The sequence below is a fragment of the Malus domestica genome, chromosome 07, assembly GCF_042453785.1.
Source record: "Malus domestica chromosome 07, GDT2T_hap1".
Lineage (NCBI taxonomy): Eukaryota > Viridiplantae > Streptophyta > Magnoliopsida > Rosales > Rosaceae > Malus > Malus domestica.
Genome location: NC_091667.1, coordinates 20,033,793 through 20,177,971, shown reverse-complemented (window position 1 = coordinate 20,177,971; position 144,179 = coordinate 20,033,793). Strand labels below are relative to the sequence as shown.

General features: G+C 36.9%; 9 protein-coding genes and 1 long non-coding RNA gene across 16 annotated transcripts in view; 5 read left to right on the top strand and 5 right to left on the bottom strand.

Moving 5' to 3' along the window:
• Positions 1–4,303, top strand: part of LOC103401944 (rust resistance kinase Lr10-like) — a 4,362-nt gene extending 59 nt beyond the window's left edge. The window contains exons 1-6 of the mRNA XM_070825701.1: positions 1–73; positions 233–344; positions 2,850–2,923; positions 3,009–3,060; positions 3,161–3,190; positions 3,519–4,303. The exon at positions 1–73 is cut by the window's left edge and continues 59 nt beyond it. Of these exons, the coding sequence (XP_070681802.1) occupies positions 1–73; positions 233–344; positions 2,850–2,923; positions 3,009–3,060; positions 3,161–3,190; positions 3,519–4,303 (1,126 nt within the window). The remainder of the gene's footprint in view (positions 74–232; positions 345–2,849; positions 2,924–3,008; positions 3,061–3,160; positions 3,191–3,518) is intronic.
• Positions 4,304–10,036: 5,733 nt separating this feature from the next.
• Positions 10,037–10,443, bottom strand: LOC139197859 (uncharacterized). Its single transcript, XR_011583232.1, has 2 exons — positions 10,264–10,443; positions 10,037–10,170 (listed from the first exon to the last, which is right to left on the bottom strand). It is a non-coding gene; the product is annotated as an uncharacterized lncRNA (long non-coding RNA).
• A 6,315-nt stretch (positions 10,444–16,758) lies between these two features.
• LOC103401910 (beta-amylase 2, chloroplastic) lies at positions 16,759–22,358 on the bottom strand. 2 transcript variants are annotated; one of them, XM_070824761.1, is made up of 9 exons: positions 21,786–22,358; positions 21,578–21,658; positions 20,915–21,118; positions 19,806–20,000; positions 19,397–19,561; positions 18,930–19,190; positions 18,600–18,839; positions 17,995–18,214; positions 16,759–17,021 (listed from the first exon to the last, which is right to left on the bottom strand). In XM_070824761.1, the coding sequence occupies exons 1-9, from the start codon at positions 22,062–22,064 to the stop codon at positions 16,999–17,001; spliced, it is 1,668 nt and encodes a 555-aa protein (XP_070680862.1). In that variant the 5' UTR covers positions 22,065–22,358; the 3' UTR covers positions 16,759–16,998. The 2 variants fall into 2 exon arrangements, with proteins under 2 accessions (XP_070680862.1, XP_070680863.1); XM_070824762.1 differs by having other exon boundaries at positions 18,621–18,839.
• Positions 22,359–83,262: 60,904 nt separating this feature from the next.
• On the top strand, positions 83,263–87,153 carry LOC114826062 (transcription factor EGL1). Its single transcript, XM_029105700.2, has 8 exons — positions 83,263–83,693; positions 84,127–84,387; positions 84,558–84,654; positions 84,806–84,820; positions 84,936–84,992; positions 85,096–85,995; positions 86,125–86,562; positions 86,803–87,153. Exons 1-8 carry the CDS (start codon positions 83,578–83,580, stop codon positions 86,872–86,874), a joined length of 1,956 nt encoding a protein of 651 aa, XP_028961533.2. The 5' UTR covers positions 83,263–83,577; the 3' UTR covers positions 86,875–87,153.
• A 684-nt stretch (positions 87,154–87,837) lies between these two features.
• Positions 87,838–89,256, bottom strand: LOC114826061 (gibberellin 20-oxidase-like protein). Its single transcript, XM_029105699.2, has 2 exons — positions 88,855–89,256; positions 87,838–88,562 (listed from the first exon to the last, which is right to left on the bottom strand). The coding sequence occupies exons 1-2, from the start codon at positions 89,214–89,216 to the stop codon at positions 87,941–87,943; spliced, it is 984 nt and encodes a 327-aa protein (XP_028961532.2). The 5' UTR covers positions 89,217–89,256; the 3' UTR covers positions 87,838–87,940.
• Positions 89,257–94,136: 4,880 nt separating this feature from the next.
• On the top strand, positions 94,137–97,922 carry LOC114825866 (elicitor-responsive protein 3). The gene is made up of 6 exons (XM_070825699.1): positions 94,137–94,203; positions 94,538–94,603; positions 94,747–94,885; positions 95,015–95,150; positions 95,357–95,466; positions 97,784–97,922. Exons 1-6 carry the CDS (start codon positions 94,137–94,139, stop codon positions 97,920–97,922), a joined length of 657 nt encoding a protein of 218 aa, XP_070681800.1.
• A 4,737-nt stretch (positions 97,923–102,659) lies between these two features.
• On the top strand, positions 102,660–105,990 carry LOC103401905 (rop guanine nucleotide exchange factor 2). The gene is made up of 7 exons (XM_008340626.4): positions 102,660–103,232; positions 103,434–103,550; positions 103,657–103,811; positions 103,895–103,969; positions 104,066–104,359; positions 104,949–105,293; positions 105,796–105,990. Exons 1-7 carry the CDS (start codon positions 102,920–102,922, stop codon positions 105,916–105,918), a joined length of 1,422 nt encoding a protein of 473 aa, XP_008338848.3. The 5' UTR covers positions 102,660–102,919; the 3' UTR covers positions 105,919–105,990.
• A 1,154-nt stretch (positions 105,991–107,144) lies between these two features.
• On the bottom strand, positions 107,145–120,289 carry LOC114819154 (mediator of RNA polymerase II transcription subunit 12). Of its 4 annotated transcripts, none has more exons than XM_029105697.2 (13): positions 119,945–120,289; positions 118,327–118,512; positions 117,919–117,978; positions 117,542–117,647; positions 117,110–117,178; positions 116,923–116,976; positions 116,642–116,749; positions 115,966–116,115; positions 115,501–115,848; positions 113,044–115,403; positions 109,815–112,430; positions 108,560–108,884; positions 107,145–108,014 (listed from the first exon to the last, which is right to left on the bottom strand). In XM_029105697.2, exons 2-13 carry the CDS (start codon positions 118,449–118,451, stop codon positions 107,562–107,564), a joined length of 6,774 nt encoding a protein of 2,257 aa, XP_028961530.2. In that variant the 5' UTR covers positions 118,452–118,512; positions 119,945–120,289; the 3' UTR covers positions 107,145–107,561. The 4 variants fall into 4 exon arrangements, with proteins under 4 accessions (XP_028961530.2, XP_028961528.2, XP_028961531.2 ...); XM_029105695.2 differs by having other exon boundaries at positions 118,327–118,550; positions 119,945–120,285; XM_029105698.2 differs by having other exon boundaries at positions 118,327–118,504; positions 119,945–120,285.
• A 7,159-nt stretch (positions 120,290–127,448) lies between these two features.
• LOC103401903 (uncharacterized) lies at positions 127,449–129,533 on the top strand. 3 transcript variants are annotated; one of them, XM_008340624.4, is made up of 5 exons: positions 127,452–127,605; positions 127,749–127,867; positions 128,200–128,289; positions 128,827–128,900; positions 129,021–129,533. In XM_008340624.4, the coding sequence occupies exons 3-5, from the start codon at positions 128,218–128,220 to the stop codon at positions 129,271–129,273; spliced, it is 399 nt and encodes a 132-aa protein (XP_008338846.2). In that variant the 5' UTR covers positions 127,452–127,605; positions 127,749–127,867; positions 128,200–128,217; the 3' UTR covers positions 129,274–129,533. The 3 variants fall into 3 exon arrangements, with proteins under 3 accessions (XP_008338847.2, XP_008338846.2, XP_028961527.1); XM_008340625.4 differs by lacking the exon at positions 127,749–127,867 and having other exon boundaries at positions 127,449–127,605; XM_029105694.2 differs by lacking the exon at positions 127,452–127,605 and having other exon boundaries at positions 127,637–127,867.
• Positions 129,534–130,121: 588 nt separating this feature from the next.
• Positions 130,122–136,542, bottom strand: LOC103401902 (uncharacterized). The gene is made up of 7 exons (XM_008340623.4): positions 135,397–136,542; positions 134,996–135,209; positions 134,156–134,223; positions 132,323–133,979; positions 132,059–132,207; positions 131,405–131,591; positions 130,122–131,312 (listed from the first exon to the last, which is right to left on the bottom strand). Exons 2-7 carry the CDS (start codon positions 135,144–135,146, stop codon positions 130,672–130,674), a joined length of 2,853 nt encoding a protein of 950 aa, XP_008338845.3. The 5' UTR covers positions 135,147–135,209; positions 135,397–136,542; the 3' UTR covers positions 130,122–130,671.
• Positions 136,543–144,179: the final 7,637 nt, after the last annotated feature.

Here is a 144,179-nt window from a genome sequence, read left to right as displayed (position 1 = left end):
CACAATTCGTGACTCTGTACTTCCAGAAAAAGAAAATGTCCTTGATGAGACACATGTCCCTGAAGAGACAGAAGTACATGAAAGCAAAGAAATATCCATAAATTATGCATGTACTAATGAATTGTGGGATCGAAATGAAATAATCATCGATGACATGTTTGCATTTGCAATAGCCACTGAAATCATATTAAGTGATGATATTGAGCCCCGCTCTGTTGATGAATGCAAACAGAGACAAGATTGGCCTAAGTGGAAAGATGCAATCCAGGCAGAATTAAAATCCTTGGAAAGACGAAGTGTTTTTGGACCAGTAGTCCAAACCCTGCCTGGTGTGAACCCCGTAGGTTATAAATGGGTATTCACAAGGAAACGCAACGAGAAAAACGAGATTGCAAGATATAAAGCACGACTCGTTGCACAAGGTTTTTCACAAAGACCTGGAGTTGATTATGAAGAGACATACTCTCCTGTAATGGATGCAATTACGTTTCGTTACTTAATAAGTTTGGTGATTTCAGAAAAACTTGACATGCGACTTATGGATGTCATCACCGCGTATCTATATGGAGAATTAGATACTGACATATATATGAAAGTCCCAGAAGGACTTAAGTTGCCTGAAGCAACTAACAAACCACGGGGTATGTTCTCAATCAAATTAAGGCGATCACTATATGGGCTGAAACAATCTGGGCGAATGTGGTATAATCGTCTCAGTGAGTATTTGATTAAAGAAGGATATGCCAACAATGTCATCTGCCCTTGTGTGTTCATTAAGAAATCAAATACTGGATTTGCTATAGTGGCAGTGTATGTCGATGATATGAACCTAGTTGGAACCCCCGAAGAGCTCAACAAAACTGCTGAATATCTGAAAAACGAATTTGAAATGAAAGACCTTGGGAAAACCAAATATTGTCTAGGCCTGCAGATCGAGCATTGTGTTAGTGGAATTTTGGTCCATCAATCAGCTTACATTGAAAAAATACTGAAGCGATTTGGCATGGACAAGGCTTATCCACTTAGCACCCCAATGGTCGTTCGTTCTTTGGACATTAAGAAAGATCCATTTCGTCCAAAAGAAGATGATGAACTGGTCCTTGGTCCAGAAGTACCATATTTGAGCGCAATAGGTGCTTTATTGTATTTAGCACAATGTACTAGACCAGATATAGCTTTTTCAGTTAACTTGTTAGCCAGGTACAGCTCTGCTCCAACAATTCGTCATTGGAAGGGAGTCAAAGATGTTCTACGATACCTTCGTGGGACAACAGATATGGGTCTCTTCTACTCAGACAAGCCCACAAATGAACAAATCCTTGTTGGATACGCAGATGCTGGTTTTCTCTCCGATCCGCATAAAGCCTGCTCACAAAATGGATATGTGTTCACTAATGGAGATACTGCAATTTCATGGCGATCAACAAAGCAAACGCTAGTTGCAACATCTTCCAATCATTCGGAAATAATTGCTTTACATGAAGCAAGTCGTGAATGTTCTTGGTTAAGATCAATGATCCATCACATCCGGAATTCATGTGGTCTACCTTCAAAGACAGACACTCCAACTGTCATCCATGAAGATAATGCAGCCTGTGTCGCCCAAATGAAGGAAGGATTTATCAAAGGTGATAAGACTAAACACATATCTCCAAGATTTTTCAGCGCACATGAGCTTCAGAAGGCTAAAGTTCTTGAAGTCAGACAAATCCGTTCCAATGAAAATTTAGCAGACTTGTTCACCAAATCTCTACCAAAGTGCACATTTCAGAAGTTGGTACAGGGAATCGGATTACGTCGGCTTACAGATTTGAAAAATGCGGAATCAGGGGGAGATACAATTCAGGGGGAGCATCCATGATACATGCATGTTGTACTCTTTTTCCTTCGCTTAGGATTTTTCCCACTGGGTTTTTCCTATCAAGGTTTTAACGAGGCAACCTAAGCATGCTCAACACCATCCGGGTAAAGTTGTACTCTTTTTCCTTCGCTATGGTTTTTTCCCACAGGGTTTTTCCAAGCAAGGTTTTAATGAGGCAACTGATGTTGATATGTGGGCATCCAAGGGGGAGTGTTGTAAATGATGGGTATGTTTGCCCACATGTGTATAGTAATGTGTATAGTAAAGTATCACATGTGTACTATATACTCATAAGCTAAATAGTAATGTTTTGTAATTTTCCATTGAAGTAGCTCTATAAATAGAGCAATTCAATTGTGCAAAGATTAGTAAATGAGAAGAAGAAAGAAAAGAGAAATATATCTAATAGCAATAATATACATTACTTCCTCTGCAACAGCTTGTGTCGGTATATTACTCTGCAACTGCTTCGTTCATTCACCGAGTAAAGGTTATCTCTCTATAAATTTTGCCTATTTATAACAAATTTTACTTTCTCGCGGTTGTTATGCTAACGTTGTTTTATTCTTTTACTGTAGGTTACTTTCAATATCTATGGGCTCATTTCAGTAAGTGGTCCCTCTCCCTCTCCATGTTAAACAAGAATATAAAGAAAAGAAAAGCATCTCTCCTTTTTGTTTCTCTTTCAAATTCAATATTTACAATTTTGGAGTACAAACAAGCTGCTAACTCTTGTGTTCGATTTGAATATGAACCTCTTCCGACAAATTATAATAAAACATGACAAGCAGTAAACTAAAAAATCTTTGAAATTTGACACTTGTTGGTTATATATCAAAGGCGCTTATAGTAAGAATACTAAAGCAAAATAACACCATAATTCTAGGTGATTGTTGCATGAAAAGATATGTTTCAAAACTTCTTGATTTTAAACTCTTATAAAGACTCTAATGCTGTGTATTGTTTTTTCTCACTTTTGTCACTGCAGGTTATTCTATGAGTGAAACTGTGAATATTGGTAAGGACTTTCTCCCCAAATGCTATGATTTCTTTGTCGTCACTGTAGGTTATTCTATCTGCACTTCTCAAAAATAGAACTCTAGTGTTTTGTCGTTGCTGAATTATGTGGGGTATTAATTTATTGCAGAACAGTTACGCTTTCCTCGATGGTTTCCATTCAAATCCATCGGTAAGAGCTTGTATTTCTTGCATATAGTCAACTCTTTGATTTTTATTTACTTTTCGCACTTATAGCCGTTCCGTTGGTATGGCTTTTACTTTTTGCTATTTTTGTTGCAGTGCGTGGATCGGGTATATTGATGTGGATTGGTAAGAAGAGCTTGTATTATTCTATGTGTGTATGGATCTTTTAGGCTAGGGTTTAACCAGGAAAGGAAAAATCTAAACGAATGATGCCATGTAGAATTATAATTGTATTGATTATATTGATAACACAAGGTTTAAATATATACTAGTCTTTTGACTTGCAGTACAAGTAAACTCAAGCTTACAGAGATTTACCAAACCTAGCCCAATAGAATCCTAACCAAATTCACCTACACGACACGCAATACTAGAAAAAAGTTGAAAGTAGTGTGGATATAACAAATAGGTTTCTTTTCTTACGATTCTTGTGGTGATATATTTCTTATTGCAGGCTTATTTTTTCTAGCAAGACTGCTATTTGGGGTTCCAATTTCAACTGTATTTTTAGTCTATAAATGGCGAAGAAGACATTTGTCAACGTATAGTACAACAGAAGACTTTCTGCAACACGATAAGAACTTCATTCCTATAAGGTACTCTTACTCAGACATTAAGAAGATGACTCACACGTTTAAGGATAAGTTGGGTGAAGGCGGCTTTGGTTCCGTATTTAAAGGAAAGTTACGCAGTGGCCGTTTTGTAGCAATTAAAGTTTTGGGCAAGCCCAAAGCTAATGGCCAAGATTTCATTAGTGAAATAGCTACCATTGGAAGGATTCATCATGTTCATGTTGTGCAACTTGTTGGTTATTGTGTTGAGGGATCAAAGCGTGCTCTAGTATATGAATTCATGATTAATGGCTCTCTTGATAAATACATTTATTCCAAAGAAGGAAGTATCCCCTTAACTATCAACAAAATGTTTGAGATTTCTCTTGGAGTGGCCCAAGGGATTGAGTATCTACATCAAGGTTGCGAAATGCAAATTCTACATTTCGATATCAAGCCTCATAATATTCTTCTTGATGAGAACTTCAAAGCAAAGGTTTCTGACTTTGGGCTAGCAAAGTTGTACCCTGTAGATAATAGCATTGTCACGTTGACGGCAGCAAGGGGGACAATGGGATATATTGCTCCTGAATTATTCTACAAAAATATTGGAGGCATCTCATACAAGGCCGATGTCTATAGTTTCGGAATGTTGTTGATGGAAATGGCAAGCAGAAGGAAGAATTAGAATAGAACGGTAGAACATTCAAGCCAAATCTACTTCCCTTTGTGGGTATACGATCAGTATATCATGGGAAATGATTTGGAGATGGACAATGGTACAGACGAGGAAAAGAATGCAATAAGAAAGATGATTATAACTGCCTTGTGGTGCATTCAAATGAAACCAACTGATCGCCCTTCGATGCACAGAGTCATTGAGATGCTTGGAGGAGATGTTGAATGTATGCAGATGCCCCTCAGGCCTTCTCTATGCCTGCAAGAGACTCCTGTGGCTGTGGGTGGTATTCAAGACAATAATGTGATCCCAATATGTTCTAACGTAGAGCTAACATGTTCTTTGTCAGCTAGGTGATGACCAACTTGTTAATTAAAAGAAAGTGAAATAATGTATTATTAAATTCTTACTTTCAAGTGATTTAATGAAGAACTGTTATTTGAGGTTTATATTGAGTACCTGGTCCTCTAGAGTATGACTGACTAGCTTATCAAGCTTTCAAAGGTTGTCTTATTTTTTTGTCTTCTCATCTGCCTATTAATTTGCACGGGTTGCCATGGCCTACCTTTCACGAGCTTATAATGAGCTTCTTCTTCATCAGTTTTGTCCATCTATTTTTCTTCACCAACCTTGAGACTTACTAGGCTTACTATTGAGAAGATCTACGCTTAGCATCAGGTTTTCTGCAGTCGAAACTTGAAATTTATTTTCCTCCATGGCGCGTTCTGATCAAATGGAGCTGTCTTCCTGAAATTGTACTTCTTGGCTACTGTCAAAATATGGTCCTTAAAATTGGTTTGAGGTGTTAGAGTAGAATCCTCATCTCCAGATTCCTTGTATATCAAGTCATTTATAGTTGTAATTAGTTTAGGATTTTTTTTCCTTCCATAATTGGGTTACGTTTAACCCTAGTTAAGGAGTCTCCACATGCAGTATGAATTCCACAACCAAACTGTATTCATAAGAAGGTAACCCACAACTACAATAGGGTTACGTTACAAAGTATTGATGTTCTTCATCACTGATGGGATAGCTTTGAATTTATATGAGCGTGCGCCATTTTTGCTCATATCATGTCTGTGCCGCCTTTTTTCATTCATTAATGTCCATATTTATGCATGAAGCTTTCATATGTAAACGTGTGAAAAACAGAAATAGGATGTCAACCAAATTGCTTTTTGTATATCCATACTTGCAACGCATAGCGGTTCTTATTGATTTGTTGCTGTGGTTTTGGTTTGCTTATTTGCTACTGGAAATCATATTGACGAATGACCTGTAGATCCGCCACACACCCAATTCCTATTTTAATTTTCAATCACTGAGGCCCACATGTAACGAAAGTATCGTGCGTCGCAAGTTATACGCAAGAATCTCTATCTCTTACAAAGTGAGACTTCTTTCTTTGTCCTAATTATGCTTATGGAAATTTCATTATTCTGACTTAGAACCTACGTGCCATTCTTGTTCCCCTAACAACTTAGTCAGCTATATGATTTTTCCTCTATTTTTAGTCTCGTGTGATGAGTACCCCCAAATACACATGATATTTGCTTTTTTTTCCTAAATAATTACAGTTTTTTTATGACTTTTAATGAATGTCTGGCTTCATAACTTTAAGGTCTGTCTTTCAAACAATCGAGATCATTTGAAATATATCATTAGTTGATTTTTCAAAATTTTTGAAATTTGATAAGTTCAACTTTCACACCTCATCCTCATCTTTAATAATTTAAATGAAAGAATAATCTCCGAACGCCAAAACCAAATTCCAATTTATTTATTTTTATATAGCAATTGATACGACAGTAGAATGGTGTGGTAGAATGTTATGGTAAGACCTGACATTCGTGTCGTGTTTTCTGTGTTCGTGTCGTTTTCATGTCATACCCAATATCTTAACGGGTCGTGTCGTGTAACACCCGTTAAAATAAACGGGTTAAATGACTCGACCTGAAATCGACCCGATAATATTAACAGGTAATATGACCCGATCCGTTACCTGTTAAGGAAAATATATTTTAAACCAATAAATAATCAAATGAAAAACATAATACTATATAAGTATATACATACCATATTGTCACATCCAAAACATAAAAACGCAATTTTCTTTTAAGTATATTTTCACTTACCTAAAGTCTTTAATAGTTTTTTAATTGATGTAGAAATGTAAAAAAAATATAGAAAAAAATATATAAACGCTCGTAATGACAAGTTTAACAACTTTCATGAAGAGCTTAACTTTGAAATTCACCACTATATTCATATAAATCATAGATCAAAATTTACCATTGATTGTTGTTTACATTTACACTTCATTGTTCTCATCAAATTTTCTTTTTTCAGATTTTCTTTTTTGAAAACTTGATCTATTAGAGGATGCAGGAAGATGAACGGTGTGGATCGTTGATATTATATTCAGAGTTTTACAGTTAGTGAAAATATTGCTTGATGTTTATAAAGTTTCTACAAACTATATGACATTGACTCATATTTCAGTTAACTGTAAATATCGAAACGAGATATCAAAGATCTAAACCGTTCATCTTCTTACATCCGCCATATGATCATGTTTTCAAAAAAGAAAATTTAAAAAAAATGAAATTCAGTAAGAAAAATAAAGCGTGAATGACAATTGACAGTTAAATATAAATTTAAGGTTTATGAATTATAGTGTTGGATTTCGAAGCTAACCCCTTCATGAAAGTTGTAAAGTTTGTCACTATGAGTGATTGTATATTTTTTTTTATATTTTTTACACTTCTACAATAATTATTATTAATTTTACCCTCAAATAAAAAACATTATTCATGAAGGTTTGAAGGATTTTAAAAATCTAAACGATAATGTAAGTGTACTCATGGAGGAATAATGATGACTCACGAGTGTTTATATATTCTTTCACATTTTTCATACTTGCATGTATGTCTTCTTAGTTCTTGCCTATACAAATAATATATTAGTTTATTTTAATTTTGGACAACAACATATTAAGTAAAATTTGTCCTAGTAATGATAATAAGGAACTCTCATAATAAAATTCAATATGACTAAAACTTTTTTTTAAAACTTATATAGAATAATAATACAAAATTATATATTTAATATAGAATATATTGTATATATTAATATGGCTTTTGTATTTTATAATAAATCTTTTAGTAATTAAACTTTAAAATGATCAAAATAATTTTTTTCTTAACGGGTTACCCACGTGTTACCCGCGTGTATACCCATTAAGAACCCGTTATTAACAGGTTCTTAACGGGTCACTTGATAATGATTCGATAAGTTATTGTGTTGACCTGAAACCCGTTATTTTCGTGTCGTTTTTGTGTCGTGTCAGAAACTGCCAGATCTAGGTAAGTCCTTTGCTCATAGTTTCTGAAGTACCCTAAAAGTCAAGATCTTAATTAGTGGAAAGACTTGGATATCAAGCAGTTGAAATAATGAAATTTCAAACATTTCGAAAAATCAATACATAGGAAACATCGTAGTAAGTATCAAATAATGAAACCTAATGGTAGTGCTAATCCATAGATACATGTTTTCAATTCCTTCTCTTTGACCTACTTATACATAATGCCAAAACAATTAGGGTGCGTTTGTTGCACCGGACTGTCTCGGACTGGACTAGCTGCCGGGACTAAGCTGGACTGGCTTAGACTGGACTAAGCTGGACTAACTTAGTGAAGCGTTTGGTGCAGTCTCGGACTAAGAAGCAGGATAAGAAAAACAGTACTGTTCACCAGATTTGTATTTGCTTAGACTAGGACTACAAATTTTTGCCATTGTGTAATAGAGTAAAGCTACAAATCTCATGATATGGGTTAATTGGAGCATATTTTTACCATGTATATTATGAATCTTAAAAAAAATTGACAATTGTTTTGTTTCTATTACCTGTTAATAGAATTGGGTTTAATTTGCAAATGTAGCTTGATTTAAACTCTATCACCCAACAGAAGAAAAATAATAGTGGCCAATACATGCAACTTCAACAAATACAAGTACATAAGATCTCCATAATTTAGAAAATCCTAGTTAACATTAGTTAACATTAACCAAAATAGATCTCCATAATTTACAAAATGGCTAGTTAACATAAGTCAAAATACTAGTGCAAAGCTAAGTTATAAGTCATAACATAAGATTGTATGATTAATAAAATACATCCATGTTAACGTTAATAAAATACATCCATGTTAACATTAGCCAAAATCCTCATCCGCTTGCGTTGTCGCTTAAAAGCCTTTGGACGAACACTTTCTTGAGTTCCGGTTTGATTGCCCTGAACACTCCCACATTTTTTGGTTTATCCAAAATAAGAGACAATGCATCAATTTGATCCATAGGAGAGAGACCCATTGCTTCAAGTTCATTAGCTATGTCAGTATGATCTGCAGTACCTTGAACTAAAGCTTCAGTTACCATTTGCATCCTCTTCCCACTTTCAACATAAAAATCTTTCAGTCCACTGATAATTGCCTCGGTTCCATCACTTGAACTTCCCACAGCTCTTTTCCTCTTTCTTTGGCTATTTTCAGATGGGGTGCTTTGTTGGCTTTGTTGGTTCATTGAAGAAACAAAATTATCACCTCCAATATCACTTTCACCAACATGATCATGACTTTGTTCCTCCACCATTTGAGCAGGGGTTTCGGCTACATTACTCGTAGCCCGATCTTTTCCAAATATATATGCAAATCTATCAAACAGTGGAAAAGGTTTGCTTCTCCATCCATCGGCTTCTTTATTTCTCTAAGATTATATCAACATAGCAAAACTAAAATTTAGCATGCGTAACAAATATAGCAGCAAGAATATAACTAATGCATAAATAAAATAGGATATGAACCTGCACATAAGTTTGCCATGCATCATCACTGTCAACTTCAACGCACTTTTTGACATCATTCCATGCAAATCCACTTGTGTTTATCATGTCAACGACCATACTATATGTTTTTTTCCATTTCTTCAACTTGGACTCAATATGTGGATTTGCCTTTATATTTGAATGAGGACATAAAACATTGACAGCTTTTGCTATTTCAACCAAAGTACCTTGTTTGAAAGCACCGGTGTCACACCGTTGCTTCCGAGCAACAAAATCCTCAAGAACTCCGAGTAATACTTCTTCCTCAAATGCTTCCCATTTACGCCTTCTTCCTTTTGGCTCTTGAGTAGCATTCAAAAAATTTTCGTTATCCATACCTAAACTAAAAATATTTTAATGAAGGAAAATACCATACAAATAATCAATTTGCATAATATCCAATCAACTTGCATAATATCCAATCAACTTGCATAATATCCAATTAATTTGCATACCATCCAATCATTGTGCTAATATCTAACAAATGCATGATAAAAAGGAATACTAAAATAAAATGTTATCATTAACACATATAGCTAGTTCGGTTGCTGGTTCCTAATTGCTCTCCACTCATTATACATTTCCTGAGCCATATCATTCCTCATTGCAGTCCACTGGTCCGATGTTTGAACACTACCAACATATTCACCTTCTTCTGTATTTTGTCCATCTTCTATTATTGGCAAATTCTCCATTGGATCTACAGACATCTCTTGCCTAATAAGATTGTGTAGTAGGCAACAAGCGGTAATTATTTGACCTTGTGTCCTTATCGGATAGAAAGATGGACTCCTTAGTATCGACCACCTTCCTTTTAGCAAGCCAAAACAGCGTTCAATTACATTCCTTGCCTTAGAATGTTTCATGTTAAAATATTCTTCCTTATTAGAAGGTGTTCGTCCCTCCCATTCAGATAAATGATAAGGTATTCCTCTATAGGGTGCAAGGAATCCTTCACCATTTGTATAACCACCATCTACAAGGTAATAACAACCTAATGAAAAAAAAACAGACCTTATTAGTGTTTTGTAGTTGACAAACAGAACTAAACCTAACTTACAAAGTTGAGACTAAGTAATAGTCTTACCCGCTGGTACCTTAAAACCATTAGGCCTACTAATTGCATCATGTAGCACTCTAGAGTCTGATGCGGAACCCTCCCACCCCGGAAACACATATATGAACTGCATATCTCCTGAACACACACCTAACACATTAGTTGCGACTCGACCCTTTCTTGTTCGGTATCTTGGTTTGTCAATTTCAGGTACATGCACATCAATGTGTGTTCCATCCAATGCTCCCAAGCAATTCTTAAAAATAAAAAATAAAAAAGTTTTTGTTAATTTATACAAAGGGAATGAAGAGTTAAAGCTTAGGGAAAATGAAAAAAATTTCTCATCATACCTTAAAACATCGCCACCTAGGATCTGTAGAATCAATAGGCACAGGCTGGGGGACTATTAGTAGGATACCTTGTAATCGCAAAATTCCTTGCAATACGCTATTGAAATACCTACTTATAGTCTCTCCCGACCTATAAAATCTACCGCCAACACTACGATTCTTAGTATGATGTGCTAATATTTGTAAAGTCATACACACCTGTTCCTCTACAGACACCAAACCATCAGTTTTTACCCTCCCATCTTGACGAAGTAAGTCGCATAATATGCCAAAAGTCCTTCTATCCATTCTCAATTCGTTGACATATTCAGTATCAGTATTCCCTATTATACCATTCAGATAACACAAACTAATCTCTCGTCTAATAAGTGAACGGTTAGTCAATGTGGGTCGTTCAACATGTCTCTGTTTGCCACGTAGCATCATCACCACAAGAATCGTACAAATACAAATTGTCTCCAAATAAGACATCTCTAACAATAAGATCAATAAAAGCTTCATTCGATCCATATCTATCCAAACAAAAAAAAAAACAATAGTATGAGGATTGCTATCATTCCTAGGCATTGCATGTGAAGAGGGAAATTAAAGGACACCTGTAATGCAGTAGCCTTAGCCTTAGCCTTCTGTTTATGCTCCTCTTCTCTGCAACAAACAACCACAAAAAATTGCAATTCAGCATCAACCCCACACCATACAAAACATTCACATTGTAATATCATGGTTATAAACCAAGTACATACACACACACTCATGGACAAATGTGCAAAATACACATACATACTCACACTCACACTCACACTAACACACACACACGGACATACACACACACACTGCGCACACACACTGCACACTGCATACATACTGCATACATACATACACACACACACTGCACACACACACACACACACACACACTGCATACATACATACACACACACTGCACACACACACACTGCATACACACACACACTGCACACACACTCACACTCACACACACTCACACTCACACTTACACTCACACTCACACACACTCACACTCACACTCACACTTACACTCACACTCACACACTGCACAGTCACACACACACACACACGGGGACAGAGTGCAACACACTCTTACCCTCACACACACACTCTGTTTTTATACTCACACACACACACGCGCGCGCACACACACACACACACACTGCATACACACACACTGCACACACACTGCATACATACTGCATACATACACACACACACACACTGCACACACACACACACACACTGCATACACACACACATTGCATACATACTCATACTCATACACACACTGCACACACTGCATACATACATACTCATACTCATACACACACTGCACACACACACACTGCACACACACACTACACACACACACACTGCATACATACTCATACACACACTGCACACACACACACTGCATACATACCGCATACATACACACACACACACACACTGCATACACACTCACACACACACTGCATACACACACACACTGCACACATACTGCACACTGCATACATACACACACTGCATACATACTGCATACATACACACACACACACATTGCACATACACACACACAGTGCATACACACACACTGCACACACACAGTGCATACACACACACACTGCATATACATACACACTGCAAACACAGTACATACATACACACACTACATACACTACACACACACACTGCATACATACACACTGCAAACACAGTACATACATACACACACTACATACACTATACACACACACTGCATACACTACACACACACCCTGCAAGTACACACACACTGCATACACCCTGCATACATACACACTGCAAAACACAGTACATACATACACACACTACATACACTACACACACAGAGACACACACACACGCAGACACACACACACAAGCACAAAGTACTCCCATTGTTGAAACCCCAATTTTTAAAAATCGAAAACAACATGTGGGTAGGACTTCCAAGTTTTACAACATTGACATCCTAAATTCCCAAGTTCCATCTCATCTTATGAAAAGCCCAAATCCTAATTTCAATTTCACCTAAATATCAAAACCCTAATTTATTCAAGTGCAGATCTCTATGATTCAAAAATTATCAAACCCAAAACAATCAAATCACATAAAACTCAGTAAAATTACCTTCTACAACACAAATACATGCAATTAATAGAAGAATCGAAGTTTACCGTACAACTCAGATGAGGCGAGCAGATGCAGAGACAGGAAGGCGCTCAGAGGAGGGTGAGGAGGAAGAAGATGAGAGAGCACGACAACGAAAATGAGAGGGAACGTAGAGATGAGGACGAGGGAAGACAGGAGGAAGGGACGAAGGGACGAAGGGAAGGCAGAAACTCTCTCGGTTTGCTCTGGCTTACGAATCCGCTGGGTTTTGGGGTTGCTCGCGAAGACCACCTAAGGAGGTCTTTAGTCCGACCGAGTCCGGCTTAAGCTCATTAAAGCTAATCCGGTTGCACACCAAACACAGGACTATAGTCCTGTCCAGTCCAAGCCTTGCTAATCCTGTCAAACAAACGTGCCCTTACAGACTACGACTAGTAGTGGAACCAAAATCAATTTTGATAACCTTTTGTTTCATCCTCCTGCGAATCTGTTCTCTAAAAGACTTAAAAATCAGCTATATGATTTTTCTTTATTTTAAAGTCTCGTGTTAATAAGTAACTCACTATTTTAAAAAATGAGACTGCTTTTTACTTTTTCTAAGTCATTACATATTTTTTGTTGTCAATGAATGTCTCACTACATGACTTCAACATGGTTGTTCAAATTAATGTACATCAATCAATATAGACTCTTAAAAAGCTAGTTGATTTTTCAAAATTTGTTGAAATTTGATTAGTTCAACCGATTTCATTTCCTAAACTGATGTTGTATGAGTGTTGAGAACCACAGATGGATCCATGAAGCTTCTTGATTCCATCCTTGCACCCACGTCCAAATTCATCCCTCAAAGTATTGTGTTTTGTCTTAACTAAACTTTGAATTAAGAATTTGGCCGAATCATTGGTCTTCCTTGCGAATCAATTGACTTTGTTAGGCAAGTTTTGGTTTCCCATTCTCAAAGAGAAAATTTTGGATGGGATGACATGCTATATGGCAAGACAAGTGACATATATTAACTGGATAAAACCACTAAAACTTTTCAACATGAAATGGAGACAAATTCTTTTAGAGTATATTTGGGTGAAGAACTTTCAAACTCTAAAACTTTGTGCAATGTGATAACTGCTTAATGCCTGTTATTATTAAAAGGAATCTGATTCACTACTTTTTCTAAATTTTTGGCTTCTAATGAATGTCTCCCTTCAAGGTCGTTGTTTTATTTTATTTTATTTTATTTTATTTTTTGTCAAATGATAGATTACATTATATTAGATATTAAATTAGTAATCAACGAGATTTGAACCCACACCGTTATGTAAGAGCTCAATACCTTTCCACCATTGTGGTAAAAGACCACTTGCTCTAAGGTCGTTGTTTGTTCCTATTATGCATCCATTGTTGATTTTTATAAGAAAGTAAAACTGATTTTTGCATGTTCTTTTTCTCCTCTTTTAGCTTATATTTATTGTTAGTTTTTTTATACTCTCTTGATTTTATTCAATTTAAATGATCAGAAATAATTCCGAGTATATTAGAAAAAGAAAAATAATGTGAAAATCACAATCACTTTCCAGATGGTTTAAATTTCATTTGTTCAACTTTTACATCATTCTCATTTTCCTTAGAAATTTAATAAAAGAAGAATTATCATTCGGACAACACATAATTCCAAAATTTTGGATAGCAACCGATGCGAGAGTTTTCATTCTTGAGCTGCTTTCCTTTGAGTGTTGAGCATCCATGTCCACTTCAATGATTCATCTCAGTATTACGCTTTGTTTTGATTTTTTTAGATGAAATGGTAGCAGTTTTATTACAATATTAAAACTTGAAACAAATATCAAAGAGAGAATTTAAGATAATATTCAAGTGGTCCTCAATACAAAGAAAGTTTAACCAAAAATAAAAGTCCAACTTGGCCAAACTAATTGCCACCACAACGGTGGATTTGAGGGCAAGACATGCCCGAGAATAAGCAAGGGAACACATTCAAATTTTGAAATCATTCACACACAAACTTGGAGGATTGAGATGGCACTCCAAAACTAAAGAAACTCCTTTTCTAATGAAAAGGTTAATCACTCCGTGAATTGGCTTCTAAGACCTTATTCGCATGAAACCTTGAATATGAACAGGAGGATACTCTTCGATAATGAGTAGCGCTGACTCTGAAGAAGAACTGACAACGAACCAACTAACATCCATACCTGAACTTTGTGTACAACAGCATCTACAAGATATTGATTATAAAAAAGTAGACTCATAAAGAGTCTATAACGACCAACACAAAATTAAAGTACTGACTAAGAGAGATGCAAATAACCTCACGAATGAGGCACTTATTGACAAAAATATTAAGAAAAAAACAGATATGTAGCAATCCATTAGAGAACGAAGGAGGAAGGGTAGAAAAATGGGGAAAGGGGCTGCTACCGGCCCCAAGCTAAAGCAAGTGTCAGCTACTATGGAGATCTTAGATTTAGGGTTTGGTAAGAGGAAGGAGAGAAGATATAGCGGCTAGGGTTTCTTTTATCCTTTGTTTTTTTGTTTAGGACAATACTTAATGTTTTGTTTTGCTTTGCTTAAAATTCATATTTTTCATCTAATTAAAATTTCTGTAGTGCTTAATGAAGTGATTGTAATTGTATTGAGGAATCAAAAGGAACTTACAAAATTCGGATGTTTTTTTTACAAGTTCAATGAAGAAAGATTAGATGAGATTAACTTTTCGGTAATGGCCAGGTGCGAAGCACCTACCCTCCTCCCTCTTAGGGATGAGGACTATTACACCCAGAAACCTCCCGCCCCTTCCTCCTCCACCATTTTTATTAAGAAATATTAGGAAAGTAAAAGAAAAAATACAAGTGGGTGGACTAAGCCATAACTCGCCATGACCATATGATCAACGAAACAGATAATAAGGGCGCAAAATGAAATGTCACGAGCATGGGCTGAGGCAACAAAATCTGGAACCGTAAACAACTAGCGATAAGCATTACTAAATACCCTAAATAAAGCTAAAGAATCAGCAACCTGATTTCTTTCTTAATAAATATATGTACATATAAACCACATTTGACAAAATCGCCATAGACAATTCTTCCATTCCACCATAAGGAACCAAGGGACCGCATAGGAGCCTTGAAAAGATAATGAATAACCATCATAGAATCTGTTTCAATCCATATATGCTTCCAGTCTATGACCCAAGCTATATGCACAACCTCAATAATGGCAAGAATTTCTACAGCAATTGAACTTATAAAATTCGTATTTGAAGCAAAAGCACCAAGCACCCCACCCTTCGAAGAGCAAAAGGTCCCCCCAAAACCAGCACGTTCGTTGGCACAAGACCTACCAATACTAACCTTAAGCCACCCATCCATCGACAACTTCCTAAGGATTGGAATAAAGGATGGAGTAGCAATAGAAAGCGGTGAGATACCCAATAAAGAGAAAATAGGCAACACTGAAGATTATTTGAGTCGGGTTTAGGTTTGAAGTTTAAAATCCATTAACATAAAAAGTTTGACACAACACGATCTGTTAAGATAACAGATTTGACACAAAAACAGCAGGCAAACACAACCCGTTTGCGAGGTCTGATTATAACTAACAATCATTAAGTAGTTGATCATGAGATTTCTACAATGTTATCCAACGTGTTAATTATTAATTGCATTTACCAACATTATTAATCATACAATACCAATACAATCAATCGTCGCCATCTCTAATTGAAAATGGTTCAAATTGCATAAATCATTCGTGCGGTGCGAGTCATATATCAATGCCACCCGTGGACACAGGTAACATTGACATATAACCCGTTTCGCGCACTAATGATTTGTGCAATTTAGCCTCCGTCAACGTTTGCAACCGCACAAACAACTATCGTAGCTGAGCTGATCTGGAATCACTTGCAAGTGGGGTGTTGTTTGTTTCCTTTCTCGACTCTTTTAGTAACTTCAAGCTAAAAACAAGGCTCATGACATGAGTATGCATTTGTGAGATTTGGAATGGAAATATCTTATAAACTACCATCATAGGTAACAAGTTTGTAACCACAGTTTTATCAGCTAATACACCAAACCTGTAGAATGCTATTATACTTTGTTTTACTCCTATAACACAATATTAAATACCGTCAATTTGCACACACAGACTAATCTGAAGACTGTATTACTCTCTCTCCGAAGCAGCAAGCCCCGCGTCCGTCCCCTGAAACCAGTGTGATGTCTATTTGAGTTGATCTAAACATCATGAGCGGCTTCTCCTGCGTTTTCAAGTGTTAGATGTGAGACCAGGCCAACAGAAAAAAAACAAAGAAAACACTACACCATGTGAGACATATCATCGTCCCATAATAGTAAGTGTATGTACAGATCATAGCAGCAGGGATATGATACAGGTTCTATACGCGGTAATGTATCCGACAGAAAAAAATGCAGTAACAATTGAGAGATGCGTAGGACAACAGAATATGCTTTAATTTTCTTTCAACATGCTGTACACAGTGACTTGCAGAGTGAAAGTCCTGTTTAAAGAACACAGTATGGGGAATTAGGTACACTATCATATAGAAAGCAAAACCCAACTTCATTGTTTGCATGCTGAAAAAAGAATTTTAACTGCAAATTTTCAAATTATTTTTCCTGACATGGCCATTCATGCGGTTTGTCATACACCGCTCACATGGTGTATAATGTGAGATACATTGCAAAACCATATAGCGGTGTTCCCCATGTCTTGGAGTGTAAGAAATTGAGTAAATATGAGTGTAGGGTCAGTTTGAAGCAGCTTTGATGAGAAGAACTGTGTAAATGAAGAGCTTCTACCAAATGATCCTTTGTATAATAAATGTTGATTCTGAGGCTAGAAGAAGTTACATGTTTGCGCATACACACACACACATATACATGAGTCTAAGAATGTACATTCGACCCTCTACATTATTTCATTAACTGGATTTCAGCTTCCCGCATAAGCTCAAGTTTTAGAGAGAAGGCTTGAATTTAGAGCTTATCAGAGAACCCTGATTTTATTATTCAAAGGGTGTAACCAAACAACACAACATAATATGAGAAATAACACTTCTGAGCGTGCAAGAGGACGTCCCATACAGTGCATTGTATAAATCATTCTTCTCGCTATAAAATGAAATATATGCAAGTCTGTGCATATGTGTGCTCATGCTTGAGTGTGTAGAAATATAGGAGAAGAGAACCGTGTTGTCTTACAACTCTTACCATGCATTCTCTTGACAAACCGTTCGAACTCCATTAAGTTATGCCTCTCAATGAGAACTGGGCTTAATCTGAGGTAGGTAAATGCGGATAAATGTCTGCCATCTGGATCATTCCTGGGCTTAGCATTTTCTAATATCTTGTTGTAGCCTTCTCTATCAAAGCATGCAAGAGCATTCTCACTAGCGACTGGAATGTCAGCATCCCATGCAGCATTCAGCACCTGCAAACCAATGTGTACTCCAAAATCATTATAAAAACAAAGAAATGCTTTACAAATAACATTTTGATACGGTATTCAACGCAGACTGACTTGGAGGATTTATTAACATTTCACAAGGTTGCTTGCCCATGTCAGTTAGAAATTTTGAAACATTTGTTTGACAGATGGAGAAAAATGAATTTGAGCAGATAAATTATTCACAAAATAACAACTAACTCGGATACTAAAGGTGCCCCCCTTCCCAAGAAAAAAAAAGGCATATTCACTCCAAATTCAAAATGATGCTTTTCAAATTTCTCCCCATCCAGCCACACGCTTTTCCAAATGTTGGTGGTTTGTATTTATTTCTCAATTTACGTACACTTATAATCCAGGAAGTAATTACATGAGTTTCTGTGCTTGCTACCTGCCAAACCAATCCCTCGGGGTCTGCCAGTGCTTCCGGAAAGCCCTGATGCTGGTCTGACGTGCGCATTTCAACACATGTGAAATTCAGGGCAGCCTCATGCTTTTTTAACATTTCTGATATTGGCACATACCCATCACGATTGCAGGAGTTGTAAAATCCAGCAGTTAATTCAGCAGGATGGCTGGCAGTCTTGTACCACCAGTGGATACCTGATACCTGCTCATAAATCAAATAAAGAAACTCCACAAAATGAAAACCTGTGAAGAACTAATGTCCAAGAAGCAAGAACTGAGGAAAGTGACTCACCTTTGTAGCAATGTGTGTGCCTTCAAAAGCTAAATTGGCCAGAGCAAGTACACGATCACCATGATCAATCAAAACACGGGAGTACCAATTGAGGAAGAATCTGCCATAGTAGCTATCATAATCACCTCCGTCACGGAAAAACCCTGTCTCATGTGGTTGGGAACTATAAGAACCTGCATTATCTGGTGCTCTGGCCCAAAAGGAGTGGCCCCTTGCTTCTGCAGCCTGCGTCAGATACTTCATCAAGTATCGGTCATAACACTGCACCGAACCAGGTTGAATCAAAGAATTATTTCAAACGTTAGAAAGAAGTAAAAAATCAAATGAATTACCGGCTTAAGGTCATAACCATAGATGAATGAAGGGCTATTAACTTAACGTTCAGAAATAACTGTCAGTCCCTAGCTATCATGCATGCCGCCACCTTATTAATCTCCCAGTAATGAAAAGAATTATCACCAAGGTACCTGGAATTCACCAATACCAGGATATTTCCAACCATGCTGTTCAGGATAAGAAGGATACCGTAGCTCTCCACACGGACCTAATCCAACTTCAATTTCTGATATTATTCCTTCCTCAAAAAATTCATTAAATTCAACTCTGAAGCTCCTCATGTAGTCGAAGTAAACCTGCATTTGGTTTCATTATAAATAAACAGAATAGAAATTCTCAGCATCAAGCAGTATGTCTGAAGAATTCATAAGCTTTGATTTTTATAGCATACACATATAGGAGCTGGAAAATGTTTAACAATAGTTTCTTTCTAAAACATGAGTGGAACATGTAAAAGAAGACAAATATAGGAGGAATGGAGCAATGGCAAACCCTAGAAATAAAAGACCAGCATAACTAAGTAATTCCAGAATACTATACCTCAACAGCAGTACGGCCTCTTAAAACTCGCTCCTTATCAATTCCCCATGTGAGACATTCAGCATTGCGTTTCCCTTCTTTATTTGTAAAATATATATCAGGATTCTTTTGGCCAATTTCTGTCACCCAGTGAGGAAGTGGGATATGTACATCATCCCCAACATTGCCTCCACATTCATGGAATGACATCACGACCTACAGCAATATAGAGTATGACAAAACATATAGTAGAAAATCCATATCCTATTTGAAATGAGATTTTAATGATAGGCAGTCTCACAAACTAATATAACAACAGAAATGTTATCAGTATATTAGCTTTTCAGAATCCACTGAAGACTATTATGCCACTTACCTAAGACAATAGTCCCATTTACTAATGGCAACTCATTAAAAAAGGATAGCTTAGTACTAATCACCCAGATTGAATTATCTGTATAAATCAAAGCCTTTTCAACTGTTTCAAAATAAGTATCTCGACTGACAGATTTTATTAATAAGCAACTGTCTCTTATACAGATTGTGTATAAATTACCTATTGTATACTTTCTTTTTTTATCAACTAAAGTATGCTTTATTCTCGTGAATTACTGCATTTATCCGAGTGATCCACAGCCAACAAAAGTCTCTACTTTGTTTACATCTATAACTCTAAGTAAGAACCATATCTACAATTCTACATCATGTATCAACTAAAGTCAAAGAAGTTTCCAAGCCAAGGGAAGAAATTTTTTAACCATGTAAGGAATATATGTCTAGCGTTTACAGTGATTCATTTAAGTTAACTTCACAAACTCATACGGTGTAACCTATTTAAATAACAGATTTATTTCCAAAAGCAACTAAAGTGCATCATGTCAGAGGCAAATATGACACTTCCAGAACCTTCTCGGTGTATGAGGAATAAGTATCAGTTCTCTATGACATACCTAAATTCTGAGATTGGTGCAGGTTAACATAGGTAAGAACTGCACTCTCATAATTTTATTTAAGGGAGAGTGCACAAGATACTGAAGGGAAACAAGAAACAGAATACGAAAAGAAAAGAAATATTACAACACACAACCAAAGCGAAAAAAGAAATTCTAGTATAAGTATATACTACTCACCTGTAGCTTAAGGTTAAGATCACGCACAATCTGAAAAAGTCTCTTGTAGCCATTCCAATTATATTGCTGTGGATTGTGCGCCTCTACTATCCCCCACCAGCAATCAACCATAACACCATCAACTCCAACCGACTTCAACACTTGTAGTTGATTTCGCAGAGCTTCTGGCTCAACTAGCTCAAAGTTCACATTGATCACACCCAACTGACAGTTTCCCCCACCGTGAAACACAGAACAACTACAATTAGCCTTGACTTGTACAAAAAGATAGCTTCAACGTGAAGAAAAATAAAAACAAAAACTTGAACAGCAATTTTTGTTCACAAGTCTCACTGTGATTTGAACGGTTCAAACCCAACAAAGATATGTATAATTTCTAAATTGTTAATCCGGCACATTCACACATTGAAACATGATTTCACTTAATCGACAATATCGATTAAAATTCTAACAATTTGACAAGACAATGATTAAAAACCAAATACAAACATACCATTTTATGTCGCTAGACAGTCTTTTATAGAGCAATAAGTTTAATTAGGATCACATTTTCGTATATGATTTCACTTGATCAATTTTATTGATTGAATATTTACAACTTACAGTGCACAATAGCAAATTTCAGCTATACACATGGTAGAAAGGAGTGCTTCAGAAACTCACCGGTAACATCACATACACAGGAACATACGGCGTGCCGGTAAAATCACGCTCCTCAAACTTTTCTGTTGAAGAATCTTCAGCCTATCATCAAACCAGAATAAGTTTCCAAATTTCACCTTAATCACTGCATCAACACAATTCTTCCAAACAAAGCACCCCAATTAAATTTGAAAAAATGAAATTTTAAACAGACTAATCATATCCTCACCTGATTGTGACCGGCATTTTCCACAGGATCACCCACCGCAGTCCCCTCAGCACTGTCTCTTGCCACGGCGAAACTCCGAGACCGATCACTCCCCAATACTCTCAAATGACACGAATTGAGCTCCGGCAAGCCCCGAAACCCCGGAGTGAGCTTAAGGGATGCTACCGCGGTCTGTGTGCAGGACGACAACCGAGCCATTGTCGTCGCCTTGCAACAAGCAATTGGCCGGCGTGGCGCCCTCAGCGTACTGGATACTTGAGGAGCCGAGAATTGTGCCATTTTCGAATTGTGCGGAATCGGCAGCCACCACTGTTACTCTGTAGGGAACTTTTGAAGGGAAGTGGAGTGGCGGTGTAAGGCGATTTTCCTTTTCATTTTCCAGACAGTTTTCTCGGGAACCAAACAGGTGGAGTGGAGGGAAGAGAACCTGTAACGAGGTTTACGGATCTAAGATACAGTTATTTCAGCTCTAACACTAAAAGTTCTTTTTCCCGGGTATGAGCGCTGACGGATGGACTGTCACAGACCATAATCCACGGAGAAGGATTATCTCCCCCTCTTTTTTTCCTTTTCATTTCCTTCTAATTGAATGGTCACGGTTAATCACGTTAATATTTTATATTAATTTTTTATACTAAGAGAATGACAAAATAAGAGAATGTGAGAAAATGGGATGGAAGGAGATGAAAAGAGAAGGGAAGAGAATCCTAGTCCATCATCCACCACACACATCATTAATTGGGTAGCAGCTCTTCACATCTAGACTTAAATTGATGTGCTCACGTGTCATATTAGCATACTAACAAAAAATTAAGGGGAATTAAATGGCAAGTACAATATTGGTGTTCTCGATCAAATATCAGGAACAACATTGATTGATTTTAAAAATGAGAAATCAAAATGATACATTAGATCAATATCAAGGACAACATTAATTGAATTTTAAAGTAAGAGACCAAGATGATGCATTGGATCAATCTCGTAGGCTAATTGCAATAAAGATTTTTTTTTTTTCAAAAGCTCTATAAAGTCGATAACTTTCAAAACAAATATTATTGAAAAGGAAAAAAAAACAATTAATGCTTTTATTTGGATGTCAGTGTTGAATAATGACTTGAAGTCACCTATCATTCTCAATAAATAGTGATAATATAAATATTATAAAACAAAAGCATTATTTTACTTGGGAGGTTTTGTGTTCAAATCTCCTAATAAGCATTATTTTGTATTTTTTTGGTAGAATATTCAGGTGGTAAAAAAAGTAAAAAAATACTTTGATGACCTGTGTTGGAGACCTTTTGATGAAGTTGGATTTAGGCATCGATGGAAACTCACAGCTCCTTAGTTTGTTTTTGGCACCAAATCCTAAAATACTTAAAAGAATTAGCACATCTTAAGAAGTATTCCAATTGAATCATGACTCTGATTTAACAATGAAGGAATGATTACCATAAATTGTAACTTTCCTAAGTGAATGATGACGTGGAAGTTAAAAGTTCATTGGTTTAGCATGAGAGATAGAATTTGTGCTTGTTTGCATGGTTTAAGAATGACTATTCTAGGGTTCTTAATACTCTAGTAGTCTTTACGGTGACTAAGGAAGCTTAAGTGAAGCTTAAGGAAATCCTCAGAACATAAGGAAAGCTTATCCTTCGAGAACTAGGGTTTCCTGCACTTTAGTGCTTGGTGCAATCTTGTCTTAGTTCCCCTCATTTCCCTCGTTATTGTCTCTTTTCATCACACTGATTTCTCCAATTTATAGAGATCCCTTCAAGTTCTAGCTTGGGAATCCATTGGTTTCCTCTCTTATTCCTCCTTTTTCTAAGTCTTTCCCTTCCTTTTATTGGTTGTAGTTATAGGTTCCTTCTTTTGTATAGCATTAAAGAGAGTTACTAACCTCGAGACATCTTTTTTGAGCACCAGGTTCCACAGTCTCCATCTTTGGCAATGCTCATCCTTTTTTCTTTCTCTCTATTAATGGGGCGCGGCTTTAGGTTGAACTTGATCATGTTTATGATTTAGGTAGCTCAGTTTAAAGTTTTGGTTGATTCCTAAATATCCTATCTGGTTTGTAACAGAAAAGGAAAGCTTGGTTTTTTCTCTCTCTCAGACTTTCCCATGTGAAGCCAAAGATTATGAGCTTGAACTTTTGGTGCTCTTAAGTAGCCCAAGTCTTTGACAACCTTAGTTCCATGTAGGGGTTAGTTTTCGTAACCATCCACACCATGATCCACTTGACAAACCTCGATATGTAGCTTGGGCCCACTTAAGCATGTAGTATGATTGACATGATTTGCTAATAGCGTCAATATCATAATATGATTTGGCATGATAAATGTGCATAAATTGCATGGGCTTAGCACGATTATACAAAAGTCCAATTTATTAAATTATTATTTTATTAGCATGCATGATTTTAAATTCACATACCCCTCGTTTCACACTTTTCTAGAAATTTAAGATTGGCTTGTGGTGCTTTACAATGATTGGCCTTTGAGTTACAATTGTGCTTTGTAGGTGAGATTTTTGGGCTTTAATAACTGGATTGAAGTTCTAGTAGTTGAACAAATTTCTGGGAGAATTCCTGTGTAATCACGTCCCCGGAATTTCATTATTTAATTTACGTATTTTGTATCTATACGATTTTATTTAATTATATTTTAGATAATTTTAGAATTTTAATTATTTAGATACAAAATTTGATTTTCATAATTAACCATTAAAATTTAGTAGACCTTTCAAGGTCACACTTAGTGTTTTCGAATATAGTTCAATTCCTCGAGTGCGTAAGTGAAAACGTTTGCGAAACGGAGTTGAAACAAAGAAATTAGAGGCGTTTAAGTTAGTTAAAAATAAAAATAAGGGTTATTATAAAACGTGTTGATGCACAAAATCAGTGAGGACTTTGGTACAATAGAAAGTGTCAAGTTTGTGACATTCGCTAGATTGCTCCGGTCACTAGTGTGGATAAGTATATAAATGGATAGAGATAGGGAAGCAAACACAAGATGTACGTGGTTCACCCAGATTTGCTACGTCCACGGAGTAGAAGAGTTCTCATTAATTGTGAAGGGTTTACACAAGTACATAGGTTCAAGCTCTCCTTTAGTGAGTACTAGTGAATGATTTAGTACAAAATGACATTAGGGATTATTGTGGGAGAATGATCTCCTTTTATAGAAGAGAGTTTCTAGCTTTGTTCTGGCCTTGACACTTGTCATGATGTGATTGGCCTTTGATGTTAACACGTGTTGCCCTGTTGGGAGTGTTTTCTCGAATGTGAGTAAAGGTTGGGCATTTTTGCCAGTCTGCTTTACCACGGAGCACGGAGGTTGACACACATAGGGACTTTCCAGTTATAAAGCAGTGGTGTTGTTCCTTTACCTTTATGGATAATAGTAGGGTATCTGGACCTTCAAAATTTATGTGTCTAAACTTTGTCAGAGATCTTTGGCAAATTTATATGTGGTACCTGAGGAGTTGATATTGTGTGTGGAGATTGTCGACAGATTTTACTCAGGAAAATCCGTTTCTCGAAGTTCGGAAAGTAGTGCCTCTTCGATTTTTGAACCAACAACCCTGTTGCCCTTTCTTTTATAGGGGCACCAATTGTGTGCAAGAAATACGTTCAGAGAGTTATTGCTTGTATGAATTTTCCTCTTATTTTTATACTTCAAAGATTTATTGGACCTCATTTCTCCTTCATCATTTCTAAAAATGTCTGGCTCATTCGACCATCGTTTTGACTTGAACTTTGGTGAAGAGGTAGCCATGCTTCCTCAAGACAACATATGGCGCCCATTCTTCTTATCCCCTACTGGTCCTCTTACTGTTAGGGACTCTGTGACGAAGAATGATATGACTGCTGTGGTGGTGGCTAGGAACTTTTTCACTTCCAAAGATAACAGACTACTTTCCAAACAGTCTGGTGAGTGGGCTATTAAAGATTCTCTGGCTCTCAGTGTCCAGTGTGCAGGTTTTGTGTCTAATATGGCTTAATGCTTATTTGATCGAACCCACCAAGTTAAGTCATTGGCGGCTGAAATGATAAGTTTCAAACAAGAGATCGGAGGGCTCAAGCATGAGAATAAACAGCTGCACATGCTCGCACATAACTATGCTACAAACATGAAGAGGAAGTTTGACCAGCTGCAGGAATCTGATGGTCAGATTTTACTTGATCATCAGAGGTTTGTGGGTTTGTTCTAAAGGCATTTATTGCCTTTGTCTTCTGGGGTTGTACCGCGTAATGAAGCTCCAAATGATCAACCTTCGGTGCCTCCTACTTCTGGGGTTCTGCCCAGTATTGAGTCTCTGAATGATCACCCTCTGATGCCTCCTCTTTCTAGGGCTCTGCCGACTGCTGAGACTTCTCCTGAGCAATCTTTGTGAATACTCCATCTTGTTTGTTTATTTTGATTCATATATATGTACATATTTGTAACTTATCAGAGATATCAATAAATAAGATTTGCTTCATTTCAACATATTGTGTTAAATGGCCTCTTTCACTAAGTTCTTTGAATTTTTTCTTTTGTTGAAGCTTGTATGTTGAAGCTTTATGAGTGAAGCATGTAGGTTGAGGTGATGCCCCCTTAATTTCCCAAGTGAGGAAAACTTCTTGGTTGGAGACTTGAAAAATCCAAGTCACTGAATAGTCGTGAAACTTCCAAGTACCAAGGTATAGTAGCATATGGTAGGAGTCCCCCAAGTCTCCGGTCGAGAGAGTTGACGAATGAGGTGTCTTGCTAGTAGCCAAGTTTCCAAAGTAACAAAACTTCACCATTTTTTCGATTTTTTTTTTTTTTTTTTTTGAATTTGGAATTTTCGAATTTCTGAATTTTTGAATTTTCGAAAGAAAAAAAAAATATATATATATATATATATATTAAGCTTTGGTGTTGAAGCTTTGTAGGTGAAGCTTTAAGGTTCAAGCTTTGTTGGGTACCATGAATTGATTTTGCTTCACCCTATCTTGATCAAGAGTGTGTGAAGCTTTTGAGAATTATAGTTGCCCTCCATTTGTTGAAGCTTTTGTGGTGAAGCTTTTGTGTTGAAGCTTTGTAGGTGAAGCTTTGTTGGGTACCATGAATTGATTTTGCTTCACACTATCTTGATCAAGAGTGTGTGAAGCTTTTGAGAATTGTAGTTGCCCTCCATTTGTTAAAACTTTTGTGGTGAAACTTTTGTGTTGAAGCTTTGAGATTGAAGCATTGTTGGGTACCATAAATTGATTTTGCTTCACACTATCTTGATCAAGAGTGTGTAAGTTTTTGAGAATTGTAGTTGCCCTCCATTTGTTGAAGCTTTTGTGTTGAAGCTTTGGAGTTGAAGCTTTGTTGAATTTCCCAATTTCCTTTTTTAAAAAAAAAAAATTGGGAAGACTAGAAATTTGTTGAATTTCCCAATTTCCCTTTTTTTTTTTTTTTGGGAAAACTAGAAATTTGAAAATGTGGGAGAGACAACATATACAAATTTTGCTTCCACACTGTTGAGCAAGAGATTGTGATGCAAGTCACACCTTGTCGTAGTCGAAGGCTTGGATAAACTATATAAATTGAATTTGCTTCGAACAGTCTTGATCAAGAGTGTGTGAAGCTTTCTACGAGTTGTAGTGTTTGCATTGTTACAGAGAAGAAATGTTTGAAGCAGATGCAAGAGGGCTGAAGAGCTTGATCTTCGTATACCATGCACTGAAGCCGTTGTTGGCTTGCAATAAGACTTTGTTGGTTACTATAACTCTTGTTAGGCATAAGTGTTCCCCTAGTTGAGTTGTAAAACTTGAGGGTTTTTTATTATTTGTGAATGCTAGGAGTTCACATGTACAAATTGTACCACTCGTCTTCTGGTTAGTGGAATGAATAGTGAGTTGCTTTCATCACTTGGTTGTGGTACGAAGATGAGTTCCTTCATTACCTTTCATCACATTTCATCACCTGGTTGGTGGCATAAAAATGAGTTCCTTCTTCACCTGGTTAGTGGCATGAGAGGCAAGTTGCCAAATGATATTAGAGTATGGGTTGTACATTTCATCACCTAATTGGTGGCATGAAGAAAAGTACGAGTTGTACATTTCATCACCTGGTTGGTGGCATGAAGATGAGTTCCTTCTTCACCTGGTTGGTGGCATGAGTGGCAAGTTGCCAAATGATATTAGAGTACAGGTTGTACATTTCATCACCTAGTTAGTGGCATGAAGGAGAGTACGGGTTGTACATTTCATCATCTGGTTGGTGGCATGAAGATGAGTTTCTTCTTCACATTTCATCACCTGGTTGGTGAGAATAAGGGCAAGGTGTCGAGGCACATTTTAGCAAGTGTCGAATGACACAAAGTATGTTGAACACTTTTGAGGCACAGTTGGCTTATGTATGGATGTGTTGGAATGTATGATGTTTATGTATGAATGTGTTGGAATGTATGATGTTTATGTATGAATGTGTTAGAATGTATAATGTTTATGTTGATTGACATGAGTGATACTTATGAATGTTTTGCTATGCATGAAGGGATCCATGCTTTCGATATGTGAACCATGTTGGTTGTAACACTTAGTATCACATACTTTGTGTCAAAGTATGCATGTTAAAGCTTTGAGTTGGAGTATAGGGGTAGGTCAGCGTAGACCAAGTGTTCTAGTGCTAGGAATGCAAAAGACTCAGAAGAAGTTGTCTAAATTCCTTCTTCTTTAAATATTTACCGAATGGCTTGTGTGACAAAAGATCTCAAGCGGTTGAGAGTCAAAACATTTATAATGTGTATGCCTTCTTATAATAGCATTTCCTTCAGCACCTGGTTCTCCACTTTGAAAGAGTGAGGTTTGGCCCCACAGTCATAATAATCGACGGTACGTTCACCCCTGGTTGTCTTGATACGAACTTTTATCCCTCTTGTTGTAATGGGCTTGCTAAGAGTAAAAATCATTCCTTTTACCGAGAGACAAATACGTTTGGTGACTTAGCGAGTAGCTAAATAAGGCAAGAGATGATGCAATGGGTGTCTGAATGGCCAAGATCTCCTCACTTAGTAAAACTTGACTTCCACTTCCCACTTGTTGATAGGGGTTAACCATATGGAGGTTCCCTTGGTATGTCCTTGCTTCAGCGGAGGCGTGGTTGTAAGCATGTGTCATCACCTCAGAGTAAGTCTTCCAAGTGTTGGCATTGATCATGTACTTGAAGAAACAATCACGTAGCCTGCCGTTAAGGCTTTAAAGGCAATCTTGTCATCTGCCTCAGCGCAGCGAGAATACTCATGGCTAAAGCAACCAACATAGTTTTGTAGTGACTCGTCCAGCTTCAGGCGAATAGTGTACAAGTCGTCATCTACAAAATGTAAGCGATCGGTCTGGAAGATGTGTTGAGAGACAAACAGTTTCCTTAATTCCTCAAATGAGTCTACTGTCTTGGGTGGAAGACGACAATACCAGTTTAGAACTCCGCCAGAAAGGGTGGAAGGGAAAAAAAGACATCACTCTTCATCGGTGTGCATCTGATATGCCATGGTGGACTCAAAGAGGTTAAGGTGTTCAATCGGGTCTTCCCTTTCAGTATAGAGTTTTAAACCAAGCTTTTCTTTTGTCTTCGCTTGAAGGGGTGTGTCGAGGATCCTCCTTGTGAGAGGGCCAGGCCTGGGTTGGTTCCAGTTAGGTATCTCGGCCTAACGTTCGACCTTCAACTTGTTTACTTCCTCAATGAGCTGTAGGACAAGGGGGTCTTGAGTGGAGTCATATACCACTGGAATTTTCTTTCGTAAGTCTCCATCGTCTCTCAGAAGTAGGAAAGTTTGAGTGTGTGATTTTTCCTTGGACTCGCCATACTGACTTTTAAGACGAGTCTGTCGGAATACCTCCGAGTCCCCTGTACCTTCATATTCCTCGAGGACCTGTCGTTCCTTCTTTAGATGGGCAGCTGGCTTGGGTCGTGGGAGGGGACCGAGTCTTTCAGAAACCCTTGGGTCATTGATCTTTGAGCTTAGTTGAAGGGATTCTCTTGATGTTGCTTTAGGAAGTCTCAGTAGTCACGACAAATGGCTTTCGATCCTTCCAACCCTTCTGCAAGGAGGTGTATTCCTCTACTTCTCCTGTTTCGGGTCGAAACAGCTGGGTTGAGAGAAGTTTCATGTTGATCAATGTTTTGATGATTAACTCGCTCCTTATCAGGGATACCCATGTCGAAAAAAGGTGACCCTTCGTGTTGGGGAGCACCCAGATGATGGTTGATGTCCACAGGGGCAACACGCTTGCATGTTTGGGTACGCCTAGTTTCATGGAACATCTCGAAGAGCTTCTCATATTGTTCTTGGAGGATCTCATTCTTTATTGCTATTTTGTTATTCTGAGCCTCCAGCTCTTTGACTTTAGCTTGAAGAGCGAGCTTTTTTCCTTCATTTTTTAGTTGCTTCGCACTAGGTGCAAGAGGGGTGTCATTCTGTGTGTTGTGGCTTCCTCCGCTCCCCATGTTGGAAAGGGATGCCTGGTCAAAAGAGAGTGTACGAATGGTGGAAACCAGCTTGACAAAGCTGAAGAAAATGGGAAGAAATGTCGTTCCCACAGACGGCGCCAAATGTTGATGCACAAAATCAGTGAAGACTTTGGTACAACAAAAAGTGTCAAGTTTGTGACCTTCGCTAGATTGCTCCGGTCACTAGTGTGGATAAGTATGTAAATGGATAGAGACAGGGAAGCAAACACAAGATGTACGTGGTTCACCTAGATTGGCTACGTCCACGGAGTAGAGGAGTTCTCATTAATTGTGAAGGGTTTACACAATTAAATAGGTTCAAGCTCTCCTTTAATGAGTACTAGTGAATAATTTAGTGCAAAATAACATTAGGGTTTATTATGGGAGAATGATCTTCTTTTATAGAAGAAAGTTTCTAGCTTTGTTCTTTCCTTGACACGTGTCATGCTGTGATTGGCCTTTGATGTTGACATGTGTCGCCCTGTGATTGGCCTCTTGGTGTTGACACGTGTTGCACTGTGATTGTCCTCCTGGTTGGAGGGAAACTCTTTTGGGTCCTTGACGGTATAACGTTGACCGGTGCTTTGTAGTTTCGGGATTGGTCAAGTATGGTATAAACAAAACGAAACCCCCACTTTTTGGAGCGGAACGAATAAAAAATAGAGAGAAGGTAGTGAACCAATGAGAAGGGGGAGAAACGGGAGAAATGAGAGAAAAGAGAGGGGAGAAGAGCAGCGCCCAAAACTTATTAACATGTGCGACCTAACTCGCCCGTGACTTTTCAGTCCATTTTTCCGGCAATCTAAAGCTCACCACCACTGGAAACTAACCACCATTATCCTTTCTTCCATTTCCACTTATGCCCCACTTGGTTTAACCTAAATTTCGCAAAGAACGAAATCGTCGGTTCTAAAGGTGCCACGGCTGAGGTCCACCGATCTTGAAAGTTACGCCAATCACACCATCATCAATCCACTCCTCATAAGCTTAGGAACAAACCCCAAACAAGTTTGTGGGTGGCGAAGCACCAAAGATGACGAATCTAGGTTCACCCATTTTAGGGTTTCCGGTGGTTCGTGGGAATTTCAGGCTGCTTTCCATAAAAATTGGGCTTCCTCACAGGTATAAAACTTACTCCACTAATCATGATCTTCATTTTGGTGTAATTTGAAAAGTTTTGGAGTTAGGTGAATTTTCCTGCGAATCAGGGCGGCCAGCTGTAGCATGCGGCGACGCATGGTAGTGACGCGTTGCCTGAGGATCCACTTGATTCTTTTAGGCTACATTTGATACTCCGGTTCCATATTTGACACTCGATTTGTAAAATTCTACCACTTAAACCTAGTTTCTTTAAGGTCCGCCTTTTGACCAATATAGCGAACAATGATCCGACCGTTGGATCATCACCAAACTTTAATATGTTGTTGTACGTAATATTTAAGAATCTTAGGAACTTACGGATCAAAAATCGAATTAACGAATCTTCCTAATTAAATTACTAGGGATTAACTTTGGTCAATTTCTGAATCACTCTTAAGTATTAAAATTAGCATTACTAGGGAGCTAGTAGAGCCCAACGGGCTTATCTTGGTTAGCAATCTATTGTAGGTGATGTGCACCTCGATTTTCAAGAAAGTGGCACCTTATTGCGTTATACATGTTTATTGAACTTCTAGATAATACGAATGAGATATACGATTGCTAGTATAGAAATGCAAGCCTAGAATCTTATTAGAAGTATTATGTAGAACATATATGCTTGTATGACAAGATAGTTAATGGCCATGAGAAGTTGATAGTGCAGGTGCCTACGTTGTAAATCATAAGGGTTGAGGTAAATGTAGGTTGTGTGTTGAACTAACTGCACAATGTAACAGTGGAACATAGATGGTCATGCTTGGTATATCTGTGATAGAGGACCATACATATTATAGGGGTGATCATGCTTGGTATATCCGGGATGGGTGATCACCGCCTGGACGATTAGTCTATGCTTGTGGTTCTACTTGGTTTATCCGCAATGGGGGACCATATGCATTCTAGGAGTGATCATACTTGGTATATCCATGATAGGTGATCACTACCTAGAGCTCTAGGATACAATCATGCTTGGTATATCCATAATGGGGGCCTGTACAAATGTTAGGGGTGATCATGCTTGGTATATCCATGATGTGTGATCACTGCATATGTTATTAGACTATGCATATGGTTCTACTTGGTATGTCTGCAATGGAGGACCATACGCATTCTAGGAGTGATCATGCTTGGTATATCTGCGATGGGTGATCACTGCCTACCTAAGGTTAGGAGGATTAGTTGTACTTGGTACATTTCAATAGGCGACCATAATTTAGTTAGATTTCGTTGAGTAGTTTGGAATTCCCACTCTTGCTTATTTCCATAAAGTTAGTCCGAAACCCTAACTTTGAGTGAATGAGAATTACTCACAGTAGACATTGTGTTTATAAATTATTTACCATGTTATTACTTGGAATCCATGTAGGGAGTTACGTAGAGTTCCTTTATTAAATTTTGTGAAATGATATGTGATCTTGTTGATTGATTCACAAAGTTAAATGTTAATGTCGTGCATCTTTGATTCATCGAATTTTTTACTTGAAGTGATTGTTGAATGATGTTGGATATGATTGTTATTATTATGATTAGATTAGTTGATCAATGTGACTAGAGAATAATATTGTGCTTTGTTGGTTCTTTGAAATGTTACATGCTATGGATTACGGTATTATGTTTAAAACTTAGGTATTTATATGATTGATGAAATGGAAATCTTGAATGTCATGTGGGTTCATTATGTAGCCCTAAATCTAGTAATTCATGCTTGTCAAGGCCCAATAATTGATTGAGGAATATTATGCCTTTTTGTCAGATTATGTTGTGATAAACGTCGAAGTTTAGTGAATGGTGAACTACGAATGGTTTGATCCCTATTTATGGTACGTAGGCAGTCTAACGTAAAGGTTAGATGCAACCATGAAATAAAAGAAAGTTACGACGTGGTTGAATTATTGGTTGTGTTTTGGTCTTGTCTCAGAGGTGAGACATGATAGATAAACAAGGATGTGGTGACGTCACGTGTCGATCTTGGTCATATGTCGGGATTGGTGCATGACAATTCTGGTGGCCGAAAAATTTCTAGTGACCTTTTCAAGGGAATGAGCTAGGTGGGCTTTGAGATTGTAATATCCTTATAATTGTCTTAGGCCACAAAGTGTGACTAAATCCAAATAAAATAGGTTGGACTTGATACTTTTTCTTAAAGTTAGTATTTTCTTTAAACCCTATATCTGACCTGGTATTTAATCTTGATTTACCTTATCTATATTACCTATTATGGATGCAAATTTCCGTTTTCTTCTTCTTGGACGAAAATGCACCTACAAAACAATTAACACCTTAGGTCAAGGCTACAAGCCTCACACAACCACGATGAATGGGGAGGGGCTTTGGCCAAACAATCTCCGATGCCAAAGTTAGAATTTGAGAGAGAAAGTGTTTAGAGAAATTTGGAGAATTTTAGAAGAGAATTGGGCTTAGGTTTTAGAGAAAATAAAGGGCTATATATAGAGGTGTGGCTGACCCTATTAGGAGAATTGGGACCGGCCACATTTGGTTGATTTGTGGGATTGATTGCAAGATATTATGTAAAATAATATCTTGCAATTAGTTTGGCAATTAATCAATTGATTTTGGCAATTAATCCTAATTTGAAAAGGATGATTGAGAGTTACCTTGTGGGTGAGGATTTGATGATGAGTGATGAGAGGGTTTAAAAGAATACCATTTTGATTAGCCTTGACCTCGATTGAACCGTTATCGTTTGTTGCATGCGCGTGGGAATCCCGGTGTGCTTCAAGAGTAATTTTTTCTTTTTTACCCAAAAGTCCACGTGTCGCCTCCATGATTTTCTTGAATTTTTTTTTTTGCTCCACAAATGCCCCCACATCTGTTGGGTTGCTCGTAGGAAAGGGCAAAAGGCAGCAAGTGTAGAGATCTCCAACTTTGATGCAAATTCCCACTTGGACTTGGAATTAGATTCTTTTAGGAAAGAGAAATAAATCACCTCCAAAGCCTATTTAAGCCTATCTTAAGTAGGGTATTAAATTAAATTCGGAGGGCAATTATTTATCCTTAAAAGAAAGTGAGAAAGTTAGAGGATATTTATTACCTTTCCTCTAACACTCTTCTTTGCTTGCCTGTGCAAATAACCGTCTTCTGTTGATTTCTTTGTCTTCTCTGCGCCGCACCAATGTAAGAAAAACTTAATTTTCTTTGTCTTCTTCTTGGGTGGTCTTGCCACTGGGAAGCCGTCGGGGTGGTGTGGTACGTCGGTTGGCAAGAGCCAGAAGTCGGCTTGGCATAGGCCGAGGAGATGGTGTGGTAAGGGTGACAACTTGTGCTTTTCGGCTTGACTAAATCTAAGGGCGAGCTCGGCATAGGCTAAGGAAGTGGTGTGGTTGGGCATGGTTTAGGCTGTTTTCCAAAAATGAGGAAACTGCTTGAGTTTGATTTCTCAGCTGCTATAGATGAAACAATCAAGGATGAAGCTACCAAGATCGGAGCTGCTGAAGATGAAGTGAGCGTGAAATGGTTGCTGCCCCTGACCATTTGCTGCTTAGCTGGTCTTCAAGTATTCAATCTTTTGAGCTGTGAGGCATTCTCACACTAGAGAGCTTACCCAGATAAGTGTCAGGAAATTAGTTTACCCTCTCGCACTGAAGATCTTACCTATATGGGTGTTGGGGAATTGGTTTACCCTTTCACACTAAAGAGCTTACCGAGATAGGTGTCAGGGAATTAGTTTACCCTCTCGCACTGGAGAGCAATTAGTTTAACCTCTCGCACTGGAAAGCAGACCCAGATGGGTGTCGGATAATTGGTTTACCCTCTAGCATTGGAGAGCAATTAGTTTAACCTCTTGCACTGGAGAGCAAACTTATATGGGTGTCGGGGAATTAGTTTACCCTCTCGCACTGGAAAACAATTAGTTTAACCTCTTGTACTAGAGAGAAGACCCATATGGGTGTTGGGAAATTGGTTCACCCTCTCGTACTGGAGAGTAATTAGTTTAACCTCTCGCATTGGAGAGCAGACTCATATGGTGTCGAAGAATTAGTTTACCTTCTTACACTGGAGAACAATTAGTTTACCCTCTTGCACTGGAGAGCTTACCTAGATGGGTGTCGGGGGATTGGTTTACCCTCTCGCACTGGAGAACATGAAAGTCATTGTCGTGAATGCAGTTGAGGAAAGCTGGACTGTTAGACAACTGAAATAATCATCAGTCTATGAAGTCTTGTTCAGCGATCTGCTTGAGACTTCGAACTGCTTGTGGAACCCTTGTAAGGGTGTAAGTGTAAAGCGCAGCGAGCTGCTTCTGGACTTTCTTCAAGTATTGGGCCATCGTTAGATGTTTCGTCATGTGCCATTCTGAGGCTTGGTTGGTGATCAGCTAAGAATCTGAATAGATAGCAAGCTTGTTCACCATTAAGTCTTTCGCTAGCAAGGGCTGCTAATAAAGCCTTGTCTTATGTTCCGTCGTTGGATGCTTTGAAGTTTTGAGTGTCATGGGCTTGGTCGGTGTGATTAGGAGCCACAGGGCAAGATCAATAGGGCTAAGAACCTTGGTACAGGATTGGCCCGGTTAAGAGCCATGGTGACAGATCAAGGACTGCCGGAAGCCATGAAGCAAGTAGGCATGACTGTAAGCGCAGAGCTGGGTCGGTTTAGGCCAAGTTGTGTGCAACAGGAGGAATTAGACCACGAGGTCCATGATGTTTGGCTACTGGTGATGTGTTGCTTCAGTATTGAATCGTTTGGAGTGTTGAGAAAAAAAGCTTGCATTTAGTTCTTGGTAGTTAGGTTAGTGTGTCCTTTTGGTACTCGTTTGCCCCTAGGGCACAGTTAGGCTGAGCTGTTGCGTTTGTCGAAACAGAAGTAATATTTGTATCCGACAACCTATATGGGATAATTCCATCTGCTCGATCTTGTTAATGAAAGTTGACCCACTTATGTTGGTTATGTCTCATCGGAGCGCCTCATCAGTAGCTTTGTTGCGTTGGAAATCATGCAATCGCTCAGTCATGAGCTTCTTTACTTTTTCCTGAATATGCTTTATTGGGGTAGTGAAACTCTTAGCTGCCCCCGGTTGTGACCTATTTGTCTAGGCTATTCTTCCCTGTGCTAGACTATGTCGCTGCTGTGATGCATGTGGTACGTTCCTGGCAGGTGAGCGAATTACTCACAAGCTGCCAGTTGAACTTAAGATGGATTGTGCAACTGCTTTTCTCCATCCTTCGTGCTGCCTACTCCGATGTCAGGTAGATGATGCTCAATGATAGCTTAGCCGCGAATGAACACTTCGCTTGGAAGTTTGCTCATGTTGACTATCGGAGTGTGGCACTAACCATGAGTGTATACTCATCCGTTGGCTTAACTGAGAGTGCATTCTCCTTCGCGCGCTAAGACGAGAGGATACGCTATCGAGGGCCTAGTCGGGAGTGTATTTCAACATAACGCTCGGTTCTTGACTGGTTGAATGGCTGCTTGAGAAGTTCATTGTCTGCCCTTGTCATACTGTGGGACACCTCATGTGGGGCACGTTGCATCTCGGGACGCTGTAAAAGCTGATTCACCAAGGTCATCTACAGCACGAGGGTGCTTGTCAACTCTATGACTTGTCGAGATAAGTGTTGTTCGCCATTTGGGTTGGAAGAGCTTGGACGGTATGCATCTCCTAATGGAAGTTTAATGGACTCCGAGCGTGATATTTGAGTTGGGAAATGTCAAATCTGCAAAGAAATGGGGTGAAAATACCCCCGGTTCAATTGTTAGTCCAGAAATCTGAAGCCGGGATGGTTGAACCAATCTTGGACCGGTTTGGGTTACTAACAGGGCCATGAGAATAGGCCGAACCTCGGATTGGACCTCGAAAGCGGGTTGGGTCGGGTCGTAAGCATGGGTTGGACCATGGATGCGGACTTGGCCACTGGAGCGCATGGACGCTAAGCCCTCTTTGGTGCAGCTTGGGTCGTGCGATGAGTGGAGGTGTGCATGGCATGGGCATGCGCTATTGGGGCAGAAGCTTGGGCAGGCTCGCGTTAGGCCTGGCTCGATTGCCTTGCAGCATGGGCTGCAGATTGGGTCATACACCAAATGGATGAGTGCTGAGGTAGCGGTTTGGGCTGCTTCTAGCACCTAGGCTTGTTGCTTGATAGGAGCATATTTATGCGACTTAGTTAGCTTGTTTCCTTGCATTTTCGTATTTAGTTTGTGTTTATTATAGTGATTTAAGCTATTTTCGTTTGTTTGTAGGTCTAATTGGCAAAGTTGGCAAGAAAGTGAATTTTGAAGCATTTTAGAACAATTATAGGCTGGAATGGATTGCATGCATGTGGAGCACAAGGAATGGACATTTTTGAAGATCAAGTGAAGCTATGAACGTGCTAAAGAGATGGAGAAATCAATTCAAGACTTGGAAGACGAATAATCAACTGCAAGGGCACCTAAAATCCTTCTAGAAGGCCTATATCTTCCCTTAAACACATGCCGCACCCACCTTTCTAGAAGCCTTAGATGTTGGAAATGTGCCCTAAAACCAATCATATGATGATACTTTATGGACATTTCACATGTTAAACTAATCTAGTTTAAATATAAAGGGCAAAGATTATTGTTTGAGCCGTCTCATATAAATGTTATATGCTTAAACGATAAGTCCAAGGAATATGTAATTGGGAGAATGCAATCTAAAGAAGTTAGATTCATGAGACCATTCTTTCGTAGACACATCCTAAACGTTCCTGATCATAGGATTGCCAATTGGGCATTGACAATCCGTTAAGATCAGTACGTGCTGTGTCTTCTCTCAGGGAGAATGACTAGTCTTGAGTCATTAGTGTGTGTGACATCAAGACAAGTACGTAGGTGCTCAATAGAGAATGAGTTCACTGAACACGGTCAACAAAGAGTTCTCATATTCATGTCACATGAGAACTCATGGTTGGGATAATGCAAAGTAGTCCTTTGACCTGAGGCATCACAGTTGTCTTGTGGTTAAGTCCTTGATCTTTGATTATGTCAAAGTCACTCCATTAGGAGGGTGTCCACGGCATAGTTGGGGTTAAGCCACTTAGCTATGGAGGCAAGTGAATGCGCAACAAGGGATCTCTAACCTTCAAATGGTTTGGGGGAGAATACTCTATGATATGATTGAAAATCTCTGATCAGAGTATGAATGAGATTTAGGAAGGCGTTCCAAATCACATTCAAGGTAATCATATAAGCACACGAATCACATTGGATAGTAGACATGAATAAACTATCAAACCAAACAATGTGGTCAAGAGTATTGTATTAGAGAAAGACCGTATTGCATTTGTAATCCTAAACTGAATAGGTTCTCCACCTCTTCTGATTAGCTTGGGTAACCATGATATGCTGCTAGGTGTCACTCATGGTTTGTGGAAGCCCTAAACGTGTATAATCACTAAAGGAAGAATTGAAAGTAAGTTTCAATTCACAATCGATTTGAAATGGTTTTAATCGCCCACTGCCTCGCTAAAAGGAACCTAATGGATTGTACACCGTGTAAGGTGGAGATTGAAGAAACAATGGAGATGAGTAAGAATAATTAAATTGTTTAATTATTTAATAATTTATGGCAAGGATTAATTAATATGTTAATTAATCAAACGAATAAAGTTCGTTAAAAGACCAAGGGTTAGTTTTGGGCCTCAAGGCCTAATGGACTTCGAACGTCAAGCCCATTGACTTAAGTTGTATGACAACTTAATTCACAAAGGCCCAAAAGCCCAATAAAACCCTTATGGCCGGCCATGTTAGAGAGAATGGCTTTTTGGTTCTTTAGGTCACTTATTTGAAGAGACTATATAAAGGACTTTATAGCCTAAATTCATTAAGGGTTTCTTTTGGAGAAAATTGGAGAGAACATGTCTCTCCCTTTCTCTCTAAAGAGGCCAGCCCCCTTGGAGGGATTAGCTAGCAATCCAACTCCTCCAAGGTCACTCATTTCTTCTCCAATCTAACCTTGGTGTAGAAACTTAGAGGTTCTCTATTTTGGGAACTTGGAGAATCCTATTCTTCCATCCAAATCCATAGATTTAAGAAGCAAGGAATGAAGGCCCTCTCTTTGGGTGATTAGCCTTTGCTTATGCAAAGAGGAATCTACAAAGGTATAAATCTCAACTCACTTTGTTTTGAGTTGAGTCTTGGTTCACCAATCTACCAGGCTTTGAATTTCATGGTTAATGTTTTGTTTTTAAGTGCATGCAACCATGATTCCGCCTTTTAATTGTTAATAGCATGCTATAGATGTTGCTTAAATGAACATGTTTTTACAAATATTTCCTTCATTAGAAAGGTGGTGCCCCAAACCCTTCTAGAAGTCCCAATATCTGCCATAAACCCTAGTTCTTTTCCATCTTGGATTGGGCCAAGCCTTTTTCTACAAAACCCTAGCCTTTTCCCATCAAGATTTATGAAAACCCTAGCCTATAAATATAAGTTTTTCAACCAAAATTCGTCACCACCCCCCATACCATTCAGAAACACATTCAGCCGCACCCTATACACCATTCTATATTGTTCTCCACCACCATACATCTTTGCCGCAGCTCCATTCAACCAAAAACACATTCCTGACCCAAAAACACATCTCATACACTTCATCCACCTTTGTGCCGCAATAAGAAGAAAGAAGGGAGTCCTTTTGGATGTTCAAGCTTGATTGTTGGAGCATTCTAGGTGTAATTCGTTCTAATTTACAATGTTTAATTTCTTTTTCTTTCGTTTTGCTATGAACATGAGTGGTTAAACCCCTACTTAGATAGGGGGAAATTCGAAGCCATGAACATCCTTGAGATATGAATTGATTTCTTCCAATTGTGATTTGATAAGTTGGGAATGCAATTCAATTGACTATTTTCTTCAAAACTGATTCTTGTATGTTGATTAGGGATGCATACTTAGTTTTCATGCATGAATTTGATGCTAGAATATAAATGAGTTTCACATAATCGTTACAAATTTATATTCATGAGTAGTGAAGGTTGCTAGTCACAATCGCGTTAATTGAATTCTTGGCAAACGTATCATGCATTCATAGTTACGAATGTCTTGTCAACACTTATGATTTTCATGGAACGTAAAGATCTTTGATTGTATCTCTATTATGCATTCATGTAGGGGACATTTGGAGAATGATTTGGGTTGTTGCATGCATTCATCCAATTCAATGAGTAAAGGAAAATCTGAGGGTTAATTAGTGCATCACGGTTAATCTGGGGTGTTGAACTTCATAATTTATTGAAAAGCAATTGGAAATCGATTCAGGTACAAGTTTGTCATGTGTGAAGAATGGACCTCTAGCTAATCCATCAACCATCTTATTTCCCAAATTCGTTTACAATCTGTTCTACGTCTTTAGTTATTTGTTTTTACTTAAAATTCGTCAAAACCAAATCCCTGTTTAATTTGTTGAGTCATATTAGTTAGAAACTGTTTTAGTTTGTGTTTTTAGGTGTTTTGAGTCAAAGTAAAACCAATTTTCGTCCAAATTTACTCCTAGTGTCTAGTTTGAGTCTAATTAGCTTGTTTTGTGTTGTTTGAGTCATTTAAGTTGTTTTAGTGTATTAGAGTCTAGTTTTCCATTCTTTGAGTCTAGTTTTGTGTTTTAAAGTCAGTTTAGCATAGATTAGCAATCCCTCATATTCTCCGGTCCAGAACGATCCCTACTTATACATATACTACAATTGTCAAAAAAGGGTTTTAATTTGTGTGCTTATATATTTTCACATCATTGCTGTAAAGTGGCATGGGCCTGGGCTTGTGGCTGCCTCGATGCTCCCTGTTTACCGTGGACTTATTGCCATATAATTGGCCCACTCCCCACTGCCACGGTAGTCCCCGTGGCTGCCATGATGGTGGTGCTTCGTGGTGGTAAAATTGATCCTCTTGCCATCACTTTGAGCTTTGTGGATCGTCGTGGTGGGGCTACATCTCGTCCTCCATCATTTGATCCGAATCTTTGAACGCAGGAAGTTCTGTTCCTTGTGGTTTTCGAATTTCCCGTCATTGTATTTTTCCTCACCTCTATTCAAAGAATTAAAAAATTCTAGGAATAAGAAAGTATGAAAAATTTACGAACGAACGAGAAACTTTGAATGTGAAAGTCTTCTTCAAACGTGTGAATCAAACTCTCAATGAAAGCACCAATTGGTGGATGCAAATTTTCGCCTTCTTCTTCTTGGACAAAAATGCACCTGCAAAACAATTAACACCTGAGGTTAAGGCCAAGAGCATCACGATTCCACGATGAATGAGGGCGGGCTTTGGCCGAAGAACCTCCAGTGCCAAAGTTAGAATTTGAGAGAGAAAGTGTTTAGAGAAATTTGGAGAATTTTTGAGAATTGGCCTTAGGTTTTGGAGAAAATGAGTGGCTATATATAGGGCTGTGGCCGACCCTATTAGGAGAATTAGGACCGGCCGGTTGATTGTGTGATTGATTGCAAGATATTATGTAAAATAATATCTTGCAATTAGTTTGGCAATTAATCTATTAATTATGAAATTAATCAATTGATTTTGGCAATTAATCCTAATTTGAAAATGATGATTAAGAGTTACCTTGTGGGTGAGGATTTGATGAGGAGTGATGGGAGGGTTTAAAAGAATACCATTTTGATCAGCTTTGACCTCGATTGACCTGTTATTGTCCGTTGCATGCTCGTGAGAATCCTAGTGTGCCTCAAGGGTAATTTTGTCTTCTTCATCGAAAAGTTCACATGTCGCCTCCATGATTTTCTTGATTATTTTTTTACTCCACACCTATTAATAGAACATTTTTTTGTCAACCAAAAACCAAGAAAAATAATATTATACCCTTCCATGCATAATTGAAAGAAAATATCAGGAAAAAAAAATTCATGGATGTAAAGTACTTTCATACAAAAAGAACTTTGTTGTTATGTTTTTTCCTACACCGGCCATCCAAGAATATCTCTTAACTTTAAAAAAATTAAAAATAAAAAGAAAATTATCCCACTCTCACGTCCCTCTCTCACCCTCCCGCTCTTTCACCTTTCTCTCCAACTTCGTTCTTTTTCACATACTTTTTTCTTTTTAAATATTTTGTATTTACACACATAGTGTATGAGCTTCCTCTAGTTTTTAATAAATAGAAAAATGTATAACTAATTCTAACAAATAAGAAACGAAGTACAATCAAAATTAACAATGACATGATAAAAGTATAAAACTTCCCACACTCTATCATATATTGCCGGATACCAAATGGCTTATAAGTTTTTTAAGCGATAGTATTTCGATTAATGAGCAAGACCAATTACAAGGGTTGTTTGTCACAGTGGGTATATTTATTCAGTGACCGATGCATTGATCTAGAGATAAATTAAATAGACAAGCATAAAAAGTAATCTCTTAAATGGTTACCACGAGCTGCACTTGCACCAGCAGGAGTACCAACGGTACAAATCTGTCACAAAAAACGGCAGACATAACTATTAACCAAGGATATATGTGCATGGGTATTTTAGTCATATTTTGTATAAGTTAGCTAGGCGGTTAAGGTGTTTAGCTGTCTTAGTTATTAAGTTTTGACAGCTGTAAGTTTGTTTTGTTAGCTTCTTTAAATAGGTATATATATTACTGTAAATGTAAGCAATTGATTCATTCAGTAAATATAACAACATTTGCAAGATATCACTTTCTCTCTCTACTCTGATATTCATTGTTCTTCGTTCTTGATCTTCAATGGAGATTTTATGGCTTAATCTGCCATAATTATCATGGTATCAAGAGCTGAGGTTCAGTAAACCGGTGAAGAGGATCCTGGTTAGCTCATCAGGCTTACGGTTTTTCTGCGGCGTCTCTGAGCTGGTTGTGCCCTGAATCTTGATCTGCTCAGATTGGGATCTTTGATCGTTGTTGCGATATCAGGTTTTTTTGTGTTTTGATCTTCAAAATTGAGATGTTTCTTAGTATAATTGTGGACTTCTTACTTCGCTGTCACGAAGAATTATGGATGTGTGGCTTGATGTGATGCTTTCTAGGGCACGAAGCCTATAATTGTTTGATTTTGTCAATTTGCAAAGTATTGATTGTTTCTTGAGCACGAAGCTCTTTGATTACTGGTGATTGATTTGAGAAGCTCCTTGTTGTTTCTTGATTGTTGCTGATTTCTAGGGCACGAAGCCTATAATTGTTTGATTTTATCAATTTGCACAGTATTGATTGTTTCTTGAGCACGAAGCTCCTTGATTACTGGTAATTGATTTGAGGACGAAATTTGAGCACGAAGCTCCTTGTTGCTTCTTGATTGTTGCGGTTGATTTTGTAGTTGAAATTACTGTGTTCTTCCAATTTTGGAGTAATGGCGATGAATATGGTGAAGGTTGAAAGTTTACTTGGAATGTTAACCATTAGACTTCAGGAGGATAATTTTGTGAAGTGGTCCTTTCAGTTTAGATCTGTTCTTGAAGGAAATGATATGTTTGATCATTTTGATGGTACCTCTGTTTGTCCACCAAAGTTTGTCTTTACTGAAGACGGTGGTATCACTACTGAAGTTACAACAGCTTATAAAGAGTGGATTAAAAGAGATAGGGCTCTTGTGAGTCTATTGCTTGCTACTTTGGGAGATGAAGCAGTTGAATATGTTGTTGGTTGTAGAACTGCACATGAAGCTTGGATGAATTTGCAAGATCGGTATGCTACTGTTTCGAGAGCAAGAGTGAATCATCTCAAGACTAAGTTACTGACAATTAAGAAAGGTTCGGATAGTGTTGAGAAATACATGTTGCGAATCAAGGTTCTTAAGGATCAACTTCTTGATGCTGAAGAAGTTGTATCTGAAAATGATCTTATTATTGCTGCTTTGGCTGGATTGCCAGCAGAATTTAACATGATCCATACTGTGATTGTGGCTCGTGAAACTCCTATTTCTCTTAAAGAGTTTCGAGCTCAATTATTGGCCGCAGAAAGGACTACTGAAGATTCACAATCTACAATGAATTTTCCTATGTCAGGTATGTATTGCCATGGTGAATCTTCAAATGCTAATTCATCACAAAGTCAAAGATCAGCTCAACAATTTTCTGGTGGTTATGGCTTTGTCAGTGGTGCTAATGCTAATTCTCAGAATAATACTCAAAGATCAACTGGGGAACTTGTGTCTCAGGCTTATCTTCCTCAGTTTCATCAACAAAATAATGCAAACTCTCAGAATAACAGGAGCTATCAGAATTATGGAGGTAACAATGGAAGGTTTAACAACAGGCCTAGGTTTAATGGGAACAATAATGGCAAGTTCTCAGGGAATTCAAATTTCTTTGCTGGAAGCACAAGTAATAATGGAAGCTCTAATTTTGGATCTAAAGGTGGTTCAACTTGGTAGAATTGGAATGGCAATACTGGTTCCAAAACAACATTGATTCCTGAATGTCAGATTTGTAATAAACGAGGCCATACTGCTCTCAACTGCTATCACAGAGGCAATTATGCATACCAAGGTGCTCAGCCATCTCCTTCTTTGACTGCACTTACTGCCCAAGCTCAGCAGAATTTCGTGTCTTCTTCACAGCCAAATTGGGTGTTAGATATAGGAGCTACTCACCATATGACTGCTAACCTTGATAATTTGACACTTGTGACACCTTTTGAGGGCAATGACAGGATTACAGTTGGCAATGGAGAGGGACTTCCCGTTGCTAACACTGGTTTGGGTTCTCTTTTAACCTCTTCTAAATCTTTAACTCTTCAAATGGTGTTACATGTTCCACAGTTAGCAGCTAGTTTATTATCAGTTTATAGACTATGCAAGGATAATCATTGATATGTTATACTTGATGAATTTGGTTTTTGGGTGCAGGACAAGGCAACCAAGAAAATCCTCATGAAAGGAAGGAGTAGTAGTAGTGGCTTGTATTACATTCATCAGCAGCACTTCTACAAATATTCTCAGCTAATGGATAATACACCTCAAGCTTTGTTGGGGCAACTGGTCAAGACATCTATCTGGCATCATAGACTTGGGCATCCCACCAATGAGGTTCAACTAAAAATGCTTCAAGACTCTCAGATTTCTGTATCTTTAGATAAATGTCCTCAGTTGTGCTCAGCTTGTATTAGGGGTAAGATGTCTAGACAACCATTTCCTTCAAAGTGTAATAAGTCAAGTATTCCTTTTGAAAAGGTGCATACTGATGTCTGGGGACCTTCACCTACTGTTTCTGTGGAAGGTTACCGATATTATGTAATTTTTGTTGATGAATGCACAAGATTTAGTTGGATCTTCCCACTTGTTAATAAGTCTGATGTGTACACTGTATTTGTGAAATTTCATGCCTTTGTTTTGAATCATTTCAAAACAAATATTAAGACTTTACAATCTGACGGAGGAGGAAAGTACATGAGTAAAGTGTTTAAGACCTTCTTGGATACCAATGGCATTTTACATCTTGTTTCTTGTCCATATACACCTCAGCAGAATGGTCTTGCTGAGAGGAAAAATAGACATATTTTTGAAACTACTATGACATTACTGAGTGCAGCTTATTTACCTCAACAGTTCTGGTTTCATGCGTGTAGTCATGCAGTATTCTTGATAAATAGAATGCCTAGTCAGAATTTAGAAATGATATCACCCTATATGAAGTTGTTTGGACAATCACCTTCTTTAGGGTCATTAAAGGTCTTTGGTTCTGCAGTTTTTCCTTCTTTGAGACCTTATAATGTAAATAAGCTACAAGCACGAAGTGATGAATGTGTATTTTTGGGATATTCAGTAGGTTACAAAGGAGTATTGTGTTTTCATATACCTACAAAAAGGTTATTGTTGTCTCGGCATGTCATTCATGATGAACATGTATTTCCTTTTAAGACATCTCAATCCATACATGTTACTTAATCTGTGTCTACTTCAACAACACAAAGAGAGTTACCTAGAGTTGTTTCTGTTGTATTGTCACATGAATCTGAGCAACATGGGGTGAATGATGTGGTCAATAATCCAGACATGGATCTGCATTCTGTTTCTTCTCAGTCTTCTGGTACAACATCAGGTTCAGGATTGTTACCATTACAAGCTACTACTCTACATCCAACTCCTTCCTCTCCAAGGTTGCCTATCCATAACCCTTCCCAAATTCAGGTAACTTCTAACTCTGAAGATCTATCTCCAAATGATTGTTCTACATCTGACAATATGGTTGATATTTCATCTGTTTCTCCTGATGTTGTGGCTGGTACATCTTCAGTTTCTCTTCATGATGTAAATAATCATGTGATTCATACTGATGTAATTAATGTGCCTTCTGAGCATAGTATGATTACAAGGTTAAAAAGTGGAGTCCTACAAAGGAAAGATTATTCTGGTTATTGTGCTTCTGTATCCATGACTTCAGGTTCTTCTTTATCATCTGATAATGATATTGTGTTTAGTGGTTTTACTGCTATATTGGATATTCATGAGTCTTCAGAACCAACTCATTACAAGCAAGCTGTTACCTCTGTGCATTGGAGAAATGCAATGAAGGAAGAATTTGAAGCTTTGCAGAAACAAGGTACTTGGGAATTAGTACCAGTTCCACAAAATAGAAATGTTATAGGCAGCAAGTGGGTGTACAAGCCTAAGAAGGATCAAGATGGAAAGGTGTCCCGATACAAGGTATGGCTTGTAGCTCAGGGTTTTAGCCAAGAACATGGTCTGGATTATGAAGAAACATTTAGTCCAGTGGTCAAACACACAACAGTAAGGCTAGTCTTGTCACTTGCAGCAATGAACAAATGGGATTTAAGGCAATTACATGTGAAGAATGCCTTTCTTCATAAAGAATTACAAGAAGAGGTGTTTATGAAACAACCTCAAGGTTTTCAAGATTCTCTATATCCTACTCATGTCTGCAAGTTACTTAAGTCTCTATATGGACTTAAACAGGCTCCCAGAGCATGGAATGCCAAGTTTACAAGCTATTTACCTACTTTGGGGTTTCAATCTTCTCATTCTGATCCTAGTTTGTTTGTGAAGATCAGTGGTTCTGATGTAGTGATCTTGCTATTGTATGTTGATGATATTATCATCACAGGGTCTTCTTCCAAGTTAATACAGCAAGTCATTGATGATTTAGCCAGTGTATTTGATATGAAAGACATGGGGAGGTTAACCTATTTTTTGGGTTTGCAGATTGCCTACCGAGACAATGGAGACATTTTCATTAATCAGTCTAAATATGTTACTGATCTTCTCAATAAGGCTGGAATGATGCATTGTAGACCCTGTTCAACTACGAGCAAGCCACACACTCAGTTATTGAAGGATGAAGGACAACCAATGGCTAATCCAACAGTGTACTGAAGTTTGGTTGGTGCATTACAGTATCTAACATTCACTAGGCCTGATATTGCCTATGCAGTCAATTATGCATGCCAATTTATGACAACTCCGACTGAAGAACATTTTTGTTTGATTAAAAGAATTCTTCGATATCTTAAAGGTACATTGCAGTGTGGATTGACATATTCTGCTCAGGGAAAAATGGAATTGATTGCTTATAGTGATGTCGACTGAGCTGCTGATATAAATACCAGAAGGTCCACCACATGATACATTGTCTTTATTGGTTCAAATCCTGTATCATGGCAGTCCAAGAAACAAGGAAGTGTGTCTCGCAGCTCTACTGAGGCAGAGTATAAGGCATTAGCTAATGCTGCTGCAGATGTAGCTTGGGTTAGATCAGTTCTCAAAGATCTTCATGTTTTTCTTCCATCTACACCGTTGTTACATTGTGATAATCTTTCAACATTAGCCTTATGTTCTAATCCAGTTTTTCATACTCGGATTAAACACTTGGATACTGATTTTCATTTTGTAAGGGTTCAAAAGGGAGATCTAGAGGTTCAATATATTCCTACAGAAGCTTAGGTTGCAGATGTCTTGACCAAAGGTTTACACAGTCCTTTGTTTGTTCATCATTGTACCAATCTCAGACTGGGATATCCCAGTTGAGATTGAGGGGGAGTATTAACCAAGGATATATGTGCATGGGTATTTTAGTCATATTTTGTATAAGTTAGCTAGGCAGTTAAGGTGTTTAGCTGTCTTAGTTATTAAGTTTTGACAGCTGTAAGTTTGTTTTGTTAGCTTCTTTAAATAGGTATATATATTACTGTAAATGTAAGCAATTGATTCATTCAGTAAATACAACAACATTTGCAAGATATCACTTTCTCTCTCTACTCTGATATTCATTGTTCTTCGTTCTTGATCTTCATTGGAGATTTTATGGCTTAATCTGCCATAATTATCAATAACATACCTAAACCAAGACAATGTTATCACTAAGACCACATCAAATTAGGGGTGGGCAAACGGGTTCAGGACCCGCGGGTCAAGGTAGGTACCCGCAATTTGGGGTGGGTCCAAAATTTTAGAACACCAAACGGGGCGAGATGGGTATACGAATTTAACGGGGCGGGGCGGTTCTTAAAATAGAAGTGAACGGGCCCCCGGCCCAGCCCGTTTCTAACATGTCCTATGTTCAATTTATTATGGGTAAATTACATAGTAGCCCCTCAGATTTGAGGTCTATTGCAATATTATACAACATCTTTAAAACTTTTCACTTTCATACCTCAAGTACTATTTTATTTCAATTTCATACAACCATTACATTTTCCATCCATGGATCTGTTAAATGCTGACGTGGCTGCCACATATATGTCATGTGGTTGCCAAATGTCTGCCACGTGGCAAATAAATAATTTTTTAATTTTTTTTTTTAAAAACCTGAAATTGGAAGAAGATAAAAAAAAGAAAGGGACCGAACCCAGAAGAAGAATGAGTAAGAAGAAGAAGAGAAGAAGAAAGAGGAGGAGGAGGAAGAAGAAGAAGAATAAGAAGAAAAAATATAGAAAGGACCGAACCCCCTGCAACCCATAAGAAGAAGGAGGAAGAAGAAGGAGGAAGAAGAAGAAGAGAAAAAGAAAGAGGAGGAAGAGAAGAAGAAAGAGGAGGAGGAAGAAGAAGAAGAAGAACAAAAAAAAAAGGACCGAACCAGAAGGAGGAAGAAGAAGAAGAGAAGAAGAAAGAGGAAGAGGAGGAAGAAGAGGAAGAAGAAGAGAAGAAGAAAGAGGAGGAGGAGGAAGAAGAAGAAGAGAAGAAGAAAGAGGAGGAAGAGAAGAAGAAAGAGGAGGAGGAAGAAGAAGAAGAAGAAGAAGAAGAAAAAAAAAAGGACCGAACCAGAAGGAGGAAGAAGAAGAAGAGAAGAAGAAAGAGGAGGAGGAGGAAGAAGAAGAAGAAAAAAAAATGATCGAACCCCCTGCAACCCAGAAGAAGAAGGAGGAAGAAGAAGAAGAGAAGAAGGAGGAGGAGGAGGAAGAAGAAGAAGAAGAAGAAGAAGAAGAAGAAAAAATAAAAAAAAAGAAAAAAAAAAGGACCGAACCCAGAAGAAGAAGAAGAAGAAGAAAGAGAAAAAAAAAGAAAAAAAAAGAAAAAAGATATGTGGCAGACAGGTTTTTAAAAAAAAATTAAAAAATTATTTTATATGCCACGTGACAGACATTTGGCAGCCACGTGGCATATATGTGGCAGTCACGTCAGCATTTAACAAATCCATAGATGGAAAATGTAACGGTTGTATGAAATTGAAATAAAATAGTACTTGAGGTATGAAAGTGAAATGTTTTAAAGATGTTGTATAAGATTGCAATAGACCTCAAACCTGAGGGGCTACTATGTAATTTACTCATTTATTATTGTTTTATGACTCACATCACATCCCACTTTCTCTCTATCTCCTTAACCCATGCCACCCTCATTTTCTTCTGGCTCCCTTTAACCCATCCCTCTGTCTCTCTCTACCCACATCATTTCTCTTTCCCAACCAAACAAAATCATGTGCATCTCTCTCTACCTCTCTCACTCATATCAGATATGATATTTTCTTTCTTTTTTTTCTTTGAAAAACACCAACAACACTCATGCCTCTCATCAACAATCACAAAGCCACCGTCCATCCTTCCATTTCTACCTTCGAAACCCTATGGCCGCAGCTCTCTCTTTCAAACCCTCTCAACTCTTAGCCCCTATTTCTCCACATATCCGTCTCTCTACGAGGTCAGATCCAAAACCCAGAACCCACCACCACCAAACTTGCAACCCCCACACTTTGGATCTGGGAAATTAAAACCCATAGACTTCCAAACTCGAGCTTGAGAAATCAAACCCATAATCTTCGAAGCCATAGACGTCACATACACCAACCCATCGTCTGAGTAAACTGATCTGGGAAATAAAAGTTGAACCTTTTGACCCAAAAAAAATCTGTGTCGAGTTCTGAGCTCGAATTGTCACCATCGATGGTTGTCCCTTCTTGTTTTCTGTTTGGCTACTAAGAAAATAGAATTTTCGTGGTGAATTGGGTTTATGGTTTTGCCAAATTTAGAAACGGCGCAGCAAGCAGATGTGTGTATTAATGTCGGAGACCGAGTCGAAGATCTGGAGGATGGCATGTCCAGGAGGTTATCAAAACCAGAAGAAAAAAAAAACCCGTGGACCCGTCTCGAACCGACCAGTTTGAAACGGGCCAAGTTAGGTCCGATTTCAGCGATCAAATTTGCAATACCTGACCCGGTTCCTTTATAAGCGGGCCCGTTTCCTTTATAAGCGGGTCTGGCCGGTTTCAGTGATCAAATTTGCAATACCCGGCCCGGCCCGTGCTCACCCCTACATCAAATCATTATTGATAAGTAAGGACACATAACTTGCTAGGCAAGACATCACCCTAGTCACAATACAAACAATAATCCTCCAATAAACCTCCATTACTCTGAGAACAAAATCGACCAATCACCATCTCCAGAGTGAGGATTAGAACACCCTAGCAAACACCATCTCCAGAGTGGAGTCGCCACAAACTAGTCAAGAAAAGAGAACTTCACCTAGAAATCAAGTCATAGGAGATGCATTATACCCACTTCAAATGGGTAAAATGCGTGAATTTCAAATTGGCGTGGGAATTTGAAATTAAATTTGATATTTTTTTCCAACATTTTTTAGAATGAAATTGAAAGCACACATTTTTATTAAATTGGAAGAATATTTTTTTTTTAGTAAACGATATTATCTACATTAAATAATAAAATTTGAAGTGTGCTATCGTTTTAAGAAAAAAAAATTAAAATAAAATTTGGGTGTTGATATTCAGACTCAAAAAAATTATTGTGCAACCCTTAAAATTTGGGGCTCCAGAAATTCAAATGCATTTTAGGCCCAATAGACATCATAAAAGGTTACTTTTATAGTCCACTCCCGATAACTCAAATTCAATGGGCCTTCTTCATTTGGTGGTCAACCCGTAGAAAATAAAAAATAAAATAAACATTAAACATACAAAAGCTATAGAAGCAAAGAAGCGTGGACCTTGCCCAACACAATATCAAAGTTCCATGTGCTAGATGCAAAAAATCAACGTCCAGGGTTTATTATATGCGCATTGAAGCCATGACTGGGTGGCCGGTGGCATCTTTAATTTTGTAACTCATCCCACATTAATAATTTTGTCCTCTACCCCTCTTCATCTAACTAGTTAATTAGAACAGTAACCTTTTTCCATTTTCAATCAAGTACGAATTAATTTTTTTTTTTTTAATTTAGATTTATCTAGTGTAAACAATCGATAGCTAAAAAACAAAAGATAATTTAAAGTATCATGAACCTTAAGCTAGATTTGTTAGAAATGCGCACTACAACAATTCGGTAAGAGAACTTTAAAATGTTGTGATGCAATGTTTGAGCGAACTTTCAAGTGATTCTTTGAAATTTGTCATTATCAGAGTTTTTACTTAGTAATTTTATAGTGCATTTGTAGCATTTTAGTAGTTGATTTGCAGTGCTTGAATAGTTCGTTAGTATTATTCTTGTTAAGTTCTATTCTTTTTGCTTGAAATATTTATTAAATACCTAAATTAACAACTATGGTTCCCGTTAATTTTCACATGGCGTAAAGCACCATAACGACCATTGAAATTTGTTTTTTTTCACATACAATGATACTCTATAACTTACTGGCAATTTAGGTTAAATCACATAGTTGGTTTACCTTAAATTGTATCGAGCTTGTCTTCAAAATGAGTTGAATTTGAGATCTTATACTTACAAGTTAAGATTGATTTTTTGTTTTTATTTTTAAAGTATAGTACTATGAGCATTCTAAAAGTTCAGACCTAAGTACCGCCACGATTAATCCTAGGCATAAGTTGAGACTCCCACTTAAACAGAAAATATATAAACTTTCATTTTGTATTTATATTTTCAAAACATTATAAGAGATTTGTTGGATACTTGGACGAACATTCATTATATGTTTGTTCCTCATGTTTTCAATATGATTTAGTATTTTATATTTTTCCATTTATGCATGAGCATGCAATTATTTTTAAGTGTATGTAGACATTTATTTATTTATTGAGTACATGAATATTTTTACACTAAGGGGAGGGGGAGTTTGGCAAAGCCACACAATGTGCGGCCTAATTTGGTATCAAATTCATCATCCACGAGATTCAAACCTAAGATCTCTCACTTCTAAGTGTATGTAGACATTTATTTAAATGTTATATAATAAATTTAATTAAAATAAAATAAACTGTTTATGCCCCACCTATATGCCTAGGTGCTAGACCCTGCATGCTACCCGACTAACACCTAGGGTCTTTTATAACCTTAAGTATTACAATGTATACATTAATATGGTTGAGCTAGTGTCATTTAGTACTATGGTTTAGGGGTATGCATCTTCATTTGTAAGTAAGAAGCTTTAGGTTCGATTCTCGCCAACATTATTGCTAGTCTATTGTGAGGTGAAATCCACTCCTCTTCCTTAGTGTAACTAATATCATTTGTTCAAAAAAAAAATGAAAAAAAAAAATGGTTGAGCTAGTGGTTGTCATTCATAACAGGAAAATATTACGGTAAAATATAAAAAATTAAAAGATATTAGTTCCTTCCAATCAATAGAAAATATATTGGTACCTTTTATTTTAATAAAATGTAATAATATTAAATTTACCCTACAACGGCAACTTTAATATTGCAATAACGAATCGCTCCACATTTTACTCTTTACATCTTATTTTTTTATTACTTGTTTGTAATTTTTACTTTTATTTAGTTTTGGTTTTTTAAAATTAATTTTTTTTTATTTTAGACTCTTAATTAAGAAGGATTTTTTTTAAAATATTGAAAACTTCATCATTTTAGTATGCTCCGTTTATATAATATATATAAAAATGGAGACTTTGGATGCGGTCTCTAGCTATTAATATTCTTTGATTGAAACCTTGTTGGTTTTCAATTTTTGATTGAAGTCCCTGAAATTAATATGATAATTTATTTCTATGTACGTTACTATATTTGTTAAAATTAAAAATTAAAAATTTTAGTTGTTTATATAAATGAGATTTTAAATAAAAAAACCATAATTTGTGGGATTAAAAATATTAAAATATAAATATACTATTTTGTGCGTGTGTGTAGATAAACATGGGTACATTCATCAAAATTAACCAAAAAATTATTGTATCAAAACATGAGTACATTCTTCAAAATCACCAAAAAAAAAAGAAAAAATATTAGGCTTAATAACATTAGTAAATTTCTTCGATTAAGCTTGACATGGATACATTTGAAAATCAAAGAAAAAAGAATGTACCCATATAAATTTAAAAATGGATTAGAAAAAAAATTGAATAGATTTTATATAAAAAAAAAAGTACATTTTACATATAATAAATTGGTATATTTAAGAATGAGTACATTTTAAGATTCAAAATTTGAAAAAAAATTACATGAATGGGTACATATAATTAGCATGGGTACATTTGGTAAAAAAAAAAGGTACAAATAATTTTTTTTTTTTTTAAATATGGGTACAAATACAAATAAAACTTTAAAAAATATGGGCACAAAAGGAAATTAATATATGGGTACAAATTAAAACTGAAAAGAAAATTGGTACAAATTAAAAATGGGTACAAACTAAAACTAAAAATATATGATAAAAAATTTAGTCATAAATATCAATATACTAATTGTAACATTTTTAACATTAAATGAATATATTTAGAAATAAAAAATATTTTATTATCGAAATAATTAATGATGTTATTAATACATAAGGACCTTGATCAAAAATTGCAAATGAATAGGATTTTAATCAATGAAGTAGCAAAAGGAATGATGAGAACCTAATTTCTCCATTTAAAAATTATATATGCAAGACCATTTCAAATTTCCTTTAGTCCATAATTTAGTAAGCTTTCTTTACGTGCAGGGATGTACTACGTTTGCATGGAAGGAATCTGATTCCCTTGTCTGGAAGCAAATTGCTTACGGAACAACAAAATCTCTGCCAAAATCAAGGTTGGATTTATCCCAACATGTCCCCAACATCCTTTTTCTCTACAAAAACCAAAATTTCCAAATATTCGTATAATAAATAAGCAAATATTTCGAAATTCGACTACTGTGTTTTATATTTCGTTAATTTATTATTTATGTTGGACCACAGATCGGTTCAGATTATGAATAATATTTGTCCCTGTTTGTAGTTTGTATCATACTTCAGTAGCTCTAAAATTATCGAGTATCAATTAACTTTATACTCTCATGACTTACTGAAAAGTTCATGTGGAGGCACACATGCCGAAGACATGAGTTTCTCTCCATCAGCAGACTAATCATGATGCAACACGTGTCAACATCAGAATAATGTCTTAGAGTTCCATATTGACCGCGAACGAAAACGGGAGACTCTAAGATCATTCTCCCACAATTAAGCTTCTTTTGATCTAAGATTCCTTAATTATTATTAAAACTCACTAATGATGATTAGGCCTAAACCATTGTATCATGTAAACTCTACTCTAGTAATAAGAACTCCTCTACCCTCCAATTTAGGGCGAACCACAAACATCGTGTGATTGTTTTCTCATCCATAATCTCTCTACATATTATCCTCATTTCGTGACCGAAGCAACCTTAAGGAAAGTCAATCCTCAACACTTAACACTGTTCTTAACCTATTTTTGTGCATCAACGAACCCCGATCAGTTGTTAGTGCCATATTCAAAATGTAGGACATAGGATCGTTATTAATATTATTATTATTTTGCTAATATAAGTAGCAAGACAGAATGCTTCGTTACAAGTCCGTGAAGGGTTTTGATTTTATTTTTTATTGTTGCTGTTGTCTTATATGTTTTTTTCCTCTGAACAAGAAACTAGAAAACAAAGGGAACAAAAGTGTATAGCAAATAAGAAGAAAAACACCAGAGGATAAAGACGAAGACGAAGCACCCCAAGAAGGGCACCATGCATGCAATTCTCCAAATAATATGACCACACTTAAGGCAAAATTCCAAAACCACTTTCAGCTCGATCAGGACTACCGATTGCATTTGAAGCTCATTTTTACCATCCCATAATTTGGGCATAAAGCACTCAAAACTTAAAGACAAAGACACTTGTGGGGTGGGTTTGAAAAACAAGAACTCAATTATATAGTACACTATTATTTGGATTATGTATTTATCATCACATGATTACTATCATTAACTACTAATGTTACTTAGAAATTACAGATAATTAAATATTATTATTTTTTTATTATAAGCGATATTATTAATCTAAGCTATACTAAAAGGTATGGGATATTTTGAATCTAGGACGTAAAGTTGATATATACCAAGACAATCAACCACCTGCAACAATATTATGTTCTCCTTAACATGGGATATATATTTTTTGACAAAAGGAAAAACATGAGAAGGGGGTAAAATTTTCATTTAAACTAGTAATTAATAAAAGGTAGAATATCAATATATATATATATAGAGAGAGAGAGAGAGAGAGAGAGAGGTTGAAGTTTTATGTACATGAATATTAACACAATTTATTTTTAATTCAGTTATAACATAGGTGAGCGACATGTTGATACTTTAGAGTTTAGTACTATTAAGAAATTTGCACATGTTATAATACATGAGTGAAGTATTGTACCATATGGCGGTACTATCAGTGGTGGAGTCAGGATTTTCAAATAATGGGGTCATAATTTCGACAAAGAAAAACTTCATTTGACCATTTCATCGAGCACATGGTGGCCAATTGCTGATTCTTGCAACATTTGCCAAAAGCTTATGCCAGCCACTAGTAGAAAAAAAAAAAAACTTGCGCGACCATATTTTGCACGACGAAGAAGATTTCGTTGCATATGTGTAACTTGCGCGACATAAATACAATTACATTGCGCAAACATTGGAAGAATTGAAAAAAAAAAAAAAACTTTGCGCGACGAATAGTTTCGTCGCGCAAGAATTTGCGCGACAAGTTATTTTTCATGAGTACAGATCCACTTCGGATCTAAAAAAACGAAGCCTAAGGATCAAATGATCCGGGCCGGTGAAATTTTAGCCAACGCCTACAATTATTATAACTTTAGAGGGCTCTCTATGTTTGTAGCCGTTGGATCAAATTTCAACGACCCAAATTATTTGATCCTTAGGCTTCCTTTTTTTAGATCCGGGGAGGATTTGTACTCATTTTTCATATTCGTCACGCAAAGTGTTGTGAACACAGTCAGTCACGCATTAAACGCTCCCATTTATAGCGTGCATTTAAAACACACTTTGCGCGACCAAGGATTGTCACCCAAAGTGTGTCGTGTATTATATAAACACAATTTCAGAACCCTATTTTGTAAAGGTTTTGTTTCAAAAGATGACCGATTTAGTTTCAGATTCAACGAAAAGTTGCAAGGTACAAGGCTCGTGTGAACAGAAAGGTAAAATGAAAATTATTGTTTTTTTAGTTGTTTTACATTTGATATGGTTGTAATTATTGTTTTAATAGCCTATTACGTTTAAAATTTTTGTGGTAGGAAACAAAAATGAGAAATGCTGTGATTGCAATAGAGAGGTATCGACATAAACGATTGCCCTCCTTTGATGACAAAAGTTCGACTAAAGCGTCTGCCAAACTTAGGTTCAATATAGGGGGATTGGTGCAGAACCAGTGTTCTACCGAGTTTAGTTCTTGGAAAAAGGTGTCGGTGGACTTGAAGAACTCCATGCTGCAAGAGTTATCGATAAGTTTGTATTAAAGAATGTGTAATTTTTTTTGTTTAAAAATAATATTTTTGTGATATCTAATTTAAATTTATTTTTTTGCCATTACAGGTTGTTTAGGATATTGATGAAACCGATGAGAACCAACGGAAGTATATGGACGCCCTTTTCAAGAGGCAATTTCGGCAGTGGAAGTTCAATGTACAACGGGTTGCAGAGTGCGATGCCGTTGTCGGTGCATTTTTACATGTATGGAAATTTTAATTACAAGTCAAAGTGAACTGAATATATTTGGTGTTTTTATGTATTTCATTGATGAACTACCCACTTTCAAATTTCCAGCGAGGGAAGATATGCTTTTTCTTTGAGTAATTGAATTTCATTGTTTTGCTTCATTTCACTTCTCATATTTTTGGTATACATTTTTTAGGACTTGGGATGATGAAGATTAAGTAAATATTGAGATGCACACTGAGAAATTGGTATGGGTCAAGCATCAAGAATTTGTAGCAATTAGGGGTAGAAAGATGTATGTTGCCTTATTATAGGCCTTCAGTATTAAAGTTTTGTGTGGAATTTTGAGAAGCCCTCTTCCTATAGGTTGGAAGACACTAGTTTTAAACTTACTTTCTTCTTGCTTTAATGTGCACTATTTTTATCAAAATTTTATTCTGATAAATTTGTTGTATCTTATCAAACAGAAATTAGATAAACGATTTGTAAAGCTCTAATGAATATGTTGACAAGCAATTACTGTATATGATATGTCATGTGTATAAAGGGTAGACATGATACATAGAAAGTGTACAATGTAATCATGAAATTGTACAAGGACAGACATATGCATGCACGCATAAATACACATATTTATGAAGTAATATGCTAAAGGTCTTATTTTCCAAATTAAAAATAGAAAATAATTTTTCTTTATGCTGATATTAATGCTTTATCAACAATTGGCCTAATGTATAGTTTTGTTTAAAGATAATGAATCCGCAAATCGGAGTCTTTTTCATTTACTTTATATTTTAATTGTGCAGTTTTTATATGAACTGAGGCCGTATATTTGAGAGATAACATTTATGCTTATCTGCTTGTTTTTCTCCACCCATTGGGGATCTACCAATTTCTAACATATCTTAAAGGGATCCAAAGTGAAGATCTCAAATTTAATCAACTAAAAAAGTTATGCACATATTTACAATTTCAAGCCACTATCTTCTTCGGCCAATTTCTTAGGGTTCTTATTCGTTTTAAATTTAAGTAGAAATTATTATGCATGTGTACGATACTTTTTATTTTTGTAATCTAATAAATTTATTTTTAATTTTGTAGATGTCACAGCTCATTAGAAGCTGGAAGGCAATGATGACTACACCTCGTTGACCCAGTTGGTTCTCCAGAGATGGACATTAGGCCGGTGAATCCGGTTGACCTAGTTGGTTGTCTAGTCCCACATGCGCCGGCATCTTCGAATTCTTCGGTGGTGCTCCCTGTTAGCACCGTACGTGCTCACTGGCGCCCCTGCACTCTAGAGTAGATGTCGCCATTGGGATCCACAACCAATGCCTCATGTCCACAGCTTGGTATACTATCCTAATTTACTCCCTCATTCCCATGTTAACTTAGTTTTGTTTTTAGGTTCAGTTTGTTAAGTTATATCATTTAAGGATTAAAAAGTTATTATATATTGTTTATTGTTGTCATTGTGTTGGATACATATATTGTTTATGTTATTTTCAGGATTTTAGGAAATGTTTTAATTATAGGGAGGTTCTGCCGAAATTTTGTTAGGATTTGTTATTAGTTTTGGGTTAACGTTAATTATTCATTTCTTTGCAGCCAAGAAAAACACCCGAGGACCTTTTTGGCAATTGAAGACGGCAAACATCACCTGGGTGATCAACGATCGTATCACAATCAGATACGATGAGAGACATCGGGTAGCACTAATGTCAAAGCAGCATAGTGCATTGGTCCACGACATTGGGCACGTCGTGCGAACCTTTTGCCTTATGCCGTGGAAGTCTTGGAAGGCGATGCCAGAAGGGGTGAAGAACACGGTGCGCAATCATTTGTCGCTAAGTATTGTCGCCTTTTTAATGCTTTTCATGTAAAATTTATATATTTATATTTATTAATGTCTTTGATTACTAATACTTTCGTAATATTTGTTACATTGCAGACAAACTACAATTTCAATGACATCAACGAGGACATGTTGGCATACCTCAATCGGCTCTTCTCCGAACGTTACAAGCAGTGGAAGAGTGACATGCACCAATATTTCGAGATGTTTGATGATCCGCATGTCACTCTCGAGGAGGGTTGCCAGAAGGAGTTCGATGACCGAGAAGATAGTTGGGTTTGGCTCTGTGGTCATTTTCAGGACCCGGGCTATGTGGTGCGTTTTTAAATAGAACTTCTTTCATTTTACTTTCTAAATTTTTTACTAATGTTCATTACTTTTTTCTTTTCTTTAAATATTACAACTAATATGTTTATTTTGTGTATAACAAAAGAAGGCAAAGGCGAACAAGATCAATCAAGAGAATAAGACTCTTCTCCACCATTCGGGTTCGAGGCCTTTCATATAGGATGGAGGTGTGGCAAAAGGTATATATTAAAGCTTTCATTTACAATTTTAAAATGTCGCTAATATTTTTTTTTTCTATTTCCGTAGTAACATTTTCCTTATCTTTTTCTATTTCGTGAGGTTCAAAATTCCCGGAGATCGACGTCTTTGCTGATGTTTATGTTCAGCCCGAGGATGAGTTGACTGAGTCCCTTCATGTAATTAATTTATTATGCATTAAAGATTTATACTAATTATTTCAAATTGTTTGCTATTAATATTCCATGTTTTATTTCAAAGGCGACTATGGTGGAGAAGGGTTAGTTGGTCTTTCGGGGGTTCATCTCCCAACTTCCCCTGGACAAGTCAATGGCATCTATAGATCCCCCTGAGGATGCGAGGTTTCACATCCTTACAGAGACGTTGGACCAAACTTTCGGTTGGAGGCCAGGGACATATTGTCGGGGGATGGGAAATGCCAGACAACGGGATAGTGGAGCCTTTTCATCCTCGCAGTTGAAGGGCGAGGTTACAGCTTTAATGCAGGAAGTCGCTGGCCTAAGGAGTGAGCTCGCATCGTACAAGACTCAGATATCATTGATTGTACAGGCCCTCAGTTCCTCTAGGATCCGTCTCCCCAATTTTTCTGCACCACTGCCGTCAAAGCCCCTTCACCCCAAGCATACATAACAATTAGACCCGCCAACCTCTAACCCCGTCCCCAACCCCACCCTCTTCCAGTAGCAGCATCAAGATTACCAAGCACCTCCGAACGACTTGCACATAGATTATGACTCATTTTTTTCGTAGTTTTTTTCCCGCTTTCTTTTTGAACTTTGTATTTGTACATACATTTTTATTTATATTATAACTAAATTGTTTTTCTATTCATTAATTTGTTTTTTTTTTTTGTCAATTGTGTGAAATATATTTTTTAATAACATTCTATTTATTATTATTTTTAAATTAAAAATTACACTTTTGTGACGAAGTTATGTCGTCGTGCAAAACGACGGTCGTCTTACATGTTTCGTCGTGCAAACATTTTTGAGACGAACCACAAATGTCCCCATAAATTTATCGTCACAAAGCATACTTGTACCCTCTTATATTGCGCGATGAAAACCTTTGTCTGTATACCTTTCTTGCAACGAGCAGTAAAGCGTCGCACAATCGTTTTGCTGTGCGACGAAACTGCACTCGTCATCGCGCAAAGTCTTTCTTCACGACCTTTGCATGATGAATTTTGTGTGACGATTTCTACATTGCCATAGATTTTGTGTTACCTGGAAACATTTTGCGCCACGAATACTCCCTCATCACACAAAGTGTTTGATGTAGTAATGAGCGTATGTCGACAACTACTATGATCAGTAGAGGTTTGTCAGTACGACTATAGGAAACTGTCGAATAATGTTGAGACTGCCAAGGCTTGTCAACTAAGACATTTCATTAAGCCCGTGGTTCACGTAATAGAGTCACACACAAGAAAAAAGAAAAAGAATATAGGGACGATAAAGAAAACAGAATTAGAAGAAGAAGGAAGTTATGATTTAGTTTGCCAACTATTTATAAGGTCAAATAGGGATTTTGAAGCTGTTGGAGTCATGGGGAATCATTGGCCTCATCACTAGGTACTATTTTCTCGCCGAAAGTTACTCCTCTATTTATATCTCATGCACATAGTAAAAACAATTTTGTAAGTGTAAAGCTTTAGCTGTTTTTATCTTTGTCTTCCAAACAATATATTATAATATAACATAAAATAAATTACAAGCAAAGAGATTCGAATTTGAGTATGTCTAGGTTTGCAAAGCTTTAGATTATAAAAAAATATTCAACTTACTTTTAATTTTTTTTCTCTCCGCACTCAAATTTGAATCCCATAATTATAATTTTATACGAATCAAATTTTGAGAAGAACTAGATAGCAACACATCATGCAATTGAATTAATTTTTTTCAAGAGAGGGAAACCCTAATGAAGCAAGACATATCAATTCCCTATGCCATTTCATTGATCATCATAATCTTCACATTGTACCCTTCTGACAGCTAGAACTTATTACAACCAGAGCAACATTAATTTCAGAGATCTGCAGCTTTCCCCTTTGTGGTTGAATTTCGTACCTTGCATTGATACCAATCAAAACCTGAAAACCAAAAATGTGCCAACGACAACATTAATCACGAATCTATGTACTACTGGACAGTGAATTAATTATACGTGTCCTCTAACTTCAGTATCATATTATACCATACTAGTAGTGGACAATTATATACAAATTCAAGTGACCATACACTAGTGGGTTTTAAATTGGGATATCTAATATGCCCATAAGTTTGGATTTGGATCGTCTAGCTTTTTTTGAGTTTATGGTGAGTTTGATGGAACGATGGTGGTGGGTTCAGTCGAGGTGGGTAGAAATTAATACAAAGAAAACAAAAAGCCAAATAGGCGGGTGGGTGCATAAATAAGAACGGGTTAAATTTCTTGATTCCTACCCATTGGGTTAATTCCTTCGATGCTTGCTCGGGGTCGCACCCTTATGTCTCCATCGCTTGAGTCGAGCTCAATCTTTGGAGGGTATTGTTTGGTCTGGAGTGTGGTGCATCTTTCTGGATGATGAACCCATGTTTAAAGATAAGTGGATCGAGAATCTAATCCAGCAAAGAAAACGCCTACTTATACTGCTCACCAATCATAGATGGACACGTGTCCAAGTGATTGATTTTTTAATCACAGATTGAACACATGTCCATCTATGATTGATGATCAGCAGGACCTGCTGCTGATTTTTTCAGCAGCCAAGTTCTTTCCCATAAGTAATGCATATGGTGTGGTGAGTCTGGTGACTGGTGGGAGCTAGCAAATATATTAAATATAAAGATGTGGGTTACCTAGTGTAGTATTGGCAGGAGATCCAATTTTTGGGTTAAAACCTAGAATTTTAATCCATAAAATTTAGGTTTTAGCACAGAAATAATTTTCTTCTCTAACCATTCAGAGTTAAATTTTTAGCACTAAATTATTAAAAAATGAATATAGGATAATTTTTTTTTTCTTAAAGTAACTTTGAAAAAATTATGTAGACTATCCTAATTTAATTTTATAAACATTTTAACCTAAAAATATTTTGCTTCCGATAAATATTGAAAAATCACTAAACTAACACCATGAAACTTATAGAACATTATAAAAGAATATGAAGCATATAACATAATTTAATTACTTTAACTTTTGCTTGTTGGATTTAAATTTGGACCGTCAAATCTTTCTTTTTTTTACAGTTTGATTTGATCATATTAGATCTTAGCCGTTGGTGTTACATCCAACATTGCCCAAGGGTGTGGATCCTCTAGGCCTTATATGTATATTCCCATATCTACCTAGCACGAGGCCTTTTGGGAGCTCATTGGCTTCGGGTTCCATCGGAACTTCAAAGTTAAGGGAGTTCGAGCGAGAGCAATCCCAGGATGGGTGACCCACTACGAAGTTCTCGTGTGAGTTCCCAGAAACAAAACCGTGAGGGGGTGGTCAGGGCCCAAAGCGGACAATATCGTGCTACGGTGGAGTCGAGCCCGGGATGTGGTCAGGGCCCGGGCGGGGATGTGACAATTTGGTATCAGAGCCAATCCTTGGCCGGAAGTGTGGATTGTTACATCACACATCGCCCAAGGGTGTGGATCCTCTAGGCCTTATATGTATATTCCCATCTCTACCTAGCACGAGGCCTTTTGGGAGCTCATTGGCTTCGGGTTCCATCGGAACTCCGAAGTTAAGGGAGTTCGAGCGAGAGCAATCTCAAGATGGGTGACCCACTGAGAAGTTCTCGTGCGAGTTCCAAAAAACAAAATGTGAGGGCGTGGTTGGGGCCCAAAGTTGACAATATCGTACTACGATGGAGTCGAGCTCGGGATGTGGTCGGGGCCTGGGCCGAGATGTGACAGTTGGATTCAATAAATTTATAAATATAAAACTAAAAAAATACACATATTTTGTAGGTTAGCCCCACTAACTCGGGGGGAATTCTGGCCTTAATTTTCCCTAGAACTAAGTTCTGGGTTAAAACTCATACTTGCCCCAAGGGTTGGAGCAAGTTGGGGTAAGTTTAGAACCTAAAAAAATGAGTTTTACTCCAAGGGTTGGAATAGTTCTAACTACGGTCACGTGATGTTCCTATTATGCTTATATGGTGGTTGCTCTAGTGGTAAATAGGATATTCATCTTCAACCAATTAGCTCTCGGATTTAAACTCTTTGCACTTCACTTAGTAACTAAGAATAGTAATAACACTTGTAATAAAAAAAATACAATATCTTAAAATTTGAACATATCAACTCTACACGCTTATAATACATGAAATAATACACTACATGACTTGTAGTTTCTATATCAATAAATTTCTCACATGTGACGTATAATGTATTCTTAATGTGATTTTTATATAAAAAAAAGGAGAAAATTTGTTTGAACCCATATAACCACACTCTACACCGTATTTAAATTTTAGATATGAATTGTGTCTTTTATCCTATTGTGTATAGAAGAGAAATTAACTTGAAAAAAATAAACTACTAAAATCTATCAATATACTTACACTCAATAACTTTTTAGTTTCGCTTGACCGCTCCATGAAATACATTGAATACTTCGTTATATTATTCATCATCTAGGGTTTACAATATATAGGCACACACACCTTTTTTTTTTTTTTTTTTTTTTTTTTTTGGAAATGGTACGTTATTCATTAAGCAAAGTTGAATATGAACAAACTGAGAATAGTGTGCATGATGGGCCTAGATAAAAACCTTGCTGGGGATTTCAACCTGGTTAAAGGAAAAAAGAGTGTCCCACACAACAGAGAAACCTATCCTCAAATGAACAATAATGCAACAATTAAAAACAATCCTCCAGTAATACATCCCTAATCAGGAGGCTCCTCAACCCACAAAAATTCTTGGTCACTGCCGATTCCCATACGAGCCAGCTGATGGGCTGTTGTGTTACCTTCATGATACATGTGTGTGATCTGCACCTAATTGAATAACTTGAGCAAATGGCGAAGGTCATTTATGACAGGTCCCAATAATGAATAATCACCATCATTCCCCTTCATGGCTACCATCACCAAAGATGAAAAGTAGTTAAAAAATGATAAGGAACCTAAATCCTAAAGATTACATATCATAATCCTACCTAAAATAGAACTCCAATAACATTTACAATTAAGACTCAAATCAACATTCCCTCTCAAGTTGGTGCATAGATATCATACATGCCCAACTTGATGATTGAGTCTTGGAAAACCTTACTAGATATTTCTTGAGTAAGAATATCAGCCAACTGCTCTTGTGAATTCACAACGGTATAGACACAATCTTCCTTTCAAGATTTTCCTGGATAAAGTGTCAATCAAACTCTACATGCTTTATTCAATCATGTTGCATCAAATTATCAACTATTTCCCTTGAAGATTTATTGTCGCAATATAACTTCATAGCTTCATTTGGTTCAAAACCAAGACATCTCAAACGTTTACGTAACCAAAGAAGTTCACATATTCCGTGCGCCATACCTCTATACTTAGCTTCCACAAACGACCTTGACACCACTTCTTGCTTCTTACTATGCCACATAACCAAATTACCTCCAACATATGTAAAATACCTAGATGTAGATTGTCTGTCAGTAACATTGTCAGCCCAATCTGCATCTGTAAACTCCTCAACGTTTAGACGTCCATATTTTCCATAAAGTATTCCTTTACCAAGTGCAGACTTCAGAAATACAAAATTCGCATTATCGCAGCCATTTGATCTTCACTGAGTGAGTGCATAAACTGACTTACAACGCTCACAACATATGTAATATCAGGACGAGTATGAGATAAATAAATTAACATCCCCACAAACCTTTGATATCTACGCCAAGAACTTGATCTGGGTAAATACCCAATTGATGCTTCTCTACCATAGGAGTATCCACATGATTACACCCTAATATACCAATCTCTTCAACGAATCTAACATATATTTTCGCTACGATAAGAAAATACCTTTAGGTGAACGAGCGACCTCAACTTTAATGCAATACTTTAATTCTCCAAATCTTTCCTCTCAAATTCAGATGTAATATTTACCTGTAACTTATGAATTTCTTCGGAATCATCCCCTATAATAATCATATCATCCACATAAATGATTAGAGTAGTCAACTTGCTAGGCCTACGCTTCAAAAATAGAGTGTGATCTGAATGGGTCTTTTGGTACCCATATTTTTTTCATTGCTTGAGTAAACCTATCAAACCAAGCACAAGGCGATTACTTAAGCCCATAAAGAGATTTACACAATCTGCACACTCCTATATTACCACTCACATCATATCTTGGTCGAAAGACCATATACACTTCCTCTTATAAGTTCCCATGAAGAAACGCATTCTTCACATCAATTTGTTTAAGAGGCCAATCCATATTTGCATTTAAGGAAATCAAACCACGCACCATATTCATCTTTGCTACCGGAGAAAATGTTTCTTTGTAATCTACACCATACGTTTAAGTATACTCCTTGGCCACTAACCTTGCTTTGTACCTATCCACTGATCCATCAGCCTTGTACTTGATTGTAAACACCTAACGACAGCCAACAGGTTTCTTCCCTTTTGGTAATGGCACAATCTCCCAGGTTTTATTCTTTTGCAATGGTGACATCTCTTCATCCATCGTTTGTGTCCACTTGGGGTCTCATATGGCTTCTTCTACCTGAGTTGGAATTTTGATTGATTCCATATGATTTACCAATGCCCTACGTTCTGGTGAACAACGCTCACTTGATACATATTTAGCAATCAGATACTTGATCTTCCCTTATTAGGTGGCACACCACAATTTTGTCTTGCTGACATTTTTTAAGTACTTACACTAATATTAGGATTAGTTGTATTATCATTTAAAATACTTACCTCTTGGATATTCAGAGGAGATGGAACGTGCATTAAAGAATCAGAGATACGGTCGATGTGGGATCTTTCAACACGTCCCCTCACGTGGGACACAATTAGTGGTCACACATGGGAGATCCACACATGTCACACATGGGAGATCCACACATCGACAACCACGTGGAGCCAAGGAGACTCTCCCTACATGCGGGGCTAAGGGACCCATCCATCACATGGCAGTATGGACCCACTCTTTAGCTTTGATACCATGTAGAATTATTAGAGAGACGGGTTGAAGGCCCACTTCCAACAACACCGATATTGTCCCCAACTTGGTAATTACCACTTGCACAATCCGTCAGATATGAGGTTTTATCATAAAAGGCCTCAGTATTAGTTGGAGTGAGGTTAGGATATATTAAAGTCTTATTTTCTCAGAGATAGGATCGATGTGGGATATTTCAACACATAGATGGTGATTGTACTTCTCTAGGTCTGGTCACTAATCCTGCATAAATGAGGGATCTTCTTACATAAAGATTTGCTTACCTGATCAACATACATCTTCTTACAAATATCTTAAATAAAGCAAGATTCGGGTTTAATCAACACTATGTGAAGATTAAGAACTAACTCATCGAGTGTGGTAGGATTCCAAAGAGGTGGGGAAAGATTATTTGGCATGGTCACACAAGGCAACTAGGGGTTTATCGAGAGTAACGTTGTGGAGGGTGATAAAGACTCCATTAAAAATAGTGTTTTTGGTGTTGGCAACATCATTCTGCCATCCTCATGTAACTCAAATGATAAATTGGTTCTCACCAATTATTATTAATGTTGATTTCTATTAAATAAGGAAGAATTGAAATGAAAGACGATGTATATAGGTTCAAATATCCCAAAAAAAAAAGGGCCTACATTTTACACCCTTCAAATTTGAGGTGATTTTTAAAATGGACCATGCAGTTTCAATATGTACCTTTTGTTTTTTGAACGTATAACACTCCTAATAAAAATGATATAGAGTGTACATCTCTCTTTTTTTGTCCTTTTTCTATTTTTTTTTAAGAAAATTAGTGATGTGCAATGATTAAGTAATGCAACTAAAGCCACGATACTACGGTCTATTAGTATTATTCTCCACTTGTAAGTGGAAGGTCTTACTTAGATTTGACTCATGTAGATGGTAAGTTCGATACCAATTTCTTATGTATCTGTAAACACGAAATTTCCTGCAATAAATAAGACAAGAATACATGTACAAAATAATATTTGTATGAATGAATTTGTAGGGTTACAATCTTTGTGGGTATCCTTTTACAAGAAAAAGAATTTCCCCTAATTCTCTCCAATATTTGTATTATTCAAAGGTGGTGAACACTTTATCTTGAATTGGGCTTGAGGCTTCTTCAAGGACAGTTGAGTCTTATTTTGAACGAAGCCATACCGCAAGTAGTGTTACGTGGTGGATGAACCGGCATGGGTGTTTATTATGCTTGTTCATTCTCCACGAGCTTAATGAAGAACAAGAGCGTTTGGCATTTGGTGTTTAATTTTGCCAGAGAGCTTTCTAGTTTTCTCCAAAGGCTTGGACTTGCTTCGTTTTCTCTACAATCCATCTCCTGAAAATGAGCCAAGTAATTATAGGCAATGGATCAAGTCTTAGTTTAGAATCCCTAATTTGAATCTCTTGGTTTGTGGGATTGATTTTCTGATTTGATTTGCTTTGAATTGATTACTTAATTTAGCTCTTAATTAAATCAAAATCTTTTATTTAAGAAATTAAACCCTAATTGATACAACTTGATCAAATTAGAGTCAATTTATTCCCTTTTGTATTTGATTTGATTTGACTGATGGAGTTAACGCGTATCATTCTTGATAACTCATCCAGTTTTGATGATTCACATGTCATTTGTGCAATTTGGTGGGACCTTGGTGTGGACCATATAAGCCTTGGCTGGTTAAAATTTAATATGTTGATGAATATATATTTCACTGATATTTGCATGTCTATAATATCACTGAGTGTTAATATGTATCACTGTATTATAAAAAATTAGGTCTAATTAGATTGTTAGTCTTGTTGTGATAAGGTAGTTGGAAGATAGTTTCTGTAGTAAAAAAACAAAAAGATTTAAGCCCATGTGGTAAAGTCTCTTAGGATTTATGCCCAAAATTGAAATTTTGTCAGCTCTGCGTTAATTATTAGCACGTGAGTCACACATATGAGGCATTAACATGTTAGCACGGATGCTTACATGTGAGGCTAACTTTACCTTTTTAGCTTCACATGTGAGCCTCATGTGCTAACAGTTAATGAAGAGTTGAGGAAATTTTTAATGTTGAGCTTAAATCCTAACAGACTTCACCACAAAGGCTTAAATCCTAATTTTTTTTTTTTTTTTTTTTTTTACCAAGAGGCTATCTTCTGACTACCTATCACCACAGAGACTATTAATCCAATTAAGCCAAAAAAAATATAAGAATTATAAGAGGCATCAAAATGACTTAAAATTATAGTGCAAAATATAGGTAATCTTTTTATAATGACCAATCCCAACACAAATTTAATAACGAACACAATGTTAAAATAATGGGTAATGCTAAGGAGACCATTTATTTAAACCATAGTTTGAATCATATGACGTGGTTATTGATGATTGAATCACTACTTAAGTGTTGAATAATGTGCTTATTTTCTATTAACAACACATCACATGATTTGCAAATGTGATCTAAAAAGTTAGTTTAGAGACTCATGCACAACGAATGCAAACTATCATAACAAGATAGATCCAATATGCATACCCAAAGTATACTTATAAGGCAACTCTTTTAGATCTTTTATATACTACAAGATACAACAAGCTTCTATATAGTTTCTGAAGACAAACTAAAATGAAGAACTCGCCGATCGAGTAATGAAAATAACGGGTTCTAGCAAAAATCATCCCCTACTTGGCAAAGATCAAAACAAAACCCCTCTCACCTGAATGCGAAAGTGTTTTAGAATGTTGATTCATTTTTCTTTCTTGATTAAAATGTATATATCTCTTTCTTACAAGTGCATTGCATTACTGGAACATAACATTTTATCTTTAAAAGTCATGGCATATTAGCTTTAATATTAGCCTACTTTATGCACCGAAAGAAGAAAAAATTTACCACACTTTGGCTGGTTAACAATTCAGGAGCAGGACCACATGTAACATGTTGTGGCGGCTTTCTTGATTATTGAAGAGCCAAGTATCGGATTGTAATTCTAAATTTTATGAAAAGATTCAATAAAAAAAGGTTATTTTATAAAGTCGCGGATTGTGTTTCTAAAGTTGAGAAATGTCAATGGGATTATCTCAAAAGTGAGGCGTTTTATGAACTCTCTACCATCTTATATTTTTTACACAATATTTTTAATATTAGCATGAGAATTAACATTAAACTGTAAAATGGTATGAATTCATAAAAAGTCTTACTTTTAAGACAGTCCCTTTAACATTTCTCTCTAAAGTTTATGAAAGATAGATTGACTACAATTATTAGAATTTGATAATAAGATATTATTTATAATAAATATTACACCTACTCTATAAATTCATTTAAACTAGGAAAAAGGAGATGATTTAACCTAAGACGCGTTGGGTTAATTAAGAAAACCATATTTCAAACAATCTTGTGAGATAATCCAATTAGAAAATTGGAGTATTAGTTTACTAACTTTTGCCCAATTAACACTTTGGTTCCCGAATTAAAAATTCGTGAGTATTAGTTCTCAAGCTTGTTACTACGATGTAAAACACTAGTATTTTTGGGCTACACTGTTAAAAGTTTCACACAGATAAAAGGGTTTTAAATGGAAAATAATTAAAGGAGGTGTAGAAGTCCATACTGGGCTACACGAGGAAAAGAGCAGGAGGTATAGAAGTCCTTAGTTGAGCAGGTCTGCCCAAATTAGCTCTTCGACTGCATTAGATTCTGAGCTCTAACTTATATTAAATGTCTTCTAAGAGATAAAGTCCAACTATCTATAGAATTTTTAGGCTTATTATATTAACATCTCACAAATTGTTGAATAAACCTCATATTTGCTATTTCACTTAAAAATTATATTAATACACCCCACATACTTTCCTATAATACCTCCACACCCCACATTCTCAATATGCATTTTATATTTTGTACATACACTCCACATCCAAGTAAATGAGAAAATCCATAAAATAATTCAATCTACTAAAGTACTAAGATCTTCTTCTAATTTGGATTTTTTGAGATCATTCTAAAGCATGGCTTTTTTATTGAGGATTTGGCAGGCGGCTATTGGCAGAAGAGACCCTGGATCCCCATTCAAGCAGCTCTTTGCTTGTGTCATCCTTGTGAATAGTGACTTCAACAAAGCACAATCAGTCTTTCTTCCCCGTTGCTGTTGCAATAGCTTCCATTAGCCCCTCCTCGGTACGAACCTGAGACCCAAAAAGGAACGAAAAAACACATACATTAGGTCATAATTTACTTCTCCAACTCAACATAGTCCAACAAAGCAAGTCCAATGCTATTTCTCTAAGTTTGTACCCTAAAAGATGAATACAAATATAGAAGTTTAAATAACGCAGCAAACGCAAGATTAATAATTATCGATATCATCGAAATCACTAAAACAATGAAAAATATGAAGTCTTACCTCATGTGAAGCTTCTGAAACATCGATTTCGTGTATCATTCGTCAAAATAATTTTGCTCAATCAACATGTTTGTAGTTTCATTGGTTAGGGTTTTGTTCAACAATGGAGGATAGGAGGGTTTTAATAGTTGAGAAGATAAATAATACGCTAAAAGTGATTTGGGGTGTATTTAGAAAATTTTATTTTTTTTAAACCTAATAAGGTCAAAATTGTCATTGCATAATGGGGTAAATAAGTCATTTAATATTAAATTTTAGTATGGGGAACATTCAACATTTTGTGGGGTGTTAATATAAAAAGCCTTATTTAATTCTACCTTAAGTAGGGGATTGAATAAACCTATAGAGCATTTTTTTCCATACAAGAAAGAGAAAAAAAAATTAGAGCATATTGTTCCCCTTCTTCCAATTTTCTTATTTGATTGCCCGGTGAAGAGTCGATTGTTGTTGTCTTTATTGCTCCAAAAAGATAAGAAAATAGTTTCCTTCTCCTTGTTGCTACAGCGAGGCAGCTCGGGACTGGTAGGTTGGAAACCAACTGAGTGACATGGCAACAGAGGCTGCCAAATGGTAGGCGTCGGCACGGCTCGACTGAGGCTATGAATGGTGCGATTAGGAGTTGTGGTGTAGGTTGGCACAGGCTAAGAGGTTTGAGGACTGTGCAAAGTTATACTACGGTATGTGTTGTAGATGATGCGGCTACTACCTCCTAAATCGATACGACACTAGAATCGCAAAGTTAAGGTCAGCAAGACTTGGAGCTACGAGAGAGGCACGAGGCCCCTTGCTGGTAGGTTAGCCTACTTGCTAGACCTTCAGTTGAGAATAATTCAAGGACTTCTTTTGCTCGTGAGAGTTATGCTACTTTCGGAAAGAGGCTGAAGGTCTTGGCTGAAAAAGATCGTTCAGCGCAAGAGTTCTGCGCTACCCCCCAATGCCTGGGTTCGGAGATTAAGTGAAGTATCCATCTGTGACTAAGCTGGATTGACTTTTGAAAGGCTCGCCATTATAAGAAATAGGGAGGAAGGTTTGTCAGTTGAAAATGTGGATTTGGCTACCAAAGAGACTTCAAAGCTTGCTCTTTCTGCCGTTACCACATATATGATGTCTGCACAGAAGGAGGAAACTACTTGATTTTAGTTTCTCAATTGCTGCAGATAGAGTAGTTGAGGATGAAGTTGCCAAAATTGGAGCTGCTAAAGATGAAGTGTGAGATGAGAAAACTGTTGAGTCCGAAGTGACTGCTAAAGGCGTGAAGGCATGTTAGAGGCAAGGGGGCCGCTAGAGAGGTGACTGCTAAAGGCATGAAGGCATGTTAGAGGCAAAGTAGTCGCTAGAGAGCCTAAGGCTATCATAGCTGTTAATGAGTAGTATGCTTTAGCTTGTGTTGGATTTTGGTGATCATCGTGCAAATTGGTGATTGCATTATCCAGGCTTCCTAAAACTCCTTTGGTTTGCAATATTTTAAATAGTTCTAGTTGGTGTTGGCCTAACAATTCTTCTCAAAAGTTGTTGGAAATTCAATTTTCTATTTTAATATTGTGCCAAATATTCTTAGCTTTGATGATATGATTCAATGGACTCTTTTGTCATTGGCATATACTCTGCTGCTTTTGCTCAAGGTAAGTTTCGACAATCTAAGCCTAAGGTAGGTTGGCCTAAACTTATTTGGTATAATCAAAATATTCCTTATACGAGTTTCATTCTTTGGTTGGCTATTAAATGCAAGCTTTCTACTCTGGATAGGATTTTGACATTTGTTTTGTGGGCTCCTATCACTTGTGTCCCATGCTCTAATGCTACTAAGTCTCATTGCTACCTCTTCTTTGAGTGTCTTTTTACTAATCGTATTTGTCTTCCGAGTTGTTCGGGTATGTTGTCCCTTGGCTAAGGAATCCTTGGCATCTTTTTGTCATGTGGGCTGCTAGCAGTTGGAAGGGAAATTTTGTATCGTTGATAGCGTTGAAGTTATGTCTTTTTACTACTATGTATTATATACAGCATGAGCAAAACAAGTATAGATTCACGAACTCATGTCAACCCTGAGCGGTGGTTCTCGACTCAATTAAGTCTACTGCTAGACTTCGGTTGAGTTCTTGGGAAAACGCTTATTCCACTGCTAATGAGTCTATTGTACAAGAATGAAATATCCCCCTAAATAGTTACTGTTTGTCGTTGCTATTTTGGTGCAGCGTTGTTGACTTATGCTTTCTATTTTTCCAGTGGTTGTAGCTCTTTGCTGCTTTTTCGTAGTTTTTTTTTTGGTAAATTACACAAAACTACCTCAACTATTGGGCCAATCACAGTTTCATCCCCCATCTTTAAAACATTTCAATGTCATACCTCATCTTACGAATTTGTTACAATATCATAGCTTCGTTAGGTTTTCTGTCAATCTCTCCGTTAAATGCTGATGTGGCTTGAGACAGGGTCCATTTTCAATTCCAACTTGATTAAAAAAATTAACTAAATATTTATAAAAATAAAATAAAAAAACCTAACCCATACCCAGATCCCCTTCTTTACCCCTCACCTCTCTACAACTCCCGTCCACCCACATCTTTCTCGCATCCCACTTTTCCTCCACCCTTCCTTTCCTACGCCATCAACCGAACCCTCAAAACCTCGTGCATATCTCCCCCTCCATTCCCACCACCATCTAACTTTCCGTCAGCTCGCCGTCACAAAAAGTCACCATGGTCATCGATATTGGTAGCCGGGTCTCGTAGATCCGTTACAAAAAAGCCCCAACTTCAACTCTGTTTTCAACCCACTCATATCCAAGTCATACTCCTAGACTCCAAACCCAATCGTCCCCGCCTCCTCTCCCGAACCCCAAACTAAAACCCAGAAAATCCCGATCGATTAGTGCTAAGAATTTGAAATTTAGGGTTAGCGTTTGGATGAAATTGGGGTATTTTGTTTGAAAGTGGTTACATGGATTAATTTGGTGAGGGTGAGGGTGATGGGTGTGTAGGAGAGGGAGGGGGAGGGGAGGTGGAGATGGAGGAAGAGAGGGCGAGAGTTGCAGAGGGGTGAGGGGGAAGGAAGGGGATCTGGGTGTGGGTTTTTTTATTTATTTATTTTTTTTTTTTTTTAAATATTTAGTTAATTTTTTAATCTAGTTGGAATTGAAAGTGAGCCTCATCTCAAGTTACGTCAGCATTTAACAGAGAGATTGACAGAAAACCTAACGGAAGTATGATATTGTAACAAATTCGTAAGATGAGGTATGACATTGAAATGTTTTAAAGATGGGGTATGAAAGTATGATTGGCTCAATAGTTGAGGTAGTTTTGTGTTATTTACCCTTTTTTCTCTCAATATATTTTATTTATTTATAAAAATAAAAAACTTGAATTGAGTCTTAAAGTTGCACCTATTACTTCTTTAACCTTAAACATGCTTCGAATGTAGTGAGTTGTCAATCTAATCTAATCTAATATACACCAAATGAAGCCTTAGATTATTGATCTATGGGTAATGTTAGAGAGATCAAATTTTATAAACTATGTGGTTGTTGATGATTGAATTATTACTTAAGTATTGATTAACGTGTTTATGTTTTATTGGTGACACATCATAATATAACTTGCAACTTTGATCTAAAAAATTGATTTACCTAGCATTACTCATTTTTCTATTTCACGTAAGAATAATGCACATATTAGGAGCATGTTTGAGAATGATTCTAAAATGCCTACGTGACAAATAAAAAATATTTTTGACGCTATTTGACAATAAATAAGTTTAAAAGCACTTCCGAGTATGAAGAAATCATGTAAAATACTTAAATTTTTCAAAATAATTTCTAGGGTAAATTATACAAAACTATCTCAACTATAGGTTGCACCACAATCTCAACTATAGGTTGCACCACAATCTCATACCTCATCTTTTAAACATTGCAATGTCATACCTCGTCTTATGAATTCATTGTAATGTCAGACATCTGTTAACTTTTATATTATTTTTTAAATGCTGACGTGGCAGACAAGAAGCCCACTCCCTACCTAATTGAATTAAAAAATTAATTAAATATTAATAAACTAATAATTTTTTATGTAAACAATATATGAATAAAAAAATATATCCCTCTTCTCTCTCTTCTCACTTCTCTTCTCCCAGAACCAAGAACATGTTTTTCCCCGAGACATTGAGTGGAACTCAACCAGCTCCGAGTTTGGGACCGAGTCAGGCACGCGCAGCTCTTGCAGAATGTGGTGGGCATCGTCGAATTTTCAGTCGAAGGCACCTTTGATGTCTACAATGGCTCAACAAGACGAAGATGGGGGGTTGGAGGCGGCTCGGGGGGGGGGGGGGGAGAGATGTTGGCATGGGTGGGATATGGGTTTTTGGTTGTGAAGGAAGGAGGGAGGTGGAGGGGGAGACGGAATGAGCGGGGGAAAGTAGACCTGACATTCGTGTTGTGTTTTTCGTGTTCGTGTCGTTTTCATGTCATACCCGATATCTTAACGAGTCGTGTCGTGTAACATCCATTAAAATAAACGGGTAAAATGACCCGACCCGAAATCGACCCGATAATATTAACAGGTAATATGACCCGACCCGTTACCTGTTAAGGAAAATATTTTAAACCAATAAATAATCAAATGAAAAACATATACTAAATACATACCATATTGTCACATCCAAAATATAAAAACGTATTTTTCTTTTAAGTATATTTTCACTTACCTAAAGTCTTTAATAGTTTTTTAATTAATGTAGAAGTGTAAAAAAAAATAGAAAAAATATATAAACGCTCATAATGACAAACTTTACAACTTTCATGAGGAGCTTAACTTCGAAAGTCGCCACTATAATCATATAAATCATAGATCAAAATTTAACCAATGATTGTTGTTTACATTTACGCTTCATTGTTCTCATCAAATTTTGTTTTTTTTTTTTCAGATTTTCTTTTTTGAAAACTTGATCTATTAGAGAATGCAGGAAGATGAACGGTTTGGATCGTTGATATTATATTCAGAGTTTTATGGTTAGTGAAAATATTGCTTGATGTTTATAAAGTTTCTACAAACTATATGACATCGACTCATATTTCAGTTAACCATAAATATCGAAATGTGATATCAAAGATCTGAACCGTTCATATTCTTACATCCGCCAGATGATCATGTTTTCAAAAAAGAAAATTTTAAAAATGAAATTCAGTAAGAAGAATAAAGTGTAAATGGCAACCGACGGTTAAATATAAATTTAAGGTTTATGAATTATAGTGTTGGATTTCGAAGCTCATCCTTTCATAAAAGTTGTAAAGTTTGTTACTATGAGTGATTGTATATTTTTTTTTTACATTTTTTTACACTTCTATAATAATTATTATTAATTTTCCCCTCAAATAAAAAACATTATTCATGAAGGTTTGGAGGATTTTAAAAATCTAAATGATAATGTAAGTGTAACCATTATCTATTCGTGGAGGAATAATGATGAATCACGAGTGTTTATATATTCTTTCACATTTTTCATACTTGTATGTATGTTTTCTTAGTTCTTACCTATACAAATACTATATTAGTTTATTTTAATTTTGGACAATAACATGTTAAGTAAAATTTATCCTAGTAATGATAATAAGGAACCCTCATAATAAATAAAAATAAATAATAATTAAAACCTTTTTTTTAAAAACTTATATAGAATAATAATACAAAACTATATATTCAATATAGAATATATTGTATGTTGATGCACAAAACCGGAGGTCTTGGAACAACGTAAATCCGACCGTGAATATGCATGAAATGTAAATGACACAAGATGTATCGTGGTTCACCCCAAGGTTTGGGCTACGTCCACACTAATATTGTATTTATCTGAGAGGTGAGGGAGAGAATGTGAAAGCCTCTGTAATGAGAGTGAGGCTTTGAGAGGGGGTGAGAGGGCCTAGGAATTGGTCTCCCTTCATTGTGAGGGTGAGGAGTCCTTTTATAGAATAAGGGCTCCTCACTTATTACATATTTGCCCATTCCTTTATTACATAATTACATTTAAGTCCCCGAGTATTTGTACGAGATCTAAATACGGAGGCCCTAAATATGGTATAAACAGTAGTCCCCCAAGTCTTCAATCAAGAGAGTCTTTTAGCTGGAAACTTGAAATTCAGTCCATGTGTGAGCCGAAGTAACTAGATGCTGTCTTGAACTGATTCTTGATATGAGACAGTGCTCAATCTGAAATGATGCTCAACTAAAAGCAGCACACATTGCGAGGCTGCTCGGCTCGTGGCTTATGTTGCCTTGGTTGGCTCGGCTTTTGGCGTTTGAAGGTGAGAGAGTCCCTTTTATAGAATAAGGGCTCACTCCTCAATACATGAATGATGGGCTAGAGTTGATGTTCTCTAATGATGGTGAGGGAGTCCCTTTTATAGAATAAGGGCTCGCTCCTCAATACATAAATGATGGGTTATGAGTGATGCTCGTGGCGAGGCGGTTACTCAGCTGGCGGCGATGCTCTCTAACAAAGGTGAGGGAGTCCTTTTTATAAAATAAGGGCTCGCTCCTCAATACATGAATAATGGGTTAGGAGTGATGCTCGTGGCGAGACGGTTGCTCAGCTGGCAGCGATGCTCCCTAACGAAAGTGAGGGAGTCCCTTTTATAAAATAAGGGCTCGCTCCTCAATACATAAGTGATGGGCTAGGTCCCCCAAGTATTTTGCATGAGTGCTCTCTAATGAAAGTGAGGGAGTCTCTTTTATAGAATAAGGGCTCGCTCCTTAGTACATAAATAATAGGCTAAGTCCCCCAAGTATTTTCATGAGGCCCAGTTGAGGCCCAATATATGGTATATAATATAGTCCCCCAAGTCTTCAGTCAATAGAGTCTGTTGGCTGGAGACTTTAAATTGAATCCATGTATGGGCCGAAGTGGTGGTTAATCGGAGGTGGTATTTGTATACCTTGCACTGAAGCTTTGTAAGTGAAGCTTTGCAAGTGAAGCTTTGAAGCTGGAGCTCTGTAAATGAAGCTTTTGAAGCTAGAGCTTGTGTAAATGAAGCTTTTAAAGCTAGAGCTCTGTAAATGAAGTTTTTAAAGCTAAAGCTTTTGTAAATTGAGCTTTTGAAGCTGATTGACATGAGTGATGCTCATGAATGTTTATGTTGATTAACATGAGTGATGCTCATGGATGTTGACATGAGTGATGCTCATGAATATTGACATGAGTGATGCTCATGAATGTTTATGTATAACTGGCATGAGTAATGCTCATGTATATTTATGTATGATTGACATGAGTAGTGCTCATGTATAACTTTGAAGTACTGGGTGTACTTTGGATCATTTGGTTGGTGGTAATAGTGGCAGGTTGCCGAATAATTTTGGAGTACTGGGCGTACTTTTGATCACCTGGTTGGTGGTAATAGCGGCAGGTTGCCGAATAATTGTGGAGTACCGGGTGTACTTTTGATCACCTGGTTGGTGGTAATAGCGGCAGGTTGCCGAATAATTATGGCGTACTGGGCGTACTTTTGATCACCTAGTTGGTGATAATAGAGAGCCCGGCTCTTTTAGGCATATGGGCCTTTGCCCTTCACATGACATTGCAGCCCATTATTTTGGGCTTGCCCTTTTTTTTTATTTTTTATTTTTACCCTCTGATGGGGTTTATACAGATATCTCCACAAGATACAAAAAATAAATAACATAATTCAAAAATAAGGAAAGTAAACCACATCACTCTGGTGGGGTGTTTATTCATTGCTTTTGTAGTGCGGGTGTTTATTCCTTGCTTTTGCTTTTCTCTTTTCCACCACACCTTTCTTTTGCTTTTGTGTTTTCTCTGCAACTTTGAAGCTTGGCTCGCTTGAACCGACGAATAGGGGTGACAACATGCACCTCCCTCTTTTGCCTTTGTCGTTCTCTTTTCGCTTTCTTATAAAATTATTTCACATGGCATTATCCTTTTGCTTTTGCTTTCTCTTTGTTTTTCTTTCTTTTGGCAGATGGCAGGAATAATAATAGACTGATTATTGAGAAAACTTATCTTCTTCCTCTCTAGTGTCGGTCTGGTCTTCTTGAACTGGTTTTAGGCAATTGCCTTGGGGACACTCTTCTATGTCCCACTGAATCATTCTCATTCTGCTGCGTTTCGATCGATGACGGTCCTCCTTTCTTACCCGAGTTCTGCATAAGTCCCTGCTGACCAACGACGTACTGGCCAATGATGTGGCGTCGCTGCTTTGCATGCTCCGTGATGTTATTTAATTCTTCCATTGCCTTGAAGAGCAGCATATCGATGACCTTAGGATTAGTGACGTTGGCGTTCTTGCGGATCTTGGAAGTGATGACGGTGAGGAGGTGAAAGGGCGTAACGACGTCATCGAGGTTATAGATTTCCATGATGGTGGGGATGGATCTGCAGGCGGCCCTGAAGAAGTCGAAGACTCAGGCCTAGTCCAGAGACACTGAGTTTGGTGGCACCTTCACAGCCTGCTGAATAAACGACACTTCTTCCTTTCGAAAACTCAAAGCTCGACTCACTTAGTTCTTCTGCATTGCTTCACCCTCTGAGATGGCATGTCGTTTATTTCCCAAAGTGTAGCGGCGAGCTGCCTTGCCGACATAGGCTGCAGCTATTTAGACCTGGTGTCGCCATTCTGGGAGTAGTTGGGTGAGTCCATGACGCGCAATGCGGAGGCGGTGGGTGACCAGGAGCTTATGAGCTTCCAAGTTGGGGGATCCTGGCTAATCCGGAGTTGCAGAGGAAGAAGACATCTCCAGTTGCGTTGCATGCTGAGCTGGAGAAGGTGTGAGAATTGCTAAACCACTTCGCACGCTAAAAAATCTCGCTCATGTCTTTCAGCTTGCTAAAACAGGAATTAGGCTATCATATCTGGTAATTTAAACTTGTGGTTTCCCATCACTACCCCTCTCTTTCACCTCTTTCACTTTCTCTTTCTTCCACTTAGTAATCTGTAAAAGAAAGGAAGAAGGAAGGAAGAGATGAGTTTTTTTGGCACTCACACTCACGCTCACGATCACGCTCACACTGCTACTAATTATGAAAAAGTGGAACTTTAAGACTTAATTGAAGAGTTTGCGGTCTCTGTAAAAAGAGAGAGAGAGGTTTCTGCAAGTGTCTAGATTTCTGGGAAAAACTCTTGGTTGTTGGGTTACTTTTTTTGCAAATTTTGCAGATTCAAGGTGGAGTGTGGTGAGGTCTCACGATGGTGAGATAAAAAAATGAAAGAGAACCGACATAGCTTTTTGTGTCGATTCCCACAGACCGCGCCAAATGTTGATGCACAAAACTGGAGGTCTTGGAACAACGTAAATCCAACCGTGAATCTGCATGAAATGTAAATGACACAAGATGTATCGTGGTTCACCCCAAGGTTTGGGCTACGTCCACATTGATTATATATTTATCTGAGAGGTGAGGGAGAGAATGTGAGAGTCTTTGTAATGAGAGTGAGGCTTTGAGAGGGGGTGAAAGGGCCTAGGAATTTGCCTCCCTTCATTGTGAGAGTGAGGAGTCCTTTTATAGAATAAGGGCTCCTCACTTATTACATATTTCCCTTTCCTTTATTACATAATTACATTTAAGTCCCCAAGTATTTATACGAGATCTAAATACGGAGGCCCTAAATATGGTATAAACATTGTATATATTAATATGGCTATTGTATTTTATAATAAATCTTTTAGTAATTAAACTTTAAAACTATCAAAATAAAATTTTTCTTAATGGGTCGAAACGGATTACCCACGTGTTACCTGCATGTATACCCATTAAGAACCCTTTATTAAGGGGTTCTTAACGGGTCACCCGATAATGACCCGATAAGTTATCATGTTGACTCGAAACCCATTATTTTCGGGTCGTTTTCGTATCATGTCACCGAGTCGTGTTAGAAATTGCTAAGTCTAGGGGAAAGTGAGGGTGATGGGTGGTAGGGGTGGGTCCCACAATTTAATAAAAAAATTAAATGTAGTCATTTAATTAATTTTTTAATTTGAATAGGTAAGGATCTGGGTCCTGCACTTGCCACTTTATCACTTAACAGTCAAACTTAACATAAAATTTAATGGATGTATGACATTGCAATGAATTCATAAGACAAGATATGACATTTCAATGTTTAAAAGATGAGGTATGAGATTATAGTTCAATCCATAGTGAACGTAGTTTTGTGTAATTTATCCTAATTTCTATTAAAACACTTCAAGTTGATTGATACCTTTTACACAAGTAATCTCAAACGAAAAGTAGACAATTTCGCTCTTTCCTTTCTACGCATGGTCCTAATCGGAACCGAATCCTTCTGGATCATTTGGAATTGAGTCTACTCATCAAATGATCCGGGTTATTGAAATTTGATATAACGGTTACAAATAGGGAATCTCTCTAAAAGTTATAATAATTATAGCCGTTGAATCAAATTTTAATGATTTGGATCATTTGATGAGTGGGCTCAGTTCCAAATGATCCGGAGGGAATCCGGCTCCGTCCTAATCCTCCTGTTGGCGATGATGCCCATTGCCCTCTTGTGCTCAATCATGGCTCAGTTTGAGAAAGGTGGGGGAGGGGTGACGGTGGTACTGGGTTTTTTGTTTTTTTTTTTTTCGTCAAATCGTTTTTTAATGTTGAAATAGTGTATTTTGTAAATGTTTGAATGATTTTTGAGTTTTATATAATTGCATACATTTTTAATTAGTCTTTAATTTATAGTGAATATTATAGCATTTTAAAATCTGAACTTAGCAAAAGTGATTTAGATTGTACACATGAACGCAGCGACCAAAATGGTTAGATAAAAAACACAGTGATCTAAATAGATTTTAGGTACAAACACAGTGATTAAAATAGTTTTAAACAAAAAAAAAGGCAATTAGCTAAAGTGATCTACTTTTAACATTTTGTTGTTGAAGAATCTAAATCAAATATTCACAACATAACAATTATATATCGATCAAATACAACGATGATATAATAACATGCTAAAAAAAAAAAACATTTATGTAACCAAATGTCAAAGTGAATCATTCAGCCAAGAGTAAAAAAAAATGAAAAAATATATATTTTTGGCAAATTTGAGTTTTGTTAGGTTCGTTAAAGATTGGCTCCTTAAGATCAAGGAAGATTTTCTCCCTAAAATACTTTGTAACAGATTGATGAACGTTCATGCTTATACTCAGAACAGTTCAAATTATAAATCACTCTGTAAAGATCATCTATACAAATTGATTAAAAATAAGGTCGTTCAGTCATCATTCGTAATGCCTTTAATGTAGTCGTTCATTTGTTTTTATACAACTCGATGACTAAATGATGTCATATTTTATTGATTTTTTTTCAGAAAATATCTTTAAAATAATTTATAATATAAACGGTTCTGATCATAAGCACGCGTTTTATAAATTCATTACAAAGTATATTGAGGAGGAAAATTTAGTATAGTATGTGGATTGTATAAATAAAATATATTTTCAAAAAATAAAATAAAAACACCTCATTAAGAAGTGATGTTGGGTTTGTAATCAAGTAAATTACTCTTTTTGTTTCACAGAAATAAGAATTACTTAATTGAAAAAAAAAACAAGACGAAGATTCTTGTGCAAAATTCAAGCTTAAAAAGGCAGAACTCCCACACCGTGCACGTCTTTACCACCACCAAACACAGTAGTACTGCACAGTTTGCTTCTAAAGTATAAGACCAAGATAAACTCCATAGCTCAACTTTGCAGCCTTCTGGATTTCTGGTCTCCAAAGAACTGTAAAATATATGCCTGCACTTCACTGAAATCCCCCTCAAAACTCTGATATAAATCATGGGTTTTCTGCAGAAATCACTAATAGCATTCAGCTGAAACCAAAATCCAAGAAAAACCCCAAATTTTCATGTTTTTTCTTGGCTGATGAGCTTGGTGGGGGGTTTTTTTACTTGTGTAAGTTGAATTATATTTGTGGGGAAAATGGCTCAGAATCATGAGAGGGTGCCGGGGAATCTGAGAAAACAGTTTGCTGTTGCTGTGAGGAGTATTAAGTGGAGCTATGCAATTTTCTGGTCATTGTCAACTACACAACAAGGGTAATGTATTTTTTTCTTTTTTTTTTTTTCAAGTATTTATTTTTATTTTATTTCCTAGGTGATGAACAATTTTCAATTTTGTTTTGCTTTTTTATAATTATGTGCAAGTAAAATGAAGAAGTTCTGCAGTATAAAAATGGGTGAAATTAAGATGAATCTGATGTTGCTTATGAACTTACGCTCAGGTAAAGCGAGTTATTTGAGCTGAAATCCCTTTGAAAGTGAAAGAAAAAATTAATTTGGAAGGAAAACCGGAAAATTATAATTTGAAAAGTGAAAATGTCCTCTTTTAATTGGAAAGTAGGCTAAAAATTTAATAAACTCTGCATCCCTAGATGCAGTTTTTCTTTTTTCGGTTTTATTCGGTAGGTATCAGTTATTGTTGCTTAGGACATTTCGTGTTTAGCTTTAAATTATGATCATTTTTTTGTAGGGTGCTGGAATGGGGTGAGGGGTACTACAATGGAGACATCAAAACCCGAAAAAAAGTTGAAGGTGTGGAACTTAAAACCGATAAAATGGGTTTACAGAGGAATGTGCAACTCAGAGAGCTGTATAAGTCTCTTCTAGAAGGTGAGACTGAGACTGAGCAGCAAGCTAAAGCGCCTTCTGCTGTATTGTCCCCGGAAGATCTCACAGATGCCGAGTGGTATTACTTGCTTTGCATGTCCTTCATATTCAATCCTGGCGAAGGGTACTATACTGATCTCTTCAACTGGTGTAAAAAATGTTCCCTTGTTTTATTGCTTAATGTTTCTGTTTGCGTGTATTTATGTGTTTTCCTTTCTTTTGCTTCTAGATTTCATGTCAGCTTATACGTTCCATATTATGATTTTGTAACTTATTTCTCCACTTTGTGTATAGTTTGCCAGGAAGAGCATTGGCAACTGGCCAAACCATTTGGTTGTGCAATGCTCAACATGCGGATAGTAAAGTTTTCTCGCGCTCTTTGCTGGCGAAGGTAGGTTTTTCTTGGTTGTGATTTGTTTAAAGTTACTGCTAATTTCAGCTCCTGTAAATTTTTTAATATTAAAGATGCAAATTGGACTGACTGCTTTTGTTTTCTCTGTTAACTTGTTCTTCTATGGATGGATATCAACGGTTGCTCACAGAGTGCATCTGTTCAGGTATAGTGATTCCTTCGTGGTATTCATCTTCTGGTTCATTCCACATTGTGTTTAATTTGTTAGTTTACTTCACAACGCCATCAATGTGATATTTTTCAACACTTTTGCTTTTCAGACTGTAGTCTGCTTTCCCTACCTGGGGGGTGTTGTTGAGCTAGGTGTGACTGAGCTGGTAATTTCTCTTCTTGAGTTAAATTACTTTCGGTTTCCAGTTATTTTAACAGTTTTAATTTGTCTTCGTTTAAATAATTCTTCTCCTTCTGTGATATCTAAAGGTATCGGAGGACCTTAATCTCATTCAACACATCAAGGCTTCCTTACTAGATTTTTCAAAGCCTGATTGCTGTGAGAAATCTTCCTCTGCCCCTCACAAACCAGACGATGATTCAGAGCAAATAGTTGCCAAGGTTGACCATGACGTAGTTGATACATTGCCTTTAGAGAACCTATATTCCCCTTCGGAAGAAATCAAATTTGATCAGAGGGGAATTAATGGTTTACTCGGAAACCATGAAGAGGTCAACATGGACTCTTCTGATGAATGTTCTAATGGTTGTGATCACAATCATCCGACAGAAGACTCCATGATGCTTGAAGGTACCGATGCTGTGGCTTCTCAGGTTCAGAGTTGGCATTTCATGGATGAAGACTTCAGCAGTGGCGTTCAAGATTCCATGAATTCTAGTGACTCCATATCTGAAGCTTTTGTTAATCAAGGAAAGGCTCACTCTTTTGCTAAACACGAGAATGCGAACCATATCCATTTAAAGGAACTTCAAAACTTCAATGACACAAAACTAAGTTCTTTGTATCTTGGATCTGTTGATGAACATGTACACTACAAAAGAACTCTTTCTACTCTTCTAGGAAGCTCAATGAAGCTGATTGAAAATCCATGTTTTTGCGACGGAGAGAGCAAATCCAGTTTTGTGAAATGGAAGAAAGAAGTTGTTGGTAGTTGTAGGCCAACAGTACATCAGAAGACATTAAAGAAGATTTTGTTCACTGTTCCTTTAATGTATGGTCTTCACTCGCCTATGGCAACCGGTAAAGAAAATACGGGAAAAGATTTGCTCCCAAATTTGCAAGGTGACGATATTAACAGGGAACATGATAAAATGAGAGAGAACGAAAAATTGTTGGTCCTCAGGTCAATGGTTCCTTCTATCACTGAGGTAACTTTAGATGCCTGTGTTGAAAACCATCTTTACATTTATTTTGACTAAAAATTTCGTGTTCTGTCATGTACTATTTTGTAATAACATACTTTCCGTAATTTGAATTTACTGAATTTTCTTTTTCAGGTTGATAAAGCTTCGATCCTTGATGATACGATCAAGTACTTGAAAGAGCTTGAGGCACGAGCAGAAGAGATGGAATCCTGCATGGACATCGTGGAAGCTATTTCTAGAGGGAAATTCCTGAACAGGGTAGAGAAGACATCAGATAACTATGATAAAACAAAGAAGAACAATGTGAAAAAGTCTTTAGTAAAGAAGAGAAAGGCCTGTGACATTGACGAAACTGACCCATATCCCAATATGCTTGTTTCCGGAGAAAGCTTGCCACTAGATGTGAAAGTGTGTGTAAAAGAGCAAGAGGTTCTGATAGAGATGAGATGCCCTTACCGGGAATATATCTTGCTTGATATAATGGATGCCATTAACAATCTGTACTTAGATGCACATTCGGTCCAATCATCCATCCTTGACGGTGTTCTCACATTGAGCCTTAAATCAAAGGTTTGTACTTCTGAGCCTTCTGGTGTAATACAATACGATTGATGGAACTAGTAGTTGCATTCTAACCGGCTCTAGAACATATCCGGTGATCTAAAATGCCCGTCCTGAATCATCCGTATTATTAGTCAATCCAATGTCAATAAGTCCTCCATTCAATTTGAATTCTTTTGTTGGTTTGCTTTCATATTCAAACATTCTGATGCTGCTACATTAACTGTTCTCTTTCTGAGTTGGTTTCAGTTTCGAGGAGCGGCGATTTCACCAGTGGGGATGATTAAGCAGGCGCTTTGGAAAATTGCTGGTAAGTGCTGAGAAGCCGGACAAAGCTAATGTTGTAGTTGTAGGATTTCTACGCAGGAAGAGTAATGTAGCTGCTTGATGAAAAACAAAATCTGCAGCAGTAACTGGGGCAGTTTGATCTGGTTCGTAACATGCATTCCCCAGTTGTACTGTTTAACCTTGTCATTGGATAATAAGCTTCAGTAGTAGTAACTTTGTTCATGTGAATGTGATGGACAAATGGAACATCCAAATTCCAATATAACTTGTCTCGTATCGTATGTGATTTTAATATAGTAAGTTTTTCTCTTTTGCTTCTGTTGCTGCCACTGTAAATGTTTGAGACAAATCAACATCAAGTTTTTCTCTTCATTTCCGAAGCACCATAGAATTTTCGTGAATAATGCGTAGCATCATTCCAATTTGCATGTATTTATTGACATAAAAAAATTAGATGAAAGGAAGGCCATGTCCCATGAATTTCTAACACCTTCTGAGCACAACATATAACAATTTTGGGATCTCTTTCAATTTCCAGACATAGAATTCAAGATAAAGTGTTCACCAATCAACAGTAGTTGCATCATTCAATATTGCAAGTTGCAGTTGGATTACTTTATTTGGAATGCATTGGCAAAGCAATGCCAAGTTGCCAATTGCCCACCATCTTCACGTGTTCAAAATTAAATAATTCTTTCATCTAATTCTTCAAGGAAACAAAAAGTGCTAGGCAGAAGCATTTATCACTTGAGGCAGGCGGGAAATAGAAAGAAATCGAGGAATATAAATCGAGTGAAACATGACCAAGCAAGTAGAATGGGTAAGATGTCTCTATGACATGAAAATACATTTTTCCATAAATTTTCCAAGATGAAATGAATAATTGTTTGCAATTATAGAAAAATAAACATGCTTATAATAAGGACAATAATGATAAAATACAAGGACTAGTGTAAAAATAATGCTAATAAGCACAAGCACACTGGCACATACAAATTTAATCACAACCATTACTATTTTAAAGCCAGATTATCATATAATACAATTCCTAATTTTGCTAAATTTATTACAAGAGAGACTTTGAATTCGTTTTTAACTGTCACCTTTGGTAATTTTGGTGATTAATCCCAGCAAAATCCCTCACAGTAAACCCAACTTTTTCAAACTTCCCTCTCTCATTGCTCTCTCTGAACTTCAAATAATCCAAGCAAACAAATGGCTTGTAGATCCTCTCATTACCTTCTCCCACCACATCTTCTGGTGCAAAAATCGCCTTCTCATCCTCGAAACACCAAAAAAAGCCCATCGAAAAGCGATTTTTCGGCTGCTTTAAAATGACTCTATGTTCTGATGACCTCAAATTCTCATTGCTCCAAGCTTGAAACATGTCTCCTATGTTCACCACCAAGGTCCCCTCACATGGAGTTATGTCCATCCACTTTCCCTCCTTTGATCTCACTTGAAGCCCTCCGATTTCGTCTTGGTACACAATCGTCACACAGCTCATGTCAGTGTGCATTCCAAGTCCAACTTCTTGATGTTGATCTTCCGAACTTTCTGGAGGGGTCGAGTAGTTGTTCACTCTCAAGTAACCATGGCACTTTTTGAATTCAGATTCGTAATGTTTCTTCTCCAATCCTTCCCCCAAGCTCATCAAAGCAATCCTTACGATTTTCTTTGATAGTTCCGCCATCTTGCTCCCATATTCCTGTAATATTTCATTAGTAGAAAGAAATAAATAAAATAAAATAAAAATTATAACCTCAAGCAAAATTTCTTTCGATACAAGCAACATTGCATCAAGGGAAAATCAAACATAGGACCTCGGATGCAGGAGTGAGCGCTTTTTAACTTTGAATTACTACTCTCTTTCCGAACTCAAGAAAATTAGGATGAAGAGAAATTACATAAAGAAAAGGTAAACAGAAACATCTTTATAGAATATATATATATATATATAGTTATATAGTTATACATACACAAACACAGAGTATATAGATACAGTTATAATACCTGAATTCAGAGTTGTGTTGGTCAAAGAGAACATGCGCAGAAGTTTGAGCAGAATCAAAGAACCTGGGGCCAGAAACTCTGAGGCTTTCAAAGAAGGGAGAGGCTATGAAGTGAGGGGTATAAGTTTTGGCAGAAGACAAAGGGCCAAGTTTGAGTTTGGTATCAGAAGGGAGGCTGAAAAGGTCATTCGACAGAGAATATAGTTTTCTGAAAAGATCTTTGGAGATCCCGTGATTGGTGATGTGGAAGAAGCCCCATGTTTTGAAGGCTTCAGCTAGAGAGGATAGAGAAGATGGGTCCAATATTGCCTGACAAATGTCTAGCATGGGGAGTTTCACAGACGTTTGAGATATTTCTGACATTGCATCTAGACTGTCTAGAGCCTAGAATGTAGGTTAAAAGGTTTACTTTGTCCATATGGGTTTAAGGTACTCAATAGATGGTTGGTTAAAGTCTAGTTCAAAGGGGTAGCACGTATATTAGCTTAATACGCGTTATTGTGTGTGGGTTTTATTTAGTAATTTTATAGTTTTGATATTGTTTAGGATGCTCTTTTAGATAAGGATAATATTACGGAGATTATTCTTTTGAAACTAAATTTGCAAACTAAATGATGTGGGAGTTGATGATTTGATTATTACTTGAGCGTTGATTAACGTGCTTATTTTCTATTAGTGACATATTATTTGGTTTGTAAATTTATTTCAAAATTTAGTCTCATTATCCTTTAGATAATGAATGTTGTTGTGTATGGGTTCTATTGAGTAATTTTATATTCATGAATAATTTTTAGTCTTAATATTATTATACAGAACGCTCTTTTAGATAATGAGTGGTGTCGAAGTCAGACTTTATGCTTTCTATAATTTAAGCACCGAAAGTAATAAAGCTTCCCTGTACGGGCGAGGTTTCTCATATCTTGGTAACGCAGATAAAATGGTGTACAATGATAGGACATTGATTGTATATTAACATTGGAAAATGGAAATTTAGTTGTTTCTTCATATAATTTTTTCCAAATATATTGACATTGGAAAGTGGAAATTTAGTTGTTTCTTCATATATATTTTTTTTCTTGGAAACTGTTTCTTCATATAATTAAAATCATTTTGACTAAAATAATATATCAGAACTTTAGTAAATTAGCTGTATGTAATTCCAAAAATCAACCATATACATCATGTTTGACTATATAGTCTTGAAATTTAATTTAATTTGCAATCACAAATTCAGAGGCAAGAGTACAGGCTGTAGGTAGGTATCCAGGTCATATGTATGGACTTTCTTAAATTTTGTTAGCATGTTATGCATGGCTTCTGGGTTCTCTATATAATATAAAACCCTAATTATATATAGTTATTCCTGGAAAACGTTTATGACCAGCAAAGCATATGTAGTAGTAGAAGATAGAAGATCATGTGAAACCTATCTCTTATATATTATATTGGTTTAGAAGAATTAATGGACATCATGTGTAACATTATGTATATAAAGTATATCATTGCATGTCTGCCACTCTAGTTTTCCACAAAGAAAAAAAAAATCCAAAGAGGCATGTCGCTTAGTTTAGCTTTTTAGCCTCCGCGGTACGGGAAAAAACCTTAATTATAAAACAACTGAAAGAAAGATATATATACACACACATATTGATTGGAAACATTCGCTAATATCAGAAGGCATCTCAAACTAAACAAATTAATATATTAGACAAAACATAGCGAACAAGTCGATGAGTCACACATTGGGCCAAATATTAGACATCCAATGATGAGTAGTTTTTACTTTTTAGTAATTAATCTAGACATCTACAATGGCCAAATATCAAAAGCAAGGATAAAGTAGAATAGTTACCAGCTAAAGTGCCAATATCTTTTGTAGTTTTTTTTTTTTTCTTTCTATGAATCCATGATGAACAATTCAAACACATAAGGACAATTTGAAAATCTAGCTGACCTTTTTTTCTTTAGGCAAATTGGATGTTCTAATGATTCTATAAATCAAAGTGCTGAACTAATTACCTTAAACAAATATGATGGGTGGTGAGTCTATGAAGGTGATACAAATTGTGTATAAAGACACCTAATCAATTTGACAATTAAAATTTAATTTTTCATCATCTTAGCTAATTGCCTTTTTTAAATTGTTATTTTCCAGAAAAAGTAAGCAACTTTGAGCTACTAGTGGCCTTTGTTTTGCATTTAGGAAACTGCACCATCATTCCCATTTAAAAGAAGTATTCAGTGTGAAACTCTCCATTTGACCATTAATTTACTTATACCCAAGGTTTAAAATATCGATATGCAAATTTGTAGAAATATCGAATATCTATATTGATATCGGTGAATATATCAATATGCAAATTTATAGAAATATCGACGGATATAGCGAACATCGATATCAATATCGATTACTTTCGATGGAAATAATGAAAAGTTAAAATGAAACTTTAGGGATTGTCAAAGATTGGTTTGGACGAAATATAAGAGTTTCTCCGATATTTAACAGATGTGTCAGAAATATCAACAATATATGTCGATTTTAGCCTAAACTTAAAAATTTATCCGATATAAGGTGAAGTTGAGACTTCACTTGCATTTCTATATCTTTCTTTGATTTTTTGAATAATTCCATGAAAAGGATCATATCAAAGAAATTTGGGTAAAGTACAAAAAACTACCTCAACTATTGGTCTCACGACACTTTCATACCTCATCTTTTTAAAATGACAATGTCATACCTCATCTTACAAATTTGTGCCAATGTCATACCTCCGTTAGTTTTTCTGTTAGTTTCTCTGTTAAGTGATGGCGTGGCTTGGCTTAAATAGTGACGTGGCTTAAATAAATTAATAAAAAATTAAAAAATTAATTAATTATTAAAAACTAAAAAATTAAAATCATTTATTTTTTTTTACATGGGGACCCACCCCCTTTCCCCCTCCCGTCTTCCCCAAATCCAATCCACCCCCTTTCTCTCTTCTCTCATCTGCAACCCCACCCACATTTCTCTCATCTGCAACTCGCACTTACCCTCCCTTCTCTCCTCTTCATCGTCAACTCCATCCACCAACGACTATCACCTTCTTCCCTATTCTAACTGACGACATCAAAGTCGCCAATCTCAGGCACACCAACCGCACCCTTCTCCGGGTACCCACTCCCTCCATTGATCTCCTCCCCTTCCTTACCAAATTACCCATATGGGTTCGAATACTTATGCGAATCCTTGACAGCCTTGTCGCCCCACGATTACCAAGTAATCAACTTCGTCGTCAGGTTTGCAGAAGTTGAGGAACGCCTCTGCCACCTCCCTTTACTCCCATAGCCCAGCACCATCTTCAAGCCCAGCAACACGCAGCAACAATCCTGAGCCCACCACCGCTGCCGAGTCTCTTGTGAATATAACTTGGGTTTTTTTTTTTTTGGGAAAAATTGAATGGTTTTGCTTTGTTTGGTTGCTCGGAAAATGTGGGAGAAAGGAAATGATTTTTTTTGATATTCTGAAGGTTCCATCTTCTTAGAAAAGTGAGGTAAACTGGAAGATGGATTTTTGAACTTTTGTTAATGGTGTGTTCTCATTGGTGGGTGATTTGTTTTTTATGCATGCTTGTAGGTTAGAAATAGAGAGAGCGGCGGAGGAAGAGAAGAAAGGCACCTGGTGGGAATGGGAGTGGCTGGTTTGGGGTGGGATCTGGGTTTGGGTTAGGGGAAGACGGCAACCTCGTCGGCGCTGACCTTGACAGCTCTCTCTCTTTCTCCCTTTCTCCTTGACAACTTCGGAGACGGCAACAACTGCAGATCGGTGGTGGGCCATGGAGTGGGAGAGGGAAGCGGGTCGGAGCTTGCAGGTAGGTCCGAGAAAAGAGGGTGGATGAAAAAATCCAGGTGGGTTTGGGGGGGTTCTGGGCACAGCGAGAGAGAGAGAAGTGGGGAGGAAGGAGACTACGATGGAGAGGAGAGGGAGATGCGAGAGAGAGATAAGAGAGAGAAGGTGGTGGAGGAAGGTTGAGGGGGACGGGTGGGAAAGGGATGGGGGGGTCGGGTGGGAAGGGGCTTTGGGGATGCAGAGAAGAGAAAGGCGAGAGAAAGGGGGGAGAGAGAGAGGAGAGAGGCTAGAGAGAGAGATTTAATATATTTTTTTTTAATTTTTAATTTTTAATTATTAAAAAATATATTTAATTATTTTTTAATCCAGTTGGATTAGTGAGTGATCCCGTATCTAGCCATGTCAGCACTTAACAGAGAAACTAACAGAAAAACTGACGAAGGTATGAGACAAATTTGTAAGATGAGGTATGACATTGTCATTTTAAAAAGATGAGGTATGAAAGTGTTGTGAGACCAATAGTTGAGGTAATTTTTTGTACTTTACCCAAGAAATTTTAAACATTGCTTATATCATGTAGGAAATCCCACTAGGCTATAATGTTGTAGATTTTGTGCTCATAATTTTTTTTTTTTTTGTCAAACGATAGATTTTGTTAGATTAGATGTTACATTAGTCACCAACAAAGTTCAAATCCACTTCATCATGCAAATGCTCAACTCTATTTCACCGTTGTGGTAAATGGCCACATGCAATTTTGTGCTCATAATTAAACTGAGGAAGTATTTGAGCATTTTTTTGTTTTTTTGTTTTTTTGTTTTTTTTTTTTTTTTTTTTGTTTTTTTTTTTTTTTTTGTTTTTTTTTGTTTCAAGGGCAAAAGCTACACTTTATTTTCTTGGGACTTGTTAGGCTTAGGCCCATAATGAGCCCAAATCGGGCAGAACCCATCAGATTTGACATGGAAAGCATAGTGGGGATGTAGAAATCAAACCTTCTTCAGTTGCAGGAATAAATACTTGCAATTACTTGAGTTACAAGTCTTTTTTTCAAGTTACATGGTTCGAAGCTTTGTTTGTTGTTACATTGGAGGAAATAAACTCATAATTGTCTAATCGTAGTCAAAATTAAACTCATCAAAAATATATATCATCTTCATCATTTATACGAATGAAACATAAGACCTCCTCCAACTAAGTGAAAACAAATACCGCTACGATTCACTCCATATTTTTTTCCATTAATACCAGAAAAAACATGTATGGTTTTATTAAATGACATGAAACGTGTATAAGCCTTTCATTAAACCAAAACACGCTCAAATTTACTCCTTTAAACGTCCAGTTAATTAGTGAACCTGACATGCACCATTGGTTTCATTTTCTATTAGCATTATATATACCATGCATATACAGGTACCTTCTGTGAAATGTGAGTGAATGCCAACATGCAGCCATACATGAAAGTAGGAACCCTTGAAGTGCTTCTTGTTGATGCTGAAGGCATTAGGCACACAAATCTTCTTGGTAAGCTATGGTTATATGATTAAATCCAAATTTAACCCCTTCACCCTTCTTGAAAGGAGCAATTTCCCTTTATGTTTAGTACGTGCTAAGATCTAGTAAAATTCAGGAGGGATATATCACACAAAAGTGGATCTCACTTATTTTTACTATAGATCAAAACACTGTGTACCTGAAAATCTATGTCAAAATTTAAAAGAACCTCAATATTTATACAATGATGTCCTATTTTTCGTACTTTTTTTTTTTTTTTTTTTTTTTTTTTTTTTGCTTTTCGAATTAATTTCTTGAATATTATTTATCTCATTAGTCACATTGCACTCAATTACTGTTACAGGTAGACCATCCTACTACGTGATCATAAAGTGTGGAAATCAAGAATATAGAAGCAAACAGTCATCAGGTATGTCTTAAATTTGTTTCCTCTCCAGATCTGGACTCCCATTTGGAGACATATGCATGTATATATAGCATATATATGCACACACACACATATATATACCATCCTTTGGCTAATTGATTAAATGGGTTGTGTGATGCATGCAGGTGAAGATGAAAAGGTTAGCTGGAATGAAAAAATCACGTTTAAATTTCCCTTGTCAAATTGGAAGAAGCTGACTCATCTCAAACTCAGAATTATGGACACTGAATTATTCACAGATGCGGGATTTGTTGGTGAAACCATGTACTTAAATGCCTAATTATCTCTCTTTTTTTACCTAAATTATGTACATGCTTTTCATAAATCTCATTTTCTGATAAACATTAATATTTCTCTTCGTCCCAATAATTAGCTTTAATTTCTGCTATGCAGGATTCATCTTGGTGGTATAGTTACTGAGGGAAGGGACAGCGGTTTCATTGAATTAAAACCACTTCCATACAATGTGGTGCTTGAAGATGACACCTATAAAGGAGAGATAAGGATTGGATTCCGATTTACTGCAAATGTACGTATATACTTACATTTTGTGGTTAATGAATTCAATATAATCACGCATTGAAACTAGATTTAACAACTCAGAATTATGTTTCAGTCTAGCAATGTAACATGTTAGATTGTACCAACAAGAGAACATTTCTCAAGTTTATAAGTCAAATTTTTTATTTTTCAATGGCAAACATGTTGCATGATGACTGTATACTAAATATGCAGAAAGAAAGGCAGGTGGTAGAGACAAGGGAATTCTCCGCAGAGGACACAATTAAACCAAGAGGATCAATCTGTAGGAGCATTGCCAACTTATGGAGAATTTTATGGTGGAGGTTTTTGTTTTGTCATAGAACGGGTTCTAAAAGTAAGTAGAAGCATAATTAGGGAATCACAGGGTCTTAATCATGAGTATCATGCTTTCTTTTTTTAGTCTGGTAAAGGTGAACTATGTATGGAAATCAGTATTCTTTTTCTTTATATTGGCACGTTATCACTTCAAAAAATAAAAAAAAAGATTCATTGTTTGTTTTTTATTAAGAAAAGAAAATGACGAAACAATGCAATCTCTTCACACTTAAAACAATTCCGCCAATACAATATTTAAGTAATATATCACTAGATGTAACTTATGTGATAATTGTTATTTTGATAACTTAACGTATGATACATCTTCAAGATTAAGAAACTATACATAGAGATTTACATACACTTGAAACCTAAATCATAATTAAATGGCAAAAAATGCATGTTACATTTGGGAGAATTTTTATATAAAAGATTAAATTTTTTTAGGTAAAACAATAGCGGCTTAAATATAAGGTTAATAAAATTTGCAAACTTAAAAGAATGCATCATGGATTAAATTTGTGGAGTCTTCAAATCAAAAGGACTTAAAAGCAAAAAATAAGGTCAATTTGGGGAACGTAATAGTCACCATACTGGTGGATATGTGGGCTTGACAAGCACTAGAAGCAGTTTAGGAACACAAGTCACAATCCAAAATCAAAAGAACTTCCATCCTGACAATTAGAAATTCATTCAATTCATAACGCACCGCATGATAGATTTTGCACGTAAAACCATCAAATAAAGCTAGTGAAGAACATTCTTTGAATACAAACAGCGTCTACTATTAAAAGAAACTATAAAAGAAGCCAATAGTAACTGCTATAATGGAGGCTATGCACAGAAAATGATCAACGAAAGTACGAGTTGTATCAGAATAGACCACTCCATCTCTACTATATATGACATTTAAAAAAACAGATACAAGCGAATGAGCAAATCTAACATAATCCGGATCTTCGCTGGATTCTCTTTGTGAGGATACTAGAAATCCCTTAATTTTGTTCGTTCATCGTACACGTGCGGTCAGAAATTATTTAAAATTTTTATTTAAAATTAAACACAAACAGTACTTGACAAAAACTAATCGCACGATAAACAAATACAATTCACGAATCTCTATAATCCTCACCAAAAGAATCCAAAGAGGATCATATTGGAATCTAACATATACAAAAGCCGAACTAACAAATAAAAAACCCACATCATGAAAAGTAAGCCCAATCTTTTGCCAAACCTACACTACCCAAAAACACCTACTAAAAAACTAAAAATTCTAAATCATGAGTGACACACCCTGATCTTAATAACACAAGTTATGAGGCCATGATGTGCTAGCCACCACTATATTGACCATATGGCCCCATCATGAGATGAAGTCACAAGCCAACTTAATAACGAAAGTCATAGTAAGATAATTATGATGTGAAAGAGTTTGAACCAAATAGTTCATTTTTCATTAACAAAAGCAACTACAAAGTGTTCCCAATCAACCTCCTCAACTAGGGAAATGTTCAGGGATACAATCCCATTATTATCATATCACTCCAGAGCTGATAGTAGTTTCATACAACAATAAACACAAAGTAGTGCAATGCCATGCATAATCGAAAGTATGTTCATGAACACCTCACTGCCATGCCCACTCGTCACCGTCGAAGTTTTCTTTATTCCTGCTACATCCTAAGAAGTCGAAAACAAAGGGTAAGTGGATCAAGTTTATCTAGTTAAAGATTATTTCAAAGTAATAACCCCCATTTTGAAATCACTTATATAGTCAAAAACTACATACTTATAATACTACCATAACAGTGATCAGATTCATATTACATCACTCATCTTATCAAAGAAAGTATTTACATTCACACAATCAAAGTAAATCAAATGTATAGCAAGCAGGTGAAATGACATCTACCTAATCGATGACTAGCGTGTGCTAGCGAATCTAGCATGTACTAGAAATATAAGTACTTGAAATAAACCTACGGTCGTAGCTGCTATACATGTGGGATGACCATGTGGTGAAAATAAATCACCAATAGTCTCAAGATATCATTTAGATATAAGTCTCCTCAAAGACTATCAATAATAGTAATATGCATCAACATATATAATAATAATTTAAAATGTCAAGTTTTCGAAAGGATTCACTCACAGGTAAGTAGAGAGTCCTTCCTTATTAGGCTCTTTGTCTAATCCTTTTTAACCTCTAATAAGCATGTGAATAAAGCTAAAAATAAGCTTTAAAGACATTCTATGGAAAATTGTCTAAAACTACTATTTAAACATCGAATTTTCAAACAGAGGGCGCCACGTGATTCAGAACACCGAAAATCCCTATGATAGGTCTCAAGTCCTGCCCCTGTTGCCATTCTCTGGCCACACGCCACCGCGAGCCTCCACGGCAGTGTCACCGCTGGGAAATCACGCCACCATGGGATAGCTGTTGTACTTGCCGTTACGGTTCGACAAGTAGACGTCACACTCGTTGTCGCCAGTACCACGCGCTGGTTGTCATAAAATGTTTAAAGGGATATCAGAATATATCTCTATCGTTAGAAGATTCCATTAAAGGCTGGTTTGGTATTGCTGTGCTTTGGAAAAAAGTTGTTTCTGCTGTGCTATGAGAATAAGCAACTGTGAAATAAAGTAGCAGAGCGTTTGGTAAACTTTTTTGTAAAAGTGCTTTTGAAAAAAAAAAATCAGTATTATAGTGTTTGGTAAACTTTTATGTAAAACAGATGTGAAAAAAAACCGATTTTTCAAAACTAGGTTTTGCAGCTTCTTGTTTTTGGCTTTTTTCACCCAAAACTGTGAAAAAAAGCTAAAGCTGAATGTTTACCAAACACAAAAACAACTCCCAGCTTTTTTTTATACCAGTTTTTTTCAAAATCACCTCAGTACCAAACCAGGCCTAAGTCTAATGGATTTGCTAACGTCACTATTAATCCTACCGTTGACCTCTCCTGTCATTGCCGGAGTATAGCCAGAAATTGCAGAAAATGAAGATAAAGGTCAAGGCTTCCCCTGAGCTTGATTTCAACACATTTTTTTTCTCCAAAATTACATAAAACGTAGTTAAAATACCTTGGAGCTCACCTAATACCGTTTAGGACAATGGGAGACTGAATCCACCTTGGATTTGCTAACTTCCCTTCGAACTAGCTTGCCGGGAACTGGGCAACACAGTGAGAACACATGTAAGATTTACAAAGCCTCTCTGACTTGATTTTCGCTACAAACACATGCCAACAGTCCAGAAACATCAGTTAGGGGAAGAAAGGGACCGAGAGTGGGTATAATCCCACTTTAAAAATAGGGCTGCGTGGATATTTTACTTCTCACACACCCTTGTTAATTTCTGTCCGTTGATTGTCTTCAATTCATCCGATCTGACAGCCGAAAATTAGAAATGTGTGTGAGAACTAAAAAATTGTGGGTAGATATCACACCTCTAAAAATATTTAAAGTTAAATTATGAGTCTACCCTCCAAAGTTAAAAATTTTACAATTACGTCATCGGGGTTTCGTTTCGATTTCACATTCACATACATGAATATAGTTAGGAAGACCTTAAAAAGTATAAGAAATTGAATTTCGAGTCAAGACTCAAAAATTACTCAAAACACCCACTCAAGGGAAAATTGTCATCTCACATGGTTTGAAAATAAAATACATTATTTTAAGGTACATGTTGTAACAATGAGAATCACAGCCTGAACATGCGCCACCATTAAACCATACAAATTTGGTCAGTGAGTAACTGTAGAACAAGAGGCGGATTACATCCAACTTCATAAGCAGGGTGACATTAGATTTAGAAGAGAAAATTATAAAATTGAGTGGAAGAATTTTGAGAGAAGGATCAAGAGTATAAAAGAAACAAAAAAGAAAGTGATATTAAAACTCACTTAGATAAAGACTAAGTCAACAAAAATGGACTACTATTCACCACACTCGACTAGAAAATGAAAAGAGGAAGGGGAGGAGGAAAAACATTAGTGCTTCTCTTTCCTCTCCCCCCTTTGGCAACTCCTACTCTTGGCTTCCTCAGAAGGCTAGGTTCTAACAACAAACTCTCAAATAAATCATTGTTTGGGCCCAAAAATACTGTTTTGGGCCGAGTTAGATCTGTTTTGACCCAGAATGGGATAAGCCGAGGATAGATTCATCCTTGGCCCATAAGTTATTCAGCCCATGGGCCGAGCGGTCGAAGTGGATCATATCCTATTGGAAAAAGGAATGTGGACGAATCCTGTTATGAGAGGGAGTCTCGACGGGATCAGGATGTTGAGATTGAACACGGTTTGATAATGAGTTGTGTTTAAAATCCTAGTAGGAATAGGATTAGTCGAGATAAAGATGGATTATGAGAAGGAGTTCTAATCCAGGAATGAATAGGATTCAATACAGGTTGACTGCTATAAATATGGAGAAAAGACATCGAAACAAGCCTCTTCAATTCAACACACAACTGCCCTGCGCAAATTCTCTCGACAACCTTGAGATTTTTCCTTTTCTTTTTTCGCCGACACACCTTAAGTTTTGATAAACAGCACTGTGAAGGCAACCGGTGATATATTCAGTCGGCATAGATAACACTGTCACCATAGAACCAGCCGGTCTCGCAGCATCTTCAGTCGGCATAGATAGCACAGCGTCGAGGGTGACTGGTTATCTATCCAAGTCTCGATAAAAAAGGATTTCCGAATCCTTATTGGTCGAGGTCATCTCATTAGCTTGCTCGGCGAAGTGAGGTGTTACAGTTTATTAGGCTCGGCAGTTGCACACCGAGTTAGTTTATGATTGGATACTCTCAAGTGGGATTTAGAGTTCGGCATTCTGACGGCCGAACCACGTTTATTGTTAAGACATATATCCGCTTTGAGTATTTGTGCCCTTACACTTTGGTGTCGATTCGGGGTGAGTTTATTCTGACGAATACCATCACTGTGACTGAATCCGACGACGACGATTTGTGAACTTTGTAAGAATAGTAGCCTTGTCTTCAGGTTCGAGAACCCAAGAGGCCGAGACGTGTTCCTTCCTCGGTCTTAATCGCAAGACGCAGAAGTCGACCGCGCACTCAACACAACATCAGCATATTTTACTCCTCGGCTGAGCTCGGCCGATAAGTTGGCACGCCCCGCACACAACCGAAGGACGTAGTTAGCTCATAGATTACTCGGCCTGCGCGCCACGTAGGTTTGGTAGTTTTTAGGGTCAACAATCATAAAACGATTCGGATATCATGAGATTATATTGCGGAGTAGGCTGAACAACACTTGAGCGCTACAAGCATATGAATGTATAGCTCATTTACTGGTTCCAAGTACAAAGGCAACAATGCAGGCAACAAGAGTACAAGATCAACACATAGAGAGTCAGATTCATGCATTGATTAATTAAGGGGGGGGGGGGGGAATTGTTTGACCTCCTTAAGTATAATTATTGTCAACCTTATCATGCGTCCAAAGCACGAAGCATTAATATATTAAGCATAACAAACATTTTGTTTTTTAAGATAATTGTATTTTATTTATTTTGATTGAGTTATTAATAAATTGAGTTTTTTAGTATTTTATTATTATAAATATGTTATTATTCATAGAAAAGAAAAATGAATAAAAAGAAAATAAGATAGACCAAAAAACTTTCTTTGATTTGAACTCACCCAATCAAAAAATCCTTCAATTCTCAAATCAAAAGAGAATAAAATAAACCATACTTTCATATAATATTTTAATTGAATTATATGTAATGATCAATAAATTCTTTTTAATTGAATGAAGACCAAGTTGTAACAAAGTTCTGCAACAAATGGGCATATGGGAGGCACGTCTATACATCACTTTTCGGAAGCTGAATTTTGCTTTAAATATTCAAGTCTTTAGTTTTTCGGGTGGTCCAATAATATAAAGTTAGGAAGGGATTAATAAAAAGTTGTACACATGCTTTCTAATCTAATCTCCGACCAGGCTAACTAATATATTTCATATTAAATTCACAAACATGCAACTGAGATCCCCATGTTCTATTTTACTTTTTATTTTATTTTTTTGGTCTTAAGTCATAAGTAGTGTTCTTTTTTCTTCTTTTTTTCCCCACCAACGATAATGGGGGGGGGGGAGGAATCGAACCTTAGGTGTGTAATGGAAAATGCTATGATAATCAACGAGTCACAAGTAAGTAATGGATTGTTTAGGAAGATAGGGCTTTCCTCTTCATCTCACTACATCTTGAGTTCAAACCCTCTGCCTCCCCTTAATGTATATTAATATTATAAAAAAAAAAGTATGAATCACAAACCTCTTATGATAAATAAGTATTATACACCGAATAAATCACCAATTTATACAAGTAAATGTCAATAAAATGGAAATTACAAGAATAAAAATCAAATAACTAAAAACAAGGCAGATGGAGGTGATTATGGCATGACGGAAGTTGATTAAGGTTGATGGGGAGTTGATGGAGATAATTGAGCACAATTAACAAATGTGACCCATAAATGTGGCTACTTGTGATTCAAAAACGCATCATAACCACACATCATATGAATATTTTTATTTATTTTTGGTTCTATATCACAAGGGAATATTGATTAGTCAATACAAATGTTAACATGCATAAATATTTCCTTATTAAAATTACAATTTAGTTTTCAACTTAACCTGCCAAACTGTTTCCAAATTATTATTTTTTCCCTTCTAAAGTTTGTATTATATTTCATATATTCAGATTCATATATATAACCCTGCCCCTTACGTTCATGTCCAACTAAGGTGCGGTCCACCTGTCTGAAATTCAACCATTTTTTCTTCTGGTTTGTGCTGTTTAATTCATCACTCAAGAACTCGACGATCGGACGGCAAAAATGTTACATTGTTCATTTCTGGGAAATCTCTTCTTTTAGAAAGAGAAGACAAAAGTGTTTGAAGATCAGGAGGGAACTACTTCAAACGGTCGTCGGCCAACTTCAACAGTTCAAATTCAAATTCCATGCATTAAAAGGTAAAAATAAAGACTGTTACAATATACCATTTGCTTTTTTCAATCGACCGTTTGCTTTTAAATAATTTTCAGTTTTCAGTTGGTTTTTCACGCCTAAAAAATCCCTCCAAGATTGCTTTTTTGCTTTTAGTTTTAGCTGTATATCAGTCAATAATTCATTTTGGTCCTCTGATGAAAAAAACGCATGGCAAACCTCTTTTGCTTTTTCTTCAAAGCATAAAAAAATTCGTACTTTTTTCTTCTTTTTGTTTGTTTGTGTTCATAGATTTGTCTTTCTGAATCTAAATTGTAGAATATAAACCAATTCCCAGGTTTCTTTTTTGGATTTTGAATCCTACCACAAACCCAAATTGTAACTTTCGTTAAATGACTTGTATTTGCAGGTTTTTGAGATTTTAGACTTAGACCACAAGTTTTAGAGCTGCAATGGACAATTCACCAAGTTATGATGAACAATATGATCTGGGTTACCAGCCTTCACCTTCTTCTGTGGATCAAACTGATCATTCGCTTGCGGAAACTTCAACAAGTGGTGATTCTTTTATGTACCGCCGGACAAATTCAGAGACCTCGGTTTTCTCTGAGTCAGTGGATGACAGCAGCTACTCTGGTGAAGCTTCTCCTTGGTTCTACCCAAATGTAAAATCCAACCAGGCGTCTCTTACCAGACTTGGAATGAAGCTGCATAACAAGAATGCCTCTGATGAAACACTTCAAGATGACGACGCAGTTGATTCAGGTAGGTTTCAATAGTTTTGTTTATAAATAAGGAAATGATTTCTGCGCACCTTCCTTTTTTATGGCCTTTGGATTGAATAAATCGGAGGAAACGGAAATAAAAAGAGGTCTGCAGAAGGAGTAAAAACGTGTGCGGAAATCACTTCCCTCTGGAAATGACAATTTAAAAGCAGTAATAAGTAACTCTGTATGAAATTGGCAGAGCTTGAGATGATGAAAGAACGATTTGCAAAGCTCTTGTTGGGTGAAGACATGTCAGGAAGTGGGAAAGGTGTGTGCACCGCGGTCACAATATCAAATTCGATAACCAACCTCTACGGTAAATTTCTCTATCTTCAAATTTTGAAGATGCATATGATTATGAAGTAAACATGTTGATTTGTCGATTTCAATTTCAACGGGTCAACTTTTGGGATATTCCGCAGCCACTGTGTTTGGACAAAACTTGAGGCTGGAGCCACTGAATCCTGAGAAGAAAGCCATGTGGAAGAGGGAGATGAACTGTCTTCTATCAGTTTGTGATTACATCGTAGAACTTATCCCCATATCACAAAACTTACAAGATGGGACAGAAGTGGAGGTGGTTGTCGAAAACCCGTCTTTTGTTCGATTAGAGTCTGCTATCTTTGCCTGTTTTTAACATAAAGTTTATTGGTTTTTCAGTTCATGAAAAGCAGGCCAAGATCTGATCTTTATATCAACCTTCCAGCTTTGCAAAAGCTTGACGCAATGCTTATTGTAAGACTTGCCTTGTGCACTAAAAAATGGCATATTATTTAAACCCTTGGTTATTCAATCAAGCCCTGAAAGTAGGTGAATTTTTTCTTTTGGCAGGAAGTACTTGATAGTTTCCAGGATACAGAATTCTGGTATGCAGAAAAAGGGAGCATGTCATCCAATTCAACGCGTACAGGATCATTTAGAAGGGTGGTTGTTCAGCGGAATGAGGAGAAATGGTGGTTGCCGGTTCCATGTGTTCCTCCGGGAGGCCTCTCTGAGAAGGCAAGGAAACATTTGAAACACAAACGTGACAGTTCTAATCAAATCCACAAAGCAGCCATGGCAATCAATAGCAGTATTCTTGCTGAGATGGAAATCCCAGACTCATACATGTCAACTCTTCCAAAGGTAAAGTCCTCAATCAACTAACATAAATATTGTTATGGTTTCGAAAACCCCTAGACTCCTCAGACACAAGGACGCGCCTGAGATTTTCGGGGTCTGAAACGAACAATTAAAATGGGGGCGTGCATGTTCACACGAAAAATAAAATGCAAGTACCACAAATTTCGGGTGATGCGTTGAGTCCGAAAATCAAATTACATTGTCAAAACAGAAGAAGGTATTTCGATTCTTTTGTTGATCAGGCGACACCCCAAATTTGAACATGAAACCTTTTTGACTTGAAGTTGGTGTGTCAATATTTAATTCTATAAGAGTAATATTGGAAGAATATCATCCAATTAATGCTAGAAAGCTAGGGAAATAATTTCCGCACTCTTTTATCCTTTTGTCCGCCCCTCTTTGTTTTTGATCTCCTAATTTCCCTTTGATTCGTTCAATTTAAAAGTCAGAAATCAATACGAGTACGCATATGAGAAAACAAGTGTGCGGAAATCACTTCTTCTTCTACCCCAGTTCGTTTTGTTACGTGTAAAGTAGTAGGTTATATCTAACTTGGCTTTTCTCCTCTTGTACAAAACAATTTGTTTCTCAGAGTGGAAGAGCTTGTCTTGGAGACTCCATATACCGCTACATGTGCACCACAGACAAGTTCTCTCCAGACCACCTTCTGGACTGCCTCAACATAGCAACTGAACACGAAGCACTTGATCTTGCAGACAGGGTCGAAGCTTCGATGTACACGTGGCGACGTAAAGCGTGCATGAGCAACTCAAAATCTTCATGGATCATGGTAAAAGATCTAATGTCGGAAACAGACAGGAACGACAAGAATCATGTTTTGGCGGAGAGAGCCGAGTGTTTGCTGTTGTGTCTGAAGCAGAGATATCCTGAGCTCTCTCAGACATCCTTGGATACTTGCAAAATCCAATGCAATAAGGTAAGCACTCACACTGTCAATAAATCCATTTAAATCACACAAAACATAGTCGACGGACTTCAAATTAGTTCACCAAACGGGACAGATAACATGACAATATCTTGTCAGAAAACGAGTAAAACGCCATGGGTGCGTTTGGTACGTGGGACGGGACGGGACGGAACGGAACAAGGCGTTCCGTCCCGCGTTTGATGCGCCAAAAATGGGTGGAACGGGCTGTTCCACGGGACAGATTTTGGGTGTTTTTGCGTTCCACCTCCCCCCCTGGAACGGGTTTGTTCCACGTTTGTGGAACACAATGTTTTACCATTTTAAGACAAATATACCCCATGTCTTTTTCAAAAATTACACCTTCGTTCCGTCTCGTCCCGTCCTGTCCCGTCCCGTTCCGTCCCGTCCCGTCCCGTCCCGTCCCGTCCCGTCTGCGTACCAAACGCACCCCCGAGCATGGGTAAAATTTTGACTAATTGATCCAAGTGTTTCTTATCGGCGGTTTTTGCAGGATGTGGGGCAATCAGTACTGGAGAGCTACTCGAGAGTGTTGGAGAGTTTGGCATTCAACATTGTTGCTTGGATTGACGATGTAATTTGTGTCGAGAGATCCGTGAGAAACCAAGACAAATAGAGAGACTACGATGCAACCGAGTTCAACCATTCTTATCAAATCTACGGCTTGAATCAACGAATTTTGAAACAATTTAACGTTGGCTGCTTATTTACTTGTATTTTAAGCTATTTTTTAGTACATTGGCATCCAGTAAAACAAATCAAACAAATTTCGAAGTTCGTTGTAGAACTCCTATTCAGATATGAAATCCTCCATTTCTTGAAGCTTGCAATGAAACACAGAAAAGAAACGAACCGGAGTCTTGGGTGCTGCCCCGGTTACGAGGACTTTTACATATTCCTGCCGGGAGAAAACTCGGCAGCGGACATGAACCGTGGATGGAGACTCTTTCCAATAAGATTATCGGAGACAGAGCTAGACCGCGAAACCATTTCTACCATATCAAGAAAAGAAATCCGATAACACTTCGTTCACAAGATTGACAGCAGCATCGCACAATTAACGCTTTATACTAACAAATTCAACCGCAAAAGTAATTTTCGTTGGGAAGTAGTAAAGATCATGTCAAAATAGCATACACAAAAAATACTACAGCACCATTGCAACCTTGAACTTGCAAGCAGAGATCTCTGTAGGAAATCACCATTACATATACGAATAGAATACACGGCACAGACTAAGCGTTCATCACAACGAAACCCACAACATCCATCCAATAATACCAACGACAATGCTGGAAAAATACGCCGCTATAAAATAAGTCTCAGCTGTTGGGATGACTAACTAAATAAAGTAGAAAGAGAACGTGAATTCGATACATAGTCACTACCAACTGAAATTGAAGAATCAATCTTCCTGAAAATCCCAAGTAAACTATAAGCTACTTTGTTTTTCAATCTGACCAGATTAAACATGGACAAGACATCCAAATGAGGCTTCAACCATTCCTAAAGCTTATTAAGTACTACAAGACCGATAAACTACAGCAGGTGAGGTTGTTTTTCTGATACTGCAGTGCTCTCCCTTCCACTACTAGCATCTACCAGTATTTCCTTGTTTCTTTGATTATATTTAACAAATCATATCCATCTTCAACGACAACACACAGGGAAAGGACCATTTTCAGACAATATAATAAATGTAAATGTGTATAATAATCAATAGACAATATAAACATGGAAATATGTAATATGCAAGTGAGTTTTTTGTTTGTGCAGGCACACGTTTGTGTGTACATGTGGAGGTGGGGGGGAGAGAGAGAGAGAGAGAGAGAGAGAGAGAGAGAGAGAGAACGTAGAGATTGATTATAAGGGGAAAAAAGAACAGCTACATATCATTCTGCAGATATCTTACTCAGATCAATTGGTAAAGTGAACAAATCATCTATATATACAACAGACCTCTGAGCAGCATGCGGAGGTGCACAGTTGGATGGGGGGTGATCGAAGGGTTAGTAGTCAAGCAGCCACAAGATCCGGTTGTATGGGCTGAATAAGAACATCTCCAAATTTCTTCCAAAAGGACCCTGTGCGTCCCCCCCCAAAAAATTCCCTCTCAACAGATTCTCCATCATCAAAGAAATGGACCCATACAACACGGTGATACTGATACCAATTATGCACAGCGAATGTAAACATTAAGTTACCTGCTGAGGGGGTTCTAATTCCAGACAAAATCAACAACAAAATTTTCTTTTGAACTCAGCTGTCATCATCCACAGCACCAATGTATGTGAGATCCTTTCGTCTCACCCTCACTGCCCCCTTGAGCCAGCTAGATGCTCGAAGATTGCCATGGTCCGCACTGCCTATCAAAGCACTGCTACTTGAAGATGGGCCTGAACCTGCACCATCTTCCAGCAGTGTCCATGGGTCAATATCCATATCATAATCCTGTGATGGCAATGGTTTAAATTTCCCTGGTATGTTAGTTACTGTCCGCGCCAGAGGAGCCTGATTTCTTTGAGGTGGGTGTGAGCTTCCAGCATGCAACCCAGAAACCGATATGCTGGGTTGAAGAACGGCCAAAGCAGTATCTGGAACAGGTGGTGGTTGGCAAGAGACAAGGCGCTGAACAGAAGGGATAACCACTGGCATTGCAGTTTGGATACGCCAGCGAATAATTTCAGGAAGTTGCATACGATCTAAGTCTTTCTGCATTCACAAGTACACATAAGACAGGTAGAAAACCAACTACCTAAACTGAAATTCTTAAATCAATATTAACTAATGAAAAGACAATGGCAAAAGTGTACTAACACTCAACTAGACACGCAATACATAAACAGATATTTTTTAATTTAATTAATTTTGTTGAAAATCCCAACACAGCTATATTCATGCAGTAAGGTTCATGGAATGCAAACTTATAATGCCATATACATCACTTGACATAACTTCAAAAGAGGGGAGTGGGGAAGGACTTTGAAACAATGAAAACTAAAATTGAAACTGACGGTACCCACTCTATATAGTGGTAGAACTTTGGCACTTTCTTTTTCCTTTCTTGGAGTGCAGAGTAAGTTCAATAAAGCTTACAAGAAGTTTGTAACGTAACTCATAACATACCACTACTACTTCCAAAAGAGAAGCACTTTAAAACTTTGCCTTCCCTCCCTTCTTTTCTTTTCTTTCCTATTTTTATTTTTTGTAGGACATGGTAGGGGTGAGGATATGAAGAAGGTTACAGAAGACCAAACCTGCAAATTATCTGCCAGTTCACGATCAAATGCAGCTAAATCTTTCCCCCCCTCATTCGTTGACTTAGTATACCTCAACCAACTTGGCTGGCAACTGCTTAACAGCCCATGCAGAACGAACAATAATTGGTCAAAGAGACTTTCATTTGACAATTCTGCAAAAGCTGCCGAGGCAGCTTCTGTTGAAGACTCTGCATCCCTCTTAGAGAAAGTACTCTGCATGATATTGAAGCATAGGTCAGCACCCTCGTACACAACTCGGTTTCCTAGAAGACGTAGTACTACAGAGGCAAGCCCATGCCTCATGTTCCGGCCAGATGGCTCCCTGACAGATCCAACATGTTTAAATTAGTCTATCTGGTGAACATATTCAGCATTTATCTAATCATGAGAAAACCATCACAACACATACCGCATACAAATGTTGAAAAGGTTACACTAAACCAAGCAAGAACTTCATCTTACAAAAGGCATGTATATCTAGGCTAAAATAACAAAAATTACAACAGTCGGGGCAACTGAAGAGCCTGAGAATACACCAAATATTTTAGTGATAGAAAATTATAAATGGCATAAGAAAGGAAATTTCTTGCTTTTAACTATATAGAACAACAAATGTATTTTTTCATTTCAGATCTTTCTAACTTAGTTATAGTTGGATTCTTGAAGGATAAAGTACAAACTGAAATCATTAATGAATGTCAAGAGGATATTGCATCACAAGCAAACTCTTAGCTAACTTGGTACCAAGTTTTATGGGGTTGAAGTGTCTTTTACCCTACAACATTTCTATGCATAGAGAACATAAAGAGAAAAGCTCTCAAATTATCCTCCTGATAATCATCCTTACAGAAATTTCAGTTTCTTTACTACCTGATGCATCCTATATACAAGCATCAATATACTCATAATTCACATCTGTTTACATCCTTACACGATTACAAAAGACAAAATGTATCAAAAAACAGGTTATGAAATACGCAGTCGAACTAGATTGTTTAGAAAAAGAAATTGAGACTGCATAAGCAAGAAAAAGGAACCGAATAGATATTCAAGAAGCAAGTCTTGCAACACCATAGCTGCCCCTCAAATCACAATTGGATGAACAAGGTAATCAAATAATCACGCTTCAGTGACCCTAATATGGAAACAATCAGCAGCCTGGGAGGCAACTGCTAACCAAGACAAACAGGCACATGCTCATGGAAACAAAATTACAATTCAAGACTTCACCATAAAAAGATTGTACAATTACCTGTCTGTGCAAATGATAGGAAGCAATCTTAAGAGCAACTGCAACCGAAGTGACACAGAAGCTCGCAAAGCTGCAGGGGACGATGGACCAGAATCAGCTGCTCCTGCTGCACGCCTAGCTAATCCAGGACTGCCACCCTTTATACCTTTGCGGCTATTTCCTTTGCTTGTAGGACCTTCAACTCCAGAAGGAGTTGGTCCTGCTTGCTTATTTGTCCCACGAGTAACTGGACTAACTTGTTGCTCAATACTACCCAACTGCTTGATCAAATCGTTTGCAAATGTATTGCGTGACTCATCAGAACTTTGATCTATACATGGAAGAAGTAATTCAATGAGAGCCCTCTCTGTCACATGCTGCTGAGTGACATTGTAGCTTTTAATGTCCAATGTTTGAGTGGCCCCTTTCCCATACTTTTTCAAGTCTGTTCCCTCTTCAACCATCTCACCCTCTTCAAGGGAGGTGACTTCAAACTTTCTCTTATCTCCCCTGTTTGTCACAGGATCAGCATCATAACTACACCATCCCCACGGCTTCCAAAATTGGGTCTTAATTGAGAGACCCTTACTTTCAGCAATATTAAGAAGACGTTGTCTAATGGTTTTTCGTCCATAAAGAACATCTGAGCCACCCAGGAACCATTTGACCTGCAACAACATAGAATCTGCTAGTGATCTCCCAAAAAGATGAACCACATCCGAGAAAAGGGGTGCAGCATCAGGTCTGACTAATAACCTTGTAAGGATGATCTCAATGAAATATTTCTCATTCTCGGAGGCAGCAACCTTTTCAGGACTAGGCAATGACGACCGAATGGCATCCACTAAAGACACATCTTGAGTGTCTTTAAGTTTTTCAATGAGGGCTTGTTCATTTAAAAGGAGCCTAAGCTCTACCCACTGCCAATGAAATTTCGCAGGTTGCAGGGTATCTAAAATATGTACAAGCTTATCTACAAGCTTTGTTTCACGCTCTGCAAATTGGACTTTAGACTCACCATGTCCAGAGACCTGATTTGCTTCAACCTGTGTAAATGAAGAGTGTGGCATCTTACAATCCATTATGGCATTTAGAAAAAGCCTTGCACGTAATGGAATAAAAGCCTCGGATTTTTTATGCATGTCTGAACCATTTAACTCTAGCATGGCTGCAAATTCAGCATCACTACCATCTGCAGCTACAAGATCATAGAAACCCTGACTATCTCTCAAACACACATCACGAAAAGGAGAGTGCTTTATAGCATCACCTATAGCTGTTGTTAAAGATTGATATGATTGGTTAAAATCATCCCGGGCTGCAAAGCTAGTGCTAAGAAGGAATGGCCGCCACATAACAAAAGCAAATATTGAAAAAGCAGGTGGAAAAACTAAATCAAGAGGGAGTATACGCTGCAACCTCGAAAGAGCTATTACAGAGGGTTCACCCAAGAGTTCCACAACCAATCCATCAGAGACTGTTCTGCAGTTTCCAATGAGAAGTCTAAACCAATGCACATAAACTTCAAGCGAGTTATCACCCTTAAATGCCCCAGCAGAACGAGCATTGCCATTAGAGTTGGATCTACTACTCCTTACAAATTGAATTACATCCAACCTTTCCTTTAACCTGAATACAGTCACTAATCTCTCCAAGCTAGTAACTCCTTGAACAACCGCCCCGATGACTAGTGCAGAAACAGCAGCTGCAACTTTTGTTGTCCTCCCAAGAACTACTTTACTATTCAAAATGTCATTAGACATATTAGTGTTGGAATCATGGGATTCAGGGGAGGAGTGATATTGATTTCGAGGGGCCTTTCCAGGAGCAAAAACCCCAGCAAGAGCAGAACAAGCTTCTGTCGCAAGAGCTACCTCAAACACACGGGTTTGGCGCTCTCCAAGAGCTTCCTTAAGGAGGCATAGGCAACTTATATGGATACGCAAAATACGCCTAGCAAAGTTCAAGGAATCAGTGGCAGATGGAAAGGTTGAATAGCTACCCCCTGCTCTAAAATCTGGAACCTTTGCTATAGTTAGCCCTACATTACCCACAATAGCAGAAATGGCAGAAGACACCAAAGATGGATCCCCTTCTTGAGCAGCACCACCAGTTTGCCTAATGCAGTCCATCAGTTCTGTAATTACTTTTTGAGATATCTGATATCCATCGTCCCATTTATCAACAGGAGGGCCTTTAGGAGCACCAGCAGCAAAGAGCTTTCTCTCTTTCCCAAAAAAGTACTGAAAGGCATCATCAACATTCACATTTCGTTGCACTATTTCTTTCATGTTTAAACCCACCCTGGATAACCGGACCCCACTAATCTTTTGGCGGAAAAAATCATCAAGATCTTCGACTCCGGCTGGAACACCAAGCGGAAACCCCAACTCTCCATCTACCGACTGTCCAGACTCAAGTTCAGAAAGAAGTCTCTTATCGCATGTTGGCTTGAAACTCTTTTCCCATTCAATGACACTAGCTACATTGCTGTATCGCTTCAATAAATACCGACTGTATGCTAAGGCAGCTGAACCTGAAACTCTTCCATTAGATGCCACTACGGCTGAAGCACGATGCATTGTAACAGACAAGACTTCTGGAATAAGATCTGTAGCAATAATTATGTTCTCATACCTGAACCAAATCCATTGTTAGGAGACAAAACAGAATCTAAAGTAGAATGCTTAAGGAAAGTGTTTACGTCAAGTGACAAGCAGATAAGAGGGGAAATTTGAGGGGGCACATACTACTAGAAAGTATTAGACAAGGATGTTGATGATGATATAAGTACATGTAATTTTTTAAAATTTGAACAAACAGCTTCCAAAGATGGGAGTATTTGCTGTCATGAAAACTATTTCATACAGGATTGATAAGTGTATGTTTCTAAACAACTTCAATTCAGGTGCAAGGTTACAAATACTATAAGAACAAGTGTACTAATTTTAGTTGGAAAGAAGAAAGCAAATTATTCCGACTGTCTTACACTTGCTATTAAAAAAATTTAAAAAAAGGGGGCTAAACTTATTTGAATGTGGTTTGTTCAATAAGCTCTCAAGATTTTAACTTCATTTCACTTATTCTATCTAATTCCAAGAAAATCAAAAGGCATGCCTGCACAATAAAAGTCATTTTTAAAGAGAAAAATGACGAGGGAAGGATAAGTAAATCTGCAATCAGAGAAGAGAAACAGACTTATCTCAACATTGTGTATAAAATTTACAGGATATAAAGATTGAGAATGCACCTTCGGAGTGATGATACCAGAAATGCCTCCCCCAATTCACACACTTGATTTTCAGCATTTCTGGGCAACAGCATAATGTTCCTACCACTATGGATTGTAGAACTAGGGCCACTAACCTTTGGCAGCAACCAAAGGAGAAACTTGACTGCTGAAACTAAATCATTTGAAACATCCATCAAATACAGTGCAGCAGAAAGTTCATCTTCACCAAGCTTCCACCGCATGGAGCTCCTATCATCAACAGATGTGAAAGTCCTACCAAATTGGCCAACCTTCGCAATGGTCTTTTCAGTCTCTTCAACAAGCTGCCTGATAACAGTCATTATCCAAACCGTAATTGTCCTCTTCTCTACAAATTGCAGCCGCTTTAAAGCTTTTCCAATTGAAACAATATCCCCACCATGGTTCATTTTGGTTGGATCTATAGACTTCGGGGTTTCCCCCTCAACTCCACTTTTATGATGTGGACAGCTTACTTTATTATTGCAGACATGACTCGTAGATGCTCCCTGGCTACCTTCAATCCTAGCAGCTGCAAGTTGAGCTAGACTTTGAGTTTTACGAACTATCTTCTGCCGGTTCCTAGAGACCTGTTTGGTTGATTTAACAGGTGGATCAACCTTCAATGGCTCCAGGGACTTAGGTCTCTTCCTCATCCACCAGGTATCTTCATCATCTGAAGGAATTGAAAATTTTCCTTGGATGCATGAGCTCCTTTCGCCACTCACTTTTTGCCTCTTTGCTCTTCTGCATTCTTCACACCCAGGGGTGCCTTCTCCCAGATCCATCTTGTTATAGATTGACCCAAAAGGCCTCTTAACACTCCCGTGGGATTCATCAAGCCCTGTATCCGTTGTTGAGGATGAACTATTTGGCAGTTGCAAAAGAACTGATATTGCTTCCTTTAGTTCTTCGACATCAGCATCAGTCTTGCCACTTTTACTGGCCACTTTTACTGGCAAACCACCATCTTTTCCAGGAATGGGATAATTCTTTTGCTTCAGAACAGACACATTTTTATTTTGATCAGAGAGAAGCCCACGAAGTATTAGGCGGCGCTCGGTTATGTAGAAGTTCATGGCCTCTGAAAGTTGTGGCCCTTCGGCAATCCCTGCTTCTTCCAAAGCATCACGCATAAAGAGCCCAGGCAACAGCTTCAAGATACGAAAATGCCTCTTCCGCCGGTCTACTTCAACCACCAGTCCATTCATATCCATAATCCCACTAACTATCAGCTGCCTAACATAAGCATGAGGATTAAAAATACCACACCGGATAAGTTCAATTAGAAGTAGTTGAAGGCGCTTCAAACCTTCTCCTTTGCCTGCTTCATGTTGATCAATCCAACACACTATGATATCGTGTAAAGGACCAGGGCTCTCGAATATATTTGACGATTTCATACTTCTTTGATCAACATTTTTTGGTTTAACCTCACAGGAATTTCCCAAGGAAACTCTGCTGACAGGAAAATTGTTCTGCTGGGTAGAACCTTTTGCAACACTACTGACTCCAAGGACGCTGTCATTCTTACGATGAGGTGAACTTTGCAAATCTCTTATCTTTAGCTTCAAAAGCCTAGTAACAACAAATACCTGAGAGAAATCCTTTCTGCCAGTAAATTTCAGCTCACAAGGTGGGGCAGTCCTAAAATCCCTGAAATCACATGTTGCCCACTCACAGAGGAAAAATACAGAGCAAACAAATGACAAGTTTGCAGTCCCAATCCACTTCAATGAAGTTCGTAAACATGGACTAACTCCTGCAATCCAACTTTCACTTGCAACTCCATCACAAGGATCTTCAAACAGAAATCTATAAGCCCCTCGAACATCTCCCTGCACAAGAGATCTATCTAGGGCCTGTACAGCTTTAGCTATACTATGACCTGGATAGCTAGGCCTTGCAGCCTTTGCAAGATTTTCAGCACATTTCTGAATAGATGAAACAATACGATCAAAAGCCAGGGACTGATATTGAGTATCAAAAACTTTGCTTCTTACTGCAGAAGCAACTTCTGCTGAAACATTTTTAATCTTTCTTGCATCCTCAGATATCTTTGGTAATCCATCTTTTGAAACATAGGAAACTACAGAGGATGGTAGAGGAAAGCAATCCAAAGCTACAAACGTATCAGGCACAGCAAGTATTAAATAGCGAAGCATCTCAACCAAAGAAGACACTATGTACCCCCTACGGGAGTTATCTACAAGATCTGATCCACCTTGAGAAGGTTCGGCAATGAAACGAACAGCTACTCTCACAAGATTGCGCACATATGTTTGAGATAAAACAACAGTTTCCAGAACACCATAAATAATAGGCAAAAACAACTGCATAATCTCAAGCAATTCTTTATCCTGCAAGTGAACGAATATGAATATAAGAGGCATACTAAGATAACTTAAACATCAGTAAATAGTGTTTAAAAAAAATAAACACATAAAAAAGTAATACCTGTAGTTGACTTAGAACCCACTCAATGATGAGTGTAGGAAGAAGCAGCCCCTCGGCATGATGCCATTGCAGAAGCCGCACCACATACCACCACTTGAAATGTACGGAAGGCTCCTCACCATCAAGGACTGCTGATGCTGGATCACTCCTTAGTGGCAGTGACGCAGTATATAAAGTTTGTGGTGATCTATCTCTGTTGTTTGAACTGGAATGAGATTTATTTCTCGAGAATAACTCATCGAGAAGGTACTGCAGATACTCAATAATATCTTTTGTCCAAAGCTCTGTGCGGGACAACTGAAGTTTATCAGATGTCCCAGATGATAAACTGGTAGAACCTGGCCTGACCTGCAGAAAATACAGAAATAATATGGTGCAGTGTCAGCTACTTTCCAATATGAAAAGTATTGGCAAACAGGTTATGATCAAAACCCAGTTCAGTTATGATTGTGCGGGAATACCCACCTGATTAAGATAAGTTACTTTAATAAACCAAGTTGCTCTCAGCAATGGAACATTATTCCTTGTAAGAACTTCAAACAAAGATCTTTTCCTATACCCATGAGGGACATGATCAGCCAATGAACGCAAGCGCTTGTGTTGTTGTGACAGACCCTGGAAGCAAAATGAGAATATATTATAATCAGATTATAAACAAGAATAAATAGAAAGACTTATCGAGTCATGGAATTCAACAACAAAACCAACTTAGTATTTCATGGGAGACCGGGAGACCCTCCACTTGTTTTTGGGGGATACCTCTTCATCCTTATCAAATTCTCACCACTATGTGGCCATACTAGGTTGTCATCATTTTGATGAACCATTGTGTTTAAATACATTTGACAAGTTGATTGGGTATAGATAATAAAAACTGTGGCCCTCATTTTGCTGCCCTCAGCAAGACATTAAGATGTTTGGCAAGAACCAAGTCACCATATCACAATGCTTCTTATTTGCATAAGTTGACAGTGTAACCAAATGGGTAATAGCTACTAGCTATTTCTATATTTCAAAGTTTCTCAAGCAAAAGTGCGCAATTAGAAAGGAGTGCACGGTATATGCCTTTAATCTTTCTATACAAAAATAAGGTTAACATTTATTAGAAGCAACTATGTATTTAAGAAAAGAAAAGGCATACCTCAATCCATTTTTTTCGCAACTCTTCACCACAGGGCTTTTGTTCAGGAAAAACACCTGGCTTTGACAACAATGAATCAACAAGAGGAACACCGTACACTTGACCAGCCTGCCATGCAAAAAAAAATAAACATACAGCAGTCCATAATGTGACATCAGTCATATAGCACCCCCAAACCACTTTAATGCAAAAGCATATGCCAATATGCATTTCTGCGGCAGAAGAAATTTCCTAAACAAAACAAAAAAAAAAAAAAAAACAGCTGAGCCAGGATAAACTACCTTCCTCTTTTGAGCCCGGGATTCATTGATAGCCCTAAAACGTTTTTTGATTGCCTGGAAATTAAGACAACCCAAAATATCATATAATCTACTAGTATTGAAAAATACATGAAACCAAAGAAAGTGGTAGACAAAATCACTATCAAAATAGATATAGCCCACACAACTTTCCAAACTAAGTGAGTACCTCTTTGCACCTGAAGACAAGAGGCTTGCTAAAAGCTTGAGCCTGACTCAGAGAAACCTCTCTAGATTCCTGGAAAATTTGGCAAGCAAAGTCATCATAAACACCCATGTGTTTGGACCCACAAAATTTTGAATCACAAAATACCATAACAAGATTAATAGTAACAATAATTATTGTTATCCAATACGAGCAGACCATATAAAAATGGCCTTCAGCATTAAAATATGCAGCATAAATGCTTATAAATTGAAAAAGACAAAAAATGACTCTTCGAAGAAGTGTAGAAGGATGCTCACAAATGGTTATAAGGAATCAACTTTGGTGGGTTTTTGTGAAGAGAGAACTATAGTGGGTTTTCAGATAGGTAGTCTTTCTTAAGAATTAAGAGCATCTTGATATATTTCAACCAATTAGTAGAATATAAAATTGTACCTCAATTCCTTCAACAGTCTCTCTGTATCCAGCTTGCACGTATTCCTTGGTAAGAGTCTCCTCTGGGCAATTTGGCGTTTGGGGGTGAAAGTCAGGTGGCCCAAGTCTGAGATTAAATAAAATGGAAATGACTTATAACTGAGAACCACAATCAGCAGACATAAATTTATGAACAAAAAATATAAAAATAAAATAAACATAACATTTTAAAAATAACATATATAAGTTAGCATATCCAGCAGTAAAAAACTCCTGCAACCTGTTTCATTTAAGTAAGTATTATAATAAAATAAAAAAAGGAACTCGAGACTGTAACAGCACATAAAGTCTCTTTACAGATATTTCAAGAAAAGGGCACTAATCTTTGTGAACATTACCGGGTATTCAAAAGGTCTTTATCACACTTCAATTTGTAAGGGTTTAACTGCGATGTGCGCCTGCATAGTTGAAAACAGGTCACCAAATTTTATAACAAGGAAACAGTCAACTTATCAATAATCAAAAGATTGAGTAACTCCGTATAAGAAAAACCTAAGTTATACATCCATTATAGAGAAAATATAATATTGGAAATGTTAGAAGTTGCAAAATTTTGAGCCAAACTAGCCAATAAATGATGACATAATAAATATCATTTAAATTTTTATGAGAAACACACTATTCATTAAAAAAATAGAAAAGCTAGACAATAAATACCATTGAAATTAAAATTACAGTATGACCTAAAACAAGACTTTTTTCCATGAAAGAGAATGTAATGCACCATATTTGTGGAGCACATTTACCTAGAAGCTAGAGGTAAGTTAGGCAATGCAGCCGATTCAGCTCGGGTAGAATCCCTCCCTGATGTCCCACCTATTGTTGTGTTGTTAACTGCACTAGTGCAGCCAGTGGGAGGATACCTTTGCATTTCTCCCAACTATCATCGGCATACTGTCCCCAGCATCGAACTGCTACAAGAAGCTGCCAAGCTAGACCACTAAGTTAAATCATGGTTCCCCCGTTAATTCTGATGAAAGCCATCACCAGAAGAAAGTACAGTTACATTAGTTTAATGAAGAAATACAAATTTGAGATGATAATGGATGCAACCCAGTTCCCCCGTTAATTCCGATGAAAGCCATCACCAGAAGAAAGTACAGTTACATTAGTTTAATGAAGAAATACAAATTTGAGATGATAATGGATGCAACCCGCAAGGATTCACTTCATGAGTGTAACATATGAAAATATTATCAGTCATAAGCTACATAAGGATTCACTTCATGAGTGTAACATATGCAAATATTATCAGTCATAAGCTACATAAGGATTCACCTCATGAGTATAATGTATGCATATATTATCAGTCATAAGCTACATAATGCAAATTGACATTCCTTCAAGGCAAAACTCTCTTCTTGTAAACATGACATACTCTTTCAGACCCTATGATGAATCGCATGGTATGCATAATGTATGAACTTCAAGGCACAATTTATATATAGACGGGACAGATGGAGTATGGAGCAAAAGAAGTTTAGTTCTTAGAAACAAGTTACAATGAAGATGGATGATTCGAAAAGTGTGATTCAAGTACAGAATCTATTTGTTGCTGATTAGTTATTACAGTCTATTGTAAACCTAATCCTACAAATAATGTTGAAAATTTGACTTCTAAAGCTTCTGGCGCTAAAATTTACAATTATCGGGTATTTACAGTTCCGTGAAACTTTGCTCCCTCCAATATAAATCATGAAATAGTTTGGAGTTCCAACATGAAGAAAAAAAACACCACCTCTACTAAAGCAACTAACATATAGAATTTTACACAGGCATGTTCAGGCAAAACATATCTAAGAAATGCCTAAAGTTTTGATTTTCTCTCGATGAATAGTAAGTTCATTTAGGAGTATTCGAACCTAAAATGAGATGCGCATTTGCTTAAAGTTGCCAAACTTGATATAATGAACGAAACGTTAGATTCGTAGAGCAGCTAATAAAATCTTTGGCCTCGTAATTCGCAACCCAGTTTCATAAAGTTCATATTTTTCACATTACACATATACGTAAATAATAAGTCCCAATTTTCAACATGGCAAAAAAAGCAACAGAACTTAACCCAAACAATTCGATCTGCAATTCTTTATCTAAAACACATTAGAAATTTCAAATATTTAAACTGCAAGCTCAATCGGTTATGTGCCCAAAAAAGAAACGCAAAAATTTTCAAAACAAAGTAATATTAACAATACCAAACCTAAGCACTAATACAACCCTAAATCTGCTATTGAGCCAAAGAATTTCAAAGAACCCTAAATCCGAGCTAAGTTCCAAACGGTACTGAAACAAATTCGCATTCCGAATCATCGAATCTAACACCAAAAGCACCATAAATTGCAGCTAGGGTTTTGAACAAAATACCAATTTCCACACGGGAGAGGTATTGCGGGAGCTTCGCGAATTGGGTTTTCCAGCAGCAAGTGAGGCTAGGGTTTTTATGGCAATGGGTGTAAAAAAGGCGAAGACTTAGGGACAAAACTGTATAATAAAATAATGAAAAAGATTTGGGATTGCAGAGGCGTGGCTCTGAAAGGTTTGAGATTCCAAGAGGAAGGATATGGGTTTTAGAGAGAGAAAGTTGTAGAGAGAGAAAATTGGGATGAACTGAACAAGGGTCGAGGAGTTTGACTCTTTTAATCTTGTTGCTGATGATGACGAAGATGCGTCCGTTGCTTCCTGGGTTAGAATAAAGAGGAAAGGATGGGCGATCTGGAGCTAGCAAGTCATTATAAAATTATTTTCTGCATTTTTTACCTTTTGTTCCAATTTTGCCCTTGTCTTTCTTCTTTGATTTTGCTAGATTGCCGCAGAATGGCAACTTTTGAGGGGGTATAATGGGGATAAAGTTGGGATACCCTATTTAAGCTGAATCAGATTTCAAATATCTTCTCGATACAAAGTGTGTTTTTCAGTGCTTTAACAGAAAATTGGTGATCTGCATCCTCATGTTTAGGATTTGGTAAGAAATATACAAAATTTAAATGAATTTATGATTTGATTTGATCCACATCCACGCCAAGATTAACATGATGCTCATAATTAATGCTTCATCTTTACATGGTGGATTTCTTTCTCTTATGGTGGGTTGATGGAGAGATGTTCGAAAAGTGAAATAATTGAGTCGTGAGTTAGTTGATTCAACAAGTGAGTTGTTACACACTTAGGAACTGGTTCGATTTTAGGGAAAGAAAGTAATAATTTTCAAACATTTTGTTTGGTATTCTTTAATGAGTAAATTGTAGCTATGGTCATTTAACTTTAATTCAATTAGAGTAATAGTCTTTCAACTAAAAATCAATTACCATTAGTTCCTCAACTCATCAAAACGTGCAGCTATGATCCCTCAACTAAAAATTCATTACCATTGATCCCTCAACTTTAATTCAACTGGAGAAATTGTCCCTTAACTTTAACTCAATTGTAGCAATGGTCATTCCAACATAATTCGTTTTGACAAAAATTTTGACGTAGTTGGCGAAAATGACCATAATTACACACTTTGATGAGTTGAGAGACTCTAATTATATAAATGGTTATTCCAACATAACTTATTTTGACAAAATTTTGACGAAATTGATGAAAATGACTATAGCTACACATTTTGATAAGTTGAGGGACCAATGGTAATGGATTTTTAGTTGAAAGACCATTACTCCAATTTGATTAAAGTTGAGGGACTATTGTTACAATTTACTCTTCTTTAATTTATTTACGGCTAACTGAAGAAATTTGCAAGACAAATTAATTGAAGGATTAGCATTATCATGTGTTATGCATCTGAATATTCTACTAAAGTTTTCACCAACAAATTTTGTTACTTTTCAAGGTCAAAGTATGGAGAGTAAATACTATTTTGGATTTAGTTATTCTCCTTAGTCCCTAGGACAATATTAGAGCTTCTACAACGAGTGACTTTATATGGAGTTGAAAAGGTTAGTGAATATAACCTAATTTAGAGCTTCGAGAACTTTTTGGGGCTCTAAAAAAAATCTTTTTCAATGAGGGGCTACATATGTATTTATATATTAATTTGATTACGTCAGTAACTTTATTTTTGTCTTAACTTTTCTTAGGTTGATTTTTTGACATATTATCTTAAGTTTTTGGCTTATTTTTAGCTACGCCCGCTAAAACTCCATTTTAATCTCACTTTGCTCCCTGTAACTCAAAAGTCGTCATTTTACTTCTTGCAACTCAAAATTCGCTTCACTTCGTGTCTTGCCTCTATAACTCGATTTTGATCTCAGTTTGCCCCCATAAACTTGAAAGTTGTCTCTATAAAACTTAAAATTCGCTCCACGTTACCTTAGATCCATTTGTTTCTTATGTGGATTTGATTTGGGTGAGTCAGGCTAATCAATTTCTTTTTATTTTTTTTTTCATCTCTTCAATTTCTTTAAACTTAATATGCTCTGATTGTTGAATGTTGACGCATAATGGAGACTTATAATCAAATTTATTACACATGTGGTGACACGCCCCGACTCGGAATGTCCACTAAGACTCCGAATCGAGTCGTGCTGGCTTACACCTACGTGACGGCCAACATGCCTTGATCTAGGTCGGGATGTGTTATGCAGCATATTGAGTGTTGGGTCCCATATATGTTTTAGGAGATGACCTATAAGTTTCAGGTAAAAGAAAGAGTCCACAAGTTAAAATGGAACGAATTTTGAGTTTCAAGAAGTAAAGTGGTGACTTTTAAATTACAGAGGGCAAAGTAAGATTAGAATGAAGTTCCAGGGCCGTAGCTAAAATAAGCCTAAATTTTTCTTATGAACTTTTCAACCTAAAAAAATTTAAATTTTGGCAAAGTTAGATTTTATGACTTATGCACCGTTGGATTAGATTCTCTTATCTCAAACTCAATTGTTGGTTTGTTTCTATGAAATCTAACAAGATAAGATTTTATTTCATGACAACCATTGGATTTGTTTGTTTATGCTTTCAAATAACAAAATTGTAATGCCCTTACAATTTAGGTATGTTGTTTATTTATGTTTTCAGTTTAGGTCTCTAAACTACCAATATTCATTGCATCACTTTTCAATCTAGAAAATTAACACAAAGCACAATATCTTTTTCTTGATCAATAACACAAGAAATAGCCTTTTGTTTATGTTTTCTTAACAAACAAACGGTTAAAAAATAAATCGTTGAAATTATTTTTGGAATTAGAAATCGAGCCTACCCATTTCTAAACTAAAAACAAAAAAACAAAAAAAACCAAGACTGGGTCCTCAATTGTTGCGGGTCCCTTGATTTTTGGGGTTAGATATAGCCTAATTTTTTTGCTACCTAATGAATGAAGTTGCTAGCTCATGTGGTGGATGTAACCCTATTTTTTTTGCCCATTGAAGATGAATTTTTTTTCACTAAAGCTACAAATGTAGCTGCCTCAAAAGAGGATAAAGCCTCCATTAGGGATGCTCTTAGGACACCATCATAGATGGAGGGCAGTGATGTAGCTTTCCAATATATGCCCTAAGAGCAAGTCCACATGTTATCCAAAGGGTAAGGTATGAGCTGTAAAATTGCCCTTTCGTCCAAAAAACCACTTTTAGCAGTTCATTTATGTGGAGGGCAATTGGTGGGCCATGCAAAGCCTGCCAACTGCCTTTGCAATTTAAGTTTAGCCTTACACCAGAGAACAAGTTGATGTCGATATGACATTATGCCGGTGGAACTGGGTGTGATTTGACCACAGGTGAGCGTTCTCCAGCTTGAGCAAGTGCTTGACCTTATATTGTAAACGTCCAGAGCTTGGACCTTGTGCAGCATCTTTAACATCAACTTCTTGCAAAGCTGGGAACTAATGAACCTTCTGACTCTCATATTGTTATCGGCAGATTGTTGTCTATAAGAAGAAGAGATAGAGTTTGAGTGGTAGGAGGAAATTGGGTAGTGGGAGGAAGGGATAGGGAGATAGTTTGGGTGGTGGCGTAGAAGAGTTTCTTGGGCTTTGTGGATTCGATGAGAAAATTAGGTGGTGGGAAGAGGAGAGAGTTTCGTCAAAGAAAAAGAATATGGAAGAAGTAAATGAGGGGTCAGTGTGTATTTAAAATTATAAGAGTAAATGCCCCTGCACATATAAAATATTTAAAAAATATATTTGTGAACAACAATTGCCTTTGTTCTTGCCTTGCTCTTGCTAAATGGATGGACTTGCAAAAAAGTAATTATTTTTTAAGAGAGCTATTTACATGTCATTTCCCTTACTTTGCTCTTGCCATTTCCAAACAGGTAGACTTCCTCCAAATAACTATATATGTCTCATCCTTGGAGATGTACATGCATTTGGTTAATATCATACCTTTTTTATAACATACTTCCACTAATAACAATGAACTTTTAGGCTTCCTTTCTCCATTTATAGCATGAGAGCTTACTTTCAAAGTGCAAAAATGCATGCGTGCAAATAAACACACACGCACATAGAGAGAGAGAGAGAGAGAGAGAGAGAGAGATATATATATATATATATATATATGAATTAGGGCATTACATATTGATTGTCTAACGCACAAGTTGATGTGTTTTTCATAATAATTGATCAGATAATCAAGATTAGCATGCAAAAGTGTAGATGTGAATAATAATTGATCAAATTATCAAGACTAGCATGAGAAATAGTAAATATAAAAAGAACTTTGTATATGGAAGATTAATCTAAAAACAACATTTGTATGGAAGAATTTCTCCAATTATATCAAAATATTTGAATTCCCTAAAACTAAAATTAATTGTCCAAAGTGTCACTACAGTTGTAGCCAAAGATTCACCCCTACCCAATAAAACTCTTTTTTAACACTATGATAAGTTTTTAAAACCCATTTATGACCTGCCATAGGAGTAGAATGGTGCTCTTTAGAAAACCATTGTCTAAGTGATAATTGGATCTAGCTGAATCCACACTTGAAACTTGATCCTGCAAAACTCCTTTCACTTCACTTGTTATTTGTGAAATCCATAGATCTTGTTCTAGACTCATCTTGAGCTTATCCAACCACCCAAAGTATGGATATGAAATGGCTTTGCACTCCTGGCCTTGAATTTCATCTTCCAAATGTGTTTTAGGTAAGATAGAAGATCCTAGAACCCTAGACAATGTATCAGCCATAGTGTTATCAACTCCATGCTTATAGATCTCATAATCAAATCCTAGTAACTTTGCCACCCATTTTTTTTTATGAAAGAGAGTATTTGCAATCTGATTTAGGACGTATTTCAAACTATTATGGTCAGTTTTGATCACAAAATGGCACCCTTGGAGATAGTTTTGCCACTTTTTGATGGCATGGAACAATTGTAATCAATTCTCTCTCTTATATGTGAAGAGTTCTTTGTTTTTTGTCCTAGGGTTTGACTTATAAAAGCAATTGGCTTACCTGTTTATTGCAAGACAGCACCAATGCCATTTCCTGAAGCATCACACTCCAGTTCAAAATGAGTGGAGAAATCAGGTAAAACTAGGACCTGATGAGAGGTCATGATGTGCTTGAGGTGTTGAAAAGCCTCATGAGATTCTTGAGTCGACTGAAACCCATCATTCTTTGTCAATTGATAAAGAGGTTGACATATTTTACCATAACCAGACACAAACTTTCTATAGTATCATGTGAGTCCCAAGAACCCCCTGAGCTCTTTTACATTTGCTGGTATTGCCCACTCCACTATAGTTTGAATTTTTGTAGGGTCAACTGCCACATCATTCCTATATACAACGTGTCTCATATATTCTCTTACTTTACCCATAAGAATAGTTATTGCTTCTTCACATACAACTGATGAGTCCTTAATAACACAAATGTCAACTATAAGTGAAACAAGTGGTCCTCCCAATTCTTGATGTACATCAGAATATCATCAAAGAACACTAATACAAATTGTCCGAGGAATGGTTTGAAGATGTCATTCATTAGACTCTAAAAGGTGGTTGTGGCATTGGTTAATCCAAAGACATCATAAGGAATTCATAGTGTCGCTCATTTGTCCTAAAATGCAGTTTTTTTTAATGTCTGAAGGATGCATTCTTATTTAGTGGTATCATGCTCTCAAATACAACAAAATCCCTATATTATAATTATACAACTCTTTGTCTAATTGTTGAAGAGAAACTTCCTGCACAGAAGGTTGTGGTAATAAACTGTTTTTTGATTTGTACTTCTTCTTTATTACCTCAAATTTCATAGTAAGTTAAAAGTCCCACAGCACTGGACTCACTGAAGATAACCATTGTACCCCTTGTATTATGTCACACTCCCAATGGTAAAAAATAAAGGTCAGTAGCACAATGGTAATCACCTACTTCCATAGGAACTTGTTTGCAATAACCCTGGCTTCTCACCTTACCTTCATCAACAATCATCACTTCAAATGGTTTAATGCTTTGTATTTGCCACCCCATTTTGTTAACTAGCCTAGCATCCACAAAATTATGGGTACTATCCGAATCTAGAAGGAGTTCTCACTGATTGACAATTGACCACATTATTTAAGTTCATGGTTTGTAAAATTGTACAATTTCGTTGGAGGATGTGCCATAAAAAACACACTCACTTAACTCCATATGCTGCAATTCAGGCTTTTTAGTATGCAATGCTTCTCCTATTTCCTCCAATTCTAGGTCATTAGCCAATACATCAAGAATTAAGAGTTGATTATGTGCACACTTGTGCCCATTAACCGATTTTTCTTCACATAACCAACATTTCACCTATCATTCTTTCTTCGTACTTCTTGTTGGGGGTAAGTTTCTTAAATGGCAAGGCACGAGGTTTTGGTCTTAGTACATGTGCAATAGGTATTGGAGTATGCATAGATTTATGGCTATACAAGGCCTTAAGAGCTAGTGGTCTTAACTTAGTTAATTTGGCATCAATTTGTAAGGCAATAGCAATTGCATCATGCACAATAAAGGGTTTTAATAGTTTAACATCAAATTTCAGCTCATGTTTCAACCCTCTTGAAGAATAACTTTTCAATAAGATAAATCATACATCAGTTGTATTATTAGCCAATCTACGAAACTCAGTGATATATTCTCTAAGTGTACCTGTATGCCTGAGTTCAAACAAGCCCTTTGTGTAATCTTCGAACTCCAATTACCCAAACTTCTGGCAAAGAGCCTTTGTGAATTCTCCCCAGTTGATGTAGAGTTCAAGCAATCTCTTCAGTGAAACCATTGTAGTGCCTCATTCTCTAAATGAAGGAAGACAGTGATCACCTTCTAAGATTCAGGAACATTGTAGAAGACAAAATATTGTTAAGCTATATAGATTTGATGTGGTAAAAACTAACACACAAATTAAACCTACTTTTAGATAATTGTAGTATGCGTAAGTAGGGATCATTCTAGGACGGAGATAAGGAGAGATGCTAATCTACACTAACTTGACTCAAAAACTGAAAACTAGACTCAAATACACAAAACTAAGCACTAAGGGGTGTTCTAGACGAAAATACACATACAAATACATCTGCTATCCAGTAAGAATGTTAGTACGAATACAATAATTTAAGCCCAAAAGTGACTTCCCAAGAGATTAAAAAAAATGTTCAGGAAAAAAGGAAAGAAAAATGCAGGATGTAATTGAATAACTTAAGATCATTCTATCCAAGAAAAATATGAAATCAAAACTTTAATGTCAAATTTGGATATCTTCGAAAGAAAATGACCTTCTTTTTTCAAATACGTGCCTTATCTCAATAGGTGAACCGTACAAGTGAAAGACCTAATCGAGAAATGCTCTCATGCGTTCGCACTAGATGAAACTAGTTTGGTTTCCACCACTCATTTAGTAACACATGTATACAACTATTAAATTTAATTAGTTCAGTTTTAAACGGTTCTATCAACATAAAAACTGAAACTGACATTAAACGATTTAGTCCGATTCTTGAATCTACGTTGACATTTTTTGGTCAATATGGTTTATTTATCATGGTTCGATTCTATTTCGAGATTCCACAGTTTTTATGTGCGTCCTATTGTTCGGTTGAAGCCCAACAAAAGAAAACCTGTCCTTTCCAAAAAAAAAAAAAAAAAAAAACCTGTAAAAAGCATCAATCTCTCTCTTTTTCGAATTCTGAAAATCCATTTATTTCTCTTTGAATCTCTTACCCTCGCCGTTGCAATCTCAAATTTTCACTTTTATTTTCGCAGTTCTTTCTTCCAAAGTCTTGGCCTTTTGCACGCCATTGCCATAAAAAAACCCTAAAATCCTCACTCCTGCTCAGAACCCAATTCAAACCTTCCCAATATCTTGGCTTTTCTGGGAATTGGTACGTTGTTCAAAACCCTAGCTTTGTATCGGCTTCAGTTAAGGTGTTTTCGTTGTTAGATTTTCTGATTTGATTTGGGTTTGCCAATATTTCAGTACCGTTAGGGTAGCTTTGATTTTAAAGTGCCCTGAAATTGTAGGCTCGGTACAGACTTTAGGTTGCAATCCACATTGTTGGTTCCATGCTTCAAACTGAAACGAATGATTGTAGCTTTCGGCCAAAACCCTTTTGGCTAATTAGCTGTTACTTGATGAATTGGGTTTTACTTGCTAATAAATAAGAAAGTATTCGTTGGGTATGCTTATGATTTAAGACTGTTTTATCTTCTGCAGGCTGTGCAAGGAGTTGCAATGAGCATCGACAAGACGCCGCAGAAAAAGAAACGTCCCGGAATAGTTAAATTGGATAGAGCTTTGGATTTGGTGAGATGATTTTTCCCCATGGTGCTATGAACAATGTACATTTCTGGTTACTCCTAGCATGTCTGGTCTATATGGTCTAGAGCAACCCGAACCTGGCATAGAATGTACATCGGTTAGAATTTGAGATTTGATGATATGAAATGGTTGCTTTCTTGGGAGTTGTGTATCTTTGTGTGTGTGTGTGTGATCACTCCTAAAAGGTTGTTTTGTCATCTGTAATTGGGTTGTGAATATATGTAGCTGGCTATCAGACAAGAAAATAATGGCGTTCGAATTTGTACTAATTTTGAAACCTCCCCAGGATGTTTCAAATGGGATTTTTTTTGGGTACATGATAACGCTGAGGATTGTGCGACTTTTACATGGTTATGCTTATGGGCATTGTTTTTGCTATTGATGCCATAGCAATCTGGTTGACAATCCTTATGAATGGGGTGTCGTGAATCGTGGTGTTTTAAGTACTATACGGTTCTTTGCAACGTTGTTGACATTCAAAAAGCTAACTTTCTTTGTGCATGAAAATTGACTGATGTGCAGGCTAAAAAATGGCTTAATACCATGAGTGAACCTGCAGAAGATGAGCCATTTGAAATACATGCTCGACCTGCTAGGCAAGTTGATTCATTTATTTATTTGGGTGGTTAAGAGAGTATAATTATCTTCAGTTTGTTTACATTGGCTGTTATGTATCGTTGTTGACTTTCTGCAGAACTCGTTATTGGATTTTGCAGGCTTGGACTAGGTGCTGTAGTTCCCCGGCCATCCAAATTTGTACCTTCAAATGATCCCCTTGAAAGGAAATTACATTACAAGTTGGATGCCGCAAGAAGAAATGCTGCCAAAGTTGCGGAGGAGTCTGCACTAGCTGCTAGAGATTATGACAACGATGATGATGAAGAAGACAGCAGAACCAGTGCGTTTGCAAAGAAAAGACCGGCAGCTCCAGTAACCCCATCTCTACGGGCGAAGAAAAGGCAAAAGTAACCATTTCAACTTATCTTAGGAAAAGAAAATTAGCCATCTCACATTGTCGGAAGTGAATCTCTAGAGCCTTGGTTCTCTTTCACTCAACCTCATACAATTTTCGTGCATAGAGTTAATGTACAACTACAAATTCATGAGAATGCTAATTTGTGTAGTATCTGTAAATTGTGTTACGGGAGGCAAATGAGCTGCTCTGCACAACATTGTTGTATTAATTTATAGTCACTTTCTTAAGAAATAATTTTTTCGTTATTATTAAAGAGGCTTGTGTGGTAACATTCACCTAACAAGTTTCAAATCAAGGTAGAGTTAATACAGTTAATACAGTTATTCAGTTCAAAAATAAAGATAAAAAGAATAAACAAAAGATTTATCTAAAGTAGCAATATGAATTTCGCAGGATCGTCAAGAGCGCTAGTGAAATATGCCTTTTTAAATGCTCATGTGGTGCATTTTTAAACCCTCCTACTCCTATCAAAATCATTTTCTTCGTCACCATGCTTAAATCCCTTAAAATTTGAAAGTTCCTCGCCCAAACATACCCAATACGGGCAAAAACATCAAAGTATTGAATTCAATGTCTGTTAATTTCCGCAAACTTGAGCTTAATCAAGTTGGCTAGAGCAGTATGCGTCCACCACTACATCAAGTTCGAACCTCCTCCCTTTAATTTATATGAATTTTGTCTACGTTATACCATCGTCTGTAAAAGTAAAAATAAATAAAATTTGCTAACTTCTTAATTTACTTTTAAGATTGAAAAAAACTTGCATCAATTGGAGTAAATAACAGAATCTCCACTTCATATGTAATATAATTTTTTCAGAAATGCAAATTTACAATCCAACTTGTTAAATCCACATAACAAACTTAGCATGAGCTTTTTATTTTCTTTGTAATTGCTAATTACAACACCAGTAATAGTCAGTCACAAAACAACCCTTACAGGTTTCAAATACAACAGTAAAATACAAAGAACACAGTTGACAATGAATGAAATCAACAACACTCTCTACTAAACACTCCAATCCTCTATAAATCTACACTTAATAAGAACAACTCTCAAAATTACTTATCTGTCTTGTATAATCGACTTGCAGAAAAGTTTCCGAGTTCTGACCGAATATCGGTTCCCAAGCTATCAAGGACTTTCAGGTGATGACTGCTGCTCCCGGCGCCCCGTGAGCCTTAGTTTTGACATGTGACAGATTATGTACCATCTACATGATTTCAGTTAACAAAGTTGCAAAGCCAATTCCTACCAGATCCATGGTGCTCCAAGAAAGCTAAAATTTTGCTTCTCGCCCTTTGGATGCACATATATGACTTGCTTTCCAACTGCCTCAGCGAGAAGGTGGCTTGGTATTCGGTATGGGCATATCGAAGTCAGACTGAGTTTTATAAGTTGAGAATGCTCTCTGTTTCATTTGACTCAGCCATAACTGAAGTATCTTCACTTCTGAGACTTCCTTCTACATAGCTTAATATGGCGTCTTCCATCAATTCTTGGAGAATGGCTTCACCCATGTCGACACCAATGATATCAGCATCAAATCGAAGGTCCATCCACGTTCCAGTTCTTGACATGTCTTTTGTGACAATCTGGTCCAATGTACGAGGCAATGGAAGTGGATGGAGATGCCAATAAACTTCTATCCAGACCTCATCTATAGCAGTTTTCATATCTGGTATTGGCCTTATACTAGGTTTCGCGGATGACACCCGATGGAAGTAACCATAATAACGCCCACAGAACTCCAGCAGAACTTCATTAATACAGTCAAGAAGGAGCTTCGGCTCATAGCAAAGCTGGTTAGGAAAAAATTCTACCTCATCACACAATGATGGCTCAATAAGTTGGTCAGAGGAAAGCCACTTCATACAGAAGTCATCCCAATTGAAGCTGGAGGCTTGCATGACTGCTTTTACAAAATCAAACATTAGTTCCTTGCCTTCTGTAAAGGTTTTCGCATTGTTAGCTTGCTCAGTGGCTGAAGGCTCATAATCTTCAAATTCGATCTTTAGTGGTTGTAGCTCTCCTGCAGATCAGTGAATGAATTAATATTAATGGAGAAATGCAAAAAGCATACAACGATTTGAAGTCAATCAACTGTCTTAGTATGAAGCATACCAAATCGAGAAATCGTTTTCCCGGGGCTGATATCATCCTCTGTGAATAGTGGCTCAAGAACTGAAACAGGACTTGGACGCTCTTGTATATCAATAGCACTTTCTAAATCTTCAACATGCTTGGTGGTTGAAGAGCTGGAAGGGGATGCTAATGAAGAAGATTGCACTGGGTTTTCGTCATATGAATCCTGGAAGATAGGTAAAAATGATTGTCAGGATAGAGATGGCGGATATAACCAGCAAGTTTACCAAAGAAAATGCACATGTAGATAAGACTAATATTTGGGTCTTGCCCAGTAATGCCCCTCTCATCCCGTCATCCTTATATGTTGACATAGACGAAAATCCAATAATACATCATTACAGGTGACATTTTTTCATAAGAGCTTGGTGTTTGGTTAGGGAGAACAAAAGAAAGCATGTGTTTGGTCATTTGTTTAAAGATTTAGATATATACATTACATGAAATAGCTTTTGTAGATCTTGAAAGACCTTTAAATGTGTTTCAGAGCTTCAGAGAATAATATATTGATTTACCCAATAAAAATGTTGATTTCAAACTGTAACTCATCTTAACACAGTTTTTCTTCACATGTGAAAATTTGAAAATAAAAGAAGAAAAAATCATATGCACAATAAAGTAAGATAGTATTACCTGTTGTGAGCATTCCGAAGATCTTTTATCATTAAAAATTTCAGACATGTCCTCATTTTGGTCATTTATGGCAACTGAAGAACCACTGCGTTCAGAGAGAGCTTCTTCCCGAACAACAATTTCATTTTCTTTTTCAATCTTGACATCACCTACAAAAATTTTATAAAATGCTAAAATACCAAAGAATTTAAAAGCAAGCAGAGACACTAATCAAAGATTCAAAATGTTTGTCATTGTAAATTCAACAGCTCAGAGAATCAATACCTTCAGAGTTCTTCTCATCCATGATGAAAGGATGGATTTCTTCAACTTCATTATCATGAATCAGATTATCTGAGGTGCTTGGTATTGAGTTAGTAGGCTGTACTTTACAATCAACGTTGTTGTCTGAAACAGATGGCAGACTCTCTAAGTTGTGTGCTACTGCTACCTCACCAAGAGGGCTGACATTCTTCTCTCGCTTAGGAGACCTTTTATTCTCATTGGCCTTCAAAAGTTTGTCATAGACCGATAATCTCATCTGTGCCGTAACAAAGCCGTGCTCCAAGTCCCTTCCAGGACTGCCAAAAGGTGAAACGTTGTACTCCGAAAGAGAGAGAATCCTCCCCAAGGTTTTAGGAAACTGCTGTCTTGAGATATCTACACCTTCATCTCCATTACTCAGCATCTCACAGAGATGCTTCCTGGCCTCAATGTAGAGTTTAGATAGCCTTTCATCTGCAAGGCCATGATTTTCATTTTTCAAACTTATTTCAGATTCTTTCACTTTCCCAGTCTTTTCTGCCCTCTTGACACCACTGGAAGGTTTAGCAATTCTTTCAATGTAGAAATGTTCTTTACCAGAGGAACTTTCAAGTTTTTCCTTACCAATTCCTTTGTCTCTACCTCCCGAATTTTGACGCTCATAAGGCAGTCTGTTTGAACTTCCAACAGTAGATGACCCATGGTGTTGCTTTCCCATTGCATTCTTCAGTTTCCTTTTTATTTCCGAGAGAAAAAAGTGGGATCTTTCACTTGGCCCTTTATTTCTTACATTGTTATGGGATTCTGGGGTTGTACCATCTTCAATTTCAGAATTTTGTAATGCTGGAGGCCCAGGCTTCAAAATGACGATCATCTTTGAAGCTTCAGAGTCCTCATTTTCCTTGCTTGGGTTTCTTTCCTGAGGCTTGACCTTTCTCCTGAAAAAGTACCGCCGTTTACGGTTGACAAGCTCCTCAGATTGTTTAACATCACCAAGCTTCTGTTCCGCCAACTTGGACTCTGCAAAGGAAACGCATTCTTCATCTTTCTCTATCTGAGCATCCTGCAACATTTGGACTTGTTTTGCCAACAGTGAGTTTGGATCCTGCAAAAGTTTCAGAAGCAATTCCTCATCTGAACTTAAGACCTCGAGCGCATCCAGTAGTTCTTTGAAGTGGTGGATTTTCTGATCTTCCGTAAGTTGTTTCCCATCAGTAAACTTATGATTCGTGAATTCCTTGATTGCCACGCATAATTTCTCTTCGAAATCAGAATGCTTGTAGTTTGGTTTCGCAGGAGCTTCACCATTCACATCATGATTCACACCATTAATATATTTCTGATGGATCTGGCAACATACCTCTTCTATTATCTCATCCATGCCAACGTTACTTCTAGGTTTCTGCTCTAGATTCTGATTGCAAGAGCATCCAGATTCTGAGTTCTCAAAAGCATTCAAATTATGGTTGTCCATATCATGGCTTTTCTTGCGAGTCTTCTTTGCTCTTTTGTGGTCCTTTCTGCTCTGGCTTGAATCAGACTGTCTAGTTTCCACTACATCATTGCTTATCTCCTTCTTCATGTCCTGCTCACTGGACATTTCTTCTTCCATGAGTTTCTTCACACTAGGCTTACAAGCATCTACTGCCACCATTGCTTTCGAGCTCTCATCGTCATCCTGAATCATTTTAGTAAGAATCTATAAGTTACACAATCACTCAATTAGTGAATAACTACATAAACTCCCCAGCTCCGCCCTCCCCCCGCCTTACTCTTGCTTCTCGGGAGAAACTAGCATATAATTTCAAAGTACAAGCTCAGTTGGGTATATGCATGTAAGTTAACAACACTTACAAGGGTGCCTTGAAAGTTTTCATCCAAATTGCTCAAACTCTCGAACTTATTCCTTGAAATTCCAGTACCTGCAGAAAGAGAATAGAAATTCAATGACAACACGAAATATTGCCCTTTAGATGATTCCAAATCAAATTTACTAAAGACCAACGTTCTAAAAGATGCTAGGCGCTAGTCAGGCGGCGGGATGGGACCTAGTGCCTAGGCGGCTAGGCGGGGTCTAGGCGGGCGCCTAGGCAGACTAGGCGGATTTAGTTAAATCTATTATATTTCATGTAAATAAGTGTGTTTATATTAAAATATAGATGATTTTATCATAAACTACAAAATGGAATGACATATATATTATGAGCTATTGGAACACAATGAAATCATGGAGAACAAGTATATAATGTGTGTTCCCTTAAGTATTCAACAAGTCTCTTACAATTTATTGAAAGAAAAAAAAATGTAAAACGAAAGTTATCTATTTTCTGTCTAAATAAGTTGCAACCTAGGCTAGTGTCTAGGCAGGTATGCGTGGGCTAAGCGGGTGCCTAGGCGGTCTAGGCAAGCGCCTCAGTAGGTCTAGGCACCCTTCTTAATTTTCAAACGCCTAGGCATTAATCGAGACGGTGGCCAACCGCCTAGAGCCGAACCGTGTAAAGACCAACCTAATTTTAGGTCAGAGTAAGAAAAACCCATCAGATAAACATGTCAACTAAGTAAAATTGTCCGGAGAATGCCCAAAACACACAGTGACTTCAATTCAGCATGAAAAAACTTGGCAACAAATAGTAGACAAAAGCCTTGGATGTTGAAAATACCACTTCCAGTTAAAGCTGAATTCTGAGTTCTTACCAACAGCTAGCTTACTTCCATGCCTCTTATCAGAAATCAGCTTCCAGGTGGGGCGGCCGTGCCGGAAGTCAAAGATACTGATCAAACCCCACATGCAGCCCAACTGATCTTTCTCATACCGCACAGAGCGTTTCTGGGACTTCTTTGCCATAACTAAGGGATGAATATTTAACTTTAACAGGCTTTGTACATCCAAAATCTGTCACTCTTCCGGCTACAAGAAACCCCCAACAAACAGAAAAACCAAAAACTCAACAAACAGCAGTTGAATGATACATAAAACTTCAAAGATAAAGAAATGTCTACCAAATCATGGCAAAATTTGACTCCAAAAAGGATCAAATACAAGAGATGCTGATAGTACTCTAATCATTAAAATTTGGCATGCATGAAGGAATTACCTCAAATTCAGAGGCTCGAATTCGATACAGCGAAAGAACAGAAATGCAGCTGGATAAAAAGTCTGTTGCATAAACCAAACAGATTCCAATTCCAATTCCTCAAGTTTTCTCACAGAGCGAAGCTTAAGATACCAAAAGCCTTCTTTTTTCACTCCTAAAAGCTCAAATTTACTGCAATTTGGCCTTCACTTGGAAGAAGAGACTTATCAAAGACAATTATGCCTCCTCAATTCTTATGATCATCACAAATGGGGTCAAAGGCAAAAAATTCACCCCTCAAATTTCAGGGAACAAAAGTAGCAATGATGTTGGAGAATTGATCAGAAGCTTGAGATGCACAAAAGTTTGAGAGAAACCCAATTCTCCTTTTCAGAAATTCGATCCAAAATTCATGAGCTCTGCACGATGGAATTGATAATTCAGAAAAATTCAGGCACGCGTCTGGTGTTTTTTGTTTTTCTTATTAAAAAAAAACAACAGCACAGCATGAAAGTTTCAGCTTAGTGCAATGCAGCATTGAAAACGACTCTTTTGAAACACCCAAAATCCAGCCCAATATTTTTTTTTTTTTTTGCAGAATTATCTCCAGTGCTGAAAATATGAGAAGTTTTGGAGAAAACCCAGATTAAATTCAAGAAAATTGAACCAAACAATGGTGAAAAACAAAGGCTTCTCTAATTTTTAGCTAAGTGGGCATCTTTTTATTTTTTTGAAAACTTGTGGGCATCTTTTTTTACAGCCAAAAAGGGGGTGGAAATGGTAATCCAGCACCGACCCACTATTTTTTAAGGAGAATGGTGAAATGAGCAGCCATTAAAGACTGAGAAAAGTGGAGGGAGAGAAGAGGGAAGCGATGGTGGGAAAGGGAAAGACAAAAGCTTTACAATGTTTGCTGGTGGCGTTGGGTTAGAGAGAGAGTAGAAGAAGAGTACGTGACAGTTGGGGTTAGGCTTCATTTTTGATGGGGTCCATTCCATTGAAGGGAGGCTTTGTATTGAAGAAAAGTTTGGGCTCTCTCTCTCTCTCTCTCTCTCTCCATTTTCTCTCCTCTCTGCTGTTCCAGACCATCATCAAAGTCGCCACTACTCACCACCATCCCACTCCCCACACTCTCTGACTTTCTCTTTCCCTAAAAACCTTTACTTTGGAGCTGTACAGGAAAATGTATGTACCAAGTTGTGTCGTGTACGCTTCTGAGAGAGGGAGTTTCTGAGCGTTGAGACAAACACACGGACACATTGATACAAACTAGACTTTTTTTTTTTTTTTTTTTTTTTTTTTGAGTTTCATCCAAGAAAAGCAAGTAAGGTGATGTTAGTCACGGATAGTGTTTTTTACCTTTCACTGTTCACATGTTGTTTTTAATTTTTCATAATCGGGTTGAATAAATTAAAGATGATTAAATGACAAAAGTTTACAAAGTACGTCGAAAGCTAAAAAAAAAAAACGTGTGTACAGCACCAGCCAAACAAGTATTAAAAAGAGAAATTGGTGTATGAATTTTCGCTTGGTCAAAGTTTTGGTCTCTAAACTATAAGTTTTTAAATACGAATACTAGTTTGTTAATTTCTCGAAATATAGGGTTGGCCTAAGTAACACGGTTAGAATTTTTATCCAAAATAAAGTTTTAAAGAGACAAATGAGGGACTGAAGCTTAACGAATTTAGCCAAAAAGAGCAATTTTATTCACCCAAAAAATGAGTGAGATGCTACCCCCGTTGATTACTCTTAAATTAGTTTAAATTTCAATATTCATAATCTTAGATTAATAAACAAAACTAATCTTACAGAAACTAATGTGGGGTGAGCACTCCCCACTTTAAGGGATGAGCAAAAATGTACTATTTACCAAAACGACATTACTTCACATTGTTACAAAATCAAACACTAATGCTCTCAAATTTTTAGTTTAAGAACCAAAATTCAATTTAACTAAAATTCAATGACCAATGTTATAATTTTCTTTATTAAGAAAGATTAATGGAACTCAAAACCTCAAGTAAAGAAATCGTTCAAATTTAATGGCAAATACTCTTAATCAAATCAGATACAATACAACTGAACATTGTTTTATACTATCTTTAGTAATTATTGTTATCAAATATGTCATCAATGTTTGACCAAATGAGAGACAAAACCTTGCAGAAGTAATGTCTGAGGGCGGCATAGTCCGTGATGACATCCAATTTTTTTCTCTCTTTGATAGTTTGATAGCAGCTTCCTCTATTCTTTTAGTCCAAAGTCGATATTCCATTGTTCTTTATTGTATATCATGAGTTCAGCATAAACATATTCTCACTTATACTACTCAATTTTATTCAACTTTGATAGCGTTTATTTGTTGACATGGTTGATTATTATTAAGTAGAGTATAAAATAAACCTCAAGTTTAGACTTCTTTCATTGGTTACTCAAAACCTAAAATGTACAATGATTAACCAATTCGACGCTGAGGTATATTGCATATGGAGTTTAATGGAATAAAGACTTTTTATGATCTCTAAAAAGTTTATGAAATTCTTGTGGTATTCATTTACCACTCGAACATTACCCGCCGCCACAATCACCACCCATGCTATTATGGCAACCACCAAAAACACCAACTTTACTATCACCTTCTTGCCAACAATCAACACGTGACACTTCCATCACCTTGTAAGACTACTTTGTCATGGTCATGATCACCATTTCGATAATGAAAACTAAAACATAATAATGCATATTAATAAATTGGTCATTAAAAAATTCATGACAATCCACGAAATTTTAAACTATAGCATAGAACTCCATAGAATTATGCAAAAGTTTATCATTTAACTTTTTTACTTTTCATAAAAGTATATATATTAAAAGTCTATGAAATTTTATGAAGTTTAGAGTAGTAAAGTTTACTAAATCCGTGAAAATCTATCACTTTAAAAACTCAACAAAATTTTGCATAAATCTTTAATACACTACACCTCTAAGATCTAATAAGTAAATATTGTACAAAAGAATAAGTAAATTTTGGTTATAGCCTAAGTAATCAAACCATAGAAATAAGTTATAACACAATCAACGCTAAAGAAAATTGAGTAGACACGAGTCGAATAACTAATACAAATCCACAAAGTTTTGTATATATTGCGCATTATCTATATACTGAAACATAGTTTTGCAAGCAAATTTAACAGTGTTACATATTTTCCTATGAAAAAAAAAAAAAAAAAAAAAGAAAAGAGAAAGGTACTTTAGAAAACAGTGAATGACGATTAAAAGCTGTGTCAGCGGTTTGGTGGTAAAACGTTGCGGTTGTCCTTCGCATCATTAGTATATGGATGGATTCAAGTCGTTATAATGGAAGCCTGCAGTAAGGCATGAACAAACTAACTGTCTGGCTTCAAGTTTGAAAGATATATTGATCGGAAGATGTATTTGTTGATTTGACCTCTAAATTTGTATGCAGCTGCGAGCCAATTATCCCTTTAAACTTTTTAAATTAGTCAATTTCCCACTTGAACTTTTATTTTAGCCGATTATTCCTCCTGAATTTTTATAAATAGCCAATTCCCCTTTGACATTAGATTTTAAAAACTTTCATTCAATTTTTCATATACCCAATTTTTCATCACTTTTGCTCTCATATAGTTGTCATGTGTTGTTTCCGTGATCAAAATGGATGAAAAATTGGATGTAAACTTTTAAAATCTAACGCAGGACAAAAATTGGCTATTTATAAAAGTTCAAGGGGGTAATCTGCTAAAATTAAAGTTCAAAGGGGAAATTGGCTAATTATAAAAGTTCAAGAGGTAATCAGCTAAAATTAAAGTTCAGGGGAAATTAGCAACTCCATATAAATTTAGAGAGCAAATCAACAAATATGCCTAATTGGAATGGAGGGATTAAATTATATATATATATATATATATCTTTCAAACAAGCCGGACGGACAGTTTGTTCATGTCTCACTACAGCTTTCCTTTATAACGACTTGAATCCATCCATATATTAAAGAGAGGGAAGGAAGCAGTGGTAGAGATTCTAAGGAGGATTTTTTTTGTTTTTTGTTTTTTGTTTTTTTTTTTTTAAGTTTTGTCATTTTTAGTTTTTCAATCTTAAAAAAAAAAAAAATTTATGATGAATCTACATGGCGACATATAATTGAATAAGTGAGATTCATTCATATATCTCATCAACACACTAATAGAAAATTTGACGGAAAGCTAACGGGAACGACCATATTAATTTCTGACAGCCATTTTTGGTGATCAAATTGACAGATTTCCTGTTTCATGGACCATTTTGATTGAAATGTCTAATTTCAGAGACCAACCTTGAAAAAAACCCTACACATTATTATTAGCATATCCTATCAATTGGTATTTGGTATATTCATGGATAATGGCTTGATCATATACCTCAAAACCTTTTCCACTCTACTAACATAAAGTGAATGAAAGAGGTCGAAACTAAATTGAATTAAGACAGTATGAGTATCTTTGACCCAATTTTAACGCTTTGTCAAGTAATTATATCAAATGAAGGCTAAAATTTGAATTTTAATTGAAGGTGGGCTGTAAAGAAAGTACCACCCCCTGACCCTCAGAAAAGTTATGTCTTTTCTTTTTGTTGAAAAGAAGCGAAGTTAATAATAACCTTAAGAACTTAAGCAATATACAACATAAAAGAAGTATCTGCAGTACTAAAAGAGATATTGACATGAAAAACAAAATTTACACCAAATAATCACCAAGGAAAATTTTAGGTTTTGTTAAATACATGTGAAAGTGTTGTAGATTTTTGTGTAAACTTTGGCGATAGTCAATAGACCTGTAAACGGGTTCGGTTTATTGGATTTGGATCGTGTTCAACCTGACCCGTTAATTTAACAGGCCATCCAAATTCAATCCGCTAAGTTAACGAGTTACCTAAACTCTATCCGTTAATCTAATAAATCACCTATTTTACATTATTTCTTTTTGAAATGTTGAAAGAGATTACACGTCGAAACATCCCTCCTAATGAAGAAAAACAACCATCTATGCACTTACTTTGTTTGACCAAAAATAATTGTTTTAATTAACAACATTTAAGCGATCGATTGAGTTATGAAATTGTCTTAATATAAGATACATCTTGTATTTGTCATGAATATGAATATAAGTATTTTAATATTGAACTACAAATCTAATTAATTATGTTGATACGTGATATTCTTTTTCCTTCGATATTGAACTACAAATCTAATTAATTATGTTAGTGCAGGATACTCATTTTCGTTCAACCGTGTTGAAAACTTTGACAAGATTTTCATCGAGGCCCAATGACGAAGCCAGGAATTGACGGGGGGAGGGGAAAAGTTAAAAGAGTGCGAGGTTCCATAATTTATCAATACAAACAAATTACAATTGTTGTCAGCGAGGTTTTATATCATGAAAACGTTGCATAATAGGCTCATTATCAATAAAAGCAAATACATCTCTCTCAATGTAAATAAACATGCTATCACTCAACATCTCTCTCAATGTAAATAAACATGCTATCACTCAACCAATGATCTCCCATTTTGTTACGCAATGGTGTTTTCACAATTTTCATAGCAAAAAAGCTCTATCCACCGAAGCAGTTGTAACCGGTAACACCAAAACCAATGTAAGAAGCTTATATACTAACATGTAGCTTGCACACCTCCCGGTCTTCACCAACTCCTTTGCAAGATCACCAATTCCTCTTAATGAAGAAAACTCACTATGCATCTTCATATCGTGAATGTAATTGTCAAGTTGAATTGGAAAATTCATGAGGTCCATACAATCAAAATCTTGAGGATAAAGTTGGCCTAGACGAACAATTTTTGCTTTGTCAAAAGATGCAAAATTCTTCACCGAACTCAAACATGCCATACAAAGAAGCAACTCGGTGTTTACCTCATTGATGCAATCATTCAATTCCTTTAGTTGCATATCAAGGACTTCAAGAGGTCCACACGATAGTAATGAAAGTTTGTGAGTCTTGGAGCTTTACACCTTGATTTTTCGGGTACGAAATGCAAATCATTCATGTTAGGAACAAACCTTCCATGTTAGGAACGACAATATCATGTTCATCACAAAACTTTTGTACACCATCAAGCAAGTCCCCAAAGTCATCATTTCTCAAGGATTGTAGTCTTTGCTTGAATACTCCCACTACTCGCATTCACTGTCACATCCCGACCCGGGGTCCACCACATCCCATTCCCTCTCCACCGCCGTAGCACGATATTGTCCGCCTTGGGCCCCGACCACGCCCTCACGGTTTTGTTTCTAGGAACTCACACGAGAACTTCCCAATAGGTCACCTATCATGGGAGTGCTCTCGTGCGCTACTCGCTTAACTTCCGAGTTCCGATGAACTCCGAAGCCAGTGAGCTCCTAAAAGGCCTCGTGCTAGGTAGGGATGAGAATATACATATAAGGATCACTCCCCTAGTCGATGTGGGATCTTACGTTCACAATATCTTGATCTTTCTTTTGTAATGCTTGTGATAACTCATTTGTAATTCTCAATATGAGTCTCATAAAAAAAAGGTGAAACACCAAATCAAAAAAATGTGAAACACGAAATCAAAAGTTTGTATGTCATGGAATAACTTACTCGCTTCACCGAAATTGTCTTGGTTGGTATCATCTTTAATCCATTCAAGCACCTCCACCACGTCTTCAAACATAACAATAATACTAACTATAGTACTATAATGTGAGTTCCAACGTGTATCACAATGACGCATGAGATTACTCTCTTGATTTAACCCTCTACCCGTTTCAAGATCACCAATATCAAGAGCTTTTTTAATTTGTTCTTGTTGTCGCTCTAAATGCATCACGATGCTTACACAATGATCCCAATAGTATTGACCAAAATACTAGCATTGTTGAAGAAAATGGTGACACCCTCACTTCCCTTTGCAACAACTACAATAGCTAGTTGAAGTTGGTGTGCAAAACAATGAACATAAAATGCTTAAGGATACTTGTTCAAAATCTTTTTTTAAGGCCATTTAGATCACTTTTCATATTACTAGCTTCATCATAGCCTTGTCTCCGTAATTTGGACATGCTTAAATTTGTTGTAGCAAAGAATCTCTCAATAGTCTCTTCAGGCGAGCTACTAGTTGTAGAGAAGACATACTGCACACCCAAAACCCTTTCAATTACTTTTTTTTTTTTCACATAACGCAATACTACCGCCATTTGCTCTTTAGTTGAAGTATCACGTGATCTATCAACCAAAAGAGAAAAAAAAATGCATCTTCCATATCTTTAGTGATTGCATCTATAGTTTCAATGGCACAAGCACATACAATATCTTTTTTAATATCAAAAGAAGTATACTTAAAATTCTTTGGAGCATTCTCAAACACAACCTTCCTAACTTTCTCATTATGCTTGAAAAAAAATTGCATAAGCTCCAAATAATTACCCCTATTGTTTGATTTCAATGATTCATCGTGGCCATGAAAAGGTAAACCTTGTCCCAACAACCATCTTGTACACTCAAGTGAGGCACTCAATAAAGTATGATAATTAATGCGAGCTTCATCAATTTGCTTAATAAAAAATGTTTCAATATGTTGTTTTTGCGTCATCAAATCTCTAGCTTGTTGTACAATTTTATTATGAAGACTTCCAACACCTCTCTCATGGACTCGAAGATTTTCAGGTCCTTTCTTTCAATTTGTAAACCCTTACTCAGTAAAGACATCACTTTCAGTGCTACCCATTTGATCGAAATCACATTTGAAAAGATAGCAATAACAGCAAAATGCAGCATCTTTTGATATACTATATACTCCAACCACTTAAACTTATCAAAACAACCGGTGATAAAACATTTATTGTTACTAACTTTTCTTGGCAAGATGTGGTCTCTAGGTTGACAATGATCATTTTAGAGATAGTGTCTACAAATTGCTTCATGATAATTAGATGGATAATCAAGCATTCAACGTCTATGTCCAGGATCTGCGGGAAGATTAGCCAATATTTCATCCAACTCAATGGCCTCACTTTGTTGTGAACTACTCAGAATATTCGACGGATGACTTCTTGGAATATTTGAAGGAGGAAGAGGACAACTCGGAATATTTGAAAGAGAACGACTACTCGAAATGTTTGAAGAAGGATTTAAGCATTGTTTCTTATAATATCATTCCATTACATAACTATAAAATGGAAAGAAAAAAAAATCTTAGATTCTTAATCCTAGAGTAGACTATACTAATATGCATAATAACTAATCCAACCAACAATTCAATTAATCAATACCAATAAGTATACAAATTATTCAATAAATAAAAATTAAATTCACCTAATCAAATGAATAATTGTATACATTATGTAATAATTCAATTAATTAATCAATAATCAAGAATATTTACCCTAAAAAATAATTTCATAATTTCATATTAATAATCATAGAATCATATCAATAATCAATAACCAATAACATATTAGTTCATTACCATATGATTCTATACCAATTAAACAAAAATTTGTATTAAATAATTAATTAGGGTTAGGGATTATAAATTTAGGAATTAAAAAATTTACTTGAAGAGTGGCTTTAAAGGCTGGAAGCTGGCATCAGCAAAAAGCCGAATGGGATTGAGTGGTTTTTAATTCCATTGCTGGGAATTTGAGGGGCAGCGCTACAGCTTTACTCTCTGATTGGCAATGGTTGAAAAAGAAAAGGATTTAGATAGAGACTAAAAGGGAATGGGGGGATACGCGGTCCCACATATAACGTTGTTTTGGCCTAGATGT

Excerpts from the sequence above, each read along its gene's own strand:
- LOC103401910 (XM_070824761.1), bottom strand. The coding sequence starts at position 22,064 with ATGGCACAATTCTCGGCTCCTCAAGTATCCAGTACGCTGAGGGCGCCA. Across the intron at positions 19,191-19,396 it reads CTGGTATTGGTGAATTCCAG|TGTTATGACCGATACTTGAT; the intron begins GTACCTTGGTGA and ends GGTTCGGTGCAG. Across the intron at positions 17,022-17,994 it reads GTTTGTCAAGAGAATGCATG|GAGAAGCCGCTCATGATGTT; the intron begins GTAAGAGTTGTA and ends TTGAAAACGCAG.
- LOC114826062 (XM_029105700.2), top strand. The coding sequence starts at position 83,578 with ATGGCTCAGAATCATGAGAGGGTGCCGGGGAATCTGAGAAAACAGTTT. Across the intron at positions 85,996-86,124 it reads TGGTTCCTTCTATCACTGAG|GTTGATAAAGCTTCGATCCT; the intron begins GTAACTTTAGAT and ends TTTCTTTTTCAG. Across the intron at positions 86,563-86,802 it reads CATTGAGCCTTAAATCAAAG|TTTCGAGGAGCGGCGATTTC; the intron begins GTTTGTACTTCT and ends AGTTGGTTTCAG.
- LOC114826061 (XM_029105699.2), bottom strand. The coding sequence starts at position 89,216 with ATGTCAGAAATATCTCAAACGTCTGTGAAACTCCCCATGCTAGACATT. Across the intron at positions 88,563-88,854 it reads CAACACAACTCTGAATTCAG|TGAAATATTACAGGAATATG; the intron begins GTATTATAACTG and ends TCTTTCTACTAA.
- LOC114825866 (XM_070825699.1), top strand. The coding sequence starts at position 94,137 with ATGAAAGTAGGAACCCTTGAAGTGCTTCTTGTTGATGCTGAAGGCATT. Across the intron at positions 94,604-94,746 it reads TAGAAGCAAACAGTCATCAG|GTGAAGATGAAAAGGTTAGC; the intron begins GTATGTCTTAAA and ends TGATGCATGCAG. Across the intron at positions 95,467-97,783 it reads TGGAGAATTTTATGGTGGAG|AGGGCGCCACGTGATTCAGA; the intron begins GTTTTTGTTTTG and ends ATTTTCAAACAG.
- LOC103401905 (XM_008340626.4), top strand. The coding sequence starts at position 102,920 with ATGGACAATTCACCAAGTTATGATGAACAATATGATCTGGGTTACCAG. Across the intron at positions 103,812-103,894 it reads AAGATGGGACAGAAGTGGAG|TTCATGAAAAGCAGGCCAAG; the intron begins GTGGTTGTCGAA and ends TTGGTTTTTCAG. Across the intron at positions 103,970-104,065 it reads AGCTTGACGCAATGCTTATT|GAAGTACTTGATAGTTTCCA; the intron begins GTAAGACTTGCC and ends TTCTTTTGGCAG.
- LOC114819154 (XM_029105697.2), bottom strand. The coding sequence starts at position 118,451 with ATGCAAAGGTATCCTCCCACTGGCTGCACTAGTGCAGTTAACAACACA. Across the intron at positions 117,648-117,918 it reads AAAGACCTTTTGAATACCCG|ACTTGGGCCACCTGACTTTC; the intron begins GTAATGTTCACA and ends ATTTAATCTCAG. Across the intron at positions 116,750-116,922 it reads CCCGGGCTCAAAAGAGGAAG|GCTGGTCAAGTGTACGGTGT; the intron begins GTAGTTTATCCT and ends TTTGCATGGCAG.
- LOC103401903 (XM_008340625.4), top strand. The coding sequence starts at position 127,513 with ATGGTTTATTTATCATGGTTCGATTCTATTTCGAGATTCCACAGTTTT. Across the intron at positions 127,606-128,199 it reads AGCCCAACAAAAGAAAACCT|GCTGTGCAAGGAGTTGCAAT; the intron begins GTCCTTTCCAAA and ends TATCTTCTGCAG. Across the intron at positions 128,290-128,826 it reads TGGATAGAGCTTTGGATTTG|GCTAAAAAATGGCTTAATAC; the intron begins GTGAGATGATTT and ends ACTGATGTGCAG.
- LOC103401902 (XM_008340623.4), bottom strand. The coding sequence starts at position 135,146 with ATGGCAAAGAAGTCCCAGAAACGCTCTGTGCGGTATGAGAAAGATCAG. Across the intron at positions 133,980-134,155 it reads AAAACTTTCAAGGCACCCTT|GATGACGATGAGAGCTCGAA; the intron begins GTAAGTGTTGTT and ends AAAATGATTCAG. Across the intron at positions 131,313-131,404 it reads GAAAACGATTTCTCGATTTG|GAGAGCTACAACCACTAAAG; the intron begins GTATGCTTCATA and ends ACTGATCTGCAG.